The following is a 141,635-nucleotide window of genomic DNA, read 5'->3' as shown; positions in this document are numbered from 1 at the left end:
TTTTGGGATTACCTTGCAATCCTACGTTTCAAGACTTGAACTTGCACGAATATTGGACATGATCTGTAGCAAGAAGCTGTTTCATGGGAGTCAATCAGGTCATGAGGGCACTTGTTTGCACTTATGAACAACAAATCCAGACTGAACGATGGAATAATTAAGCCTGAAAAGTGCACAAATTATATAGCTGGTTATTGATGAAATAATTAATTAAAAAACATACAAACTTGAAGAAAAATTAAATAAATAAATAATGGATTTGGCATATATAGTTGCAACAGGAACTTACTGCGTTGGAGTTTTCAGATGATGATGAAGATGAAGGGACTTGTTTCCATAGATCATTAAAATCCACAGATCTGGACTGCTTTAGATCTCTTCAATTTGCTGCAATAATTAGGTGTTGAAAGACCATAACGAAGTCGTCTTCTTTGTGCCCAAAAGGAAAGTTAGATTCCTCTTTTTCCTCGCTTTATTTTTCGTGGGGTCATATTGTTTTATCATTTTGATTGCTTTCTTATCTCCTATGTCCTACATAGTTGTATTTTTCTTTTCAGTTTGAGAAAATCGTGGCAATTGTTTTTTAACTTTAACCTAATTAGAAAGAGGGAACAAAATAGAGAAGAAAAAAGGGGATCATTTTTGTTTTTTCTTAATACTTTTCAAAATTAAAAAAAATATATTTAATATAAAAATTAACTAAAATTAGATAAAAGATACATGACAAAATTTAAAATAGATGATAAACGTACACCATAATTTATATTGATGAGAAAAATGCACCTTTTGTCGTGAGCCACACAACTGGAAGGATAAGAAAGCAAAGTTGATAATTTGGCAGACCAGGAAAACGCATGGCAATTGGCAAACATACCAAGGGCTCTTTATCCTACCGACGCCAGATTTTACCAAAGTTGCCAACCATGCGTCCTACTTCAGCTTTTTCAGCATCCCCCAAACCCAAACCCAATCAACCAATCAACCATGCGGCCTCGATAATCCTCCCTTTGGAATGCATCCCCCAAACCCAATCAACCAAATTCACCGCCTTCTCACTTCCCGGCTCTTTTTCTATTGGCCTCCTTCCACACGCCACTTCAAGGATCACCACACCATAGCCAAAAGCATCAGTCTTTTCGGTTGCTTTTCCATATTGAAGATACTCAGGCGCAAGGTACCCCATTGTTCCCGCTGTTAGTGTGGAAACAGGGTTTTTATCGTGATCTATGAGCTTTGCCAGCCCGAAATCACTGAGCCTCGCGTTTAAATTCCCATCAAGCAACACATTTCCAGTCTTTATGTCTCTGTGGATGACCTGCTGCTCACATTCCTGATGCAGATATGCCAAAACAGACGCCAATCCGACTGCAATATTCAGTCTTCGAGACCAATCTAACAAGGTACATTGTACAGATTCTTGGTACAGCGCCTTTTTGAGGCTCCCATTAGGCATGAAATCGTAAACAAGAAGCAATTCACCCTTCTCAACGCACCAGCCTTCAAGGTGAACCAAATTCTTGTGACGCAAGCAAGCAATAGTCGACAACTCAGAGAGGAATTCGATTTTACCTTCATGGGAATGCATGGATCTTTTCACCGCAGAAATGGTGCCTGAAGACACAAAAAAAACGCCTTGTAAAAAGTCCCAAAAGCTCCATGCCCAAGAATCCTACTGGGATGAAACCCTCATGTGGCAGATTTCAGCTCATTGTAACTAAACTCTCTTGGCCCTGCCACCACCTTTGCTTTGAAGCTCTTCTGTTTTCTCACCTCCATCCATATCATCACGGAAACATAACCGAAAACCATCAGCGCCACGCAAAAGAACGCTGGCCCAGCAATCCCGAGTCCCAAACCGAGCCGTCGGTGATGCTTATCCCCTGAACCGGACACCGGAATCCTCGGACTCACCGCCACATAAGTATCAGACACATTGTGTGGCTGCAACCTCGGCATTTTCGCAACAACCCGAAGGTATGAAACTCCAATTCTCAACCAGATGAATCTCCGTGCTCCCCTCCGTCGAGGCTGAAAAACCCACGAACATAACCTCGTTCAGATGCTTGGAGAGATCGACGTCCAAGCTCAAAACCGGCTTTTCAGGCTTGAAATTCGAGTAGCTCAGATACACTTTAAGCTTTTCTTGGTCGTTATTGTAATCAATCCAAGCAGTAATCGAATTCCCGCCCTTGAAATCGATGCCCTGTGAAATCGGATCAGCGGTCTTGATCGAATTGAGGCTCTCAATGTCCAATCTGACGTGATTGTCGTTCGGATCGAGCTTTGTGTCAAATTCGACGACTAGGAACTTGTTCTTGGTCAATTGCGAGGAATTGACGAGACCCAGATATCCACCCGGGCTGCCCAGAGTCCAGTTGTGCGGCGAGAGGAAAAACGATATGCCGTTGCCGTATGACGTTGACGATGGAGAAAGCGAACTTTGCGGAGAACGAAGCAGTGATGTTGGACTCCGGGTCGAAGAACCGAATTGGGTTGTTGTAGATGACGGCACTGGCGCTGGAGGAGGGGACGGTGAGCTCGCGGGTGAGCCCCACGACACCGTTTCAGATGTGGGAGTCGGCGAGGAAGGTAAGGTTTCGGAAGTTCAAAGATGGGAAGTAGAAGTTGACGTTCTCGGCCGAGCCACGGCGGAGGAAGAGAGTTATGAGGAAGAAGACGTCGACCCAGAAAACAAGAAGCTTTCTTGGAGACATGAATATGGAGATTTCGAGTTCTGATGGATGGAAACAAATGGGTTTTCGATTTTCTTTGCCAAAGCATAGGACTTGGAGATTTTGACTGAGAACATGTAGAGAGAGAGAGAGAGAGAGAGAGAGAGAGAGAGGGAGTGGGGTTTAAACGGTTGGAGAATGGGCGCGTGGGTACTGAGAGAGGGTTTGCAATGGTTATGAGGGAACTTTCGGGGTGGGGGAATCTCAAAACGACAGCGTATTAGGGAGCTGGGGGCGTCATGTTTCAACGCTATGGAATTTCAAGGTGAATTTTGGTCAGGTTAGGGAACATATTGTCAATATAATAACATGGAGGAGTGGGTCTCACTCTCAATTATGCATTTTGTTAATTTCTTGCATCTGACTATTAATCTAACACGAAATGACACAAAAATAACAGGTTTTTTATCAACTCGTTAACGAATAAGGTTATCTATTAAGAGTTCGTTAACGAATCGGGTTGTTATGTGTCATCTATTAAGAGCCCTTTAACGAATCAGATCATCTATTAAGAGCCCGTTAACGAACCAGGTCGTAGGCTGTAGGCCATGTGATCATATGGGTCAAAGATCCAAATGTAGCCGTTACAATACTTTGGGAAGATACACAACACACGTTCTTGAATATATAGCTTTTGAAGATTGCTGAGGTGGCATAAAGTTAGGAGAAGGAGTAGCACACTTGTAATACAAATAAGTGAAAAGGGTGCAACCAGAGAAATTTTTCGGGGTTCCGGGAACTCCACGTCGGTTGGTGTTCCAGCCAATGGTTATTTGACATCTGGATTTTCTTTCAATCTTATTGAAACACACTTTTAAATGCTGAAACGTTAGTCCCAAGGCCGAAAAAGCTAAACAGAGTTAAAAGTTTTTCAAGATTTCGTCATCGTCTTCTTCCTCGTCAGATAGCCCTCGTATCCATAATTCAAGTGTTCTTGTTTGCCTGGGATTTGTGGATAAAATCGGCAAAACACCTCTTTATTTTTTTGTTTTGGTGTAAAACCCAAACAATAAAAGCCAACAAATCAAGCCACAAAGCCTTCCAACTCCAAAAGAAACCTACAATACAGACAAGATGGAGGAGGAGAAACAACCAGAGTTGGGCAGGAAGCCATCACCGGAAATAATCGTAAATTTCCTGCAGAGCTTTCCAGAAAAGAAGAGGGACTGAGATTTGAGTAGATCCGTACCACGAAGGAGAGACCATCGAATGTCCCAAGCAACATACATGATAGTAATATGAAACCTGAGCAAATCAGCTTTTCCCCTTCTCTTTTTTTCAGCGACAAGAAGATATTTCATCAAAAAATAAAGAAGATTACTGAGAACAGAACGGAACGCAAAGATTATTGACGGACGCGTAAACTCCGTTTATTTTTACTTTTTGGGAGTGAAGTTTCAGCATTTAAGAGAATGAATTAAATAAAAATAAATAAAGAAATCCAGTTGTCTAATAACCATTGGTTCTGAACAACAACTGGCAGAGGTGAGTTGGAGTTCCCGATATCTTGAAAAATTTCTCCTCCCAAAGCAGCCACTCCTTAACCCCCAAAACCTTGACCCAAACCAAATATCGTGGATTACTTTACTTTACAAGAATAAACATGATTAATAATAATATTAATATTAATATTAAAACATTCCCAGCAAGTAATTTTAGATTTATGTCCTGCCATGTGAATTTGCTTTTTACTAATAAGTTTCCGAGCAAATTGACTTTTTCACTATCCAAAAACTGAAAATGCACGAACCCGAAAATGCTAGAAAAGTACAAAAACTAAGTTAACACAATGTAAGTGGAGAGAAACTTAAACATAAATTGTATTGTTAACCCATGGTGTTATGATGACACCCCTATATGTGTCTAGTCATTCCCTAAATATGGTCATTGTTTGCTGAGAGCTCTTCCGGATGGTTTATAGAATATCCCATATTCGCCGTTGGTATATTTTAGGAGTTATACAATTTAGGATTTAGTAAAAGGGTGTGATATCCACACATCTCTTTTTACTTCTCACACACTTTTTTAATTTTCAACCGTCGGATCACATGAAATGAAGTAGATCAAATGACAGAAGTTAATAAGAGATGTGTGAGAAGTAAAAATAGATGTATGGATAGCACATCCCTTTAATAAAACAAGTAGTTTAAATGGAATTTGAGTTTTTGCAGACTACTTTACAGATCAATTTGCTATGATAATTAGGTGTTGACTTGAAAGACTATAACAAGTCTTCCTCTTTCAACGACAACTACTTCAGAACTCTTCAATTGCTATGACGATTACGTGTTGAATATAACAAGCCTTCATCTTTCTGCCCATAAAGAAAGTTAGAATCCTCTTTTTTTCTCTATGCTTAATTTTCGCGGGGTAATATTGTTCTCTTTTTTATCGTTTTCTTATCGCCAATGTCCTACACAGTTATACGAACGATTTTGGGGGAATCAAACATGAAACTTCGGGTGGAAAGGTGACTGCTGGTAAACAACTAAGCTACATTCCCTTTCAACACCAATGATATTATTTTGTGACGGTGTTTGGTTCAGTTTTTTGTAGGTCATTGTAGATAATATAGAGAATCAATTGAAAACAGTAAAAGACACTTAAACAACCTAAGCCACACAACACCAAGAAGAACATGATCCTGCTGACACCAGATTTACCAAAGTTATCATGTATTATGCTTTACCATTTTGGAGTTATACTACTTAATTAGTCACAGAGCTATATTAATTTATGATCCATTTGAAGATGAAGAGCAATTATTATTAGCATATAATTAACGAACATCTAGATGTTTAAGAAAGGAAACAAGTCAAACAACATTAAGCAAGATTTTCATGAAGTGAAATTACTAGCTTATTATGACAATTTGGTAGATTAAGAGAGACCAATTAAGCTCGGTAAACTGAATTAGTGACGAGGAATTTTAGACTTATGTCTTTGTCATGTGAATCTGCTACCAACTTGACATTTCCACTATCCAAAAACTGAAAATGCACCCAAACATGCTAAGAAAGTAAAAAAACAAAGTTAATGCGATGTACGTGGAGAGAAATTTAAACGCGAAAATTGTATTGTTCACCCATGATGTCATAATGGCGTCCCAACATGTGTCTAGTCATTCTCCAAATATGGTCACTGCATGCCAAGAACTCTAGCAGATGGTTTATAGAAGATAACAAAAAGGGAATTTGAGTTCTTGTAGTCTATAGGTCATATTGAACCATTCTCCCTTGGGAATGATTGGAAATTCTAGCCTACAGTACTCATCAAAATCATGGTTATTTATCATAATGCAAATAGTAACGCTCCTCCCCGGGCTCATGTATGCGAACACAAAGCAGTACAAGGAGGTTCGTCGAAACCTGGTTATTAAGATTGATTATAAGGGTGACGTGGTTGCTAATACAGTTGGGTGGTCGGAAAACGTGGCAATCATATAATTATTTTGAATTATAGTAGTATTTTAGTTGATTTTTTTATTGGTACTTAAACTAAAAGTTATGTTACTTAAATTAATAGTTGTATTGAAATTGGTATTCAAAGATCCCGAACACTTAAGTTTTTTTTTTCAACGTATTCTTTAATAAAAGGCGAAAAAATAATTTAATATAAATCCGATGAGCTAAAAAATTGAGATATGAAATTTTCTTCTCGTCCTATTTGGCACGAAAATATCACAAACAATTTCAAGGAAACTCATTGAAATAACTGTATATATCCATGAACATTGGCAACATGTTGTGATAAGCAACTTCTTCTTGGACTGTAAGTTAGCAGACAAACTGAAGGAAAAATGTTCATCTGTAGCTAGCATCCAGCAATGTTAGAATATCACAAGGCATCCCGGAGAAAATCCCGAGTACACGCGACGTTTTTTTCTAGTCGAGGCTCGAAGTACAAGTACTAGCATTTCACTGAGTTCAACATTGTAATGAAAAAGCACGAGAATATACAAACATAAAGCAACCAGCACACCATGTCACCATGGAGCTAACATCCTACGAAAAAGGATAGAAAATAGATACCAGACAGGAAGGAAGAAGCTCAGAAAAGGCAATTGAAACACAACTATTTAGACAACATAAATCCATTTTTCACAAAGCACTTGGCCGACCACATAAGAACTCTAACCTTCCCCGACCACATAATAACCCAGTTAAAAGAAATCTATTTAGCCCTCAATGAAATCCTTGTTTTGGGCAAGGCAATAACAACAAAACCTCTCCATCCAGCTAGTTTATGCATTCAAAGTCGGGATGAAGATCGTACACATACATACAGAACCATACAAACACATGACCATGAAATCTTAGGAAGTACACGATGCCATTAATATACTAAGCATTAAAAGTAAATACAGAAAGTCATAAACACCATCAGGAAGCAATTTGTATATTCGCCACTCAAACAACGAACGATAATAAAAAATAACAATACCTTTTATTCTATTACAATTCGAGCATCCAACCTGAAACCAATTGGCAACGGGTGGAGATGCCCGAGATCATTCAAACTATTTACGTAACACTTCAATTCTCGACATGAGATTCACACTCTCGAAACAATACCTGCTCCAAGAAGCAATATACTCTCAAAAATTTCAACTTGCTAATTTTGTAATAAACACAAAGAAAACTTGTCATTTTCTCACTAACCGTTTTCTGTTCATTTTCATTTTCACTATATTCCTAATTAAACAAAACTATAAATCAAACCGAAAAACTATAATCTGCTCCTCTGACGAATCCAAATTTTGCATCATGTATATGTATTTACTTTAAGAATGATAAAAACATAAAAATTAAAACTAAAAACATGAATTTTGCTAAGAAATTAATATAAAACCAATGCATCTGAGAGAATTACAATCAAGTCAATACAAATTAACGAATAAATCTAAATGAATTAGAGTTCAATCCAATCAGAAACACAGCAAATAAGCATCACAAAGATTAAATTTAAACAAAAACCAAATAAAGCCATACAAAAGATTAAGAATTTATATTCGGATTGAAGAAAGAGATTACGTACCGACATGAATTCGGTCAAAGAAGAAAGAACTTTTTAATTTTCCAGGAAAATGAAATGTCTCGGAAAGCAGAGAGAGAGACATTAGGCCAGAAATGGGCCTAAATTGTATTGTGAAATCTGGGAAAGAATATGAGGCTTTAACGGTTTTTGTTTCGGGATGAACGGCGTTATTTTGCTGACGGGAACGGAAAGATGATTCGTATCGCCGTTAAGTCGGCGTCAGCCCTGACGTGGTTTGTGTGCTTGGAATAAATTTGAGAGTCCAATAAAAAAATGGAAAATTGCATAGACACAATCCTACATTAAATCCATGAATAAAATCGAACCAGTTTTTTCACAGATTCACTTTTTAGTACTGATGTATTACTACCCTCCATTTTCCTTAGAACTCAATTAAAACGCATAATCGTCACCAATGAATAGTGCACTTTTTGAATAAGTGACGAAAGCTTGGTATAACGATTTGATTTACCAAAATTCATCTGCACATATTTTCTACTTTCAAGAAGACAAGGTGTAGTAAAGGAAGTCATTTAGCGGTCATCATTCCACATCGGGAGACTAATTCCCACATCAAAAAGTGGTTAAGTCAGTATACCGAAACTAATGCAATTTTTTGAGAATCCAATCATCATTTAGAAACTAGAGACAACACAACTTCAACAACGAGCCCCTTGCATTTCCATTTCTTTATTGATTGCTTATTCTCGATGCATTAAATAAAATGCAATACTAGCTCATAAGTCAAAATTTGCTTAAATAAAATAAAAGATTAGATTTAAGTGGCTTGGTTAAAATCTTGCTGGGAAAAAACTGAATGGGAAAAACTCCATACTTAGGAGAAAAGGTAGCACATTTATAAAGTTATAATACAAATCAGTGAAAAGGGACCAAGCAAACATAGCAATTGTTTACCCAAAAAAAGCAAATATAGGAATCCATGAGAATAAACGTCGGCCGAGAAATATCCAAGTTGTCGCCAATTGAAGGCCTCCCAAAGTAGCGACTCCTCAACCCCCAAAACCCTACCTAAACCAAATATTGTGGATTACTTTACTTTACAAGAATAAACATGATTAATAATAATAATAATAATATTAATATTAAAACATTCCTCGAGAAAATGATACCCGAACCATCAGCTTCATTTCTCCCTGCCATCTATCTCTATGGAAGCGATGTGGGATATTTTGTGCCAGTAGCGTCCTTTTCCTGGTTGGCATCTCTCTTTTAGCGCTGGACACCCAATGATGACAAGTCTCTCTAGTGAAGTAGGCAGACCCTCCTCTGGAATGGATGCTAGCTTTGGACATTTGGAGAGTTGCAGAGATTGAAGGGAGGTGAGGAATTGAAAGCCCTTGCTGCTCAGTTTCTTCAGATTCGGGAAGCCACTAATTAATAGATAAGTGAGAGATTTGGGGAGGAGCGTCTCCATCCGGACCATGTCGGGTGGAAACGACACCGTATCCGGGTCTTCACCATTGATTTCCAAGTATGTAAGGGAGGTGAGCCTGTGCAACCCCCACTCCAACTCCCACAATGACTTACAGCTCTTGACCTTATTAATTTCAAGAAACGTGAGGTTGGGAGGAAAAGTCAAACCTTCACGGTAGTCGATGCTCAATTCCTCAAGAGAGTTGACATTGTGCATGTCTTCGGGCAACGCCTCCAATTTCTCGCAATTTCTGATATTGATCTTTCTCAGGTTTGAGGGTAGTCTCGGGATGGAAACAAGACTTCCACATTGTTGAATATATAGCTTTTGAAGATTGCTGAGGTGGCATAAGCCATCCGGTAAGGATTTCAGATTTTGGCAATCCCAGATCTCAATATATTCAAGAGAGTTGAGATTGTGCATGTCTTCGGGCAACGCCTCCAATTTCTGGCAACTGGTGATCTGGAACGCTATCAGGTTGGAGGGTATTCTCCCTCCACTCAGTCTCGGGATGGAAACAAGACTTCCACATTTGTAAATACGTAGCTGTTGAAGATTGCTGAGGTGGCATAAGCCATCCGGTAAGGATTTCAGATTTTCACACATACAGATCTCAATATATTCAAGAGAGTTGAGATTGTGCATGTCTTCGGGCAACGCCTCCAATTTCTCGCAATTTCTGATATTGATCTTTCTCAGGTTGGAGGGTAGTCTCGGGATGGAAACAAGACTTCCACATTGTTGAATATATAGCTGTTGAAGATTGCTGAGGTGGCATAAGCCATCCGGTAAGGATTTCAGATTTTCATACATACAGATCTCAATATATTCAAGAGAGTTGAGATTGTGCATGTCTTCGGGCAACGCCTCCAATTTCTCGCAATTTCTGATATTGATCTTTCTCAGGTTGGAGGGTAGTCTCGGGATGGAAACAAGACTTCCACATTGTTGAATATATAGCTGTTGAAGATTGCTGAGGTGGCATAAGCCATCCGGTAAGGATTTCAGATTTTGGCAATCCCAGATCTCAATATATTCAAGAGAGTTGAGATTGTGCATGTCTTCGGGCAACGCCTCCAATTTCTCGCATTCTCTGATCCAGATACATCTCAGGTTGGACGGTCTTCTCCCTCCACTCAGTCTCGGGATGGAAACAAGACTTCCACAGTACCTAATAATTAGAGTTTGAAGATTGCTGAGGTGGCATAAGCCATCCGGTAAGGATTTCAGATTTTGGCAATTCCAGATCTCAATATATTCAAGGCAGTGATTGGTGTTGTCGTTGACGAACCCGTTCGGTGCTATTAAACCCAGTCGTTCACATTCCTCCTCATCTACTAGTGATTTCAAACTTTTGCAATCTTCAATCCTTATACTTCTGAGATTTTGGGGAATCTGGAATTTTGCAAAATATATCAACGAATGGCACTCTCTAATCTCGATGTTTTTAAGAGAAGGTGGCAGACCAACATCTGGAAAAGAAACTAGAGATGAACATTCGTATATGCGAAGCTCTTGAAGAGACGACAGCTGATTTAACCCTTTTGGTAGCTTCAAAAGATTTTCGCACTTTTTTATCTCCAGACATACAAGCTTGCACTCCAATATTTCCAATTGCAGCAACTTCTCTGCTTCTTCTCCCAATTCTTCAACTAGACGAGAGTTGTCTTCAATTTCCAAACGGCCAAGACTAGTCAACCGCTGCAATAATCTACCCTCATTCTTCCATGAAGACGTCAGCTTCTCACATCCATTAATCTTCAAATCTCTAACCTTGCTTAATCCCTTCCTCAACAATTCCCCTGTTTGCAGAGACATCACCTCCGAAATGTTTGAAAGCCGCAAGGACTCAAATAACTCAAACTCAACCTTAGCATCTGTATGCACCAATACTTTACAACCGTTAATATTTAATTGACGAAGTTGTTTGTAGTTGGCAATCGAAACCGCCAATTCCTCACATTCAACAATTTCAAGTTCGGCTAACAAATCGAGGTTCTCTGGCAGCTTGCCTTCCAACTTGGAACATTTTTCGATTGAAAGCCTTTTCAGGCAAGGGAAAACACCACTTCCGTGATCCAGTTGGAAAGGAAGCCACACCTTCCAATGTTGCATATCCACAAACTCGAGAATCTCTAACAGAGGAAAAGCCAAGACACACTCGCCATAAAACTCAGCACCAACACTTTCCACTGCATTCATTCCTCTAATATAAAGCTCTTTGAGTTGAGGCAATTGTCCGAGAGGTGGCAACGATAAACAATTGTTACATTCCTCTAAGCGCACAAGCACCATATTAGAGAAGAAGGAACCTCCAACCCATGATGAAAATTCCTTGTCGGCATAACTCTTGATGGTGAGCTCCTTGATCTTTATATGAGGCTGCAACATGTCAAGCACAGCGGATTCAGTTTCTCCTGTGTCGCTTGAATGAGACCATCCTAGGACCAACGAATCAAGCCCCTCCTTGCATTTCAAGTTGGCCCTCCTGGCATCCTCGACATCAGTCACATTCTCCAATCTTGAGAGGCGCAATGTCCCTCGGAGCTGTGATAGGGGCCTTATCTCTCTTATCCCAGATTGATCACTACCTTCGCTCGCCACAAAAAGAGGCAGTGATTGTAGATTCGTCAATCGACCTAGTTGCGAAGGCATTCCTTCCAACGAAGATGCACCTGAGTTGTTGAGATGGCGCAACTTAATTAGATTGCTCAAGTCCGCAGGCAATGACATCAATTTATAACAACCTTCCAATATCAACGTTTGCAAGTTGTAAAGAGTGCTTGTTGATTTAGGCATACAGGTTATAGCTGTGTAGGAAAGGTCGAGATATCGTAGATATCTCAAATCACCAATTGAGTTTGGCAGCTCAGTTATTCCATAGCCATTAAAAGAGAGCACCCGCAAGTACTGCAATTGTGGCAATAAATCAAAGGTAACCTGACGACTTAAATAATTGTAGGGATAACCCTTTCTTAGTGGCAAGAAGGTTCGCAAACATTTCACTTCAGAAAATACCTCAAATCTTTTAACCCCATCATAAGGACCCATAAGGTAAGACGAATGGCGTGCCTTCGGTTTCAGTTGTACACCATCATTATTTTGCTTATCCTCCAATCTAAAACAAATATCTCCAGCGGCCCATCTTGCTAAATCACCAATGAGGTCATGCATCACATATTTTGAAGTATCTTTGGTTGACTTTTGAAACAATGACCTAGATACGAGCTCCCGAAAATAATCAGCACCTAAATCTTCAATTTGCTTATTATCTTCTGGTCGATGATGAATCAAACCCTCGGCCATCCACAGAAGGATCATTTGCATCTCCCCGAATTCATAGTCATTTGGAAGTATTGAGCAATAGGCAAAGCATCTTTTCAAATGTGAAGGAAGATAAAAGTAACTTAGTCTCAACACGGGAAGTATGTCATGCTCATTTGAGAGACTCCACAACTTCTTGTTCAATATTTCTTCCCATTCGTCTATTTCTTTACGAAGTAGAAAACCACCGAGGGTACTCGCGGCCAAAGGCAATCCCCTACACTTTGCAACAATTTTCTCCTTAAGTAACTCGTAGTTTGGTGGTCTGTCGTCGTTAGCATTCAAGAACGCATGCTGCTCAAATACTTGCAAACAAACATCATTTTCCATAGGCACCAAATTGTGAACCAGCGTGGCAGCTCCCATCATTTTTGAAACATCTGTATCACGTGTTGTCACAACTATCTTGCTTCCTTGTGCTCCATCACGAAAAGGGGACTGCAGCTTCCTCCATTCACCGTAGCTACACGTTTTCCAAACATCGTCTAAAACAATTAAAAACTTCTTCCCCGCTAACTCCTTATGCAGATCATTTTGAACCTTCTCAAAATCTTCTGTGGTATATTGCCGAGACGTGATTGATTGAAGAATTTGCTTTGTCACTCTTTCAAGGTTGAAGTCGTCAGATACGCACACCCAAACGGCTGGTTGAAACATTTGGGTTGCATCCATATCTTTGAGTACTTGTCCGGCGAGTGTTGTCTTTCCGACTCCAGCCATACCAACAATTGCAACTACATCGAAATTGACAGCACGATGCTCTTGTTTTGACAGCAGCTCAACAATCTTCCTTTTGTCCTCCTCCCTTCCAATCACAGGTCCATCTGGTAGACTAGAACTAGGCGGTATGTGTTGGCGTGCCCTTGTAGTCAACATCACAGTATCGATTTTCAAACCGAGCTGGTCTTTTTGTACGGATATCTTTTGTAATCGCTCAGTAATCTTCTGTATGTCTGAGTTCATCTTCAAGTTGAAAACACCATTAGGAAATGGTTTCCATGCTTTGCTTGTTGCGCTGGAATGAGCATGCTGTATCCGACGTTTCAACATTTCAGTATGATATTTATCCAACACGTCTTCCGCATCAAAAGCCAAGTCCCTCAGATCATCGAGCCAGAGCTTCAGTATGTTGCTCTCATCCGCCAGTTGCCTTTTCTCCGCGTCAATCAGCACAGCTCCAATTGCAGACAAGGTGGCAATCCATTCCGTCAGTTTCTTATCGACGCTTTTTACGAGTCCATAGTACTTCAAGACGTCGCGACGCGCCAACTTGTCAACCAGCACTTGGAGGAATGACACAAGAAAAGCCATAGTTTCTTGAATTGGAAGTTTGATCCGTTGAGCAAGTACCAATCAAGACTCACAAGTAGTCACATCTGCGCAATTTAAACAGATTAAACTAATTATTTAGGTACACACACGGGCTCCATTGGGTATGTGAGTCGCGTTACGTTTTACTGTCAAATAGTTCAATTACATGATAAGTTCAATTACGTTATACTCAAAATTGCTTAATTTGAAAGACAAAGCACAAAAGATAAATTCGAGGTTACAAAATCTTATATTTGTTACATTTTAAAATAACATTATCAATTTATAACGTGACACGTTATACAACTTGAAACACGTTACACTAGTAATAGGACCAGATGCGTAGCAATAACTTACGTGAAAGTCGTCAGGTCGCAGATCAAGAGAACACTTGTTTCCAGGGATCAAGTTTCGGTTGAAGTTGAAAACTTTAGCGCAGTTAAGACTGAGTAGTTCCCTGGAAGCTTGAGCTCTCAAGCTTAAAACTGCACAAACTGTTAACCATTAAACCACATAAATATATATATATATATAGCTGCAATTAAGATGAAGAAAATGAAATAATTAAATAAAAATAATGGATTTCCCATATAAATATAATTGGAAGAAGAACTTACAGCATTAAATTAAAGTTTTCAGATGATCATGAAGACGAAGAGACTTGATTCCATCTGATCTGATCTGATCTCGTATTGGAGTCAAAGAATCCAGATTCCAAACGAAAATACTTCAGAACTTTCAATAGTTCAATTTGCTATGATAAATCCTCCCCTTTGTTTTCCCTATCTCTTCATTGTCGCGGGGCTAATTTTGTCTTCTACTTTTTCCTCTGTGTAATAAAAAACTCTTCGTCCTGAGAGCACAACACAAAGCACAAGAAACAGCACATGGTAGAATAGTTAAAAAGCTATACTGCTTTGTAACATAGATTACATTATTTTGCTTCTGTATGCTATTGTAGATAATGTTAAAATAGTCGCGATCTGGTTTCGATTGGGTTTTAGCTTTAATCATGGTCTGTTTTTTTAAGTCAATTGATTTGAAACCTCCTGAGTTTCAATTATATATTGTTTACATATTAAAATAACATTAATAATTTAGGACACGACAAGTTACGCAAATCGAAATTCGAATGAATATATGACCGGATGTGTAGCAAGAACTTACATGGAAGTCGTCGGATCACGAGGAAACTTGCTTCCGACGATCAGTTGAAGACTTAAAGTTGAAATCTTTTAGTGCAATTAAGATTCAAGTAGTTCCCTGGAAGCTTGAGCTCTCGAGCTTAAAACTGCAAAAAGTGTTGAACATCAAGCCATATATATATAGCTGCGATTAAGATGAAGAAAATGAAATAATTAATGAATAAATAATGGATTTCCCATACAGATATAGTTGGAAGAAGAACTTACTGCATTAATTGAAGTTTTCAGATGATCATGAAGATGAAGGGACGTCTTTCCATCAATATGATCGCTTATGAAAATCAACAATTCCAGATTCCAGATGACAAAGACTTTAGAGCTCTTTAATAATTCAATTTACCATTATAAGTCTTCTTGTGACCAGAAAGTAAGTGTGTTACTTTCCTCTTTATTATTATTCTCTCTTTACTGTCGTGGGGTAATAATGTTTATGTTAGTAAAACAAAAAAAAAAGTAATAGGCACTAAATTTGTAAACAAGATTTGCACGCTAAATGATGTATCACATATAAGAATAAACATTTTTATTAACGATTAATTAATAATCTAACTATTAATTCGGAGAAGGAAGAGAGGGGACATAATGGAGAAGAAAGAAGGGGATCATTTTTGTTTTTTTAAATACTTTTCAAAATTAAAAAAGAATATTTAATATAGAAGTTAACTAGTCACTTAGTACTGCGGTATATTAGTATTCATCTTCACTGGTAATGAAAGGTTTTAGGTTTAATTCTCGCCAAAGGCGAATTTGAACCATATTATTATAAGTACATTATGAGGCTATGTCCACCCCTCTCTTTAATGTAGATAATATCGATTGTTCAAAAAAAAAAAAAAATATATATATATATATATATATATTGCTTAAGGGGAGAGATTCCCATTTTTCTAAAAAAATGAGGACATGCTCCCCACCATTGAATTTAACTTTAATGAAATTGTGTGGTTGAGATTGTGTGACCTGTGTTTTAATCTCAACCACACAATTCCATTTAAATCAATCTAACGGTGGGGAGCGTGTCCCCATTTTTGCTATGATAAGTCCTCCTCTTTGCGACCAGAAAGAAAGCTGTACTTTTCACTTTTTTCTCTATCTTCATTGTCATGGGGTCATAATTTTTTAATTGGATCCCCTCCAGAGCAAATAGTTGGGGTCCTCATGACCAACTAATACGGACCGTTGAATTTCGATCCATCGGTTACAAATAAAGGATTCCTCTAAAAAATATAATAATTGTAGTTTTTTGATCGAAATCTAACGACCCCTGCTAGTGAGTCATGAGGATCCCCACCATTTGCTCAAGAGGGGATCCAATTCCCATAATTTTTTGCCTTTTGCTTTTATTTTTTCTCTATCTGGTTTGGATTGGTTTCTAGGAGTGCTTTTATTGTTTTAATTATAAGAAAACTTCTTACAAGTTATGAGCATTGGATAATTTGTATTAATTTGAATTATTATTATTATTTTAACAAAATAAAAAAGAATTATTGTTTTTATTGTGATTTTGTAAATTCAGGTTATTCAATAATCATAACATTTAATATTACATAACATTAAAGTGAAACTCTTGGGAGTGTGCAGCTTTCTACAAGTAAGAAATACTTGTAAATTTTTCAAAAGAAAAATTATAACAATGGTCCTTCAATTTTCATCCAATTAGAGTAATGGTCTTTCAACTAAAAATTCCTGACTATTGTTTCCTTAACTCCTTAAAATGTGCAGTTATGGTCATTTTCATCAACTTCGTTAGAACTTCTTTCAAAATGAGTCACATGTCACGAACATGAGGATGAACCAAGGGACAAATATGGAAAACCAAATGAGAAAAATTATAGCAATGGTCCCTCAACTGTAATTCAATTGGAGAAATGATCATTTAACTCTAATCAATTGGAGCAATGGTCCCTAAACTTCAACCCAACTATAGTGATAGTCTTTCCAACATATTTCATTTGACGAAATTCTGACAGAGTTAATGAAAATGATCATAGCTGCACGTTTTGATAAGTTAAGGAATCAATATTTGTAGCTTTTTAATTAATAAACTATTACTCAAATTAAGTTAAAATTAAAAGATCATTGATATAATTTTTTCTTTTCAAAATGTAATAAAAACGGCTTTTGTCCTGAGCCACACAATACAAAGCGCAAGAAAACAAAATTGATAATTTGGCAGACCAGGAAAACGCATGGCAATTGGCAAACCCCAGGGCTCTTTATCCTGCCGACACCAGATTTTACCAAAGTTACCCAACACGCGTCCTGCTTCAACTTTACCATCATTTAATTTGTGTAATAATTTATAAAACGGGAAATTGAGCAAGATTTTCATGGAGGAGTGAAAGTACTGTAAGCAAGTGGATTGTTTTGAGATAAAGTATTTCTCTTCAAATCACTATAAAATAGAATAGATTAGATATTTTTTGATATTTTTTTTTGTAGAACCTTGATAGTACATTGATATGAAAAAAGAAATTACATTTAGTCAAGAGATGATATAAACATTACTCTTTAAAAAACAAAAAAAACAAAAATAAAAGAATAGAAGACCAAATTCCTCTAAAATAAAATCTAAAAAGTAAAAAGTAAAAACGTTTTAAACGAAAAAAATTTTAAAGGAATTTTACCCAAAAAAAAAAAAAAAATCAAAAGAATTAGGCTCTTCTGTCAACATTCCACCAATAGCACACGTTAGAAAAGCTGCAATTCCATTAACCGAAAGCTGCAACTAGCACATGCTAGAAAAGTTAAAAAAGTTGTATTCTTTCTGTGAGAATCACTTATCTGATTCGTCATTGTCTCATTATTTCAAATAAGTAACACAATAACCTGTGAAAAGAAATTTAACATCAAATAAAAAAATTTAGTCCAACTGATATTATCTAGTCTAAAATGTAACGACCATTAAGATTTCTCAAAAATAGCAAACTAAATTTTAATCTTTAAATAAGATGAAATTTAGAAAAATATCTTATATAAGATTAAAAATTAATTTTAGTTCGTAGACTCTATTTAATGCCAGCATATGTATTCAATGTTTCTTTTTTTATTTCTAATTTTATGAATTTAAATTTTATGAAAATATTATAAATTTTAATTCTCATTATGGTAGGCATCTTATATAAGAAAATATTTTCGTAGAGATTTTTCAGTACACTTATGTTTTTGCATATTTTTTTATCTGCCACTAGTTCATAAAAATATATTTAGATACAAACATTTCGGTACAATGGGTTAGTATAATATGTTTAGGTACGAACATTTCGGTACACTAGTTTAGTATAATATTTTTAGGTACCAACATTTCGGTACACTAGTTTAGTATCATATAATTAGGTATAGAGTTTTGGTACACTTATGTTTTTACATATTTTCTTATCTGTCACTAATTCACTATAATATATTTAGGTACGGGCATTTTGGTACACTAATTTAGTAAAATATATTATGATATGGATGTTTAGGTACACTAATTGGAGAAAGTTAAATAAAATTGTATAATAATAAATTTAAAATTTAATGTAATAACATTAAATAAGTTATCTATTAAATATAAAAACTTTGACAAAAAAAAAATTCTATTAAATATAAAAACAAAAATATCATATGAATTTGAATTAAGTACACATTAAGGGTCTAAAATCAATAATCAATCTAACACCAGATTTTTTTTTTTTTTTTTAAATTTTAATCTTCTTTAAGGATTAAAATTCAAAAGCCCTTTTCAAAAATCAATGACACCAGGTATTATGAAATCGTATTGCTCGAATAATATTAGGGCAATTAGTCAAAAAGGGGCAAAAAGAGGGCAAAAATCTGTGAAAGTCATATTGCCCTTCGTTAGTCAAAAAGAGGGCAAAAATGCAGCAATTACGCAACACAACACAAAGGACAAGAAAGCAAAGTTGATGATTTGGCAGACCAGGAAAACGCATGGCAATTGGCAAACACCCCAGGCCTCTTTATTCTGCCGACACCAAAGTCACCATGCGTCTTTCTTCAGCTCTACCATCGTTCATTCACAACCATCTGGGTCAACCTTTTTTTGGCGGGTTCGAGAAGACTGGGACATAACACAATCACAGTTGCAGAGACTTCGGCTGCTAGAGAAGTTCTGTTGGTGGCTAGATCGCGTGATATCAAGAAGGGTTTGATTGAAGGAGACTCGAAGATTGTCATTGTGATCACGGAAAAGTGTTGCATTTCTTGGCGTATTAGTGCAATTGTTGAAGATATCAAATGACTAACCGTTTCATTTGATTTTATAAGCTGGAAGCATATTTTTAGGAAAGCAAGTTTTGTAGTGGATGTCATCACCTTATATGGGCATGTGTTAAATAACTTTCATGTTTGGATTTGTTGCGTTCCTTTTGCAGCTACTAGTGCCTTGTTGTTCTACTCAAATATATAAAAAAAAAATTAGAAAAATTTATATGATGGTTTGAATAACTCACTTATGTGTCTACCCTAAAGTGTAATGGTCATGAAAATTTTTCATATAACGAGTACACCGTTAATATGATATCACATTGCTTGAATAATATAAGGACAATTAGTCACAATAGACTATTGATTGAATAATACAATGACAATTATCACAGTAGATACCTTTTGACAAATTGTGACACTTTTCATTACACTTTTGAATATTGCTTTTGCAATGTGTGAGATTTCATAGGGCCCTTCCTTGATCAGAAAGAGGGCAGAAATGCAGCAATGACCTAACAACACCCAATGGGCAATTTTTTTGAACTTCGAGCTTACCAAATCGGAAATTTGTGAAATTTGAGCTTACCCAATTGACAATTTTTGAACTTGAACTTGCCCAATTGGAAATTTGTTAACTTTGAGCTTACCCAATTGAAAATTTTAAAACTATTCATCTTACCCAGTTGGTGATTTGTATCAGAAAGATTTCAGACTATGCATCATGTCTATGATGCTTCCGTCCTCTTGGACATGAGGTTTTTATAGGAGTTAGGCCGGCCACATCTAGAATTTGATCTAACATGTGTTGGTGTGTGATTAACCAAGATGAGTTATTCTTAAGATAAATGATGAAAAAATCATCTCAAAGATCACTTTTGAAAATCAACAAATCCAAATTCCAAACGACAAAGACTTTAGAGCTCTTCAATAATTCAATTTGCTATGGTGAGTCTTCCTCTTTGTGACCAGAAAGAAAGTTTTGCTTTTCTCCTCTCTCTCTCTCTCTCTCTCTCTCTCTCTCTCTCTCTCTCTCTTCATTGTCATGGGGTCATATAATGATTTCCCTTTTATTTTTGTTTTTATTTTATTTTTTGTTTTTATCTTTTATTTATCTTTTATTTTTTTAGCTTTAAGCGCAAGAGTGGAAGCTCTTTGAACAAATTGAGTTGTAGTCTTTTGCGGCATGGATTACATTGATCTGATTCGTCATTGTCTCATTATTTTTAATCGTGTATAAAATATTCTTTCTATGAGAATCACTTATCTGATTCGTCATTGTCTCATTATTTCAAATAAGTAATACAATAACGTGTGAAAAGAAATTTAACATCAAATAAAAAAAATTTAGTAAAACTGACATTATGCTTTGAATAATTCATGCGTCTAGTCTAAAATGTAACGACTATTAACATTTTTCAAAAATAGAAAATTAGATTTTAATTTCTAAATAAGATGAAATTTAGAAAAATATTTTATACACGATTAAAAATTAATTTTAATCTCTAAACTCTATTTAATGCCAGCATATGTATTCAATGTTTCTTTTTTTATTTATAATTTTATGAATTTAAATTTTATGAAAATATTATAAATCTTAATTCTCATTATGGCAGGCATCTTATATAAGAAAATATTTTTGTAGAGATTTTTCGGTACACTTATGTTTTTGCATATTTTCTTATCTGCCACTAATTCATAAAAATATATTTAGGTACGAACATTTAGGTACAATGGATTAGTATAATATGTTTAGATACGGACATTTCAGTACACTAGTTTAGTATAATATATTTAGTTACCGACATTTCAGTAGGAATCATATAACTAGTTTGTAAACTTTGTGCTTTACCCAGTTGGTGATTTGTATAGGTAAGTTTTCAGACCATCTAGATTCCAGACGACAAAGACTTCAGAGCTCTTCAATAATTCAATTTGCTATGATAAATCCTCCTCTTTGCGACCAGAAAGAAAGCTGTACTTTCCACTTTTTTCTCTATCTTCATTGTCATGGGGTCATACTTTTGGAATTGGATCAGCAAATAATGGGGATCCTCATGATCAACTAACACAGATATTTAGATTTCGATTCAACGGTTATAAACAGATGGTCATTTTAAAAATTATAATAATTATAATCGTTGGATCAAAATTCAACGATCCCTACTTGTGGGTCATGCGGATCCCCACCATTTGCTCAGGAGGGGATCCAATTCCCATAATTTTTTGCCTTTTGCTTTTATTTTTTTCTCTATCTGGTTTGGATTGGTTTCTAGGAGTGCTTTTATTGTTTTAATTATAAGAAAACTTCTTACAAGTTATGAGAATTGGATAATTTGTATTGATTTGAATTATTATTTTTATTTTGACAAAATAAAAAAGAATTATTGTTTTTATTGTGATTTTGTAAATTCAGGTTATTCAATAATCATAACATTTAATACTACATAACATTAAAGTGAAATTCTTGGGAGTGTGCAGCTTTCTACAAGCAAGAAATACTTGTAAATTTTTCAAAAGAGAAATTATAGCAATGGTCCCTCAATTTTCATCCAATTGGATTAATGGTATTTCAACTAAAAATCATGACTATTGTTTCCTTAACTCCTTAAAACGTGCAGTTATGATCATTTTCATCAACTTTGTTAGAACTTCCTTCAAAATGAGTCACATGTCGCACACATGAGGATGAATCGAGGGACAAAAATGGAAAACCAAATGAGAAAAATTATAGCAATGGTCCTTCAATTGTAATTCAATTGGAGAAATGATCCTTTAACTCTAATCAATTGGAGCAATGGTCCCTAAATTTCAACCCAACTATAGTGATAGTCTTTCCAACATAACTCATTTGACGAAATTCTAACAGAGTTAATGAAAATGATCATAACTGCACGTTTCGATGTGTTAAGAAATCAATATTTATAGCTTTTTAATTAATAAACTATTGCTCAAATTAAGTTAAAATTAAAAGATCATTGATATAATTTTTTCTTTTCAAAATGTAATAAAAACGGCTTTTGTCCTGAGCCACACAATACAAAGCGCAAGAAAACAAAATTGATAATTTGGCAGACCAGGAAAACGCATGGCAATTGACAAACCCCAGGGCTCTTTATCCTGCCGACACCAGATTTTACCAAAGTTACCCAACACGCGTCCTGCTTCAACTTTACCATCATTTAATTTGTGTAATAATTTATAAAACGGGAAATTGAGCAAGATTTTCATGGAGGAGTGAAAGTACTGTAAGCAGGTGGATTGTTTTGAGATAAAGTATTTCTCTTCAAATCACTATAAAATAGAATAGATTAGAAATTACTTGATTTTTTTTTTTTTTTGTAGAACCTCGATAGTACATTGATATGAAAAAAGAAGTTACATTTAGTCAAGAGATGATATAAACATTACTCTTTAAAAAAAAAACAAAAATAAAAGAATAGAAGACCAAATTCCTCTAAAATAAAATCTAAGTAAAAACGTTTTAAACCAAAAAAATTTAAAAGAATTTTACCCAAAAAAAAAAAATCAAAAGAATGAGGCTCTTCTGTCAACATTCCACCAACAGCACAGGTTAGAAAAGCTGCAATTCCATTAACCCAAAGCTGCAACTAGCACATGCACATGCTAGAAAAGTTAAAAAAGTTGTATTCTTTCTATGAGAATCACTTATATGATTCGTCATTGTCTCATTATTTCAAATAAGTAACACAATAACGTGTGAAAAGAAATTTAACATCAAATAAAAAAAATTTAGTCAAACTGATATTATCTAGTCTAAAATGTAACGACCATTAAGATTTTTCAAAAATAGCAAACTAGATTTTAATCTATGAATAAGATGAAAGTTAGAAAAATGTCTTATACAAGATTAAAAATTAATTTTAGTCCTTATACTCTATTTAATGCAAGCATATGTATTCAGTGTTTCTTTTTTTATTTCTAATTTTATGAATTTAAATTTTATGAAAATATTATAAATTTTAATTCTCATTATGGTAGGCATCTTATATAAGAAAATATTTTCGTAGAGATTTTTCAGTACACTTATGTTTTTGCATATTTTCTTATCTGCCACTAGTTCATAAAAATATATTTAGGTACGAACATTTCGGTACAATGAGTTAATATAATATGTTTAGGTACGAACATTTCGGTACACTAGTTTAGTATAATATATTTAGGTACCAACATTTCGGTACATTAGTTTAGTATCATATAATTAGGTACACTTATGTTTTTACATATTTTCTTATCTATCACTAATTCACTATAATATATTTAGGTACGGGCATTTTGGTACACTAATTTAGTAAAATATATTATGATATGAATATTTAGGTACACTAATTGGAGAAAGTTAAATAAAATTGTATAATAATAAATTTAAAATTTAATGTAATAACATTAAATAAGTTATCTATTAAATATAAAAACTTTGACAAAAAAAATTCTATTAAATATAAAAACAAAAATATAATATGAATTTGAATTAAGTACACATTAAGGGTCTAAAATCAATAATCAATTTAACACCAGATTTTTTTTTTTTTAATTTTAATCTTCTTAAAGGATTAAAATTCAAAAACCCTTTTCAAAAATCAATGACACCAGGTAATATGAAATCAGATTGCTCGAATAATATTAGGGCAATTAGTCAAAAAGGGGCAAAAAGAGGGTAATATGATATCACATTACATGAATAATATAAGGACAATTAGTCACAATAGACTATTGATCGAATAATACAATGACAATTATCACAGTAGATACCTTTTGACAAATTGGGGCACTTTTCATTACACTTTTGAATATTTGCTTTTGCAATCTGTGAGATTTCATAGGGCCCTTCCTTGATCAGAAAGAGGGCAGAAATGCAGCAATGACCTAACAACACCCAATGGGCAATTTTTTTGAACTTCGAGCTTACCAAATCGGAAATTTGTGAAATTTGAGCTTACCCAATTGACAATTTTTGAACTTGAACTTGCCCAATTGGAAATTTGTCAACTTTGAGCTTACCCAATTGAAAATTTCAAAACTTTTCATCTTACCCAGTTGGTGATTTGTATCAGAAAGATTTCAGACTATGCATCATGTCTATGATGCTTCCGTCCTCTTGGACAAGAGGTTTTTATAGGAGTTAGGCCGGCCACATGTAGAATTTGATCTAACATGTGTTGGCGCGTAATTAACCAAAATGAGTTATTCGTAAGATAAATGATGAAAAAATCATCTCAAAAATATTATTTACTATCTCAAAGATCAGTTTTGAAAATCAACAAATCCAATTCCAAACGACAAAGACTTTAGAGCTCTTCAATAATTCAATTTGCTATGATGAGTCTTCCTCCTTGTGACCAGAAAGAAAGTTTTGCTTTTCTCCTCTCTCTCTCTCTCTCTCTTCATTGTCATGGGGTCATATAATGATTTTCCCTTTTATTTTTGTTTTTATTTTATTTTTTGTTTTTATCTTTTATTTATCTTTTATTTTTTTAGCTTTAAGCGCAAGAGTGGAAGCTCTTTGAACAAATTGAGTTGTAGTCTTTTGCGGCATGGATTACATTGATTTTTTTTTTCGTGTGTAGAGATAGCCACTATCTGATTTGAATTGGCTTCCATGCTACTAGCATTACAAGTTATGAGCATTGGATGATTTGTATTTATTTGAATTATTATTTTTATTGTGATTTCGTAAATTCAAGTTATTCAATACTTGAAAATTGAAACTATGGCTGTCCGAGTTGGCAGCTAAAACGGGTTTCTAAAATTTTATTGTCGAGAGTGACTTACTTCAGATCATTTTCCCACTGAATAATCATGTTATGGATTTGTCCCTTGTTGGTCCAATCATAAAGGATGTCGAGTAGTTAATGCGGATGATCGCTGAAATATCTGCTTCCCATGCCTGCCGCCAAGCTAACTCAGTTTCTCGCAGATTTTCCTTCGTTCGAGAGATGCTTGTACTTGGTTTTACAATCCACCAGTGATCATCTGTGATCTATTGGAGGAGGACCTCTTCATTCCTTGTACTTCCTAGCTTTGCCTAGTTTTTTTAAATGAAATATATTGCTCTTTTATAAAAATAAAAATACTCGTAATATTTAATATCATGTAACACCAAGGTGAAACTTTTAGAATTCTCTTGCCTCTTATTTCTCTCTCCTTCCCTCCCCTCCTTTAATATTTTGTTTTTTTGTCTTCCTGTCTCTATAAAAAATCAATACAAGATATTATTGTGGCTTAATCGTAACCATTCAAATAATAAGAAAGCAAAAAGAAAAAAAAATTAAAGGGGAAGAGAATCCTCCTCCAATAAGAAAAAAAAAAACGCTTTTGTCCTGAGCCACACAACACAAAGCGCGAGAAACCAAAGTTGATAATTTGGCAGACCAGGAAAACGCATGGCAATAGCCAAAGTTACCACCAGCCCTGCTTCAGCTTTACCATTGTTTAGCCATAAGGGCTGTAACTAATCTCCACACTTTAGTTTGTGTAATAAGTCAAAACAGTTTTATTTTAGAGTAATCATTTGAAGTCTTGAAGATGAAGATAAAGGTTTTATTAGCAGATCTTGAATATATAGATGTTTAAAATGGAGTGATAGTATTACAAGCGGTGACTGGCCTTTCTTTTCAAACCACTGCAGCTTGTTAGAATATAGAGAGGTTTAACAAAACACTTCTGATACTATTTATTTTTAATGAAAAATCATATTTATACATTTCTCTGGTATTATTCACTATACTTTTAAAAAGAGTTTTTCATTAAAAGGGAAGTTTTTTTTGGATTTTTCTTTAATTTTCCTTAGAATATAAGGAATGTTTGTATTTTTGTCATTTTAGTTGGAATAGAATATTCTCCAGATTTTCTTTGTGGGGTTCCGGATAATCAATCAATCGTGTCTGATGATCAATTAATCGTGTCCGTTCATCGTACATCGTGCGGTTAGAAATCATTTAAAATTTTTAGTTTAAAATTGAATATAAATAGTACCTAACGAAAACAGGCTGCACGATATATGATGAATGAACACGATTGATTGATCTTCGAATTCCCACAAAGAGGATTCGGAGAGGATCCTTGTCTATTTGAGTTATCTAGAGAATGCCACATGTCTTGTTATTAGTGGCTGTTGAGATTTGTATAAGGTTGTTATGAGTTGTGCGAGTATAAATATTAAGAGCGCCTTATAATAATTAACTTAATATTAAGAGCGCCTTATAATAATTAACTTAACAAAAATCGAAAGATTCAGGTGCAAGATTCACTTTCGCTCTATATACCTTTCGATCTCTCTCTCTAGCTCCATAGCTTGGATTAATTACACAAAAATCCTCTGAAGTTTATCAAGTTTTTAATCTTGTCACGTTTGATACATTACACTAATACTCCCTCACATTTTAATTCACTTTCATATAACCTCTTAAGTCAAAATTCTGTTAATAAATTGACAACTTTATCCTTATAACTAATTAATTAAATAATAATAAAATTTATTAAAAAAGAAAATATTAAAAAAAAATAAATTAAAAACTTAAAAAATCGAAAGGGAAAAACCCTAAACCCTCCCAATTCCAAGCCGTGCCGTTCTTCCTCCCCACCGTATCACCATCGCCACGTTCATCCCCTTCCTGTCGCCCGCCCCACCCTCTCGAAAAAGGGCTATTCTTTGTTCTCTGTATAAATGCACCATACACATGGTCCAGAACATAATGTAGTATTTCCAGATTCATAGTCACCATTTTTTAGAGAAACCCAGAAATTCAAACACCAAAATTTTCACCGAAGTTGGGTTTTTTGATCAATTTGAACAAAACCCAGATGAGATTCTATGCAAATTTTGAGAAACAAAGAAGAACCCAAAATCCAGAATGTCGGGAAAAAAAAAAAAAGATTTGGGAATTTTATCATCTAAACTCATCTCTCAACACTTCCCATTCCCCAGCGCATTCCCACCCAACCATCCCAACCCAATCTAGATTAGTCCCACTCCCTCCTGACCATACCCAACTGAAACCTTACACACCCATCTCGGATTGTGGGTCCAGATCGTACAACCCATAGAATACATGGGTTGCTTTTCATGGCCATGGCAGCGCTGGAACTCTCCGGTGCCAACAGCAGTGCAGAGTTTTCCATAGTGGAATGATCAATCGTTGGCTTTTTCTTTCTTGATTAATACATGACTTGTGCTTGGTGTAGGAGTTGAAGGATTTGGGCAGCGGGCAGGCATGGCGAGAATGGTGGTGGTGTGAATTAGTCAGAGAAAGAAAGAGAGAAGGAGAAGTTTTTAATTTATTTTTTAATGTTTAATTATTTTTTTTTCCAATATATTTCTTTATTATTTAATTAGTTAGTTATAAGGGTAAATTTGTCAATTTAATAACAAAACTTTGACTGAAGGGGTTATATGAAAGTGAATTAAAACGTAAAGGAGTGTTAGTGTAATATTTCAAATGTGAGGGGAGTTTTGTGAAATCTCAATAAACTTCAAGGGGTGTTTGTGTAATTAACCCTCCATTGCTAAGTTTCTTCATTTCAGTTGCGTTCAAATTATTTTCGTTCCCATAATTAGTTTAGTCTAGATTAGCTATCGTTTATCATTTTTTTTTTGTGTTTTTGTAAACTTCACTAATATAAGAAAATTTTATGATATGAAAAAAAAAGGTTGCACCTAATTAGAGTGTAACATAAATCTTATTTCTCTAAAAAAAATTACACCAAAAAAAAAAAACATAAGACCAAAATCCTCTAAAACAAATCCTGAAAAGTAAAAACTTACAAAACAACTTTGGACAAAAAAAAAAACAAAAAAAAAAAAAATACTTACAAAACAAAAAAAGTTCATAAAAACTTAGGTTGGTCATTGTGTCAGCATTCCACCAACAGCATTTGCTAAAAAAGTTGCAATTCCACTATCCCAAAGTTGCAATGGCACTTTTTCCCATCACAATCCAAGGACGGCAATTCCACGAACAGCACATGGAAAAGTTAAAAAGTTGTATTTTTTTCCCAAGAAAATCACTTATCTAGTTAGTTACTGTTCTAAATAAACAACACAATAACGTCTAAAGAAAAATTTAACATCAAATAAAAAAATATTAGAAAACTTGATATTATGTTTTGAATGATTCATTCATGTGTTTAGTCTGAAGTGTAATAGCGATGAAGAATTTTCATAAAACGAGTACATCGTCATTATGATATCGCATTGCTCGAAATGAAATTACCACAATATACATGCTTTGACAAATTGTTGCACTTTTGATTGCACTTTTTAAAAATTTCTCTCTTGATTATCTGTAAAAAATTAATATTGTCTTTCATTAATCAGAAGGGGGGCAAAAAAAACAACTACGCTCTAACGACAAACAATGGGCAATTTTGAACATTGAGCTTACCCAATTGGCAATTTGTGAAACATGAGCTTACTCAATTGACAATTTTTGAACTTTGAGCTTACCCAATTGGCAATTTGTGAAATATGAGCTTCACCCAATTGAAAATTTTGAAACTTTGAGCTTACCCAGTAAATAATTTGTATCAGAAAGTTTTCAGACCATGCATCCGGCGTGAATATAGCTTAATTGTAGGATCCATACAATGAATCCAAAGTTTTTGTGTGCCTGTACAGTTCTTCTAGTAAAAGATAACGAAGACTTGCTCAAAACACTACTTTTCAAGTTGATATCAAAGCGGCTTCGGAAGAACACCATCTCTCCCCTAAAAAAAACCCTCGCTGCACTCCTGAATCAGTGCTACAAGGGCTTGAACGAAACTACTTATCTCACCCATCAAATCATATCTACACCACCACAAAACCTTCCATCACCGATGCACGTATTCTATCTCACAAAATCCCAATAGTTCTTAATGGGAGATGGTGACACTGAATCTTCGTACGCTAAGCCTGGAAATTCTGAAGCTTAAGCCATGGTGGCCCAAAATCGGTCTAATCAAAACCGATCCTCTAAAAAACAGCAGGACAGAGGAAGAAATACTAATGGTGCTGACAAGTCCATCTACAAATATGATCATTGCGGAGAAAATGGTCACACCAAAACCCAATGCTTTGAACTCATGAGGTTTCCATAATAGTTGGACCACTGTCGTGATCCGCAGAAGAAAAATTCCAAGATGACCTCCACTGTTACAGTTGTTGAAACAAAGGTTAAAGGATAATGATGATGTCACTAGGAATGCCTCTGCATTGGTAGCCGCTGCAAGTAATGGTGGTAAGATTTTAAATAAGTCTGCATCTGTTTCTAACAGTGCATGGATAATTGATTCCGGTGCTACGGATCATATGACTTTGACAGTGGATGGAGAAGAGAAAATCTAACATCTGAGAAGGAGAAGAGAAAATCTAACGTCTGGTTATGGCATTGATGTTTGGGGTAATGGATCCTCCGGGTTTATCAAGAAATTCAGGTTCTCCGCATTGATAACGGAGGAAAATATTTGAGTTCTGAATTTCAGCAGTATTTATGAACACATGCAATTGTTCACCAAACCACTAGTCTTATACACCCCAGCAGAATGGGGTAGCAGAGCGGAAGAACCGTTACTTACTGGAGGTTGTTTGGGCTTCACTGATCGAAGCTCATATGCCATTGTCCCATCGAAGCTCATATGCCAGTCCATTGACTAGACCGGTGTCCTATTAAGTGTTTATTTTTAATAAACGATGGGATACTCCACAATAAGTCATCTAAACTATGAAGATGAGAGAAGATTCGAACTTGGGTGCAAAAACGTGAGCACAATGCTCTAGTCAACTTAACTTGAACCAAGTCTGGCTTTTTAAGTGCAAATTTTGTAATCTAACCTAGTGTGGACTTCTCTAAACTAGTTGGTGTAATAAATTTATATATGTTTCAAGAAAAGCGAACTTTAATTTTTGGAAAAGAAGTATATGATTCGATGTCCAATCTTTTGGTGTATGATGGTGAATAAGCAAATTGACCAAAAGAGGAAGAATAAAGGCAATAAAGATTGCTGCATTATACATAATCTTACAACTCCACCATACCAAAATATATTCTAGCATTCACTTATCATCCTTGAGAAGAATGAGGTTAAAAGTAGAACTAAAACCAGTGCTGGCCAAAGAAACAAGAAAGCAGCAGGAGTGCTGAGGTGTCATAAGCCATCCGGTAAGGATTTCAGATTTTGGCAATTCCAGATCTTAATATATTCAAGACAATAATTAGTGTTGCCGCGGAAGAACCCGTCCTCTGCGATTAGCTCCAGTCGATCACAATGCACTATCTGAAGGTGTTTAAGTGTCCTGAGAAGCTGGCCACTCAATGATAACGACGTCAGAGATTCACATCCTTGGATTTCCAAGTACTCAAGACAACTATGAGAAGAAGACGACCAAGAAGAATCAACAGCCTCCTCATCTACTAGTGATTTCAAATTTTTGCACCCTCTTATCTCTATTCTTCTAAGATTTTGGGGAATCTGGAATTTTGCAAAATATATCAACAAATCGCGCTATGTAATCTCGATGTCTTTAAGAGAAGGTGGCAGACCAACATCTGGGAAAATCTTCAAATATATCCTTAATACACTTCACTATCGAACTTGAGAATTTATCCCGATGGCCAAAAGCTTCAAATCTGTGCGTATAAATGCGCTCAAATATGAAACAGAAGGATTGCAGTGTACTATTCTTGAATACTTCACTACCAAAACTTGAGAATTTCTCCTGATAGCGACGTGATCCATTAAATTGTAAAGTTCTGCAAAGCAGACAGTTCAATTTCTCTTCTGGCGTAGAGGGAGACTAAAAAAGTTCAGAATCTGCAAGTTTATGAATGTCATCACTATATCTACTTTCTGCATCTTCTTACTCTCACACCCAATAAACACACACGCGCACACGCACGAGCGCGCGCACACGCACGAGCGCGCGCACACGCACGCGCGCGCTCTCTCTCTCTCTCTCTCTCTCTCTCTCTCTCTCTCTCTCTCTCTCTCTCTCTCTCAAAAGCCTTCCTAGTTCTCCTCCCTTTGCCATGGCTACTTTAGCCTGAGAGAGGGAGAGGGTGTGCGTCGAACAGATTTACGGGTGCAAACAGAATTACTCTACAGATTACCCACTGCTCAGTATCGTACCATTAGGAAAGATCAAATCAAACTACCCAAGAAACAGAACGGTTTAAGAACTATAAGATCGAATAGTATAGAAATCATTCGTGTGTAACATTCAACTTGTAAACCAGTCAGAAATTAGTCTTCCATTACAGTTGAAATATTCAAGCAAGAAGCTTTTTTTTGTCCTGGACAAAGTAGAGACCACACAGGTCAACAGAAAGCTTTGAACTCGGGCCAGTGAACTATACAGTCTCTAATCTTCAAACTACAGGATAAAAAAAACAAAAAAAAAACACAAAAAAAAAAAAAGGCAGTGGTAAAGTTAAAAGAATCGAAGAATCCAACTAGCTATAAACTCTGCAAATCTGCATATATTTTTCAGTGAATGATGATCTCACACATCGAGCTTGTAGGGCTATTGGAATCCTCCTCACAATCCGAAACAATGTCATCAAGGGACAAAGGCAATCTGTTAGAGAAACTCAGACTCAGCTTCACCCTTGGGACGGCTTGAATTTCTGCCTCATTGCTCAGAATCTGCAGAACCCTCCTCATCGTAGGCCTCTCCGCGTTATCAGGGTTAGCACAACTTAATCCGACAAGCAACAGATTTCTCATTTCTTTCACATTAAACTCCCCATTCAGCCGCTTGTCAGCCGCCTCGATAATCCTCCCTTCGGAATGCATCCCAAACCTAATCAACCAAATTCACCGCCTTCTCACTTCCCGGCTCTTTTTCTATTGGCCTCCTTCCACACGCCACTTCAAGGATCACCACACCATAGCTAAAAGCATCAGTCTTTTTGGTTGCTTTTCCATATTGAAGATACTTAAGCGCACGCAAGGTACCCCATTGTTCCCGCTGTCAGTGTGGAAACAGGGCTTTTATCATGATCCATGAGCTTTGCCAGCCTGAAATCACTGAGCCTCGCGTTTAAATTCCCATCAAGCAACACATTTCCAGTCTTTATGTCTCTGTGGATGACCTGTGCTCACATTCCTGATGCAGATATGCCAAAACAGACACCAATCCAACTGCAATATTCAGTCTCCGAGACCAATCTAACAAGGTACATTGTACAGATTCTTGGTACTGCGCCTTTTCGAGGCTCCCATTAGGCATGAAATCGTAAACAAGAAGCAATTCACCCTTCTCAACGCACCAGCCCTAAAGGTGAACCAAATTCTTGTGACGCAAGCAAGCAATAATCGACAACTCAGAGAGGAATTCGGTTTTACCTTCATGGGAATGCATGGATCTTTTACCGCATAAATGGTGCCTAAAGACACAAAAAACGCCTTGTAAACAACCCAAAAGCTCCATGCCCAAGAATCCTACTGGCATGAAACCCTCCAGTGGCAGATTTCAGCTCCTTGTAACTAAACTCTCTTGGCCCTGCCACTACCTCTGCTTTGAAGCTCTTCTGTTTTCTCACCTCCATCCATTTCATCACGGAAACATAGCTGAAAACCACCAGCGCCACGCAAAAGAACGCTGGCCCAGCAATCTCGAGTCCTAAACTGAGCCGCCGGTGATGCTTATCCCCTGAACTGGACACGGGAATCCTCGGACTCATCGCCACATAAGTATCGGACACATTGTGTGGCTGCAACCTCGGCATTTTCACAACAACCCGAAGGTATGAAAGCTCCAATTCTCAACCAGATGAATCTCCGTGCTCCCCTCCGTCGAGGCTGAAAAACCCACGAATATAACCTCGTTCAGATGCTCGGAGAGATCGACGTCCACGCTCAAAACCGGCTTTTCAGGCTTGAAATTCGAGTAGCTTAGATACACTTTAAGCTTTTCTTGGTCGTTATTGTAATCAATCCAAGCAGTAATCGAATTCCCGCCCTTGAAATCGATACCCTGTGAAATCGGATCAGAGGTCTTGATCGAATTGAGGCTCTCAATGTCCAATCCGACGTGATTGTCGTTCGGATCGTCGAAGTGAAAATCGAGCTTCGCGTCAAATTCGACGACTACGAACTTGTTCTTGGTCAATTGCGAGGAATTGACAAGACCCAGACATCCACCAGGGCTGCCCAGAGTCCAGTTGTCCAGCGAGAGGAAAAACGATATGCCGTCGCCGTAGGAGCTCGGATTAACGTTGGCGATGGAGAAAGCGAACTTTGCGGAGAAAGAAGCAGTGATGTTGGACTCCGGGTCGAAGAACCGAATCGGGTTGTTGTAGATGACGGCACCGGCGCTGGAGAAGGGGACGGTGAGCTGGCGGGTGAGCCCCACGACACCATTTCGGATGTGGAAGTCGCCGAGGAAGGTAAGGTTTTGGAAGTTCAAAGATGGGAAGTAGAAGTTGACGTTCTCGGCAGAGCCACGGCGGAGGAAGAGAGTTATGAGGAAGAAGACGTCGACCCAGAAAACAAGAAGCTTTCTTGGAGACATGAATATGGAGATTTTGAGTTCTGATGGATGGAAACAAATGGGTTTTCGATTTTCTTTGCCAAAGCAGAGGACTTGGAGATTTTGACTGAGAACATGTAGAGAGAGAGAGAGAGAGAGAGAGAGAGAGAGAGAGGGAGGGAGGGAGGGAGTGGGGTTTAAACGGTTGGGTACTGAGAGAGGGTTTGCAACGGTTATGAGGGACTTTTCGGGGTGGGGGAATCTCAAAACGACAGCGTATTAGGGAGCTGGGGGCGTCATGTTTCAATGCTAAGGAATTTCATGGTGGATTTTGGTCAGGTTAGGGAACATATTGTCAATATAATAACATGGAGGAGTGGGTCTCACTCTCAATTATGCATTTTGTCAATTTCTTGCATCAACTATTAATCTAACACGAAATGACATAAAAATAACAGGTTTTTGATCAACTCGTTAACGAATTAGATCATCCATTAAGAGTCTGTTAACGAATCGGGTCGTTAGGTGTCACCTATTAAGAACTTGATAAGACATCTTTTGCTAGATCTTGATATTAGATATAACAATTTCTTGCATGACCCGTTAATCAGCAGGGAACGACATGATTCGTTAACGAATCATGTCGTTATAGGATTACCTGTTAAGAACACGTTAAGATAATGATCTGACACAACAAGACCCATTAAGATATAACAGGATGACACAAACAAGACCCGTATGCCAAGTTTATTCACGAATGCAAACTTTTTTTGATAGTGTGTGAGGTTTATTGCAAGTCATGACTCATTATTCATTGACGATTATCAATTCTTTAACACTAGTTTATCATTGAAGAAAGCTTTCTTTTATCATGAAGGATGAGAAATTTTTATTGTTACACTGTTAATCTCAATTAAGAGCGGTAAAGTATAATTCTGTATAATTATTTAGTATCAAATTCGATAATTTGATAATATAATGTAAGTAGAGTGTTTTCTTAATTAGTTTTGTACAAAAACACGTTAACCTTGACTCAAAATTGGCTAACCCAAGAAAATTAAAGAATTAAGTATACTTAAGGGCCATAGTTGGCACAGAAACTCAGAGTGAGATATTTTAGGCCCCCAAATCAAATCCTAAACAAATCCTAAACATGCATGGTCCCATGAATGATTAATATATAGGAAGCGTTGAAAAAAGTAAGAAACTTTTCAATTTTTATTCAATAGCAATAGCACGTAGGATTGAGTGTTACAGAAAACGAATGACCGAGACTTAAAATATAAGATGTACTAGTTGTGGAAATCAAACTAAAGACTAATATTCTTGTAACATTGAATGATACGTAGCATTAAAACGACACCATAAGCTTTCTTACTTTTGTTTTTTGGACATCTGGATTTTCTTTTAATCTTATTGAAACACATTTTTAAATGCTGAAACGTTAGTCCCAAGGCTGAAAAAAGCCAAACAGAGTTAAAAGTTTTTCAAGATTTCGTCATCGTCTTCTTCCTCGTCCGACAACCCTCATATCCAAAATTCAAGTGTTCTTGTTTGCCTGGGATTTGTGGTTAAAATCGGCAAAACACCTCTTTATTTTTTTGTTTTGGTGTAAAACCCAAAAAATAAAAGCCAACAAATCAGGCCACAAAGCCTTCCAACTCCAAAAGAAACCTACAATACAGACAAGATGGACGAGGAGAAACAACCAGAGTTAGGCAGGAAGCCATCACCGGAAATAATCGTAAATTTCCTGCAGATCTTTCCAGAGAAGAAGAGGGGTTGAGTAGATCCGTACCACAAAGGAGAGATCATCGAATGTCCCAAGCAACATACATGATAGTAATATGAAACCTGAGCAAATCAGCTTTTCCCCTTTTTTTTTTTTTTTTAAGTGACAAGAAGATATTTCATCAAAAAATAAAGAAGATTACCGAGAACAGAACGGAACGCAAAGGTTATTGACGGACGCGTAACCTTTATTTATTTTTACTTGTTGGTAGTGAAGTTTCAGCATTTAAGAGAATGAATTAAATAAAAAAAATTAAAGAAATCCAGTTGTCTAATAACCATTGGTTCGGAACACCAACTGGCAGAGGTGAGTTGGAGGTCCCGATATCGTGAAAAATTTCTCCTCCCAAAGCAGCCACTCCTCAACCCCCAAAACCTTGACCCAAACCAAATATTGTGGATTACTTTACTTTACAAGAATAAACATGATTAATAATAATATTAATATTAATATTAAAACATTCCTCGAGAAAATGATACCTGGACCATCAGCTTCATATACTTATGTAAGGGATGTGGGATATTTTGTGCCAGTAGCGTCCTTTTCCTAGTTGGCATCTCTCTTTTAGCACTGGACACCTATAGATGACAAGTTCCTCTAGTGAAGGAGGCAGACCCTCTTCTGGAATGGATACTAGCTTTGGACAATACCAGAGCCACAGAGATTGAAGGGAGGTGAGGAATTGAAAGCCCTTGCTGCTCAGTTTCTTCAGATTCGAGAAGCCACCTATTCTCAGATGAGTGAGAGATTTGGGGAGGAGTGTCTCCATGCGGACCATGTCGGGTGGAAATGACACCATATCCGGGTCTTCACCATGGATTGTAAGAGAGGTGAGTCTCTGCAACCCCCACTCCAACTCCCACAATGACTTACAGCTCTTGACCTTATTAATTGAAAGCAACGTGAGGTTGGGAGGAAAAGTCAAACCTTCACTGTAGTCGATGGTCAATTCCTCAAGAGAGTTGAGATTGTGCATGTCTTCGGGCAACGCCTCCAATTTCTCGCATTCTCTGATCCAGATACATCTCAGGTTGGAGGGTCTTCTCCCCCCACTCAGTCTCGGGATGGAAACAAGACTTCCACATTGTTGAATATGTAGCTTTTGAAGATTGCTGAGGTGGCATAAGCCATCCGGTAAGGATTTCAGATTTTCACATATCCATATCCTAAAATATTCAAGACAATAATTAGTGTTGTCGTACAAGAACCCGTCCTGTGCGATTAACTCCAGTTGTTCACAACCAGATATCCCAAGGTGTTTAAGTGTCTTGAGGAGCTGACCACTCAATGATAACGACGTCAGAGATTTACATCCTTGGATATCCAAGTACTCAAGACAACCATGAGAAGAACCAACACCCTCCTCATCTACTAGTGATTTCAAACTTTTGCAACCTCTTATCCCTATTCTTCTGAGATTTTGGGGAATCTGGAATTTTGCAAAATATATCAACGAATCGCACTCTATAATCTCGATGTTTTTAAGAGAAGGTGGCATACCAACATCTGGAAAAGAAACTAGAGATGAACATTCGTATATGCGAAGCTCTTGAAGAGACGACAGCTGATTTAACCCTTTTCTTCAAATCTCTAACCTTGCTTAATCCCTTCCTCAACAATTCCCCTGTTTGCAGAGACATCACCTCCGAAATGTTTGAAAGCCACAATGACTCTAATAACTCAAACTCAACCTTAGCATCTGTATGTACCAATACTTTACAACCGTCAATGTTTATTTGACGAAGTTGTTTGTAGTTGGCAATCGAAACCACCAATTCCTCACATTTAACAATTTCAAGTTTGGCTAACAAATCGAGCTTCTCTGGCAGCTTACCTTCCAACTTGGAACATTTTTTGATTGAAAGCCTTTCCAGGCAAGGGAAAACACCACTTCCGTGATCCAGTTGGAAGGGAAGCCACACCTTCCAATGCTGCATATCCACAAACTCGAGAATCTCTAACAGCGGAAAAGCCAAGACACACTCGCCATAAAACTCAGCACCAACACTTTCCACTGCATTCATTCCTCTAATATAAAGCTCTTTGAGTTGAGGCAATTGTCCGAGCGGTGGCAACGATAAACAATTGTTACATTCCTCTAAGCGCACAAGCACCATATTAGAGAAGAAAGAACCTCCAACCCATGATGAAAATTTCTTTTCGGCATAACTCTTGATGGTGAGCTCCTTGATCTTTCTATGAGGCTGTAACATGCCAAGCACAGTGGATTCCGTTTCTCTCGTATCCCTTGAACGAGACCATTCTAGGACCAACGAATCAAGCCTCTCCTTGCATTTCAAGTTGGCCCTCCTGGCATCCTCGACATCAGTCACATTCTCCAATCTTGAGAGGCACAATGTCCCTCGGAGCTGCGATAGGGGCCCTATCTCTCTTATCCCTGATTGATCACTTTCACCGCTCACCACAAAATTAGGCAATGATTGGAGATTCTCCAATCTACCTAGTTTTGGAGGCATTCCTTCCCACCGAGATACATCTGAGTTGTTGAGATGGCGCAAATTAATTAGATTACTCATGTCTGCAGGCAATGACTTCAATTTATAACAACCTTCCAATATCAACGTTTGCAAGTTGTAAAGAGTGCTTGTTGATTTAGGCAAACAGGTTATAGCTGTGTAGGAAAGGTCGAGATACCGTAGATATCTCAAATCACCAATTGAGTTTGGCAGCTCAGTTATTCCATAGCCATTAAAAGAGAGCACCCGCAAGTACTGCAATTGTGGCAATAAATCAAAGGTAACCTGACGACTTAAATAATTGTAGGGATAACCCTTTCTTAGTGGCAAGAAGGTTCGCAAACATTTCACTTCAGAAAATGCCTCAAATCTTTTAACCCCATCATAATGACCCATAAGGTAAGACGAATGGCGTGCCTTCGGAAAACATGTAAGTTGTACACCATCATTATTTTGCTTATCCTCCAATCTAAAACAAATATCTCCAGCGGCCCATCTTGCTAAATCACCAATGAGGTCATGCATCACATATTTTGAAGTATTTTTGGTTGACTTTTGAAACAATGACCTACATACGAGCTCCCGAAAATAATCAGCACCTAAATCTTCAATTTGCTTATTATCTTCTGGTCGAGGATGAATCAAACCCTCGGCCATCCACAGAAGGATTATTTGCATCTCCCCGAATTCATAGTCATTTGGAAGTATTGAGCAATAGGCAAAGCATCTTTTCAAATGTGAAGGAAGATAAAAGTAACTTAGTCTCAACACGGGAAGTATGTCATGCTCATTTGAGAGACTCCACAACTTATTGTTCAATATTTCTTCCCATTCGTCTATTTCTTTACGAAGTAGAAAGCCACCGAGGGTACTCGCGGCCAAAGGCAATCCCCTACACTTTGCAACAATTTTCTCCTTAAGTAACTCGTAATTTGGCGGTTTGTCGTTAGAATTTAAGAATGCATGCTGCTCAAATACTTGCAAACAAAATGATTTTCCATAGGCACCAAATTGTGAACCAGCGTGGCAGCTCCCATCATTTTTGAAACATCTGTATCACGTGTTGTCACAACTATCTTGCTTCCTTGTGCTCCATCACGAAAAGGGGACTGCAGCTTCAGCCATTCTCTGTAGCTACACGTTTTCCAAACATCATCTAAAACAATTAAAAACTTCTTCCCAGCTAACTCCTTATGCAGATCATCTTGAACCTTATTGTGATCTTCTGTGGTACATTGTCGAGATGTGATTGATTCAAGAATTTGCTTTGTCACTCTTTGAAGGTTGAAGTCGTCAGATACACACACCCAAACGGCTGGTTGAAACATTTGGGTTGCAACAATATCTTTGAGTACTTGCCCGGCAAGTGTTGTCTTTCCGACTCCAGCCATACCAACAATTGCAACTACATCGAAATTGACAGCACGATGCTCTTGCTTTGACAGCAGCTCAACAATCTTCCTTTTGTCCTCCGCCCTTCCAATCACAGGTCCATCTGGTAGACTAGAACTAGGCGATATGTGTTGATGTGCCCTTGTAGTCAACGTCCCAGTATCAATTTTCAAACTAAGCTGGTCTTTTCTTTCAGATATCTCTTGTAATCGCTCAGTAATCTTCTGTATTTCCAAGTTCATTTTGAAGTTGAAAACACGATTAGGAATTGATTTCCATGCTTTGCTTGTTGTGATAGAATGAGCATGTTGTATCTGACGTTTCAACATTTTAGTATGATATTTATCCAACACGTCTTCCGCATCAAAAGCCAAATCCCTGAGATCATCGAGCCAGAGCTTCAGTGCGTTGCTCTCAGCCGTCAGTTGCCTTTCCTCCGCGTCATTCAGCACCGCTCCAATTGCAGACAAGGTGGCACTCCACTTCTTCAGTTTCTGATCGATGCCCTTTACGAGTCCAGAGTACTTGAAGACCTCGCGTTGTGCCAACTTGTCAACCAGCACTTGGAGGAATGCCACAAGAAAAGTGTCTGCCGCCATAGTTTCTTGAATTGGAAGTTTGATCTGTTAAGCAAGACCAATCAAGACTCACAAGTAGTCATAGCTGCACAATTAAAACAGATGAAACTAATTATTGTATACAAATTTATGCAATTCCATAACCGTCCAACCGGCTACACGGGCTCAATCGGGTATGTTAAAAATCATATGCTTTTTACATGTTAAAATCTTAAAGTAGGACTCTACAAGTTACAGAACTCAGAAACTCGCATGGATATAGGAGCGGATGTGTAGCAAGAACTTACATGGAAGTCGTCAGATCACGAGGAGAGGATACTTGCGTCCGAGGATCAGATTTCAGTTGAAGTTGAAAACTTTAGTGCAATTAACAAAGTGTTGAACATGAAACCATGTATATATTCAGCTGCAATTAAGATGAAGGAAATGAAATAAATAACGAATAAATAATGGATTTCCCATATAGATATAGTTGGAAGAAGAACTTACTGCATCAATTGAAGTTTTCAGATGATCATGAAGATGAAGGGACTTGTCTGCTGCTTTATGAAGGGACTTGTCGCAAGGCTCGAGGTTCAAGCTTACTCCTCTGCTGCTTTATGAAGATGAACGAATGCCACACAATCGAACACGTGAGGTGGGAGATTGGGAACTGCAGGAGCATCGACATGGGAGGCAAGAACCTGAAACGGTGTCTGAAAATTAACCGGTCGAGAGGGAACACAATTAATGAGATATGCAGCTGAAGTGAGAGCTTCTCCCCAATAGGATAACGGAAAACGAGCCTCAAGCAAGGAAGCACGAACAACTTCCAGAAGCTGACGGTTCATACGTTCTGCAATCCCATTTTGTGGAGGAGTGTTTGGACATGTAGATTAATGAACCATGATGATCAAGAAATGCATGAAGCTCATTGTTCACATACTCGCCGCCATTATCACTCCTGAGAACCTGTATTTGTAACTTATATTGTACTCGCACCATTTTGTGAAATCATTGAAACAAAGAAGTAACTTCATTTTTGGACTTCATCAAACAAACCCAAGTCATACGTGTGCAATCATCAATAAAAGTAACGAACCAATGAGCCCCACCAAATGTGGTAGTTTTAGATGGTCCCCAAACATCATAATGAATTATCATAAAAGGAACATAACTTTTAGTCATACTGGGCGAAAACGAAGTACGATGACTTTTAGCCAGTTCACAAATACCACATTTAAAGTTAGAAACATCATGCTTAACAAACAAGCTAGGAAACAACCTCTGTAAATAACCGAAAGAAGCATGTCCAAGTCGACGATGCCATAACCAAACCTCTGAAGCTTTATTCTTCTCCCCCTAAGATCCTTCCACTACAAGAGCTTGAGTCAACATTCCGGTACTGTTTGATGACAGCTCCTCCAAGTAATAGAGTTTGCCCTTCCTAATACCATAACTAATCGTTTTGCGAGTCCGAATATCCTTGAAAACACAAAAAGAAGGCCAAAAAATCACAAAGCAATGTAGGGCGACAGTGAGTTGAGCAACTGATAATAAATTATAGTCAAGAGAAGGAACAACAAGTACGGAATCAAGATTAAGGGTATCAGAAAGGGAGATAGTGCCTTCCCTAATAATGGGGACAACATTACCATTGACAACACTCACGACAATTTTGGTGGATGGTTTTAGGGTTTATACCTATCTAGAATCACAAATCATATGTTCAATAGTACCAGAATCAATTATTCATATATTATTCGTAACGAAACCTTTAAAGCATTACCATCGTTATATGTAAACTCAGAAGCTACCTTGTTTTTTGCAATCAGTGCACGAGTGGACTACCATTGCTCTGGATGAATTTGGTGCAACGTGTATGTGTAATGATAAGGTCGAAACTTCCAAACAAAGGTCATATAAGACAAACAGAGACAAAGTCAACAAATTTCATTTTTTTTTCTTTTTTTCCTGTTTTCTTGCTTCCTCCCCTTTTTCTATTATTTTTTTTTCTTTTTTTCTTCTTTCTTTACTTCTTCACCCGTCCATCCTCATTTTCTTTTCTTCAAACAGCAAGTTTTTTCCCTTTTTTTTCGCAACAGCACAGCTTTCCTTTTTTCCTATTTCGCAACAGTAAGCTTTTTCCTGCTGTTCTTCAATCAGCAACAAGTGGGTCAGAGTCTGGGTTCAATCGAATCTGGGCACGCAAAACAGATTCGCAGGTCGAAATCTAGGACAAATTTCAGGCAGCGGGTTGAATCTCAGTTCGTGGTGGTGGATGCAGGGAGCGGCTCGGTGAACTCGGATCAGCAACGACGGCGCACTGCACAACTGGGTGCGTGGCTGGTAGTTCGGGTTCTCAGGTCAGCAACGATGGCGTCGTTCGCTGGTCGGACGGTGCTGCACAAGTTTTCTGCGCGGCTGGTAGTTATGGTTTTTCCGTACAGAGCACGGTCTCGTCTCCCTTTTTTTTTTTTTTTTTTTAGTGTGTTTTTTCTCAAAACCTAGGCTCTGCTGCCAAGAAGAGAATGCTTGAATGGAATAGTTGTGTATTTCATTGATACGTGAAGGAGAAATATATACAGTTGATATGCACAATCGACTCCATAGAAATTGGAGTTGACTTCCCAACTAGGCAAATACATAAAAAAGCTAAGTAAACAAATAATTAGGGATTTGTTCTGATTGAGATCTCATTGATTTGTCAACAATATATACATACTCTTACAAAACCCCAATACCAAAATACATATATTTCTAGCATTCACTTATCATCCTTGAGGACAATGAGGTTAAAACTAAAACCAGTGGCAGGCGAAGTGGCGGTGCCAAAGAAACAAGAAAGCAGCAGGAGATGCTGACCAAATTACTCAATAGCTAAGGCAATTGGCCTTCTGCCAATGGAACTTGTTACTCTTCTCAACTGCAATCAGTCGGGAAATTATCTGAGATAAGAATTACATTTCGGCTTGAAAGGGTGTCGCCTGCTCAAGAAACTGTTCACAAATAGACATTGAAAATCTGCAACGAGAAACAAAAACCAATTATTACTAGTATTTTGGTTTTGATAGGCAGTAACTAAAGGCATTTTACATTTTGCGGAAGGAAAATAGCTCCTTTAACAACCAAACTGCCAGCACAAATGTAGTTTAGAGCACGGAAAGGAAAATGGAGAATAAAGGTAGTCATTACCTCTTCTTGACCAGAAGCACTTGTTACTGAAGAATATACTGAATAGAGTTTATCGCATTCTGCTGTTGTTTAATTGATGGTTTTGGGGAAAGCGGACTGCAAATGAGCATATTGGAACTTAGTCCAGCAGTATCTTAAAATTGACTAGCCGAAAATGCCAAAGCAATAGCTACTAAGACCATGGCTTTAAACCATAAAAGTACCTTCAGAGATGCAGCAAAAGCTTTCTGGGGGGAAGATCGTCGCTGGGTCTGTTCTATTCTGGCAAGAAACGGCAAAAGCCAGGCAGTTTTTACTGTACAAAACAAGAACCAAACAACAGATTATTTTAGAGCCCAGCCGAGTTGACAGTTTCAAAGGGTACACCTATGGCTTTTGCTAAATACATATCACCGAGATGACTGTGATGCTCCATAAATTTGAAGATCTAAACCATATTTCATATATAACAATTGAAAAACATACCTTGACCATGAAGGAATAAATTTACCATTTGGTATGACATTGTCATCATCGTCATTTTCATCGTCTGAAACTTTATATGGAGAGATGTCATAAGACTGCTCTTGACTTGTAATGCCAATTGAATTATCCATTTCTCCATTTCTCTGTCTGAATTCTGTTTTCATGTTCTCTCTGCTGTCTACGTGCTTAAACACATTCTTTTTCTTTCCTTCACCTTCCTTTCTTTGTCTTCCCTTTGTCTCTTCTTTGATGCCATATCAGCCTCTTTTTTCTTCCTCTCTTCTTCTTTCTTTTTTTTCCTGCAGCTCCAACTGCTTCATATTCTCCTGCTCCACTCTCTACCGCTCAAGTTTCAAGGCTTCCTTCTTCATCTTGCGTTCATTCTCTTTCTATTCTGCAAGACGCTTTGCAGCTTCAGCTGCCTCTAGGGCCTTCACTTTGATGTCCCTCTTCCCTGCAAGAAAGCACAAATAGGTCAAAATACTGAATCAAGTCATTTGAGAAAAAGAAGAAACAAAGAAAAGAAAAATATCCCAGAATGCTCACAACACATTCACAATGATACAATTAAAAAGCAAATGAATCACTATCAAACTCCTTATGACAAGTTGAAGCCACCTATTAAATATTTATGGAGGATAAAAAGGCAACTCAATTTTCATGGGACTTTCAAATATGCACTTTAATTTTTTCTCGATGATCCCAGACATGCATTACTAATCAAATCCAAGGATTGGCCATGTGGAGATCCAAATGGTCCCCTCAAGATCAAATCATTTCCTGCATTTCTTTTCCTCCCCACCAGATTCCCAGTTTTCCAAGTCCCCTGCCTCCAAGGCCAGGAAATCATATTCAAATTCAACAAAACTATCCTGCTCACTCAACTCGATCTGAGATCCCACGGGCTCCAAATACACTGGTGTTGCAAGGAACGCGAGAGAATAAACACACGAAAATATTGGAAAAATATTAAGATTCTGATAAATATTAAAAAAATTATTAAATGAACACTATGAAACTTGTGAGACACTATGAAAGAATATGAAACACATGAAATAATTTTTCTAATTATTTTAGCCGTCGGATTTAAATTTGATCAGTTAAATCTTTTAATTTTCTCCTTTTGTACATGTAATATTTTTATCTATAGAATTTAGCAAAATAAAGTGAAACTAACCAATAGATATAGTAGAAGAAATGCGAAAAAGGAGAAAACAAAAAGGAAGAGAATGTTTTCATTCTTTACTATTAGATTTAATCATATTTGATCTTAGCCGTTGGATTCAATGGATTTATAAATATAAAATTAAAAGAAAAACACATATTTGGTGGGACAACCCACTAACCTAAAGGGAATTATGGATTAAATTTGCCCTAAAACTCATATTGGACTCAAGAGTTGAAGCCACTTGGAATGGATTTGAGAACTATAATTTGAGTTTTACTTTAAGAGTTAGAGTAGGTTTTTCATGAATAAAGATGATAATAATAATAATAATAATAAAACATTCCTTGAGAAGATGATACCTGACCTAGAGAATGGGATCGAATCGACCATCAGCTTCAAATCATCTCAAAATCTATATTTGTATGGAAGGGATGTGGAATATTTTGTGCCAGTAGCGTCCTTTTCCTGGTTGGCATCTCTCTTTTAGCACTGGACACCCATTGATGACAAGTCCCCCTAGTGAAGGAGGCAGACCCTCCTCTGGAATGGATGCTAGCTTTGGACAATTCCAAAGATGCAGAGATTGAAGGGAGGTGAGGAATTGAAAGCCCTTGCTGCTCAGTTTCTTTAGATTCGGGAAGAATTCTATATAGAGGTGAGTGAGAGATTTGGGGAGGAGCGTCTCCATGCGGACCATGTCGGGTGGAAACGACACCGTATCCGGGTTTTCACCACTTATCCACAAATTTCTAAGAGAGGTGAGTCTGTGCAACCCCCACTCCAACTCCCACAATGACTTACAGCTCTTGACCTTCCAAATTATAAGTGATGTGAGGTTGGGAGGAAAAGTCAAACCTTCACGGTAGTCGATGCTCAATTCCTCAAGAGAGTTGATATTGTGCATGTCTTCGGGCAACGCCTCCAATTTCTGGCAATTGATAATCTGGATCTCTCTCAGGTTGGAGGGTCTTCTCCCTCCACTCAGTATCGGGATGGAAACAAGACTTCCACATTCTTGAATGTATAGCTTTTGAAGATTGCTGAGGTGGCATAAACCATCTGGTAAGGATTTCAGATTTTCACACTTCCATATCCTAAAAGATACAAGACAGTAATTAGTGTTGTCGCAGAAGAACCCATCCTGTGCGATTAACTCCAGTTGTTCACATCTGTATGTCTGAAGGTGTTTTAAGTGTCCTGAGATGCTGGCCACTCAATGATAACGACGTCAGAGATTCACATCCATCGATAAACAAGTACTCAAGACAACTATGAGAAGAAGACGACCAAGAAGAACTAAAAGCCTCCTCAGCTACTAGTGATTTCAAACTTTTGCACCCTCTTATCTCTATTCTTCTGAGATTTTGGGGAATCTGGAATTTTGCAAAATATATCAACGAATCGCACGATGTAATCTCGATTCTTTAAGAGAAGGTGGCAGACCAACATCTGGGAAAGAAACTAGACGTGAACATTCGTGTATGCAAAGCTTTTGAAGAGACGACAACTGATTTAACCCTTTTGGTAGCTTCAAATGATTTTCGCACTTGTTTAACTCCAGACTTTCAATCCTGTACTCCAATGTTTGCAACTCCTCTGCTTCTTTTCCCAATTCTTCAACTAGAGGAGAGTTGTCTTCAATTTCCAAACGGCCAAGAGAAATCAACTGCTGCAATAATCTACCCTCATTCCTGAATGAAGACGTCACCTCCTCACATCCATTAATCTTCAAATCTTTAACCTTGCTTAATCCCTTGTTGAACAATTCCCCTGTTTGCAGAGACATCACCTCTGAAATGCTTGAAAGCCACAAGGACTCTAATAACTCAAACTCAACCTTAGCAGCTGTATGCACCAACACTTCACAACCGTCAATGTTTAATTGACGAAGTTGTTTGTAGTTGGCAGTCGAAACCACTAATTCTTCACATTCAACAATTTCAAGCTTAGCTAAAGAATTGAGGTTCTCTGGCAGCTTACCCTCCAGTTTAGAACATTTTTTTTACTAAGAGCGTTTTCAGGTAAGGGAAAACACCATTCATTCCTCTAATATAAAGTTCTTTGAGTTGAGTCAATTGTCCGAGAGGTGGCAACGACAAACAATTGTTACATTCCTCTAAGCGCACAGGCACCATATTAGAGAACAAATGACCTCCAACCCATGATGAAAATTCCTTTCCGGCATAACTCTGGATGGTGAGCTCCTTGATCTTTCTATGAGGCTCTAACATGTCAAGCACATCAGATTCCATTTCTCTTGTGTCCCTTGGATGAGACCATTTTAGGACCAACGAATCAAGCTTCACCTTGTATTTTAAGTTGGCCCTCTGAGCATCCTCGACATCAGTCACATTCTCCAATCTTGAGATGCACAATGCCCCTCGGAGATGCGATAGAGGCCCTATCTCTCTTATTCCTGATTGATCAGTTCTACCACTGACCACAAAATTAGGCAAAGATTGGAGATTCACCAATCTACCTAGTTTTGGAGGCATTCCTTCCAACCAAGATACATCTGAGTTGTTGAGATGGCGCAAACTAATTAGATTACTTATGCCTACAGGCAATGACTTCAAATAGGAACAGCGTTCCAATATCAATGTCTGCAAGTTGTAAAGAGTACTTATCGATTTAGGCAAACTAGTTATAGCTGTGTAGGAAAGGTCAAGATACCGTAGATATCTCAAATCACCAATTGAGTTTGGCAGCTCAGTTATTCTATAGCCATTAAAAGAAAGCACCCGAAAGTACTGCAATTTTGCCAATAAATCAGAAGTAACCTGATGGCTTAAATAATTGTAGCCAGAACCCTTTCTTAGTGGCAAGAAGGTTCGCAGACATTTCACTTCAAAAAATGCCTCAAATCTTTTAACCCCGTCATAATGACCGAAAATGTAAGACGAATGGCGTGCCTTCGGAAAACATCGAAGTTGTACACCATCATCATTTTGCTTATCCTCCAATCTAAAACAAATATCTCCAGCGGCCCATCTTGCTAAATCACCAATGAGGTCATGCATTACATATTTTGAAGTATTTTTGGTTGACTTTTGAAACAATGACCTACATACGAGCTCCCGAAAATAATCAGCACCTAAATCTTCAATTTGCTTATTATCTTCTGGTTGAGGATGAATCAAACCCTCGGCCATCCACAGAAGGATCATTTGCATCTCCCCGAATTCATAGTCATTTGGAAGTATTGAGCAATAGGCAAAGCATCTTTTCAAATATGAAGGAAGATAAAAGTAACTTAGTCTCAACACGGGAAGTATGTCATGCTCATTTGAGAGACTCCACAACTTGTTGTTCAATATTTCTTCCCATTCGTCTATTTCCTTACGAAGTAGAAAACCACCGAGGGTACTCGCGGCCAAAGGCAATCCCCTACACTTTGCAACAATTTTCTCCTTAAGTAACTCGTAATTTGGCGGTTTGTCGTTAGAATTTAAGAATGCATGCTGCTCAAATACTTGTGTAAACACGAAAAATTCCTGAAACAAGAGACAAGAATACGTGCACAAAATATATTTTGTGTTAATGATTTTGGGGTTACAATCTCTTTGTAATTTGATCCTCTGATTCTATCTTCGTAGAGTGTAGGTTTGTTGATGAGCTGTTGATCCAAAGGGCCGTCGGGGCTTGATCTAGGGATGAACAGTTGATGAACGGATCTTCGAGAGCTTTTGGGCTTGATCTTGAAGACTGGGTGTATGGATTTCTTCAAGGGCTTTTGGGCTTGATCTTGAAGGTTGATGGATGAGCGGATCTTCAAGGGCTTTTGGGCTTAATCTTGAAGAACGGGTGTATGGATTTCTTCAAGGGCTTTTGGGCTTGATCTTGAAGGTTGATGGATGAGCGGATCTTCAAGGGCTTTTGGGCTTAATCTTGAAGAACGATTGTATGTGTGGATTTGTTGAGGTTGTTGATCCAAAGGGCCGTTGAGGCTTGATCTTTAGGATGAACGGATGATGAACACTTTCTTCAAGGGGCCGTCGGGGCTTGATCTTGAGTCGGTGGAAGTTCTTCAAGGGCCGTTGGGGCTTGACCTTTGAAGGAGGATTTGACGAAGAACGAAGAGTGTTTTCTTGATCCTTCAGGATTTGCTTGAGAGCTTTTAGAGTTTCAAAGCTTCAAGGTTTTGGTGTGATGTGGATTCCCTTCTTTCTTTCTCTTCCTTTCCTTCTTTCTTCCCCCCTTCTTCCCTCTTCCTCCTTCTTCCTCCTTCTTCCTCAAAATGAATGTCTTGGCTTCCTATTTATAGAATTCCAAAACTTGATTTTTGGATTTAAATAATCAGATGAAATAAATCATTTCTGCCAGGTATTGACACGTGTCCTATTTGATGACTTTTCCAATTTATTTCGATTTTTCGTTGAGTCACACGCTACATGTAAAATTTATGTGACACGTGAGCGTTGAAATTTTAATTATTGGTCATCATTCATTTCACCGAAATTTCGATGTCTATAAATGCCCCCACTTCAAGGCGCGTCGTTGACATGTGCTTGTCACGTGTAGAAGATGCGTTTTGAAGTCCCTTAATGTAGATGTCAACCCAAGGGCCGTCGGGGCTTGATCTTGAATTGAGCTGGAAATTTCTTCAAGGGCCATCGAGGCTTGATCTTGAGTTCGACTGGAAGATTTTCTGGTTTCCTCCAATCGTTGATTTTCCTTTGTGCTACTCTTGAACTGGGCTGGAGGATTCTTTTGGTCTCCTCCGAAGGTCTGAACTTGCTCCTTTTATATGGAGTTGAATTTGATTCAAGGGTGGTGAACACTTGATTTTGAATCGGACTTGTGATTTCTTCAAGGGCCATTGAGGCTTGATCTTGAACTGGGCTGGAGGATTCTTCTGGTCTCCTCCGCTCGTTGATTTTCCTTTGTGCTACTCTTGAACTGGGCAGCAGGATTCTTTTGGTCTCCCCCTGAAGGTCTACGAGCGGTTTCAGGATATGGCAGGCAAGTACAAGGTGGAGGTGCTGACCTGTTTCTTTGTTCAATCTTTCCAATTCGTATTGAAGAGGGTTGGAAAGATTGAAATTTCCTTGTCCCTTCTCTGACAGTGTATCAACCGTTGAAGATGACTACTCGAGAGCAATACTAGGTAAGCAATCAGGAATAGATTCCAGGTAGTCGGTTCCAGATCGGAAGACTGACTCCAAGTGCCGCTGACTGCTCTCTTTCACTTTGCCATGCGAGTAATAACAGGGACTAAGGAAAAGACAGGGAAAAAGCATGATATGAGATACCTTTGCTTTCGAAGAAGCAGCGAATAAATCAGCACATATATTTGTTGTGCTTGTCTCCACATGCTTCGATGTATCATTTTCGCTTGCCTTACTTGCTCCCCTTTGCAGAAGTGGTATTTCCTTATGCAGGTTTAGCATCTTCTCTTGTAGTATTTGTCCTCCGATGCAGGAGTTGAATGCAACCTTTGCATTTAAATGGTGCTTCACTCCTTGGTGGCAACTGGTTTGAGTGGAGGTTCCGACATATTGCTTCCTCTGTCCTTGTCTTGGCAGGTGAGAACAAGGGCAAAGGAAAAGATAGGGAAAAAGCATGATATGAGATACCTATGCTTTCGCCCTTGATGATATGAGATACCTTTGCTTTTGAAGAAGCGGTGAATGAATCAACACATGCTTCAATCTATTGTTTCCTCCTGGGTCATCTGTACTCCAGGCATCTGGTATCTTCAAAGGTTGAATAGGTTTTCTCAAGGGAAGAAGAAGAATTGAGTATTTCGAGAGGCTTTGCTGGGAGTACGCCTTCAGAGGTGAGGAAGAGTTGGGCATTTTCTTCAGGTCTGCCTTGCCATAAGAGACGAAGGTCGACACATATAGGGATTTCTTAATAGCAAGTGGTGGTACCGTTCTTTTACCCTTGTCGACAAACGTCTCTTCGATATCTGAACGACGCCTCTTCGATTTCTGAACGAGCGCCACTTTTGACAAAGTTGCACGCGTTTTCTGAAAAGCAGAGAAAGCGTCGCCGAACTTTGCGCTTGTCGGCTAAAGACGTGTAGTCGCGATGATGGCCTCCACGTGTTTTCGACTTTGTCAGATATCTTTTGACAAAGTTGAACGCGTTTTCTGAAAAGCTGCGAACGCGTCGCCGAACTTCACGCAGGAAAATCCGGATTTTTGAATCGGTGGTCGTGTCGCCTTGGCTTTTTATAGCGGTATTGATCACCCCAACATTCACACTCTGAAGATTGCCCATTCTTGAAAAATTGTCTCCGACCCTTTGAAATTTTTTTTTTATATCCCTTCTCTTTGAACACCTTTGAAAAAATGACTAACTCATCGAACCTTTGCTTAGATTTGAGTCTCAGCAGCGATCCGGTTGTGCCCCGTCAAGGTAATGTATGGCGCCCTTCTTTTTTATCTTCTAACGGTCCTCTTACAGGTGAAGACTCTGTGATGAAGGACGCAACAACAGCTACGATAGTAGCTAGGAACCTCCTCACTCCTGAAGATAGTCGGCTGCTTTCAGGACGGTCCGATGAGTTGGCCGTTCAAGAGTCCCTCGCTCTCAGTGTTCAGTGTGCAGGCTCTGTGTCCAACATGGGCCAACGCCTACTTGCTCGCTCCCGCCAAGTTGAATCTTTGATGGCGGAGGTGGAAAGTCTTAAGCAAGAGATCAAACTGCTTAAGTACGAGAATAGAAGTTTGCATGTGCTTGCAAATAACTATTCGTCGGGCATGAAGAGGAAGCTTGATGAGCTGCAAGAATCCAATGGTCGAATGCAAAGTAACCGTCAAAGTGAACGTCAAAGGCTTGCGGCTTTCTTCCAGAGGCATATTTTTCCTGGCTCATCTAGTGTTCCACCAAGTATTGAGGCCTCTTCTTTGATGCCTCCCACTTCTGTAGTTTTTCCCAAGTAATGGGGCTTCACGTGAACAACCTTTGTGAAAGCTCCATCTTTTTTTTTTTTTTTTTTTTTTTTTTTTGTACACACTTGTAATTTCTCGGAGATCAATGGACATGCTTTATTTTATTCAGTGTATTGTGCTAAATACAAATAAAACATATACATCACCAAGATTTTTTTTTTTTTTTTTTTTTTTTTTTTCTCTCGATGGTGCTGATCCACCAAAGATTTTTTTTTTTTTTTTTTTTTTTTTTTTCTCGGTGGTGCTGATCCACCAAAGATTTTTTTTTTTTTTTTTTTTTTTTTCGGTGGCTGATCCACCAAATTTTTTATTATTATTTATTTTATTTTATTTTATTTTATTTTTTACTACTTTCATCATTACTTCCCAACATAATCATTTCCTTTTACTTTATTTTATTATTTTTATTATTTTATTTATTTATTTTTTTTTTTTGCTTTCGGTGGCTGATCCACGAAAGATTTTTTTTTTTTTTTTTTTTTTTATTTTTTTTTTATTTTATTTTATTCTTTACTTTCATCATTACTTCCCAACATCATCATTTCATTTTACTTTATTTTATTATTTTTTTATTCTACATCATCATTTTTTTTTTTCTATATATAGTGATCTGAGGCTGTGGGTGAAAACCCAGGCTGAGTCCGAGAGAGAGAAGGCGGAGGATCTTTGGGTGTGAGTTGACAAACTTTGATTTTGTTGATCACATTCAAAGGCAGCAGTGTGAGTTGACAAACTTTGATTTTGTTGATCACATTCAAAGGCAGCAGCAGAGGCAAGCAGACGGATGAGATCTTTGGGTGTGAGTTGACAAACTTTGATTTTGTTGATCACATTCAAAGGCAGCAGCCATGGCGGAGGTGCAGAAGCAGCCAGATCTTGAGGCAGAGTGTAAGGCGTCGAGTTTGAAGACCGGCTAGTCGTTTGACAGCGGTCAATGAAGCTCTTCGTTGATTTTGATCATGGTGGCCAGAATGACGAGCTCGAGGTAGTGCAAGGTGTCAAGCCTGAAGTGGAGGAATTGTTGCATTGTCCCTGGGGAGGTTAACACTGGCGGTAGTGATTGCTGCAGTAGCCGTGTCTTCTGGTGGCTGCGATGGTGGAACTTTCACCTTTTTCTTTGCTTTTGTGAAAATAAGAAGAGTTAAGTCTTCTTTCTCTTCCTCTGCAAAAAGTACATTCATAGATTTCCTTGCTGTCTTTTGACAGATTACCCATGTTCACAATTGGTGGCAGCTTCTTGTGAATTTGGAATTGGTGACGGAGTGAGCAGGATGTGGGTGCAACTGTACTCTTTGCCTGGTGCTTGTTGCAGTGCGTCGCTTTTACCATGTGGGGTTATGCAAAAGACTACAGCGAGTTTATGCTGTGTAGTGCCTTTTGGTGGTGACGTTGCCGTGCACATTGACCTTGCTGCTTGCCTGGAGCTTGTTCCAGTGCGTCACTTTTACCGTGTGGGGTTGTGCAAAAGACTGCAGCGAGTTTATGCTGTGTAGTGCCTTTTGATCATAATTTTCCTCGGTGGTGACGTTGTTGTGCCTCTTGCTGCTGCTTGGAGCTTGTTGCAGTGTGTCACTTTTACCGTGTGGGGTTATGCAAAAGACTGCAGCGAGTTTATGCTGTGTAATGCCTTTTGATCATAATTTTCCTCGGTGGTGACGTTGTTGTGCCTCTTGCTGCTGCTTGGAGCTTGTTGCACCGTCATCGCTGCACTGTTCGCTGCACACCATTGCACTGTCTGTTGTCCTGTTGTTCAAGTTTTGTGGCTGTTTTTTTTTTTTATTTTTTTATTTTTTTATTTATTATTTTTTTTTTGTAATAAAATTGACTTTCTTCTAATGAAACATTTATTTATTTATTTTGATGTGACTGTACTTGAAGTTTTGAAGTTTCAAGTTGCCTACGTACTCTTCCAAAGAAGAGATCAAGTCATAACGTAGTTCAAATGAGTGATGGTTTTGATGCTGGTTTTGCCGTACACAGTTTATGCTCTTGCGGGCCAGGAGCGTGGTGCGTTTGCTTTAGGGGTAGTAGCGCTTCAAAAATCTGCCGTTGATGGGGCCGATCTCCAACCCGTCTTCTGCCATGATTAAGTAGGCGCCATTGGTGTAGATCTCTTGTATTACGTAGAGTCCATCCCATTTTGATGTGAACTTGCTTTTTGTCTTATGAGTTGTAATGATAGGCCTACGCAATGCCAGCACGAGATCTCCGGCTTGGAAAGACCTTGGGCGGACTTTCTTGTTGAATGCCTTGGATAACCGTGCTTGGTAGCATTCCAAGTGTTGTTGAGCTTCGAGCCTCCTCTCATCCAGTGCTTCCAACTCCTGAAGGCGCAACTTTGCATTTTCTTCATCAGTCAAGCCTTCTTGTATAGCCATCCTTAGTGAGGGAATTTGACTTTCGAGCGGTAGAACAGCTTCTACGCCATATACGGGAGAATAAGGTGTAGCTTGGGTAGGAGTCCTATGTGTAGTCCTATATGCCCAAAGTGCTTCACTTATTCTTTCATGCCAGTCTCTCTTTGTTCGGCCGATTACCTTTTTCAGGAGGTTGCACAGCGTCTTGTTGAATGCTTCCGCGAGGCCGTTGGCTGGCGCATGATACATGGAAGACTTGTGCTGCTTGAACTTGTATTTGTCACAAAGCTCGTCCACGAGTCGGTTGGAGAACTGCTTTCCGTTGTCAGTGATAATGTAGCGAGGCACCCCATATCGGTGGATGATATGCTCCTTGATGAAACGAACAACAGTTTCCTTTTTTACTTCCCTTAAAGGTATGGCTTCAGCCCACTTGGAGAAGTAATCTGTTGCAGCTAGGATGTAAGCTTCCCCTGCAGATGACTTTGGCGTAATTGGTCCTACAACGTCCAATCCCCATGCGTCGAACGGCCATGAAGCAACTGTAGGGTGTAATGGTTCAGGCGGTTGATGTATGAAGTTGGCGTGGAATTGGCAGGCTTGGCACCTTTTGGCGTGTTCCAGGCAGTCCTTCACCATGCTCGGCCAGTAGTAACCCATTCTTTTAAGCTGGAAATGTAGCTTTGGTCCAGATTGATGTGCCCCACACACACCTGAATGTGCTTCTTCCATGGCTTGATTAACTTCTTCCTCACCTAGGCATCTCAGGAGCAGTCCTTCAAAAGAGCGTCGGTAGAGTGTTCCTTTGTAGTAAAGGAAGCGAGGTGCTCGTCGACGTACTTCGGAACGGTGTCTAAGATCATCTGGAAGCTTTCCGTGCTCTAAGTAGTCGATCAGCGGCTGTCTCCACTCTTCAGCATCGACTGGAAGTACTGAGATGACATTTGTATCATCTAGTGACATTTCATTAACGAGCGGAATCACCCATCTTTGGCAAACTGGCACGTCTGCAACTTCATCTTTTCCTAGTGTCATACTCGAGGCTAGATTGGCGAGAGCGTCTGCCATTTGATTTTCCTTTCTTGGCACATGTTCTAGTGTCACAGCTTCGAACTTTTGTAGCAGTTGGGTCGCTAGCCGGAAGTATGGGACGAGATCATCTTTCCTCACCTCATATTCAGTTAAGAGTTGGTTGATTATGAGCTTGGAATCGCCATATACCTCAAGAGCTGTGATTTCCATGTTGATCGCCATTTGGAGCCTGATGATCAATGCTTGGTACTCAGCAACATTGTTGGAGCATAGCTCATTCAGTTGGAAGGAGTAAGGTAGTATGTGCCTTTGTGGTGACATGAATACTACTCCTGCCCCCGCTCCATCTGCTCGTGCGGATCCGTCGAAGAACATCGTCCATGTCGGGAAGATGTCGATGTAGAACACCTCCTCGTCAGGCAAGTCGTCTGAGATTTTCCAATCAGCCGGGATTGGATGATCGGCCAGGAAGTCTGCTAGCGCTTGTCCCTTGATGGCTTTAGCTGGGACGTAGATGATCTCGTATTGATTAAGAAGCAAAGCCCATTTAGCGAGTCGCCCTGTCAAGACTGGCTTAGTCATAACGTATTTGACAGGGTCGGCTTTAGCAACCAAGTGGATGGTGTAAGCATGCATGTAATGTCTGAGTTTCTGGATGGCAAACACCAAAGCGAGGCACATCTTTTCTATTGGGGAATAGTTCAACTCAGCGCCGGTGAGAGTTCGACTAAGGTAGTAAAGTGCTCCTTCCTTTTGGGATTCATTCTCTTGCGCCAAGAGTGCTCCGATTGAACTTTCCTGAGCAGCAATATACAATATGAGTGGTTTCCCGGGCATAGGTGCCCCCAGGACAGGTGGACTTGACAAATATTTCTTTATGCTTTCAAAAGCATTATGGCATGCTTTGTCCCATACGAATGGAACATCTTTCTTCATAAGGCGACTAAACGGTTGACAACGCCCTGCGAGGTTGGAGATGAAGCGTCTGATGAAGGCTAGCCGTCCTTGTAGACTTTTCAGCTCGTGCAGGTTTCTTAGCTCGGGCATGCTTTGAATGGCCTTGATCTTTGATTGGTCTACTTCAATGCCACGGTGCTTGACGATGAAGCCGAGGAATTTTCCAGAGGTGACGCCAAACGCACACTTTAACGGGTTCATCTTGAGGTTGTATTTTCGCAGCCTTTCGAACACTATTCGCAGATCCTTCAAGTGGTCTGATCTTTTCTTCGTCTTAACCACCACATCATCAACGTAACATTCTACGTTTTTGTGTAGCATGTCATTGAAGATTTTCTGCATTGCGCGTTGATACGTAGCTCCAGCGTTCTTTAGACCAAAGGGCATTACCTTGTAGCAGTAGATACCTTTTGGAGTACGAAAGGCTGTTAGTTCCTCGTCTTCGAGGGCCATGCGAATTTGATTGTACCCAGAAGAGCCATCCATGAATGATAATGCCTCATGGCCAGTGGTTGCATCCACCATGATTTCAATGATTGGCAAGGGGAAGTCATCCTTTGGGCAAGCATCGTTGAGGTCCCGGAAGTCTACGCAAACACGTATTTGTCCTGATTTCTTAAGGACAATGACGATGTTGGAGATCCACTTGGGGTATTGCACTTCTTGAATAAAGCCTGCTTCGATTAGCTTGTCAATCTCGACCTCGATTTGTGGGATAAGCTCAGATCGATAGCGTCTTTGAGTTTGCTTTATCGGTCGTGTTCCAAGCCTGACCGCAAGATGATGAACAGCGATGATAGGGTCTAGGCCGGGCATTTCTTTGTAGGTCCAGGCAAAGACGTCTTTGTACTCTAACAACAGCTGATAATACTCCTTTATCTCATCTGTACTTAATAATGCACTTACAAAGATAGGCTTTGGTTCCTTGCTTGTACCTAAGTTGAGTTCCTTGAGATCATCGACCGTGGCTTGCTCCCCATCTTTGAGCTGTGGTGGCGCAGCAGTGACATCTTCCTCGGGGATTTCGTCTTCTTCACCTTCTTGAACCGTGATGTGGAAAACATCTTGGATCTCCTCTTCAGTGCTGTCTTCTCGAGCTTGTTGGCATAAGGATTGTCTGGTGTTCTGGGAGAGGCGTTCCTCGCAATCTTCATAGGAAGGAGCCTTGACCGAGTAATTGAAGAAGTCTTCTGGGAAGAGGTCACACATTGTGATGGGGATGGACGATCTTTGTGTCGAAATTTCATTATCTCCAACACTTTCACATTGTTCTGGAGGTTGGCGAAAGCTGCTTTCCCTCCTTTCTGATTGATAAACTTGTGGACAAGATGGTTGCTGCTTGTCCAATTTCTTCGAAGCGATCTTCGAAATGCATTCCTCACAATCTTCATAGCAAGGAGCCTTGATTGAGTAATTGAAGACGTCTTCGAGGAAGAAAAGATCCCGCATGAACGATCTTTGTGTTGTAATTTCATCATCCTCAACATTTTCATGTAGCTTTGAAGGTTGACGGTAACTGCTTTGCCCCCTTTCCGATTGGTGAACTTGTGGACAAGATATATGTTTCTCGTGCAGTTTCTTCGGAGTGACATGAATCCATCCTTCATCTTCACTTGACTTTACTGACATGGTTTTGGAGCATGCCCCCAGCGGTTGAGGTGAAGACTTTGAGTCGAAAGAGCCAGAAGTGACATCTTTCTTAGGGATTTCATCTTCAGTGCCGTTCTCTTGGGTTTGTTGGCATGAAGATTTGCCAGTGTGGATGATGATGCGCCTCCTTACCTTCAGTGGTCCTTTTGTGTCAACCTCTAGGATTGCTTGGCGCTTCATCCTTGAAGGAATCAGGCTTCGAAGGTCGTCATTTTCTCCTAACCCATCGAGCTTTTCTGCCTTTGGGGTTGTCTTCCTCTTTCCAAAAGGTTTCTCATTATCTTCAAATCTTTCTGAAGCTGATCGTCGCAGAGGAAAGATAACTGTGTTGCTTTGTTTCTTAAGCTTTAACAACCTTTCAAAAACAGAGCTTTGGGATGTCGGCGCGTTAAGTCTCTTGAAGACAGAGGTTCGATCTTGACCACCAATGCGATTAAACACTGAAGTTCTGAAGCTTGAATGGCTCATCCTATCGAAGACCGACGTCCGAGGGGAGGGTTTAGGCTCTTCTTGATCTTGTTCAATGCTCATGCTGACATATTGAGTGCTAGTGTTTTTCACTTGGCTTGAAATCATCACAGGTGCATTTGGTGTGAAACCAAGTCCGGCTTTGTTATTGTCAACTCCGTAACCATGCTCCTTCAACTTCTTTTGAGTTTTGGTGAGGTTACGTTCTTCGTCATTGACAGTGTTTGAAACCTTCTTTCCAGCCACTGCAGAAGAAGTGAAGTCGTACCCGGCCTTTGACATGAGTTTGTAGGCGTTAGGGTCGAAACCTTCCTCGGTCCTCTTGGTTGGAAGAAAGCTTGATTCCACCTTCTTTGGTAGAGCTTTTATGAAGCCTTGTGGTAGTCTTGCGACCTTAGCACCCCCGAGCTGTGTCAAAGGCAAAACTGCATTTGTCTTGAGCAAGTTCACATTATCCGTGTGCCACTGTGTATCGGCTTTTCTAGTTTCGAATGGAGATTGACCATTCTTTCTTCTTGACATTGGGATATACCGGAATATGGGTGCGTTCGGTCCTTCTGACGGCATCCTACTCCCTTTGGTTGTTGCAGGTTTAGCAAGCTCGTCATCGTCTTTGCTTGAAGATGGCACGGCCTGCTCTTTTTGCTTTTTAGGCATGGCTTGCCACTCCTGCTTTTTAGGTGCTGCTCTGCCCGTGGATTTGATCTCTTCCGGAAGGGCTTCGGGTACCGTCTCTTCATCCATGTAGAACTTGGCATCTGCAAAGTGTGATTCAGCTTCGGTGAACGGTTTGGTATCACCTTGGATCACCTTCACTCCTTCTCGGTAAAATTTTAGGCATTGATGAAGGGTGGACGGCACTACCCCATTTGCGTGGATCCAAGGTCTTCCTAAGAGCAAGCTATAGGAAGTTCTTGCATCAATCACGTGGAATATCGTGCTTGATTTGAGCTCACCCATGGTCATCTCTACTCGGATCATGCTTATCGCCCTTTGTCCTCCTTGGTTAAAACCCTGGATCAACAGACGGCTCAGGGATAGTTCATTCACCTTGATGCCGATTATGGTCATTGTTGATTTTGGCATGATGTTTATGGCCGACCCACCATCCACAAGCATGCGGTTGACTTTGTATTCCTTTATGTACCCGGAGACGAAGAGATGACGGTTGTGAGGCTTTGATCCCAACAGTAGGTCTTCGTCAGTGAAGTTAATTACGTCATGGGTGGCACAACATGTGGCACATTCATGTGGCTGAAGCTTCGAGCCTTCGTCGTTACTTTCTTGCACTTCGTGGTCGTCGGGACCTGCCAAGACTGCTGCTAGTGCTCTTCGCATCTTTTTTGGCAATGGTAGCGCTTCCTCGATGCTAAAGTGTGTTGGCAGACCTTCTCCAGGTGTAAGGGTCTTTTCTACCTCAGTGGCGATAGCTTTGCCTTTTGAGGGCTCTTCTATTTCTACTTCAACCATGTGACAGGCCACGGTAGTGCACTGTTGGAAAAAGTCATTCGGGAAGTACTCACGTAAAGAAACGGGAATGCGTGGCTCCTGCTCCATAGGTTCCCTAGCATATGTTGTTTTATTATGCTTTATGTTTCTTCTAGGCTTCGCATTGTTACGGCCGTGGTGATTTCTTCTTTGTTCCACCTTTGGCTGTATGACTTGTGGTCTTGGTTTCCTTGTCTTTTTGTAGGTTACCAATATCCATCCTTCTTCATCATCAGCATGTGTATCTTGGTCGCTTCTCTCCAGTGATGGTTGTGTAGGAGGTGCCGTGCAACTTAAGCATTCACGGGAACGGTCAGGTGTCATTTGGAGAGGCACAGGATTAAACGATCCAAACGCAATTGTAGTGGTATGCGTTGCGGCCGTGTCCTCAAGGTCGAGCTCAATTTGCCCTTGTTGTGCTAGCTTCATGATGAGTTCTTTGAGAACGAAGCACTTGCCAACAGGATGGCTCACAATACGATGGTACTTGCAGTACCTAGGATCGTTTGTGCGATTCATTTCTTCAGGACGCTTGCATTCGGGTAGCTCAATCACCTTTTTTTCCAGCAAGTCATCTAACATGGCAGCCATGTCAGAGTCAGGAAAAGGGTACGTTTTCTGTTCCAACTCTCTCAAGGTGCTCTTGTATCTGTCTTGGGTGCGAGAAGGCTCACTTGTCTTTATCTCCTTCGCTTTCTTCTTGGAGGAGATCTTGATGGGCGTTGAGGAGGTCTTGATGGGCGCTGAGGAGGTCTTGATGGGCGCTGAAGAGGTCTTGATGGGGGTAGTGTTGACGGTGAAAGCTTCCTTAGCGGGCTTCTTCCCGGTCTTGTCTACATTTGGGGCGAATACTTTCTCCTTATTGAAGTTAGTAATTGGCTCATTTTTCCCATGATTAGCGATACTCAGCTCCATGTCGTGGGAACGAGTTGCTAGCTCTTCGAATGTTCTTGGTTTTATGCCTTGGAGGATGTAATGTAACCCCCAGTGCATGCCTTGAACGCACATCTCAATGGCAGAGGTTTCAGAAAGCCGATCTTTGCAATCCAGACTTAAGGAGCGCCATCTATTTATGTAGTCGACGACATGTTCATCTCTCCACTGTTTCGTACTGGTCAACTCTAGCATGCTTACAGTACGACGAGTGCTGTAGAAACGGTTGAGGAATTCCCTTTCTAGCTGGTCCCAACTGTTGATAGACTCAGGTTCGAGGTCAGTGTACCAGTCAAAAGCGTTACTTTTCAGCGAACGCACGAACTGTTTGACGAGGTAGTCTCCCTCTGTCCCAGCATTGTTGCAAGTTTCAATGAAATGGGCGACATGTTGCTTCGGGTTGCCTTTTCCATCGAACTGCATGAATTTTGGGGGCTGATAACCCCTTGGCATCTTCAAAGCATCAATCTTCTTGGAGTAAGGCTTTGAGTACAGTACGGAGTCATGCGAGCTTCCTTCGTACTGTGTCTTGACAGTGCTTGCGATCATCTCCTGTAGCTGCTGGATAGAGAGAGATCCCATGAATGCCGTTGATTGGTCTAGCTTCAACTTCTCTTCAACTTTCTCCACTGGTGGCTCCTCTTCTTCGTCGTCTTCTTTCTTTAATAGGCCAATATTTGGGTCGACTTTCACGTCGGGCAGCGCATCTAGTTGGTTGACAAGTGCGGCAATCTGCAAGTCCTTCTCTTCCACAGTCCGTGTGAGCCTTGCGATTGCTTCATTCATCTGAGCTAGCTGCTCCTCGATTGAAGTTGCTCCAGTGGTCATGACTTGCATGGTTGTACTGCTGCTCGAATCAGCGTCGGAGAGTAGGGACTCTGAGTATTTCTTCGAGCTTTCCCCCCTTGATACCCTTAGTGAGGCTAGGGTGATCACATGCTCGTAGCTCAGGTGCTCTTGTTCCTTTGACAGAGTCAATGCAGGGGCGGAAGCCGCAGCAAAAAGAGCTATTGCCTTACTTCGGGTCATGATGCCTGAAATATCACCACTTGCGGTGAGGATGTTCTTGTTCTTTGCTTTGATTGCAGGAACAGCTTGATCATTTCTTGATGCCATTTGCGTTTTTCGATGATTGGAGGATAGAGATGAGAGGTAGAGAGGTCCCACTGGGCGTGCCAAGTTTGTAAACACGAAAAATTCCTGAAACAAGAGACAAGAATAAGTGCACAAAATATATTTTGTGTTAATGATTTTGGGGTTACAATCTCTTTGTAATTTGATCCTCTGATTCTATCTTCATAGAGTGTAGGTTTGTTGATGAGCTGTTGATCCAAAGGGCCGTCGGGGCTTGATCTAGGGATGAACAGTTGATGAACGGATCTTCGAGAGCTTTTGGGCTTGATCTTGAAGACTGGGTGTATGGATTTCTTCAAGGGCTTTTGGGCTTGATCTTGAAGGTTGATGGATGAGCGGATCTTCAAGGGCTTTTGGGCTTAATCTTGAAGAACGGGTGTATGGATTTCTTCAAGGGCTTTTGGGCTTGATCTTGAAGGTTGATGGATGAGCGGATCTTCAAGGGCTTTTGGGCTTAATCTTGAAGAACGATTGTATGTGTGGATTTGTTGAGGTTGTTGATCCAAAGGGCCGTTGAGGCTTGATCTTTAGGATGAACGGATGATGAACACTTTCTTCAAGGGGCCGTCGGGGCTTGATCTTGAGTCGGTGGAAGTTCTTCAAGGGCCGTTGGGGCTTGACCTTTGAAGGAGGATTTGACGAAGAACGAAGAGTGTTTTCTTGATCCTTCAGGATTTGCTTGAGAGCTTTTAGAGTTTCAAAGCTTCAAGGTTTTGGTGTGATGTGGATTCCCTTCTTTCTTTCTCTTCCTTTCCTTCTTTCTTCCCCCCTTCTTCCCTCTTCCTCCTTCTTCCTCCTTCTTCCTCAAAATGAATGCCTTGGCTTCCTATTTATAGAATTCCAAAACTTGATTTTTGGATTTAAATAATCAGATGAAATAAATCATTTCTGCCAGGTATTGACACGTGTCCTATTTGATGACTTTTCCAATTTATTTCGATTTTTCGTTGAGTCACACGCTACATGTAAAATTTATGTGACACGTGAGCGTTGAAATTTTAATTATTGGTCATCATTCATTTCACCGAAATTTCGATGTCTACAACTTGCAAACAAAAATAATTTTCCATAGGCACCAAATTGTGAACCAGCGTGGCAGCTCCCATCATTTTTGAAACATCTGTATCACGTGTTGTCACAACTATCTTGCTTCCTTGTGCTCCATCACGAAAAGGGGACTGCAGCTTCATCCATTCTCTGTAGCTACACGTTTTCCAAACATCATCTAAAACAATTAAAAACTTCTTCCCAGCTAACTCCTTATGCAGATCATCTTGAACCTTATTGTGATCTTCTGTGGTACATTGTCGAGATGTGATTGATTCAAGAATTTGCTTTGTCACTCTTTGAAGGTTGAAGTCGTCAGATACACACACCCAAACGGCTGGTTGAAACATTTGGGTTGCAACAATATCTTTGAGTACTTGTCCGGCAAGTGTTGTCTTTCCGACTCCAGCCATACCAACAATTGCAACTACATCGAAATTGACAGCACGATGCTCTTGCTTTGACAGCAGCTCAACAATCTTCCTTTTGTCCTCCGCCCTTCCAATCACAGGTCCATCTGGTAGACTAGAACTAGGCGATATGTGTTGATGTGCCCTTGTAGTCAACGTCCCAGTATCAATTTTCAAACTAAGCTGGTCTTTTCTTTCAGATATCTCTTGTAATCGCTCAGTAATCTTCTGTATTTCCAAGTTCATTTTGAAGTTGAAAACACGATTAGGAATCGATTTCCATGCTTTGCTTGTTGTGATGGAATGAGCATGTTGTAGCTGACGTTTCAACATTTTAGTATGATATTTATCCAACACGTCTTCCGCATCAAAAGCCAAATCCCTGAGATCATCGAGCCAGAGCTTCAGTGCGTTGCTCTCAGCCGTCAGTTGCCTTTCCTCCGCGTCATTCAGCACCGCTCCAATTGCAGACAAGGTGGCACTCCACTTCTTCAGTTTCTGATCGATGCCCTTTACGAGTCCAAAGTACTTGAAGACCTCGCGTTGTGCCAACTTGTCAACCAGCACTTGGAGGAATGCCACAAGAAAAGTGTCTGCCGCCATAGTTTCTTGAATTGGAAGTTTGATCTGTTAAGCAATACCAATCAAGACTCACAAGTAGTCATAGCTGCACAATTAAAACAGATGAAACTAATTATTGTATACAAATCATATGCTTTTTACATGTTAAAATCTTAAAGTAGGACTCTACAAGTTACAGAACTCAGAAACTCGCATGGATATAGGAGCGGATGTGTAGCAAGAACTTACATGGAAGTCGTCAGATCACGAGGAGAGGATACTTGCGTCCGAGGATCAGATTTCAGTTGAAGTTGAAAACTTTAGTGCAATTAACAAAGTGTTGAACATGAAACCATATATATATTCAGCTGCAATTAAGATGAAGGAAATGAAATAAATAACGAATAAATAATGGATTTCCCATATAGATATAGTTGGAAGAAGAACTTACTGCATCAATTGAAGTTTTCAGATGATCATGAAGATGAAGGGACTTTTTTCCATCGAACTCATCTGATCGCTTATGAAAGTCAACGAATCCAGATTCCAGACCACAAAAGACTTAGAGCTCTGCAATAATTCAATTTGCTATGCTAATTCCTTTTACCATCGTTTAGTCACAAGGGGCTGTAACTAATCTCCACGCTTTACTTACCATATCCTGAATAGATGTTTAAGGAATGAAAACTGAGCAGGATTTTCATGATGGAGTGAAATATCACAAATTGTGGGTTATCTTGGGATAAGGTTTTTCTCTTCAAACTATCGTGTTTTGGGTCTAAATTCTTCTCCGTTTTCATAATTTAGATGAATTTTGGGTAGATTATTTTTCATTTGTCATTTTGTTCTGGTAGAACCTTGGTGGGACAAGGAAATTTTATTAAAATGAAAAAAAAAAGTTACACCAAATGAAAGAATGACATAAAATTTACTTATCTTGATAACGAAAATACACAAAAAAAAAATGACATATGACCAAACGCCTCTAAAACAAAACTTAGAAGATAAGAAGCTACAAAACAAACAATTTTTTTAAAAGAATTAGGTTTGCAATTGTATCAGTATTCCACCAACAGCACACGCTAGAAAGGTTGCAATTCCAGAATCCCCACGACAATCCACAAACAAGAAAAGTTAGAAACTTGTATTAGACATGGGCACGGGCCGGGCTGGGCCCAAATTTGAAGGGACTGGACTAGACCTGCTTAAAAAAAAAACATGACGGGCCGGTTAAGGTCGGGTACACGGGTCCTCTGTCCCTTTTTTTTTTTGGGAAATTACCGTAACGAAGTAAATCACATCGGTTCATATGAAGGCTGCAATTAGTTCATGAGCTGCAATGCTCTACAAAATCTTGTACGTTAACAAGCACTAAACTTTTCGATGACAACCAACTTCCCCAATAAATTAAATCCAGGGTTGCAAACTTTTATTTTTAGAAAACAAGTATATGATTCGATGTTCAATCTTTTGGTGTATGATCGTGAATAAGTAAATTGACCAAAAGAGGAAGAATAAAGGCAATAAAGATTGCTCTATATATACATAATCCTACAACACCCCATACCAAAATACATACATTTCTAGCATTCACTTATCATCCTTGACGAGAATGAGGTTAAAAGTTAAACTAAAATACATACATTTCGACCAAAGTGGCTGCGCCTAAGAAACGAGAAAGCAGGAGGTGATGACCAAATTACTCAATAGCTAAGGCAAATGGCCTTCTGCAAATGGAACTTGTTACTCTTCTCAACTACAATCAGTCGGGAAATTATCTGAGATAAGAATTACAATTCGGCTTGAAAGGGTGTCGCCTGCTCAAGAAACTGTTCACAAACAGACTTTGAAAATCTGCAACGAGAAACGAAAACCAATTATTACAAGTATTTTGGTTTTGATAGGCAGTAACTAAAGGCATTTTACATTTTGCAGAAGGAAAAATTGCTCCTTTAACAGCCAAACTGCCAGCACAAATGTAATTTAGAGCACGGAAAGGAAAATGGAGAATAAAGGTAAGCATTACCTTGACCAGAAGCACTTATTACTGAAGAATATACTGAACAGAGTTTATCGCATTCTGCTGTTGTTTAATTGATGGTTTCGGGGCAAGAGGACTGCAAATGAGCATATTGGAACTTAGTCCAGCAGTATCTTAAAATTGACTAGCCGAAAATGACCATGGCTTTAAACCATAAAAGTACCTTCAGAGATGCAGCAAAAGCTTTCTGGGGGGAAGATCGTCGCTGGGTCTGCTCTATTCTGGCAAGAAACGGCAAAAGCCAGGCAGTTTTTACTGTACAAAACAAGAACCAAACAATAGATTATTTTAGAGCCCGGCCGAGTTGACAGTTTCAAAGGGTACACAATCTAAGCCTTCTAAAATACATATCACCGAGATGACTGTGATGCTCTATAATTTAAAGATCTAAACCATATTTCATACATAACAATTGAAAAACATACCTTGACCATGAAGGAATAAATTTACTATTCGGTATGACATTGTCATCCTCGTCATTTTCATCATCTGATTCTTTGTATGGAGAGATGTCATAAGACTGCTCTTGACTTGTAATGCCAATTGAATTCTCCATTTCTTTGTCTAAATCGCTCGGTACCTTAAATATCACAGGAAGTATCAGCACAAGGCTTTACAGAGAAGGTAAAAGTGCACAAAAGTATTCAGCTATTCATGCATAAGAAAGCTTTCTACCAGTGGTTCAGATTTGAGTTTACATTAAGCTATTAGGAGTTTTAACATAGCAAAAGGGAAGGCCTCAAAAGAGTTAAAACCCAACAAGTTTAAAGGTCCCATGCAAACTACAACAACAGAGGATTATAATTCATGCTACGCTCATGGTTTATCACTCTGCTCCAGACTATGCAAGTAAAAGCACTCAACATGCAAGTAGATCCTAACATATGGTGGGTATCGATTGTTAAAAAGTCACCAGCATTTACCTCTGCTTTATACCCATAATTACTCGAGGCCTCATGGAACTCTTCATGGACAATACTTTCTCTTCCGGTGTTGCTTATTGAAATCCTGGAAGTACTAGGCTGAGTCTCCGAAATATTTCTGGAATTGTCAAATCCCCTTTCTGCCTCCATCTTCTTATTTGCCGTTTCATCCTTAGATTTCTTACCGCCATGGCCTCTTCCATCCTGCACAAGGAAGCACAATGTAGAATGTGATACCTAACATTGCAAAAGGAAAATGATATAACGAAATGAGGCAGAGCATAAAGAATCATACAATGGCCTGGCTTTTCATTTCATTCTCTACTTTTTCAGCAGGTAACTTGTATTCATGTTCTCTCTGCTGTCTACGGGCTTCAACACGCATTCTTTTTCTTTCCTTCTCCTTCCTTTCTTCCTCTTCCCTTTGTCTCTTCTTTGATGCCATATCAGCTTCTTTTTTCTTCCTCTCTTCTTCTTTCTTTTTTTTCTGCACCTCCAATTGCTTCATATTCTCCTGCTCCATTCTTGACCGCTCAAGTTTCAAGGCTTCCTTCTTCATCTTGCGTTCATTCTCTTTCTTTTCTGCAAGACGCTTTGCAGCTTCAGCTGCCTCCAGGGCCTTCACTTTGATGTCCCTCTTTCCTGCAAGAGAGCACAAATAGGTCAAAATACTGAATCAATTCATTGTGACCAAAACACAAGTGGTACATCACATGTTTTTATATAAGTGGTGGGAAATTTTATTTTTTAAGTTATTAACTTTTTAACACATATGTAACATCTCCCAGAATGCTCACAAGACATTCACAATGATACAATTAAAAAACAAATGAATCACTATCAAGATCCTTACAACAAGTTGAAGTCACCTATAAATTTTTTTTGAAGGATAATAAGGCAACTCAATTTTCATGGGACTTTCAAATATGCACTTTAATTTTTACCAGATGATCCCAAACATGCATTACCAATTTACAACTCCAAACAAAACATTCCCTAATTCAGTAAAAAACAAAACCATTATCCATACTGTAACCCAGTTTAGACATACGATTATTATCCACACTCGAAAAACAATCATATGGAATATGTACAAGTAAGCAACATCCAAAGTTCAAGATTAAGATTACTAGTAAGAAATTACCTGTTACAACTGCAGCTGCTTGTTTCTGTTGAACAAGTGGAATGAAAGAAGTCATGCTGGACACGATATTGTTACGTTTTGGCTCCTGCTCTGACAAACTTGGACCACCTTTTCTCAAACTGGTTTTTCCAGATAATTTTGGTTTACTGAACCTGTTATGAAGTGATCCAGTAGTCCTCTTAATATCGTTTGTTGCTTGTGACATGCTCAGGTTCTCCTTATTGTTATATCTTCTCTTGCTGCTGTTTTGGATTCCAAGCCTCTGTTTGAAGCTCTTATGAGTGCCTGTAAAGCTGATTTCAGTGTTCACGGAATCTAGGCTAAGTCTATCTGCATATGGTTCAGCTTTAGAAACTGATGCAGGAGGGTTTGGAATCTCAGTAATGTCAGCAAGGGGTACTCTTTGTATTGAGCTATTTAATGCACCTGAAACAATGCCACCTTGGAAAGTATCAGCTACCTCATCTGCATTCTCATTTTCTTCACTGATGCAGGGAAGCTCCAGATTTAAGCTTCCTCGCTTCCTTGAACTACTTGTCCTTGAACCAGTTATATCCCAAAGTTTCCCAACTGGAGACAGATAAGGTTTCTTAGTATCCCAACTAGATTGACCACTATGATTTAATAGGCAATCAGAATAGGACCTTGCATAAAACGCCTGGCCAACTTCCTCACTCGAGCAACTATGACCATCCCTTAATTGCTTGACAGCATCATTCATGGTCCTCATATCCACACCCTCTAGAAGCCCAGTTGGAACAGACTGGTAGAGATTTGGAATATTATGCAACTTATATGAAGCAGAAGAGCATGCAACTGGAGTTTGCATGCAAGCAGATTGGCACAGCTGCTCCAGAATGCTGGCATGTTCAATTGTAGTGCTTGGAAGGTTCCACTCGTCAAAGCCAACTCCCTTTCCAGCAATGCTTGTTGGTTCATCATCTGTTTGCATAACGAACCCCTCAAGCTCAGGCTTTGTATCATCGACACCAATCAAATCCAAGGATTGGCTACGTGGAGATCCAAAATTACTGGTCCCTTCAAGATCAAATCTCATTTCCTGCATTTCTCTTCGAGCACAAGTCAAATGTTCAGCATGTCCTATTGTAAGATGATTCTCAAGAGTTAATGAAACAGTGTTCTCTTCTATGCATTGACTTCCTGAATCAACGATAATGCTTGGCGGATGTGCTGCTCCTGTTTCCTCCATCAAAGAATTTTGAGACCGGCCACCAGTCTGCTTCATCAAACTTAAGATTGATTCTTCAAATTCTTTATCCATGAAAGTGAAACGTGCATTCCCACTTGTATTCCCGCATCCCAAGCTGATTCTACCCTGTCAGACACAACCTTATGCATTAGAAAAGATAAAATAAAAGTAGAAGAACAACCTGTCTGATATAAGAGAACAAGTATACAGACCTCAAATAAAACAAAACTACTAAATAGAGTAACATAGATGTAAGTGCCACAGCTTAGCCAAGAGAAAGACAGAGAGAGAGAGAGAGAGAGAGAGAGAGATCACTGCACAATTGAAAAGTACCTCTGTCATCTGTGCCTTAGGTGAAGATTCAGACCAATCTATCATGTGGGGATCCTCATTTTGATGTGTTTCTCCGACTGAGATTCTGCTGACATTTGATTTCACCACATCCTCCTGGGAAACTGGAAGTCCTTGAGATTCTAGCATGGCCTTTGGACTATGTTCTACACTTCCCAAGTTCCCACACGCAGAATCACTACTGACAGTGTAAAAGCCATGTTCTCTCAAGTCCAAGGAAGCAGGCAGGTAATCAGCTGTTTTATGCCCAGTCTTTCTTCGTTTATGCTGAGGGCATGAACCCTCCAAAAGAAAGTGATCTCTTGCCTTTGCTTCCTTCTTTTGGCAACTTTCATTAGTGATATGAGAATAATTAACCGATTCCAAGGGTTGATTTGCATGGTTAGACAGCCGAGGTGATATGCCAATAGAACCTGCAAGTGTACCGCCAGTTTTTCTGGCATTACTGGCTGAACCACTGACATTCAAAGAGCTCTCCTGTTGGCCAGAGCTTCTAGATCTTGCAGTTCTACTAGAGTTGATAGCAGTGCCTCTTTCCTTGCTTTGAAAATCACCTATTTTTGCCTCTTCCACTTCACAAGCACTTGTATCAGGAGGTTTGACCACATTCAGTTCATCACTAGTTTCACCCTGTCAAACACAACCTCATGCATTATAAACGATCAAATAAAAGTAGACAAGAAAATTACGAGCACAATTAAACAGAAAGTCTCAAATAGAAGAAGACTACTAAACAGAATATGGGCCACCACTTAGCCGAGAGAGAGCAAGAGAGATCACTGCATAACAGAAAAGTAAGTACCTCTTTAATCTGTGCCTTAGGTGAAGATTCAGAGCTCTCTATCATGTCGTGGTCCTCATGTCGAGGCGTTTCTTCAACTGGACTTCTACTAAGAATTGATTTTGCAACATCCTCCCGAGAAAGTGGGCCTTGAGATTCTAGTAAGGCCTTTGGACTATGCTCTACACTTCCTGTGATTCCACACAGAGACTCTCTATTGCCACTTTCTAGCAAAGTACTAGTACCTCCATCATTATGATCATAGGATGCCTCTTTAACTGATAGGACAGCATTTCCATTAGAGACACTTTTAGAATCCTCTGCAGGGGATTCAGATAAAGCACTCTGGAGGTCCTTTCCTTTGACTGAAACTTCCGGATCCCCCAGAAAATTCATCGGCAGGGATGAGTTACAGTTTTCTTGGTAATCGACAGTCATTCCTTCATCCCGTATATCTTCAGTGTGCATCAAGGAAAGAGAACTTTTCTCTGATGACCTTCCCTGCATTCCCTCTTTAAGAGGAGTATAGCATCCATTCCTACAGGACTCTTCCACATCATCAAAATTAAGTTGCTTGGGATTCACAAACACATTACAATCAGCTGGTTGCCTTGAGGCTAAAACTTCCACTCCAACTTTAAGCCCAGTACCATCCAATTTTGATCCAGAACCTTCAACCGATACATCAGGATCAATTTCAGTTTCTACACCAGTTGCAGCTTTAACAAATTCACTGGTTTGAGTACAAGGTACCTCTTTTACCATAGCACTTGATACATCCTGGTGCCTGATTCCTGCAGACCCACGAGTCAGTTTCTCTAACAAATGCTTGCTGTTGTTGTTGTTACTTGTCTTTCTACCAGCATAGTGATCTACATCATTTTCCTTGTCTGAAGAATCTGTTGAATTCTCCACAAACAGATCCTGATCACATTGAATTGGAACAGACCTTCCAGAAGACATTCGAGTTCTCTGTGAATCATGAGACTTTTTAGATGCAGCATATGTTGACTGATTAATTCTTTGACCAGATATATTGGCGATGGTGCCTTTCACTATTTTTTCAGTCCTACACACAGCTTGTGACCCAGTACTTCTGAAGACATACTCCCCAGAAGAATCCTCCTTACTTGAATGCTTTTCCCCATTTACTGCACAAAACTCAAGATTACTTTGAGCAGGTAGAGACCCTAAAATGGACACTTGAGACCCATGTGCATCATGGAAATCAGGATCTCCTGTAGTCCAACTTAAACGCTGAGGTGGCTGTGTTGACGTACCGGTGGAATGATGGATTGTACCGCCATCACCCTTCACAGACACACAGGAAGTATCTACCTTCGGAGAATTGTTAACATCGTTTGGGTTTCGGGAAGAACTTCTGGATCTTGTTATTCTGCCACTGTAATCACTGATTCCCTTGCCCCAGCACTCCCCCACTTTTGTTTTCGCTTCACAACTTCCATCAATAACATCACAAGATTTCACCACTTCCACCATTTCGTCAACATGTTTCGGATGTTGCAATGAATTTCTGACACCATCTTCACTTGTGCTGTTAGATAAATGCTCCAACTTGGACATTTCATCAAGACAACTAGGTTCTTGCCTAGCACTTCTAGATCTTGTTGTTCTCCCAGAGTACATGCTGCTTCCCTTTTCCTTGGTAAAATAATCACCTACTTTTGCTTCATTCTCTTGGCGACAATCATTAGTGATATGAAAGCAATTAACCAATTCCAACGGTTTGTTTACATGGTTAGACTGCTGACCAGAGCTTCTAGATCTTGTAATTCTACCAGAGGAGATGCTAGTACCTCTTTCCTTGCTTCGAAACTCGCCTATTTTTGCTTCTTCCACTTCACATGCATAATCACTTGTCTCAGGAGGTTTGAATAAGTTCAGTTCATCAACATGGTCAGACTGTAGGGAAGATATCACACACCCAGTTGTTCCACTAGCATACCCAATACCATTGTTCTTATCCAGTGAAAAGCTTTTTTTGGCACTGTTGCGAATTTCCAACGCTTTTTGTCTGGATTTGGATCTCTGAACTCTAGCCAGTGATAGAGCTGGGTCATGGTAAATGTCAGAGGTTCTTGCATCCCTCTGATCTTCAGGAGATGTATTACTCAGATCCTCTTTTCTCGGATCTTGAGGAACACTGTTGGAGGAACTTGCGGCATTACTAACAGGGCATTGTGGCAAAGTTGATACCACATCTCCTGCACCTCTAGCTGGTGATAGAGCTGGATCATGGTAAATGTCTGAGATTCTTGCATCCCTCACATCTTCTGGAGATGTAACACTAGGATCCTTTTCCCTCACATCTTGAGGAACGCTTTTGGATACACGCCCAGCATTACCTACGGAGCAATGTGGCAAAACTGACACCTCATCTCCAGCACCAAAACCTTTGTCCAAACCATGAAATTCAGTGCACAAACCATTTGGTAGCTCCCCACTGACAGTTGTGGGAGCTGGCTTGTCAAACACAGAACAGTGACTACTAAAAGGGATCATAGGCAGCGCGCCATGGAGTGGAACTCCGGAATTCAGCTCTTGTTTGTTCAACACTGTGATGAACAAATCAAAAGATACTTAATTAAGCCATGCAGACATTGTACATGCATACTTACATTACACATACAGCATACAAATGTGTGTGTGCGCGCAGTATTCCTCGCCATATTCCATTAATGAATCGTTTGAATTGAAAATATATCCCAAATATAAAAATTACAAGCAGGCAAACAGAGGATTAAGAAAGCCAAAACGGTCCGAATTACACCAATAAAAAATGCAATGCAGACAACCAAAGTTTCATTTCTTCGTCATCTAAAAACGTAATTCCCACTAAAACCGAAGCAAAAAAGTTAACAATATTATTCAAACCATGCCCTCAAAAAGTACACAAATACACAATGCAATGTGCAAAGCCTAGGTTTCATTTCTTCATCATCCAATCACGCAATCCCCCCCAAAACCTAAACAAAATAGCAAATTTGAAATCGAAAGCAGCAAAGTTCAATATTTTTATCCAAACAATGTGGAAAACCTAGGTTTCGTTTCTTCATCATCTAAGAACGCAATTCCCCCTAAAACCAAAACAAAACAGCAAACTTCGCAGTCGAAAGCAGCAACATTCAACATTTTTATCCAAACAATGTGGAAAACCTAGGGCTTTACAGAAATGATAAAAAGGGAAAATACACTCTCGGGGACAGTTTGGTTGAAATTAATACGAAAAAAACGCATGACGGATTTAAACTGACGGAGATTAAGGTCGGAAAGTAGTACCATTGTTGGGGTCGGTGGAGGAGCAAAGCCAGGGAGGAGGGGCGATTCCGTCTATTAGGCATTTGGAGGCGAGGTGTTGCTCGAAGAGTAAAGTCTGCTGCTTTGCTTGGTTAACAATCCATTTCTTCCGCTCGAAGATCTGCACCAACAGCTTCTCCATCGTCGCCGATTTCAAACTTCGACCATGGATTCAGATTCACCGAGTTGCAGAAAGAGCTAGAGAGAGAGAGGAGAGAGAGGGAGATGGGTGTTTTTAGCGCGGCTTGGTTTTCAAATTTTCTATAACAAGTGGTCCACCAAGCCCAATAAAAAGTACCCAAAACCCAAGCCCAAGACCCGCCTCCGAACCCGCTCCCGGGTGCTCCGTCTTCTTCCCCAAACCCCAACTCTCTCTCTGTTCGACTGTCAACCAAAACCCTAAAGCCCTCCTATTCCCGGACAAGGCTTCTCTATCTCTGCAACCAAACACCACTCTCCGGTCTCATTTATCTGTCCACGTCCAATGCCGCCGAACGACGGCGTTCGGTTCACTTCGTCTCCCTCCGCCAAAGTCCCACGCCCTCCCAAACATCGACACGTGGACCTTCCATTTCTGTTCGCCAAAACCAGAAACTCGTTTGCCCAACTCATCAACTCGCTCAGGACTCGTTCGCCTTTCCCAAAGTTCCCACCTTTGCCTATTCTCTGCTCGGCGTCGCTGTCACGGAGTCGGGGGTCTCCCGAATCAGCGGAGTCCGAGTCGCGGAATCGGAATGCGGACCGGAGCCAGTTCGTCGGGAAGTCGCCGCTTTTATGCTCGGCGTCGCTGTCTCTGGCTCGGCCGGACGAGACGACTCAGTCGCAGCAGAAGGGACACTCGTCGAGTCGGCACGATGAGGAGAGGGTTCTGATAAGCGAGGTGCTGGTGAGGAACAAGGACGGGGAGGAGCTGGAGAGGAAGGACCTCGAAATGGAGGCTTTGGCGGCTCTCAAGGCGTGCCGAGCGAACTCGGCGCTTACTGTGCGGGAGGTCCAGGAGGACGTGCATAGGATCATCGATAGCGGCTATTTCTGCTCTTGCATGCCCGTTGCTGTCGATACAAGGGACGGCATCAGATTGATCTTTCAGGTATCCACATTGTATCTGCATTGTTATGGAATTGAATTTAGTTATCTGTTTTTCGTTTTCGATTCTAGTGAAGAACTTTGACAAGCATTAGTCTTTATTAATCGCATTGGTTTTGCATTCACTTTTTTCGTCAAATTTATGTTCTTTTAGTTGTGTTTATGATATTATGCTAATTATCAAGCTGCGCGTGCATTGTTGTATTATGGTTTAGGGTTGAATCTGTATGTCCCATGATCATTTCAATTTTTTCTTAGAATCCGCGTCTTTAAACTAAACGAGCGATTTGGCTGCTCCAAGAAAGAAAATTGAAAATAGAGAGTTAGCAGTCATCGATTTGTGTAATTGTTTCGTAGGTGATAAAAACTCGGGTCATAATAATGTATCGAAACATCTTTCCTATTGGACGTAAGTATGACTGATAGTATATATTCTTTGACTGGAGCTAGGTAAAACCAAACCAGGAATTCCAAGGGCTAGTATGTGAAGGAGCGAATGTTCTTCCAGCAAAGTTTCTGAAGGATGCATTCTGTGATGGATATGGTTGGTTTTTCTTCATTGCTCTTACATGGTTACGGGTGTGTGTGTGTGCGCATGCATATGTTATTGAAAGATCATTTGCACCTCTCTGGTGGTGCCACTTTCATGACGTGGGAGGCCTATATTGATTTTCGGTTTTGGTGTCAAGTTGTGCAGGAAAAGTTATTAATCTTAAGCATTTGAATGAAGTAATATCTTCCATCAATGATTGGTACATGGATCAGGGACTTTTTGCCATGGTTGGTTACGCTCTTATGAATTTTCCAATTTTTTTCTTTATAATTTCAAAATGTATAAAGTTGTAATTAATTTTTCTAGTGCTATAGAGTGTAGAATTGGTTCAGTGTAGGATTCTACTGCCCCTTGTTTGCGATCAAGTTTTTTTCTTAATAGTAGATAATTGTTCTCTCAATTACATTTTAGGTTTCAGCTGTTGAGATTCTCTCAGGTGGTATTCTTAAGTTACAAGTATCAGAAACTGAGGTCAATAATATCTCCATACGATTCCTCGACAGGAAGACGTAAGCTCCTGCTTTAATTGAGTTTTCATTTACAGATAAACTTGAAATTAGAAGTTTCGTGGAAAGGTGGCAACTACAGCATTTCTTCTCTAATTTTTCTTCTCTCTTTTTAGGGGTGAACCAACCATAGGGAAGACAAAGCCTGAAACGATACTTCGCCAACTTACTACCAAGAAGGGCCAGGTACTGTTGCATACACACAGCGATAAATTTTAGTTGATATTCGGGAACACTGTGTTTACATTCGGGATTTCCTATGTAGGTCTACAGTATGCTACAGGGAAAAAGAGATGTGGAGACTGTATTGACTATGGGACTCATGGAAGATGTTAGCATCATACCCCAACCAGCAGGTGGAAAAGGAAATTTCAGTTTTATTATTTTTAGGCAAATAATTTTGTTTGAAATTATATTTCAGAATGTTAGGTTATTTTCAATTTTCATAATAGTCAGCACCTAAGAATGTTGCTTATGCGGAAACTTATGAAATCAAATATTTACAAATAGAAACATTATCTGGTGCATAATATTATAATAATTTTCTGGTGTTGCGAATTCTGTGATGTAGACTTGTATACACTGATGGAGTACTCTGTAGTCTTAGATAGGGGTTAATGTTCAACAAACCCATTAGTTTTCTCTCGGCAAGTGGAACTTTTCTGTTAGAGAGGGATAACAGTCTACTGTGATTGTCCTCATTTTGGTAGGATTCTGGTAGCCTTGAATCCTAATAGTCACATCAATATGGTCATCCATGGTAGACTGCTCTCTTAGCTTTCAACCCTTTATAGGACTAATGATGTCCGATATTGGCATTTATGCTTATGGCCCCATCGGTATCTGTAGAAATGATGCTAATTATTTATACATGTTTGTGTGATGATATTGATCGTAATTGAATGCTTTAAATAATGAAAAATTGTAGATGCTGGTAAGGTTGATATCACAATGAATGTTGTTGAGCGGCCAAGTGGAGGGTTTTCTGCTGGTGGTGGTATATCAAGTGGGTAAGTCAAATTAGTGGAAAATGCAAATTGTAATCTTTGAGTTTATGTTTCAGATATTGTGGTACAAAATTTTTAACTTCTATTCTTTAATTTCAGAATTACAAGCGGCCCTCTATCAGGACTCATTGGAAGGTAATCTTACTGTTCCAGTTTTAGATGCTTCGCTCTATTCCTTTCTCCAGTTTACATGCTTCATTCTTTTTCTGTTCCCCAGTTTGCATGCTTTCTTCTTTTTCAGTTCCCCAGTTTCCATGCTTAATATTGACGACATAGTCGGATGAGTTATTCATGATGTTATGTGTGTGCATTAAGTATATTCATTTTTGGGTTGATTATGTGTTTGGCAAATTAAATGTGGGCTGATTAGATTCTGATTTGACTTTAATCAGAAATTGATAATTATCTAGTTTTGTGCCTTTATGGATTGGAACAAAGCATGTCAAGCTTCTGGACCATTTGCATCAGTCTGAAATCCTTTTGTTGACAGACTTTGACATAGGGAAGAGCCTGGCTTTCTGAAACTTAAAATGGTAAATATGTAGGTGAACAAAAATTTTAGACTGATACTCGAAGGGAGTACCTGTACGAGATTATGTAGCATCAGAGCTTACTAAAACTGGTTACGATAATTAACCCTTGCGAGTTGATAGTAATACAGCTGTGTGAGTATTTAACAATTTGCATTGTAACATTTAAATACTTAGATTGTCAGGGTACTAACAATCCTAACTGTTTAACAGTGGTGGTGTTACATTTTTAACGTATAGATCTCCTCATATGCATTTATATTATTTGCTTTCGCAAAAATATTTATTCAATTATCTGATATCTAATTTTTCAAAAGAACAAGGAAATGCTAATCTATTACTATCAATGTTGTGAGTGTCATATATTTCTGCATATACCTAAAGACATACATGTGTCCCTGCACAAGTAGTGTTTGCTTTGCCCAAGTTAGCTAGTGTTCCACTCGATTTTTGAAATTTTAAGACTAAATCATTACAGTTTCCCATAAGTTTTTTGTTTTTCTTGCAGCTTTGCATATTCTCATAGGAATCTCTTTGGAAGAAACCAAAAGCTACATGTTTCTTTAGAGAGGGGCCAGATAGACTCAATTTTTCGCATAAACTACTCAGATCCATGGATTGCGGGAGATGATAAGCGGACATCCAGGACCATAATGGTTCAGGTAGTTTAATGTTATTTTGTATCAACTATTATCATATGTTCCTTCTAACTACTTCAAAATTCTCGATGCTTAGACCCTTGACTGATTCTTCTTCTGCTAGAATTCCAGAACCCCTGGAACACTCATCCATAACCAACTAGATGGTAGTAAGTTGACCATTGCTAGCATCACAGCAGGTATCGAGTACAGCCGACCAATAAGACCAAAGTTGAGTGGAACAGCTGGGCTTATCTTTCAGGTACTTGTGGTTTTATCATCGCCCCTGTGGTTAGGTTTTCTGGGTTTGCTTGGATACCTTTTAATACTGGGTGGTTGTCACTTGTAGGGTTCCTTATAAGATTATGTTGACATGATTGTGTTTTATTTATACTTACAACTGCCATATTCTGGACTATTGTTCCAGCATGCTGGTGCTCATGATGAGAAAGGAAATCCTATTATCAAGGATTTCTACGGCAGTCCTCTAACTGCAAGGTACGTGAGTCTCAAATCAGATAATACCAAACTAATTCAGTTCGGTTTCTTTTCTCGGTACAAATTTAGTTTGGTTGCCATATCTTAGTATAGATTTTTCTGTGATCCATACTTCTAATCTTCTAGCTCTTTGTTTACCATTTCTCTGTTGTAGTGGCAATACCCATGATGATGTGCTACTTGCTAAACTTGAGAGTGTCTACACGGGTTCTGGTGACCGTGGGTCGTCAATGGTTAGTTAACCTGAGTGTGTTCACAATTGTAACCCCCACAACTCCTTTTTCTGATCGTCCACTGTATTTTGATACTCATTTTTGGGTCCTTTTGCAGTGTGTATTCAACATGGAACAAGGACTTCCTGTTTTGCCTGAATGGTTGTATTTCAACAGAATAAATGCTCGTGCGAGGAAAGACGTTGAACTTGGCCCTACCCGTGTTCTTGCAAGGTATGACCAATCTGTATTTGTAGACAGTTGGAGCAATCTAATCACAAAACATATCTTTCCCCCAATCCTCCCCCACCTCACTTTTGTAATTGTAGCTTTGAATTCAAGCTAATGATACTCTCATTTGGTTTTTGACTTTGATATGCTTTGCCCTGCTAGTTTGTCTGGTGGCCATGTGGTTGGTAACTTCCCACCGCATGAAGCATTTGCGATCGGTGGAACAAATAGTGTAAGAGGTTACGAAGAAGGTGCTGTGGGCTCTGGTAGATCTTATGCAGTTGGCTCTGGAGAAATTTCTTTTCCAATGGTATGTAGTGCAAACAGCCTTAGTGCACTCACAACATCTGATACTGTATGCAACTGCCACAACACCACCACCCCCCCCCCCTTAATTATTCATGTAAATTTGTACACTTGAAGAGAGAATTGATTCCTTGATCCGTCATCATGTCCCGGCCTGTTTTCACAGATAGGGCCGGTTGGAGGAGTCATTTTTGCTGACTATGGCACCGATCTTGGGTCAGGCCCCACCGTGCCTGGTATGTTGCTCTTTAGTTTAAATTACTGTTCACAATTGGATCCTTGGAACGATCACTTATGCATACATGTTCAGACTGTTGTCCGCATTTGAATGCACATTCACCTTTGATTATCAGCTTTGCCATCTGCTCCTCACAGGCAATGTTCTTAGAGGTTGTTATATTCTGTTTTCATCAGGTGATCCCGCGGGGGCTCGGCTTAAGCCTGGAAGTGGGTACGGATATGGATTTGGCATCAGACTGGACTCACCGTTGGGGCCTCTTCGCCTTGAATACGCATTCAACGATAAGCATAGAAAGAGATTTCACTTTGGCATCGGACATCGGAACTAGGGCATCCTGTTATCTTTTAGGTTCCATGTCTTCTAATTCTTTTATTGTATTTGTTTCTGGGGTTGTACTTGTACATGCTGCTTTTCTTCCCCTGGTGTTTCAGTTTTCATCTTACAATTTTCGTGTTTGCCTAACACTTTACCTCACCAAACAACTAAGCCAGGCCACCAAACAGGCCTTTTGGGCTTTAGATACTTGGGTTGACCCGAGCCCAATTCGAAATAAGAAAGTTCAAAACTAGGTTTACCCATCTCAGTTCGCATTTTTCATGGTGTGCTTACTTTTGATTACGAAGTGTCTATATTTTCATAGGAAATAAGGAATTCGACACCTATTATGGAGGAATTACTATTTGGGAGATGATATCTTGATTAACAACAACAAAGTCTTATCCTACTAAGTAGGGTGGGCTATATGAACTCTAGAATGTAGTTGTGCTCAGTTTCGTGCGAACTCCTCCGTTAGCTCTAGTACTCTATGTTTTTTCTTAAGAGTTTCTTTCCAAGTCTTCCTAGGTCATCTTTTCTACCTCTTTTGTCTCGAGTCTTTATCTCATGATCGCGTTTTATAACTAGATCATTTGTAGGTCTTCGGTTCACTTATCATAACTATCTTAATTGATTTTTCCTCATCTTATCTTCAATTGTGGCTACACCCTTTACCTCTGATAACCTCATTCTTAATTATGTCATTTCTTGTGTGCCCACACATCCAACGAAGCATTCTTAGGGAGATGATATCCTGATTCTCATAAATACAGAATAAACGAAGTGATAAGGAAAAACGAATTACTGAGATTCAAAATAAAAGATTTAATAACTGTGAAAATTGAACTTAATGCTAAAACACACATATCACTTAGTGTTACTTAATATTGAAGCCACACCCACAATTTGGAAAGAAAGGAATAGGACTTTGGAGCTAGAAAATAAGATATAATGGCATGAAAACTATTAGTACTATTGCACTTCTAGCTTCAATTGCTTGAAGAATAACAATCATCCATTTGTCCCCTCCTAACCCTTGTTATTGCTCGCAGATGACAGATATCAATCAATATGCTCAACCCACGTTGTAAGTAGTGATGCTAATGATAGTCACTTTCATGCATGTGGGTGCACGAGAGTAACTATTGGTTACTAACACAAGTAAATTTGACAATGAACCAATGACTGACAATCACATATGCGCATGTTCTTATTGGTAGCCCGCCTTATACATGGCCTTCCTTCCAAATTATTGAAGGTCCCACTATCGAAATGCGACTTTGAATGCCATTCATTCATCCACCCTCTCTACTTGTACTCGAAATGCATATGGGAACTAGTAAGTATCTAGATACCAAATTGGAGTGTGATGTGGGTAGCCATACTGCTCTGAAATTGCAGCAAATTTGTTTCCATCCATTTATGTTCCTTTGTACTTTTTCCCAATGACATTTCACAAGTTTCTTCTTCTAACAGTTGCCATACAAAACGTGATATAGAGATCATCTATAAGCATAAGAAAAACATTGAACACCTCAATGAACTACTAAGAAAAACATTGAACACCTTAATGAACATCTACATGTAACTCATGAAATGTGGGTCGAGGGAATCACCTCGCCTAATAGGTTCAATGGAACAAAATCTTACAATCGGGTCACATGATAAGTGGTATAAATACAAGAAGATATATTATTGGTGACACAACAATTCTTTCTAGATGAATTGAAGCTAATTATTAAATCATTCCATTTCATGTTTTCTACATCGATAAAATGTAAATAAAGGTAACACTTGCATAATCTATTATATATCTGTGATGAAATCCAAAATTTATGCAAATTAACAAGTTTGCTTTAATCTAATATCGATCATAAGCCATCTCCACCTTTAATTGGATGGCCACAAGTCTTGTTCTTCTGTTTTTGCAATCAATTAGGTTGTCACAATCACTACTATTTATGATATATATTTTTTGGTAAAAAAGAAAAGGACTAGCTATTCTTAAAGTTGATACGGGATTTTAGTATGCTTAGATGTATTATATACTGATATCTTAGTGATTAAATTATTGGTTAAGAATTCAATCACTAAAATATAATGACCAGAGTTTGCGTCAATCTAATATCTATCATAAGCCATCTCCATGTTTAATTGGATGGCCACAAGTGCATGCTAGAATTTTTGCTTTCTTGTTATAGTAATTAATTAATCAATTGACTCACGACAAGAAATTTTGACAAATGCCAATACCAGTGTCGGCTCAATACGTAGACAATGTTTAATTTACCCATACTATTTATAAATGAATGAGAGAGAGAGAGAGAGATAGAGGAACAGTAACGTTGTTGTAGTGTTGTTGTGCATGTAAAAGCATGAAACAGGGAAACAGAGATGAGCTGAGGACAATCTCTCTTATCTCTCTCTCTCCTCGTTGGGAGTCAAGTTAGCCGACCATGGCCCGCCCATCAAAGCAAATGCTGGGTTTGGATCCAAACCATTTGTTTCCCAAAACCACAGAAAATTATAACCAAAATAATATCATTGTATATATTCTTATAAATTATTAAAAATGATATAGTAGCTTCTGTGCATGCAAATTGCAATGGATGGTTGTACAATGTACAATCTCTCTCTCTCTCTCTCTCTCTTTCTCTCTCTCACATGAATGAGGAGCAGGAGGAATGCGATTATGGGGGACAACCTCCACAACCCTAATTACCAACTTTGTCTTTTGCCTTATTTTTCCTTTCTTTTCTTATCCTTCATCACAGTTGAGTATCTTGGGTTGTTGAGAGGTAATTTTCTTCTTTTTTCACATAGCTGGTAGTATTTACACATAATTGTATGAAAAATGCTAAAGAAATCAACTTCTTAGATTATATTTTGTAAACTACATAATATTTGATGATTAGACTCAACACAAAAATCCCTTAACAGACTTTTTTTTTAATAATTTAAAGAAGAAATAAAATCATCAACGATCACATCATATGATTTAAAAATATTATCTAAATAGATAATTTCTTTAGCATTACCCCGTTTGTACACTGTTCAACAAATGACTTGTCCTTTCAAGTCCCAAGATTATCTCTCTCTCTTCTTTAGCATATTTTGTCACTGTTTAGTCACACCTCACAAGTGATTTCTTGTCTCCCCTTTTTACTCAGTTGGGTTGCTTTATCAACCTTGATTTTTGACATTTCTTTTAACCCTACATACTCGAGAGCAACTTAGCACTTAAATTTTCCGGTCAATTATAAAAGTTTGATTCGTTTCCTATTGGTTTCATATTCAATTTTTAGCCTCATTAACATTGCGGTTTTCTGTGTTAATAATACTAATCCATATAGTAATAATTTGCATATATTTACACAAAATACTACAATATCAATAAACCCGTAATATAAAGGTTTTTCTCCTCCACCCTCACACTGCACTTCTCCTTTTTGAGTTGGTGATTTTGTTCAATAGGTCTCCACTCTCCACCTTATCATTACCTTTTGGTCCTCTCTCTCTCTCTCTCTCTCTCTCTCTTCTGTGCGTATACTGTATACTATATTAGCCCAATTCCAGCAAAACCAATCCATTCTCTCTAAAGCTAGCTTCCCCCAAACCTCTCACCATATCATGACAGATCCCTACCCTAATTACTTCAATAATGGTTGGTTTAGTATCAACCCTCACCACCACTTCTCTTCCACCTCCACACCTTCCTCTATTAATCCATATAATTATCACCCTCCTAATTATGGAGATTACTACAATTTCTGCTCATCAAACAACTTGATCAACAATATTAACAATACCCTTTTCACTAATCACCACCACCAATGTTCATCACCTCCCTCTCCTCCTCTACGAGAAGCCCTTCCCCTCCTCAGCCAAAGCCCTTCAAGAAGTCACCACCATGAAGACATGCAAGAATCAGCTGCTGATGATGATCATCAGAACTTCTTGATCTCTTCTAGGTCTGATGATATTGTTCATGAAGAAGAAGATGATGAAAATGTTACTGTGGCTTTACATTTAGGGCTTCCAAGCAGAACCCTATCTTCAGCTGATTTAATCTCCAGGCTTCCATCCCCAGAAATCTCATCAGATAAAGAAGCAGATGTTACAGTTGCTTCAGCTGGTTATGCATCAAACAGGCTCAACAAAGGACAGTACTGGATCCCTACTCCTGCTCAAATTTTAATTGGTCCAACCCAGTTCTCATGCCCTCTTTGCTTCAAGACCTTCAACAGATACAATAACATGCAGGTACAACAATCTCTCTCTCTCTCTCTCTCTCTCTCTCTCTCTCTCTCTATATATATATATATATATATATATATATGTATAATTAGCCTTCATATATAGCTGAATTGTATTTGGTTTGTTCTATGATTTCTCAAGCTAGAGGGAAAGACAAAAGTAGTTTGAAAATTTAAATAAAATAAAATAAATAAGAAAGTGTTTACTTTTTGTTTTCCTTCCTCCTCTATCTCTCCCATCACTTTCTGCATCTGATCATTTTTCTTTTGATTTTTTCTGAGAAAGAAAAAACCCATTCCTATCTATCTTTGATTTTTGTACACTTCTTTTTTAGATTGATTTTAGTCTTTAACTTTTATTATATGGGTCCTAGGGTTTTCCTTTTTTTCTCTTCTTGCAACTTTAAATCATTTTACTTTGTTTTGTTTTATATGTCCAGTTTTGCACTTTGTATAAACCGCAATCTTTTTACATGGTTTGTGGGTTTCCGGGATTTAAAAGAAATAAGAATAAATTAATCTACCTGGTCCAAAAACTGAGTCTGAGAATATTATTATGATCAGCTATCTGCATCTGCAACCCCTTTATGTGATTGAACTACACAGCAGCAATTGTGCTTTTTGCACCTTGAGGTTTGTGTCTCACACATTGGCAGGTGTGTCAAACCGAAGATATCCCTAGTTCTTCCTGCTTTTAGACGATCTTCCTCAATGCCCGAGGAATAAACAACTTCTTAACATCAGAAAACGAAATCACCATATATATGTGAAAATCCAGTTCTCATACTACTAATAATTCTCTGTATTTTTTTGTTCAATTACTATTAAATTCTTTGTTTATGAATACACAAAGATTTGTGCTTTTTGAGTCTTTGACCTACCTATTTGAATCTCCATATGGCCTGTTGTTTTCTTCTGTCTTAGATCATATATATATATATATATATATATGCAATTATACATGCAAGCAAGCACATAACATAAGCTAGAATACTAGATCAATTTGGAAAAAAAATAAACCCAAAAATTAAAAATAAATTGAAACTCCAATTTCTATGACATTATATTTGCTTTATCTTTTCATTTTCAAACACCATGACCCATGTATGATGTATGTTTGTCTTATAAAAGCATAAATTATGATATTTAAAGAAGTCTTAAAAGAATCAACATTTTAAAGACACCCGAATCTTATGCAAAACAAATCCAACTTTTATGCAACCAAAGCTACTTCCTTCAAATTTTCTTCCTGGTCATGTGGAAGTGGCCTTTTTTAAGTTGTCCCTCAAGGCAAAAGTTGTATGATATGAATTAACTTTATACATAGATGTTAAAGTTCTCATCTAAGTGTGTGACAACCAATAATAATGAGAAATGCTCGATCTAATCTACCAGTATTATTTGTTCGAAGTGAATGAAATACCACGATTGCTTTGGAAAAAAATGGATTAGTTGGCTTGTTAAGTAATCTCTCAATCACTTTGAACCGTAATAGCAGTAGATTAGAAGTATTTTTCGACAGTACTATTGCTATAAAGCTGATTAAATTGTTTATGTAGATGCATATGTGGGGGCATGGATCTCAATACAGAAAAGGGCCAGAATCTCTAAGGGGAACACAACCAACAGCCATGCTTAGACTGCCTTGCTATTGCTGTGCCCCTGGCTGCAGAAACAACATTGAACATCCAAGGGCAAAGCCTCTCAAAGACTTCAGAACCCTACAAACCCACTACAAGAGAAAACATGGGATCAAACCCTTCATGTGTAGAAAATGTGGCAAGGCTTTTGCAGTGAGAGGTGATTGGAGAACTCATGAAAAAAATTGTGGGAAGCTTTGGTATTGCACTTGTGGGTCTGATTTCAAGCACAAGAGGTCCCTCAAAGATCATATCAAGGCATTTGGACAAGGCCATGCAGCTTATGGAATTGACTGTTTTGAAGAGGAAGATGATGCAGCTTCTGAAATTGAGGAAAATGACTCCTTCCATTAGTGAGTTTTTTTCTTTGGAAAACCTTGACAGTACAAGGGGGAGTTTGTGTGCTTGGTTCAAACGTTTTTTTTTTTTTTTTTTTTTTTTTTTTGATGAATTACAAGTCGTGAAACTCTAAAAATTGCATCTGGAAGCTAAGCTATGTATTTTTTTCCTTTTCTTAGTACTATTTCTTTGAGTTTCTTCTTCCTTTTTTTAAGACTCCCTTAATTAGCAATGGTTCCTAAAACATCAATGATAAACCAAGTTCCTGTAATTTCACTCTCCCTTTTCATGCACAATTTCATTTTTATGTGCATATATATATATATGTATGTATGTATGTATGTATGTATGTATGTATGTACGTATGTATGAATATCCCACCTTTATTTTATCTGAGAAAATGTATTTATAACTCTTTAGTGGATAGGACTAGCTAGGAGTTGGTAAAACCATTTGAGAAAAGAAAGTGCATAAAAGGTTTAGCAGGCTGAAGTCATAGATATGCAACTCAGAAGATTCCATATGTATTCCTCAAAGTTTCTCATGGTTGTACATTAGTCAATACACTGCATCGGTAGACAGTGAAACAACTATATGCTCTATTTATTGATTACCAAAAAAAAAAAAAAAATCTGTGAAATTTATTATTAACTGGGAAAAGTAATTAAAATGAGGATGAGAGAAAAAATTGCTCATTTGTGACCAAAGAATCATGGGTTTGAGTAATGGAAACAACTCCCTTGCAAAGCAAGGATAATGCTGTGTACGATAGACATTTCTCTTCCGACTCCTGCAAAGCGGGGAGCCTTGTTGGCTTGGGGTTGATGTAAGATCGCACATCGACCAACGAAGATGGGATGATGTGCCTTATATGTACATGCTTCCCTCCCTATAGCATGACGCTTTTTGGGAGCTCACTGGCTTCGGAGTTCATCGGAACTCCGAAGTTAAGCGAGTTCGCGCGAGAGCAATCCCAAGATGGGTGACCCATTGGGAAGTCCTCGTGTGAGTTCCCAGAAACAAAACCGTGAGGGCGTGGTCGGGACCCAAAGCGGATAATATCGTGCTATGACGGAGTCGAGCCTATGATGTGATGGAGCCCGGGTTGGGATGTGATAGTTGACCTAATTAAAAAGTAATCAAAATAAGCTAATAGATATGAATTAAAAAGTTAATCATACATAAGAAATTTTTGTGGGTGTAATACAAAATAGATTTAAACATTCTTTAGCTCACTAAACCATTAATACATGATGTAACCCTAAAAAACTATGGATACCTTAATACTAACCCTAAAATGATGAATTCCTAAAGTTCCAGCAATTGAAAGGAGGAGGGATTTGTTATATTTGTTTCTTATCTTACATTCAGATTCTTCTTATTAAAAAATATGTATGTGCAAAAAGTTGGAGAGACGTTACAAATATTAGTAACATTCAGAAGATCGAAAAGAAGTAAGTTTCTATGTATTCATAGGACGATAGATTATTCATGCATCGCGATCATAGTGTGTGCTTAACTCTATGTCCTCTAACTCCTCAATTGCTCCTTCTGTAAAAGTCTTAATTATTTCTTCCAAACTTAATAATTTGAACAGATATTTCTAACATAAAATGCAACCGTGGAGAGGAGCTGTATTAACTATTGACCTGCAAAGACATCACAGTGTAGACTGGAACTAAATTCAGATCAAATTATTAGGCTCATACGGGAGGGAAAGAGAGGAGCAAGAGAGACAGAGAAAGGTGGATGTGCTATTAATTACAAACAGTGCAGAACTAGCTAGCTTCTTATTTTTTGTAGCATTTTTTTATCATAATTATATATACCACAGACTACAGAGGTTGGAAGGGATATAATGGATCTTGTTGGCAGCTTTATGAATTGAGAGAGAGAGAGAGAGAGAGATGTCTGCAGTCAAAGAGCTTGTAGAAAGAGGCCCCTGAAATGTCATTTCACGCTGCAAATATAATCAGAGCATGTACTGTTTGGTGGGTTCAGACTTCAGAGTGTGCCCCAATTTGGTGAGAAGAAATTTCTTGACACGTCCGTACAAATGAAAACACGATACAATATTATTTTAATATTTTCTGCGTTGTAACCAAATACGAATAACTTTTTTCACCTAATAATATATCATTCACACGCTAGATCACAAAATAACAAAACAATATATTCGGATCACAAAAATTGTTCTCTCAACTCAACTTCACATTTTTATTTTAGGATGTGATATTCACACATTTTATTTAACTTTTCACATATTTTTTTTATTTTTAATTTTCAAATTGAATGAATTAAAAAAAATTAACGAATAAAAATTATCAAAAGATGTATAAGAAATAAAATGATCTTTTATTTTTTCCCATCCTCCACCTTCCAGCTGACCTATCTAGCCACCTCTACACCTGTCTTTCACTTTATGATGATGAGGTAAGGTTGCCAGTCTTTGACAGTTACTATGATTTCGTTGTACCTCTGCAGTGGATTTAACAGAACGTAAATACGGACACTAATTAATAGTAATTAGTTGTTTAATTGTCGATCTGTCTGTGTGATTCTTTTCTTGTTCTTTTTGTTATAAATCCAGTGTTCCGTCACGGCGTCACCCACTGACTCACAACACAAATCACCATTTTGCATGCATAAGTAAAACCCTGAGACATCATGTTCTTCTTTCCATACTCCTATGTCTTGTTTTATACAACTACTTCTTTTCATATTTACTATTGTTTTTCGTTTTCTTCGAAAAAACAATCCAACTCCTCAAAAGAAACAGAAACTTGCATACACTGTGTACTGCATGTTTTCTCTATCTCTCTTCTCACGTTGTTTAGAGAATTTAATAAGTATGATTTTGATCATTTTATATATATATATATCAAACTATAATTTGTATAAAGTTATTGTAAAACATCAAATTATGCTTATTTGTTTTTTCAATATTTGGTGTTAAAAATAAACTTAGTCCCCACCAAACTTTCATTAAAATACGTACAAAAAAGAATATAACTGTATATAAGGTAGATGCTAATCCCACAATGCACCTAACGTATGATTATGTTAGTTCTCTTTATACATTCATATAGTAACATATCCATAAACTTATTTTCTTGATTCTTTTTTCCCTTCTCCTTTTTCGATTAGAATTCACTCCATTCCAAATCTCCTCTCCTCCTCTGCCCTCCTCTCCCACTTTTCTCTTTTTCTTTCTCTCTTTATAAAAAAAGTCAATACAAAATATTAACATAGCTTGATCGTGACCATTCAAATAAAAGAGGACTGAAGGGGAGGAAAATTTAGAAGAGAGAATCCTACTCTCTCATTTTTTGGCTCTAAAGCCCCACTATTTGGACTCAACTGCAGTTAAATCGCATGGTTGCTTAGAGCTTCTATAGTCAAATTCCAAAAAGGCCATTGTATAACCAATAGCTGCAACGAATAAAATATTCACAATTTGTAAAACGATGTTCCAGTCTCTTAAGAGTACACGGATAGAACTTGTCTCTAAAAATCAGTTTATAAGAAATACAGTGTTCAAAAACTCTTAAACCATCTAAGATATGCTATTTTTTCGACGGGAGACAATTAGGTTAAGATATTCGAGTTTCACTAAAAAAATGAGAGAGAAAAAATAGCAGCTCAAGTCAAAAGAATCAATTCCATTAGCATGCATGGCCAGCACAAAGGGGACAACTTTGTCTCCCTAATTAGCTCTGCTGTGGTTTTAGGTCTCAAAATACAAGCAACCAAAATTCTTGTCTCGGAAACAAGATAGGTTGATTGGCTAGGATTCAAGCTAATGAATTTAATTAGTAATTTACTTTACAAGATGCGAGGTTTATTTTGGGGATGGATAAACTACTAGATACAACTTCGTCTTGGACCCTTGGTATATGTATGTAGTTGATTGTGATTAGTGAATCGTGTAAGCAGGATTGAACTCAGTTTATGTGGTCAAGGATCCCCATGCATGAGGAAGATAAAGATGGGGGCGAAAACTAATCGTCTTTTTACATGTTTATCAGCCAAGTCTTTAAGGAAGAAAAAGGGTGATTGCTATCCACACACTTCTTTTTACCTTTCGCATACCCGTCTCAATCTTCGGAAGTTAGATTGAATGAATTGAAAAATATCATGGACATAAATTATAAGAGGTGTGTAACAAATGTGTAAAAATAGGTGTGTGGATAATATCACCCAAGAAAAATGGAAGAATCAACCTAGTTAAAGTAAAGAAATAGAAGTACTTTCACATACAAAGATTCTTCATAGATATTGCAAACTTAGGTTTTATTTGTTGCCAATATTATATAAGATCATTCTTACAAAAATAATAAAACATGGGTCCATCTTTGAGTTTTTTTATTTTTTTAATATTTAGTAAATGAATAGTTCCTCTCTAAATTTAAAGTTTTGCTATAATATAGACTCTTTCACAGCATTTTTTGGAGATCAATTTTTTAGTTTGACTCTTTGAAATAGAGTTTTATTGGTTGTTGTACAGCATTTTGGAAATGCTCTTAAACCGTTAATCCTTTTTTTTTGTTTTCATTCATATTGATCATCCTTACAAAACTTCGGTCAAATTGGCTAACCAAATTCATGTTTCACGATTGTTAATTTAGCCTATAGAAGCCAAAATTAGAAGAAAATATGACAAACTGCTACTAGATTAAAAGAAACTTTGTTGGTACAGACAGAACATATATGCATGGAAAGCACAAAAAAAGAGTCGAAGTAATTAAAAAAAGCAGTGGCAGCAGCAGCAAAGTTGCTGCACCTGCACACTTGTTCACTAGAATGTTTTTAACTTTTAATGCTTTTTTTGCTACCCACAAAACAGATGCATTGTGTAGGATTTGGTTTTAGCACCAGAACTTAGCAGGTGAATATTGGCTATAGCTATGGCAGCAGCACTATTTCTAGGGTAACTGAACAGAAACCTTACCATTCATGATTCATCAAGAATATCCAAAGGATTCACAAGCATTACTATTGCTTCTTTGTCATGATCATAAACATTAGATTCCCACAGAAAGGGATCCTCCTAATTCATCAAGTCTGGAGATCCGGGCTATTGAAATTTAATTCAACGGTTACAAACAGGAGCCTACTTTAAAAGTTATAATAACTTTAGCCATTGGATCAAATTTCAATGGTCCGGATCCTCGAACTGAGTGGATTAGAAGGAAGGGATCCAAAGAGGGTCCCTTTCCATATTCCCACATGTTTTAGCCCAAAGTTTCTATGTAGACTATAGTCCATGTACATCAATCAACACATATGTTAAGAAAAGTAACACCATAAATACAATGTTTAAAGTTTAAAATGATATCATTAGTCATTCATGTGCAATTAAGTAACCGTAAATTATTGATGTTTAAATGAGAGAGATGTCATCCAAATTGTGTGCATAAGAAATTCTCTCTTCTAACAAACGACAAATATGTTCATTTGTCTTTGAGACATTTTTAAGCAATGAGCTTTGGTTAGGTCTAAGATGTTCATTACCAATAAAGCTTTTTGTCAAAAACTTGATTTTGGTTCCTTCCCCACTCTCTCCTTTTACCCAAATAAAACACCTTTTAGTATTTTCTACTCTTTTGCTTTGAGTGGAGTTTCTCACTAATTTCCCCCCATTTTCTCTTCAACTTCAAAAATCAAATAAAAAAAGCTTACTTTTTGCAATAGATCAGTTACAGATAGGACTAGACAGCTTTTAATCCCATGTTGTGCAGACGAACTGTGTATATATATATTTTTTTGGTTCCAAAAATTGCATTTCCAGGAAGATGCAATGATTTCCTCGATGGTAAGTGATGATGAGATTGAAGTCTCTTCATTTCAATTGAGTATTCAACAAAATCCAAAACTATAATGGGTTTATGGAATCTCCTAAAAGTCCTTAGGTTGGTTACGATTTTTTATTTTTCTTGTACGAATTTGAAATTATTTGGTATTAGAAAAAGGGTTTTTATATTAATACCTCATATTCTTATGAATATACCCTATGTTTTTGAATTCTTATTGAACAACCTCTTTTACCCCTATTTAAATTTGAAAAATAAAAAAAACAAACCCAGCACCCACAAATGCACCATGTATTCTCTTCGCGATAGCCAAACAACATGCACCATCATTAACAAATTTCATTGATCTCAATAATTCAATTGTTACAAGAAGATGATATCAATAATGCAGCACGTTCCATATGTTTTCATGCCCATAGCCATCAAGTAGACATCCTTGAGTATGACATTTGAAATTGCAGTTTCTACAAACTGCTAAAGGCCTCGCATAACGACAGGGAGGGAAGGGGGAGGGGAAGATGAGGGAATGGAGTGCTTAGAATAGAAGTGGCGGAGGGTGTATTTATAAGATTGTGGGATGTCAATAAAACAACCCTTAGAAAAATTCAAAAATATATATTTTTGAATTTGAGGTTATTTTCGAATCTTTATGTTTGGAGTTCAAAGATTAGGTCGGATTGTTGAAGGGAAAGATATCTCGACCCTTAGTTAACGTGAGGTAAACCTATATAATAGGCTAATGAAGACTATAAAATTTAAAATGAGTAATCCGGATTACTTAATCCATCAGCTTCAAATACAACAAATACAAAAATCTGAAGAGAATCTAGACTCCACTTAATTTATGTTATTGGCCAGTCTATTCTAGAATTTTCGTAAAACTTGGAAGTGTTGTGCTTTGCAGTTTGCATGTCACAGCATGTTGCATACAAAAGCTATCAATTATGCTAACTTTCATTTGTTGTTTTTCTCTCTCCTTTCCTTTTTTCATGCCTTTTTTTAATTACATGTCTTTTCCTTTGTTTGCAACATGTTATGATTGATGCCAAGCCTAAAGCATCAAAATAATAAGGAGTAGAATTATCTTCCCTTCTAATCTCTCTCATCTTTCATCATTTCTTATTTAAACGGTTGCGATTACACCACGTTTACATCTTATTTTGAATTTTTTATATAGAGAGTAAGACAAAAAGAATAGTGAGAGGAGATGATGAAAAGGGATGGTAATAGGAGGGGAGAGATAATGCCTGATCAAATCCATGGCACAGGTCATGGAATCTGTTGTTGGAGTAAATGTATGTATCCCATCTTTAAGGGTCGGGATTATCTCCGGATCCTCAATTCTCTGCATTCTTCGATGGGTGTTGGCACGATTGCCGACAAACCATGCCCACACCGTCGTCTTCCAACCTCTGGTTGTCTACAACTAGAACCAAGTTCTCCGAGAGAGAGAGAGAGAGAGAGAGAGAGAGAGAGAGAGAGAGAGATGAATAGGAAAAAGCAAAAAAGAAAGTTAATTAATTCCTAGTCGTTCGATTTTCGGTTGAACAAACAGATTTGGATCGGATTCAGAGAGGATCTTATTCCCATCCTTAAGGCATGCTTGGATGAGAATTTGATCCATAATCTCTTTTAGGATTTTAGAAGAAAAACTTGTGTATAGACGGCCGCATGTGGCATTCATCTAACAAGGTGGGACAAAGAGATAGGTCACACAGACTTTTTCATGCCTTTTTCAGTAAAAATCACGTGATGTGTGCTATACACACAATGTTGTATACAACAGGTGTCACGGCAATCTCTCCTATTAAAGGCCATGAGTATCATTATATTACCTTCCAAAGCACACCCAACCAATGCAACCTGTTAGACACTTGAAATTCTCGTGTAAATGAAAGAGTAGACTTTATTGAAGAAATCAAGTTCCATACACTATTTTACATCCTTTTAATGGACAAGTACATTTCTCTTATACCGAGTATGAACTCCTATCTTCGGGGACGGTCACAGTAAAACCTTCTTTGTGCCGAAACCATATGAGATATCAACGCGCGGGTCTAAAAACAGTACAGGTATTCAGTGCCAGTTGCCCATCATGGGAGTACAGAGTTGAACAACGACAATACTATCGGGCAGGACCTGTAGAATGCAGCTACAAGCTCATCTCCTGAGGCAGGCTGATCTCAAGAAAATATAGGCTGCAAAACAGGCAAGGAGAAAGTTATCTGATATAAGCAAAACTTATAATATCACATCCTCAGGCTCTAAACTTCTTGTTCTAGATATTGAATCTGACTGAAATTAAACAGCGATGTACTTTGAAAAAAATCCTTCTTGAAGAGCTCCTCTTTCGATGAGGCCCAACACTATATATGCACTTGTAACAGCGACAGACTCAGATATTTTTCATTATATATTTATAACGCCAGTATTACCTTGCAGACATGAAGGCCATTCCCAAAAACACGGCCTTGACTGCTTGCTTCTGCCCCGCATAATCAAACGCCAAGGGCAGCATCTCATGCAGAGTTAGAAAAGCCATCACTCCACCAACTGTGTCACAACAAAAGTAAATGGTGACCAAATTTTCATACAAAGTAATCTGCTTTCGATGAGAACCATTGATTTGCAAACCTGATCCCAGCAGGCCTTCAAGAATTTCAGGACTCAAGCTGCTCGGAAATAGATAGGCTGTAGCAAAAGTGACACCCATTAACAAGTTGCCTTCAAGAATTTCAGGACTCAAGCACCTATTTTACATCCACCCTACCCTTTAAGACTGGTAAAAGAAAGATATCTAAAGGTTGTTTTGAAAGTTCGCATACCTACAATTACGACACCCAAAGGCTCAGCGAAACCAGAAAGCGTTGCTAATTTGAATGCCTGCCATTTGCTGGGACATGCAGAAAACCCACCATTCAATAATTTTATCACTACTTTGCACAAGAAAATGAACAAAGCGTAGAAGTCATGTCTAGAAATGGGCACCAAAAGAAGTTTTTTTATTATTCATAGAAATTGAGTAAAAACTTAATTTCGAACTTATTAAAGATAATAGTTATTTTTAAATGAGTGAAAATTTTCATTGTTTCCAAACATCACAAGTACTTCAAGTGCTGAACTAGACGATGGCTTCATAAATTCTCACCTCTGAGTTGCAAAGTACACAGGAAGTGCCACAGCAACGCCCTAGAATAGAAAAAGTTGTCACCATATAATACACAATGAAATAATAGTTCTACAGTCCAAACCCAAACTTTAAATCAATCCATGGCAGAGTGCAAGCAGTTAGGGTAACACAAAACGGTACAAGATATAGAGAATATACCTCTGGGATGTTGTGTAAGGCAATGGCCAAGGCCAAGTTGACACCAACACGAAGGCCCTACAATGAATTATGGAATAAGCAGGAATTGTATGCAACAATTAGCATCAGCTGTAATTATAGTCCGCAAACAGATATCTAAAGTATTCTTGCTGCATCCATAATCACCAATCCCATAGATGAAAAGACTATGCAATCAAAAGTAATACGCACTATGAAAAAAGATACGTAGAAAGCAGGATCAGTAAGCATCTAATCAAGTTCAACTTGTCTTAGATCACAAACAAGAGTAGATTTAGAAAAGAGTTCCAAACTAGACACCGCAACTTCAGAAGTTGTGCTTCAAGAAGAAAGCAACATATTTCCAAGACAACATGAATTTTTTTAGCAGCAGCTGAGTGTCCAGGAACATATTCACTTGTTGGTAATAACGCTAAAAATGCATCACAAGGAAGAAAAGAAGAAAGTTTAACCAACTGGAAAACAATAGATCTGATTTAGCCATTTAGGTCACGAAGAATACCAAATGGTTGGTAATAAAAAAATAATTTAAAGGTCATAGACACCTCGCATTCTGTTTTCAACAACATTTTTTTAAATAACTAAAATGAAAATAGCATTAATATTACACATCATGAATTAAAGAAACTCTGATCATTGATGAAGACACTTTTTTTCAGACATAATTATTAAGTTTATGTTAAATCAAACACAGAACATAAAACTCGAAATAAAATAACCATGACTTCATCTATCTAATTCAAACTAGAATTAACTAAATACTCCAAGTCCAAGTACTATGAAAACTTAAGTTTTGAGTTACCTTCATTGATCCAAGAAACACAGCCATTCCTTCCGGAAAATTGTGTAAACTTATGCCTGCAATTCAATTGACCGGATGTTCCATTTCATAAGGGATAAAGTATACAAATTAAGCATATTACTGAAGTATTTGCACAGACTTTATTACTCCGAAGGAAAAAAAATCTCTAGAAACTAGAAACTAAAAAGCATTGCTACAAGCCATGACAGACTTTCAAAATATGCAAATGATGTAGAGTAGAACACCCTTAGGCCTTGGGTAGGGTGGCATGTGGGTGGAATGGCAGAGGGGTGGGTTTTATTCTTCTTGTATGCACGCAAAGACATGAAATAGGCTTTGCTAATCACAGAATTGAGTACTACAAATTTAATATATCATGCACACTTAGACTACAAACATTTGAAAATTAACTAATATTTCCAATTCCACAAATAAGTAAAGATTAATTTCATTTTCTAATTCAAATAACTGTCTGGATGTGGAAGGTGATTTAAACATCTCAATAACGTAGTAATACCTATTGCTGTTACTATCCCACTGAATAAAACTTGACGTCGATGCTTTTTCAAAGTGTCCTTGCCTCCTTCATCTCCACTTTTCTGTTGTTAAGCATATTGTCTTACGGTCAAACACACCTTCAATATTCTGGGTGGATGTGTAATTCCCAGTCATATGTAAAAGTATCCACAACATGCTAAATTAGGAGAAGAGATAATCAATACCTTTGAAATAGGAGCAAGAGTTGGTTCTGGGATAAAATTGGCAATGATAGCAAAGAATATGACACCTCCAAAAAACTGCACCGCCAATAAATTTTAATCCAATTCTTAAGAGGAAACAGGGACAACACATGTCATAAAACTGATGTATTCAAACCCAAGTGAATCAGAATTTGAGGGCGGAGCCAGGGGGTGGCTACCATGAGGTATAGCTAGCTGTTGTAGAAAATATACCTACATTTTACCTATATTTACTGGCTCCAGCCAAATAAATAAATAGTTGCCTACCCATTAGGAACTTCCCGGCTCCACTATTAAATCAGATGAACATTGAAGTACATAACTTACCCATAGGTTGGCTTTTAAAAAGCCAATTGAGTTTATAGCGTTGTGAGCCAAATCTAGGAATGATATGCTTAGCATCAGACCTGCGGCAAAACCCTGTAGACAGAACATCAGAGGTTTAGATGGATCTTGGTTCCCTAAGCACATCCTGACTATATCACATCAATTCAATAGGATCACAAAATGTCATCAATGTCAGATGCATATTTGCTAAGTTAAACGTAAAGAGTAAAATTTATCGTAGAGTAAAATACATTGGCGACACATACATATCGGCTGGAAGGGAGGAGAAGATGTAAGCAATTAAGTCAACACAATGATTCAATCTTCCGAAGGGAAGAAAATGACATTAGCAGACAGAAAAAACAAGTCGGCATTTGAGGAAATGAAATCGGAGCACCTGTAAAAGCCCGAGCTTCTTCAAATTAGGAGTTTCATTGACAATTACAAAAAGCGCACCTGTTCCACATTCCAATGTTCAGAATTAGGCTCCAGATCATAAACTGATCAACTAAGCATTGAGGTGAACATGATAAATTAAGGAATTCCATAAGAAACATGAGCGAAAATCCTTTTTTTGGCACCAGGATCAATACCAAAAACTTGCACACAGAACAATTGGAACAAATCCTCGCAATTCCATCATCATCAATTACAAGTTAACAGCCTTAGAACTCAATTTCACAATAACTTGATAGAGTCAATTTGCTCTAAAAACGTCAAATTGAACCTTTTTCGAAAACAAAGTCAATTGAGCTGCATTTCGATATCTTTGTCTATCCGATCAATTCTAGTATCATAAGTTAATACCATTAAACCTCAATTCCACGGCAACTTGATGGAGTCAATTCAACCGTAATCGAAATTATAAGAAGCTAATTTAACCAGCCCCAGCTCCAGCAAAGTAATCAATATTAATCATACTTCCATCAAAAGATTCTATTTAAAAAAAAAGTCAAACAAAGGAAACAAATTTGAATCCAAAACCCAAAAATAAGAAAAACCCAGAAGCAAATTTAGGAAACCATTCTAGATAAAATAAACAAGAACAACAAAATTCAATAAATGGGGTAATTCAAATGTGAAATTGCTGAAATGGGCAGCTGAAATTTCAGCAGAGCATGAACAACCACGGGTCTTTATGTACTGACCGAGTGAAGTACTGAGTCCACCCACGAGTGAGAGCGCGAGAGCCACCAACACCTGAGAATCCATGGAGAAACTTTTGACCCACCAGTCCAAAAAGCTCCAAGATTTTTGGGTTCAAAAGAGTTTGACGGAACTACGACTGAATTGAGAGTAAACGATGGAGCTGATATGGTTTATATAGAGAGAGGAGTGAGAGAGAGAGAGAAGGGAAGAGAAGAGAGGGAATTGAGTTTCTTTATCTACTTTTTTTAGTTTAATGAGATTATATTCATACATCTCAAATTCCTACGTATTTTAATTTTTTTAATATTTTTTACATACCATGATAGAAAAATATTAAAAAATTAAAAGAATGTGAAAGAAATAATTTGAGGTGTGTAAATATAGGGTGTGCTATCCATACACCCCAAATTATTTCTCACACCCCTTGTTAATTTCTGTTCGTTGATCTTCTTCAATTTATCCAATTCGACGGCCAAAAATTAAAAAAATGTGTGAGAAGTAAAATTGGGTATGTAGATATCACATCCCTAAATATAATCTCCCTTAGTCACCTAACCTTGGCTTGTACATATCATCGTCCAATCCGTACTTCAATAGAAGGGCTAATTCCTATATTTTAGGGGCTAGTGGCTTGGCTAGTATTGCAAAGGGCTTTACGCGAAGAATCAATACCCTACATTAGAGAAGAAATTTTCATAACGATTGTAGCGAGTTTGAATTTTTTTTTTTTTTTAATACAGATGTGTGCAGTTAAATTAATTAAAATTGATGTGTTTTTTTATACAAGAATTCATAACTACAATCATCATTTCTCCCTCCTCATTCAATATTACCATCACTTATAATCCGCCACAACCATCGTCATCCAACAATTTATATTATAAAAATATTACTAACAACATAGATTTATTTTTCTACATTTTATATATTAATACTATACACATTTCAATGTGTTTTTTTTAATGTATATAAAAAGCTAAAAACTAAGTGTAAAAATCACCTCCTAAAATCAAAACGTTTGTAATACATTATCAAATATGCCCTAAATTTTTGAGAAAAAAAAAACCACAAAAAAAATTTCCAAATTCCCTTCCTATCCTTCCGAAGTCCCTTTGACCAAAAACAGAGAGCTTCTGTAGAGAGGCTGCTTCTTGTACCTCTCCAAACCCCTAGACGTTCCCCTTTCACTTTTCCACCCCATTTTTCCATCACTTTCACGAGAAAATTCCCCCACAAATCCAAATGGCCACTCGCATCGCCCTCCGCCTCAAATCCCACCTCCTCCGCACCACAACCCCGATCCACCACCACCCCGTATTCAAATCTCCACCTTCCATCTTCTCCCTCCTCTCCACCCCCCATCTCCACCCTCCATCAAATCCCCACCTCCCCTTCACTCTCCGCTTCCTCTCCACCGCCCGCCGCGGCCCGACCCGCCCCAAACCCGTCGACATCGGCGCCCGGGCTCGCCAGCTCCAAACCCGCCGCCTCTGGACCTACGCCCTGACCTTCAGCTGCATCGCCGGATTCATTGTCATCGTCCTCAACAGCTTCCAAGACCAGCTCGTCTTCTACGTCACTCCAACCGACGCTATCGAGAAATACTCCGCAAACCCTAGCAAGAGCAAGTTCCGGGTCGGCGGCCTCGTCCTTGAAGGTAGCGTCGTCCAGCCGTCTTCCTCGCCGGAGATGGAGTTCGTCGTCACCGATTTGATGACCGATATCTTGGTCCGGTACAAGGGATCATTGCCCGATTTGTTCCGGGAGGGCCACTCGGTGGTGGTGGAGGGATTTGTGAAGCCTTTCACGGAGGAGATTCGGAGGGAAATTTCGACGAAAAGCATATCGGAAAAGGCGAGGAGCGGCGAGTGCTACTTTGCCGCCACGGAGGTTTTGGCCAAGCATGACGAGAAGTACATGCCGGGTGAAGTTGCTGCGGCCATAGAGAAGAATAAGAAGAAGCTGGAGGAGGCAGGTGCCGGTGCCGGTGAAGGTGAAGCTGCTAAAGATGGTAAAGATGCTAAGAGCGAGTAGATTGATGGGTATGAGTTAAATTTTGTATCTTTTTCGATTATATTTCGATTTTGTTAGTATATATTAGGTGATTGGAGAAATGGGTTACACTTGGATAGTTGGATAATTGGATGATTGATCCAAAAGGATTAATCTTTAGGTGAGGGAATGGGCATTGGTGCTGAGGAAAAGAGATGAATTTTTGGAAATTTGAGGCGTTAGAGTTTCGAATTTTGTTGTTGTAGTGATATAATCTCTCTGTTGAATTCTATAATTCTTCATTTTGAATTAGTAAATCAATAATGCCATTAATTGGGAATGGCATAGCGAAATTGTAATTCTTGGCATAAGTTGTATGAATCTGATAACTTTGAGAATTTACATTCGAGATGTTTCATATTGTCGAGAACATAGAGATGGATCTGCTTTTATCTCCTTTATGTTCAGTGTGAATTGTGTGTTGTAATCTTTAGAGGCCACATGATAACCATTTCATTTTCAATTTTCAGTTTTTGTTTCACTTTTTTGAAAATTGAAATCTTGTTTGGTAACTGAAAGCTGAAAGTGAAATGGTTATTAAACGGCCCCTCACCAACATGGATCACTTTCGTTATGAATTATCTGAACAGTTTGGTTTTTTTTTTAAGCATTTGTTGTGTTCAATCAGTTGAATTGTTTGAGTATCATCTGGATTACAGTTGAGCTACTTCTCAGAAATTGTGAGTGTGCATCTTTATAGAACCCGCATCTTTATAGAACCCAACTTCCTACCCTCTATAATGTCTAAGGTTTAGCTTCCAGCACTCTGTACTATGGACGCACTGTGCACCTCCCGCCAGTAACAAGTCGAACTTAAGCCCAACGTGAACTTCAAACTCTAGAAATACTGAGCCAAGTTATCGGTTAGTTAGAAATCATTCGTCAAGATATGGCTGTTGGTTGTTGTTTTTCGACAACCAACCTCGAGGATTAGTTATATATTGCTGGATGACGAGTTAAGAGGATCAGCAAATTCCGAAATATTTGTACTGATTCTTGGTTGAGGTCAAACAACAAAGTAAAGGTTGTGCCGGAGATTCCAGTATACAGTATCTAAAAAATCCGAAATATTTGAGACCAACAAGAAGTTAGAATTGCTATTGGTGTAGACACTATGGGAAATTCAAGAAAGAATCCCCTACACAACACCATTGCCATTGTTAGATATATGAATACTATAGGATGGTTGATTTTAACATTCTCAAGTGGACGCTGGCTGCAAGTTTGGTTCTTATTTGCCCGGAGGTATTGAACTCATGTGAGTAGGAATGTTAAATGTAATTCTTCTGAACAGTTCTCGTCCCGGTTAGCTTCTAAAGTAGGCATTGCGTCTAAGTTAGCTTCTAAACTTCAAATACTTGATAGAATGTTGCCAGATCGGGGCCAAGAGATGGCCATGGTCGCTAGACTGCGGCCGCTGGCGCTAGAAATGCAGTATTGAAGGCCAAAAATAGCAGATTCAGACCACTACTGTATATATATTATGATGAAGCAATATAACATCCACAACAAATGGTGAAATCCATCTCCAAAAGAACACAAAAAAATACCACAATGTTTAAATAGCGGTCTCGGTCTTGAATCTCCCTAATGCCTCAACAGCGCAAAGAGAGAGAGGAGCACCGAAGAGTAAACAAAAGCGCCGGAAATTGTCACTGGAACTCCGGCTCCAGCGTCCAATGCCGGTGATGGTGCCGGTGCGCCATCCTGAGCCCTAACTGAGACAAGCACAATGGCGATTACCATCAAGAACACAGCTTTGCAGATGCTAACTTGCGCCATTTCTAGAGAGGAACAACAGATAATGGATTGAGTTAGCTGTGAGAGAGAGAGAGAGAGAGAGAGAGGGAGGGAGAGATTGTGTTTCTGTTGAGTTGAAAACCTGGATAGACATGTATTTATAGACCCTTTTAATTTTAATTTTTGTAAATAAACTTAAAAATCTTCAATTTTTGTTTAATGAGGTGACATGTCAGCCTTTTGCTTCTTTTCTATGGTCCCCATAACGGCTCTATTGGTTGGTGGTTGTCCTTGTTGAATAGGGTGGCGATATCTAGACCGTTGAGTAAAGAAAGTTTAAAAATGATGCTTTACCAAAGAAAAGAAAAGAAAGAAGGAAATATGTCGACTTGCTTTCACTTCAAAGATTTCTTGATGGGAAATTTTATTTAAATCCTATATTATTTTACTCTACAGTCAACTTTGTATTTACATTCAACCACCATGGGGTGGCAGGTTGAGGATGAATTTTAAGTTCGTATTTCAGACGTATGTTTTGAGTTTGATTTTTGACGTTGGTGAATTTCATAATAGGTGCTCAGGGGAAGGATAAAGTACCTCAATGAGTCTTCCTGGCCCCCGAAATGATGAACTGCTACAACGAATCCACCAAGTGGTCCCCTTAAAAAAAAAAAAAAAAAAAAAAAAAAACTTAGTATTTGCATTCATATTTTGTTGGGAGTAAATTGTCACCACCTTTTTCACACAATTTTTTACACACGCTAGTCTTGCAAAAGAGTCTTAACGTTTTTTATAAAAATGTTCTACGGCTAGCGTGGTTGAATACTCTTATCCAAGTTTTTCTTCAAAAATTACTTATAGTTATATAAGACTATACAAACATTTCAAGAAAATTAAGCACGTACTATTAAGGAATTTAATTTGTTTAGGTGTTAAGATAATCCAACATTAACTTATACGGATTTGATGCTTATTAGGTGTAAATTTGATCAAATAAGGTTGATGATCTAAAAATGCCATGAGTTCGATAATTTGATGATAAATGATTTACATTAGGCCGATCCAATTTGAATGTGATCCTTTTATAGGTTTATTGGTGACGGAATTAAGTTTTTACACTTGCCACATCGGATAGCTACCTAATTTTAGCACAAGAATGTGATCTCTTTAGCATTTTCAACATGTAATTATGCATGCTATTACCCTCACATCCAGCAACACAACACTAAGTGAGGTCGGCTCTATGAATCCTAGGACACCACTGGATCAATTTTGCACCATGTTTTCTGTTAGCTCCAAGTATTTCATATCTTTTCTTAAGGTTAATTTCCAAGTCTTTTTAGGTCTTCATCTACCCATTTTGCGTTGACCCTCCATCTTATAGTTGCATCTTCTAACCAGAGCATCTGTGAATCTTTAATTCATGTGTTCAAACCACCTTACCTGATTTTCTCTCGTACTACCATCACATACAATGATACAAAAATGGGTATGAATATTGTTAGTAAATCCTCCTCTAATCTTGACACTTATTACTTAATTTGTTAGTTTGTTATACCCATGCATATAGGCGTTGTTCATGCAAAAACCATACACGTACGTACTAACCCTTCCAAACCTCACACAAAATCCAACAGATTTCATCCCAAAAATAACAAAACCCTCCTCCGTAGAAAGCTATATATATCTCCGTCTGCCCTCCTATCTTCCTCAGGACAGCTACCGACTTCTACAAGCCTCCTAACATTCCAATTGCAAGGCTTGTTTTCGATCCATCGACCGACCACACGCCACCCGCAAAATGACCATGAAGAACATTGCCTTGGTTGTCCTCGTGGTTGCTGTCTGCATGTCCGCAGCTATGGCTGCTGCACCTCTAAAGGCTGCAGCCGCCACCCCAGCTGCCACCCCCTCCGCAGCTCCCATCTCCGATGCTTCTGTTCCAGCACCTAATGGAAGCAACATGAACGCCGTTGGATCTCTGGTCGGAGCTTCAGTCTTGTCCTTCTTGGCCCTTTACTTGCACTAAATTATTGATGATAGTGAAAAAAAAAAAATTGAGAGAAATGCTTCATCTTTGAATTAGGGTGTGCACGTGTAATATATTCCCCAGTAAATGAAACTACAGTATTATTCAAATTTATTCTTCATGATTTACCAATTAATTTGTTTCGTCATCTATTTCTTTTTCTCTATACTTTATTTCCAACGTACAAGAAATATGAAGTGTTTTTTTTTTTTTTTTCACGGGAGAGACCCTCTTTTTTCCTTCAAGCTTCATAGCCCTAGGTCGATCGGCAACTTATTGTCCCTCAAGTTTGTCCATTTGAACAGCCTTCCTTCCTCGACTGCTCCAATTTTGTAGTGTGATGTTCGACAATCAACTCTTCTTGGAATACTCATGCCTTTTCGGGGTTTATTGGCTTTATTTCTTGCCTAGCTATTTGAGTTTCCCTTATGCTGATCTCCAAATATCTTTAGAAGAATCATAGACTTTTTCCTTCCGTGGACCGTAGACCATTATTTCCTCGAATTGGATATCATTTTTTCTCATCACGTCTGAATCTTGATCCTTATCATTTTAGTTTTTTCCACGCGTGAGATTTCTCCGGACCACCAAAACGGAACAGGATACTATCCGGTGAGGATTTGGTCAACTAGTTGCGTTTATCGTATCCATTTATCAGTCATTCTGCAGCTAAAAATCATTTAAATTTTTTTATTTAAAATTAAACATAAATAGTTCCTAACAAAAGGTTGACCGCACAATGTACGACAAATAGTTAAGATTAATTGATACCTAAGATCTTCACAAAGAGGATCCTCATCCCACCAAAACATTTCTATTTTGTGGACCACAAACCTTGATTTCTTTGAATGGGATTTGGACCATGGATCAAATCTCGTAGTCTTGGGCTTGGATTGGTTTATTGGACCAATCGCGTGGTTCAACTATTTTCTCAAAAAAATGTTGGACCACGTTATAAAATATTATAGGCTGCTTGGTCCTGCTGTTTTGGAAGTTAAAAATACATATATAATCACGCACACCGATGAACAAGTAAACAACGTCATACTATTGGTGAAACCCTAAATTAACCACGGGACATGGCTTCATAATGAACAAGTAAACCTACTCTTTGTATGGAGAAATTTTTTATTATGATCAGAATACGGATGATACATCACATGTTTTTATATAAGTGGTGGGAAGTTTTAATTTTTAAGTTATTAACTTTTTAACACGCATATTCCACTATTTGTATAATGACACGTGATGTACTATTTCGTATTCAAGTCACATCGAAAAATCTCTCTTCCATTTGAGGCATGACTAGAAGAATCACGAGCCAGTTTTCGGTAGGCAAACAATGAAGAGAAACGTGAAGATATTTCGGTAGAGATGTAACATAATATGTCTATTGTTTCAACCATAACGCAACCAAATATTCGGACTTCTTTACGTCCCTTATTGAAAGTACAAAGTAAAGTCACGTGAAAATTTTGGCAGAGCTTTATATCTATAGTTTCTTCACAAGCAACGGAATAGTTGAACTTATTTCAGTAGTTCCTAATTGAAAATACAAGGTATATGTAGTCATTGATTGTTGAAATATTGCAATATTTTTCTTAAATAAGGATTAGTTGGTGGTTTTGGCACGGCAATATATCCATCTGCAGACTGTGAAGACTCGCAGAGACATTTAACCTCTTTCTAACTATGATTGTGTGATTCATAAGTACTCAAAATCAAACCCCAACGTGCCACGTAGACTACGGACCTATAATTCATTCCCAAACACTGGGTTACCCCGTAATGGTTGAAATATTTCAATGTTGAAGTGAAGTATTGTTGCTGGCAATTCAAAATTTCAGTTGTCTCCTACTAGAAAACGGTGTTACGTAGAGAGGGTGCGGGTGAGAGTAGTGGGTATGTCTATTGAGTGTCCTAATACAATTCCTAAACAAAAAAGTAAATGTGCATTTGTTTTCAATATGTAGGTTGTGTTTAACAAATTATGAGAAATCAATAAGGGTGTTATTATTGGAACTTTAAAAAAATTATTATGCATTTTTTTAAACTTTTTATATTTAGAAAGAAAAAATTTACTCATGAGAAGTGCAAAATCATCTTTTTGAGTGTCAATGGCTTGTTTGGAAGTGCTTTTAAAATAGCTGAAAACGTTTTTTGTGAAAATATTTTTTAAATCAATCTTTAGTAAAATGGAAGGGAAGCACATAAATGGTGCATCTGGCAGGAAACACATTAAATGTTTTTTGGAACTCAAGAACATTTTTCTGAAAACGTTTTCAGTCATTTCAAAAATACTTCTAAACGAGCTCAATAGCATTCCTATCAATAAAACCAGCCTTAGTTTAATTTGTTAGCTTTTATTAGATACAAACCATATTGGGATAGCAGGGTGAACGCTCTATATGCCATCTATACAAGTCGCTTGCTTATGTTAGTTTGTTATACCATTCTAGACGCCGTAGTTCATGCAAACCATACACGTACATAAGAACCCATCCCCACCTCAAACAAAAACCCAACAGATTTATCCCAAAAATAACCAAATGCTCCTCCATAGTTAGAACTCCAAAGCTATATATAACCCCAAGTCCCTCCCTAATTTCCTCAGTACAGCTACAAACTACTACGAGGTCGATCAATACATACCTCTCTAAATTCTTAACATTCCGATTACAAGGCGTGTTTTCGATCCCTCGACCGACTGCACGCCACCCACAAAATGGCCATGAAGAACATTGCCTTGGTTGTCCTCGTAGTTGCTGTCTGCATCAGCGCAGCAATGGCCGCTGCACCTGTAAAGGGCGCCGCAGCCACCACCGCTGCAGCCACCCCTGCCGCAGCCACCACCGCTGCCACCCCCACCGCTGCAGCTGGCCCTGAAGCTTCTACCCCAGCACCTAACGGAAGCAACATGAACGCGGTTGGATCTCTAGTTGGAGCTACACTCTTGTCCTTCTTGGCCATTTACTTGCACTAAATTATTAATCAAGTGATAAAAAAATGAGAGAAGTACTTGATCATCTTTAATTAGGGCGTGTGCGTGTACTATATTCCCCAATAAATGAAGCTATAACGCTACTTACGCATATTATTCTTGGCCGATTATTTATATCTTTCTTTTTAGTGTCTGTTTGCTTCATTTTGCTATACCACCATTTTAATTAGTGCCATATATAAACGAGCAATATTACTTTACTATAAACTTTATGCAGCACGAATTGTATATATAGTCGTTAATGTGGATACATATATCAATAACACAACGATAAATTTTGCGAGAAACATGTGTCGTGTGCAAGAAAAAAAAGTAATTGTTCTTTTTTTTATAGACAATTCAAAATATGATAAAGAAATAACGAGGGAAGAAGTGTAGGTGGCGATCGAATGATGATGTGAAGTTTTACAAAATAGAAAACTAATTTCCTGAGGTTCGGATCATGAAGATCTCGTTTTTCTTTTTTGCCTTGGAGATTGAAGATGATCTTCTTATTCTGCAACAAAGCTGTTACAAAACCAGATTTTCATTCGTAGGAAGGTCGATTAGAGCGAAGGTTTACGATATCTGAGACATATGTAGTCAGGAAATGTAAATAGATTTCGACGAGATATAACTAGCGAATTCGATCAGATTTTTTTCACAGTTCATCAGGTTCTTACAGTTTAATCTTGGGCAAGTCCACTTATTTGCCTAATAAAACAAGTTGGACTTTGCGTAAAGAGGATTAAGATGGAAGGTTGGCCATGCTTGACTTAGCATGTGTCCTAATAATGTTTTGTCCTAAGACCTACTCCAATGCTTGGAGTAAAACTCAAATTTTAGGTTCTAAACTTATCTCAAATTGCTCCAATCCTTGGGGCAAATATAAGTTAAAACTCAAAACTTATTTTTGGGCCAAATTTATTTTTGGTTTCTTCAATAAGGCATGTGTTTCGATTGCTTCAACAAACGATCTTGTCAGATGAATTCTTCTCTGTTCTGTTCCTTAAATTCAAAAGAAGGATGACATTTTTCTAATTAAAAGATTGCAGCTAAGTTAATGACATGATCCAAATGATTTTAACCAAGGAATGCAATGTGCAAGCATAAAGGAGCAAGGGCCTTGATGTTGAGCAGTGTTGCTAGTAAAAATTAAAAAAATTAAAAAAAAAAATTAAAAAAAAAAAAAAAAAAACCTTTTTATAGTATTGTGTCAGATAAGAGCTATTAGAAGGAAAGGTAATACAACAATAACAAAACCAACCCTTATCCTACTAAGTGGTGTCAGCTGTCCTAAATCTTAGACCGTCATTGCTCTCAGTTTTGCGCCATGTTTTTCATTAGCTCCGAATTCCTTTGAGACGTCGTTCGGATGGAGATATTTGACAGCTAGCAATAGCTGGACCTGAAAAAAAATGTTTCTCTAAATCTTATTTTTAGGTCTATCTAAACTGGAAGAAGACACATATTTCCTGGATTCAATGCAGGGTGCAGAAATTTTCTAAAAGACGAACATATGCATGGCAAATTGTTACCTTTTCCACCCATGAACCTTTCGTGTAATATTATTTTTATTTGCTAACAAAGTCATCTGCAAGAAGGAACATAGTAAGGAAGAAACGAAAATAACTTCTGTAGAATTTTCTGACCATCTTTTTCTCAAATTTGTGAAGAACAAGAAACCAGCTCCAAATCTCCTCCCCGATTTTGCTCTATCGCCGATGATCTTCCATTTTTGAGACCACAGCGCATCGTTCTTAGTTCCATGTCCGCCTTCGAAGAATCGGAGCGCAAGAGAGTAGCATAAAAGTCCAGTGAAAAGGATTCATGCTGAAACCAGGTGTACTACTCTTAAAGATTAGCTAGACAAGACCTGAAAAAAGGAAGAAAAGAAAAGGTAATGGCTGAAAATACTCAAAGACATGCTTTAAATCAAACATAAATGAGGGATCAAAGTATAAAAAGGAGAGAAGATATGAGGCAAAAGCAAAGGGGGGAAATTAGAACTAATTTGTGACTGTTTAGCAAACCTTTTATATTCAAAATTTGTAAAGGCAATGTTTGCTTGCATTTTGAGGTTCCATCGATATATTTCATCATCATATGGTTGAGGTGTCACCAATCATATGCCATTCATAGTTTGATTGAGATTAAAAGATAAGTAATCAAATGGAAGTTAAACTATAAAAGCTCAGATAATGTTAGGAAGACTAATTACTTATACTAACTTTTGTAAATCATATGACGTGTTGTTGATAATTTAATTATTACTTAAGTGTTGATTACATGTTTATTTTCTATTGGTGACACATTATATAATTTAAAATTTTGGTTTACTTAACGCTACTCCTGAAAGCTATGTACAATTATTCAACTATGTTTTGTTTAATTTTTAATCTATCATCAAAATTACTTAAGAGTTGTTAAGTTTTCTCATAGAAATAATAAATGTGTAAATTATAACAATGGTCCCTTAAGTTTAATTCAATTGGAGCAATGATTCCTCAACTAAAAATCAATTACCATTGATCCATTAACTCATTAAAACGTGTAGCTATGGCCCCTCAACTAAAAATCTGTTATCATTGGTCCCTCAACTTTAACTCAATTGGAGCAATGATACTTCAACTTTAACCCAACTGTAGCAATGGTCATTCCAACATAACTTATTTTGACAAAATTCTGATGAAGTTAACGAAAATGACCATAGTTACGCGTTTTGATGAGTTGAGGGACCTCAATTGTAGCAATGATCATTCCAACATAACTTATTTTGACAAAATTTTGACGAAGTTGACGAAAATAAACATAGCTACACATTTTGATGAGTTGAGGGATCCATGATAATTGATTTTTAATTGATGGATCATTGCTCCAATTTAATAAAAATTGAAAACCCATTCCTACAACTTACTCATAATAAATCTATTAAAACTAAATTGGTCATTACAACAACAGATCGATGTGAGTGTAACCACATTGCCTCTAGCACATTTACTTCCCGTTATTATGCATCCAAGCTCGAATGTTTGTTTCACAATGTAGGTCAGTTTAAAATATAATACTAGTATAAAAAATTCATCAAAACAATATTATTACCTAAAAGTCTCTAATATATATTTTTTCATAGTTTTTATTAAACTCGTGATTATGTTCATGAATTTGTGATTTATAATTGATAAGATGACAAATACACACTCTTCGATGATCAAAAAGACGTGCTTACATTCTAATAATAAAGTATAAATTTGTAAATTACCAGTATATTTATTCGTTGTAATTCTTACTCTAGACAAACTCATGTTATCAAATCCAAAACGGGTTTGGTATTCAATCAAATTTTTTTTTCAATGTGCCAGAAACGATCTGGTACAATGAGTGTTATAATATAATCAGTTAAGTTTTTTTAATTATCTAACAAATTATTTAATTATATTTATGTACTGAATCGTATTTCTGTCACACTAAACAATGGTTTTTACTTGGAAAAGAAAAAGATCTCAACATTACGAATGTGGTTAACCGGCCACTACACCTAACCTCACCAGCATATTTCCCAACCTTTTCGAAAACCCTTATTACTACACCTGAGAAAAGGGACAAAAAGGGAAATTCACAAGAGCCAATAGGATCCCGCCACGTCGGACTCATGGTAGACATAGTCGTTATTAAATTGCGCTAGAGGGTCGAGCAGGAAAACGAAAAACAGAGAAACACGACTCTCTCTCTCTCTCCTCTCTCTCTCTCTCTCTGGCTGGCTCTCGCTTTCTCTGTCCTCGGGCGATCCAAAATCTGCTGGGTTAGGGTTTTGAATATCCCCTAATTTCAATCACTGTTGATTTCTTTGAATTCGGTTTCAAGTTTTCTGCTTTTGATCGAGGGCTTTCTTTGATCTTTGTATTCGATTGCTGGCTCTGATTTTAATTCTTGGTTTTTTGGATGAACAGGGGCTTCGTGTTCGATGCGATTCTGAGCTCGGGAAATCGGTTTCAGAGGTTCAATTTCAAGAGTTTTTCTTTTAACAGGGTAGGATTTCTGTGTATGTGTATGTATATTTATACATGTGCTTGTTTAGCTGACCAAGTTCGGGTTTTTTGTTGATTTTAGGTGTTTTTGAGGGGTTCTCTGCAAATTTGGGATTTGGGATTTTTGTGTTGATTACCCAGTTTTGTTGATTCCAGATGTTTTTAGGGGTTATCTGCAAATTTGCAATTTTGGGTTTTTATGTGCCTTATTATTTGAATGATTATTTAGTTCAAATTTGAGAGTCAGGTCAGGTATTGGATAGTTTGTGAAGTTATTGTAATTGCTAGTTGGGGTTGAATTTGAACTTTGGCACAAATGAAGAGGTCTATCATAATTAGATTTCATTTTTATTTTGTATTTGAATTTATTCTTTTGTATATATTTGCTCTCAGTTCGTTGATAGGTGTTTGTGTGGCTTGACTACTAATACTTGTTGTCACGACGAATGTGCATTAGGGTATTTTAATAAAGATTTTACTTCTGACTTTTAGCAGGTTTTCTGTTTTCTTTTATCTTATTGAATTTGCAAACATATGTCCTTGTGATACAAATTCAAAAAGAATTTTTACTGGTTTAACATCTTTGGATGTTGTTAATGATGTTCTATGGGTTTTCCGGATTGAAATCTAAAAGGTTTCTGCTCAAAGATTAGTTGTGTGGAAATTATAAAGATAATGCAATACCCTGACTTCACATTCCTTGATATTATGTAACATGGAATCGTATACAGTCTTAACAAGTTGTGCCCTTCCAACAAGAATTTAGTATTTACATTGCTTATAGACAACCAGCATTAAATTATACTGCGAGCATTATTTTAATTATAAATGGTGTTTGGTAAGTTGTTGCATTTGTTTGTTCTTTTGTTGCATGTATAGGGGGCTTGTGAATTTCCGCTTTTACTGAGCTGTCCCCCATTAAATTGTTGGTTTTCAGGTGTTCTCTTTGCAGCTAAACTGAGTAGATGGAGCACGAGGAGACTGGATGTCAAGCTGCCCCTGAAGGTCCTATATTGTGCGTAAACAATTGTGGGTTTTTTGGAAGTGCGGCTACTATGAATATGTGTTCCAAGTGCCACAAGGATATGATGTTGAAACAGGAGCAGGCAAAGCTTGCTGCATCATCCTTTGGAAGCATTGTCAACGGAACATCAAGCATCAATGCAAATGAGCTCGTTGTTGCTGCTCCTCCTGTGGATATTCAATCTCAGACAGTGGCGCCAAAAACTATCAGTTCACAACCATCATTTTCCTTTGGTTCAGGGTCATCTGGTGAGCCAAAGCCAGAGGGCCCGAAACGATGCAGCAGTTGCAACAAGCGGGTTGGATTAACAGGGTTTAATTGTCGGTGTGGTCACCTCTTTTGTGCAGTACATCGTTATTCAGACAAACATGACTGTGCGTACGATTATCGCACTGCTGGACGGGATGCTATTGCGAAAGCCAACCCTGTCGTAAAAGCTGAGAAACTTGATAAAATCTAAGCCTGGTGCATTGAAGTTTCATTTTCAAAATTGATGCTTGTTTTCATCCACGGGATGGCTTCAGAGTCTGCAGCGGTATCTTGGCGCTTGCCCCGTTATAATGTTACATCTATTGAGGCAAGGCGGTTTAGGCATCTCTGCACTCTGAGGAACTCTCTATTTGTTGTGATTGGAAGAACTTTATGTGTTGCTCCAGTGTCTTTAAGTTGTAGTCTATGCTGGTTTGGTGGACATGGTTCGGGTTGATCTTCGTAATGTGTCTCGGCGCTGTTTATATCGCATTTGTTTCTTCTAGTACATTGTCAGTGGATCTTGTATTGTAAAGTATCGATGTGGTTTCCATGCATAATTCTATTTACTCTTCCTCTTTGGTCGATCGGGTTTTCATGCGTGTTCTTAAAGATTTAGTTCTCTATACTGTTATGATCAATTTTTGAACTCAGACTGTAACTGTTGTCAAGGGAAATAACACTTGGCCGGTAAAAGACGCGGAAAATTTCAGTTTTACTGGCAGTTAACGCGGGAAAAGGACTTGTAGCTTGGTCCTTGTATCCGAGGTTTTGTGTTCAACTCTCTCCTCGTATATCATTGTTGTATGTGATAGTGTGTGTTCGTTTTAGTATTAGTAAATTTTTTACCCGATGTGGAAGTCACTCCCTCCACGGAGAAATTTTGGGGTTAAGCAACCGGTTCACCTGTTTGTGTGGAACAAGTCCGAATGCGGACCATCTTGCACCCATGGGTGTTGTATACCTTCAAGTGATGGTAATGTTCATTATCCTATCTATCACCGTTTGATGAGTTTAAAATTTGAAATTTAGGTTGTTCACTCCACAAATCTTAAAATTTAAACTCATGTGATAGTAATAAATAAGATGGTGAGTAAAAATATTCCCTTGTACGTGGTATTGTGTTTATGCCTTCAGCATCGATTTGTTTGTCACTGGGTGTGCTGATAAAGGAGGGAATTGGATTCCATCCGGACCCACTTTGTAGGGATCCTAGGAATTCGGATATCTTAATCATTCATCGTGTATCGTACGATCAAAAATTATTTAATTTAAAATTAAACACAAATACTATTTGACGAAAACTAACCATATTATATACGGTGAACGATTAGAATGTGAGAATTTCTAGGATGCCCACAAAATATATCCGCAGAGAATCCCCTTCCATAAAGGAGAATATATTAGTTCCCTGACAAAAAGGGACAAAAGAGGAAATTAGTGCCGATTGAGGTAAGACCTCCCGCCAATAGAAAACCGCCACGTTGACATCATAATAGAAATGGTCGTTATTAAAATGCACGAGAGCGTCGCACAGGAAAATAGTGAAACGCGACTCTCTCTTTCTTGCTGGCCCTCGATTTCTCTCCCCTCGGGCGATCCAAAATCTGCTAGGGTTAGGGTTTTGAAAATCCCCTAATTTCAATTACTGCTTGATTTGTGTATTTGGTTTCAGTTTTTTCGACCCTTCGTATTCGATTGCCGACTCTGATGTTTAATTCTTGGTTTTTTTAGGTGAACAGGGGCTCCGTGTTCGATGCGATTCTGAGCTCGGGAATCGGTTTCAGACGTGCAATTTCAAGAGATTTTCTTTTAACAGGGTAGGGTTTCTGTGTATGTATATGGATTTGTATATTGTGCTTGTATAGCTGACCAAAGTTAGGTTTTTTTTATTGATTTTAAGTGTTTTCAGGGGTTCTCTGCAAATTTGCAATTTGGGATGTATGTATATGTATATGTATATGATACGACAATAAAAATATATATTTAAATCATATTTTAACTCTAAATATCCAAATTCAAGTTCATTTGATTTGTTAGAGAAAAAAAGTTGGAAATTTAATCTCTTTATCTGCAAAAGAAGAAGTGTGATAGTTAATTCACTATTCCAATTAGAGGCAAGCACGTCGTATTCATCAACTTTCAACTAAAGCTCTGTTTCGTATTAATTTCTCATCTTAATTTTTCATTTCAAAGTGTAAAGGTATCTAAAAGCTGGATACTTGTTTCCCAAATGTGGGATACGTGTATCCATAAAGTTAAATCCGTATCCTTTTACCATGATATATATTGTATGCGATGAAGTATCGGATACAGGATACGCGCAACTGAAGTATCCGTGCTTCATAGGTGCTTGTATAGCTGACCAAGTTTGGGTTTTTGTTGATTTAGGTTTCTAAGGGGTTCTTTGCAAATTTGCATTTTGGGATTTTATGTTGATTACCCAGTTTTTGTTGATTCGGTGTTTTTAGGGGAAATCTGCAAATTATTAATTTGGGGTTTTTGTGTGGATTATTTATTTGGATGATTAGTCAAAATTTGAGAGTCAAAGGTCAGGTTTTGGGTAGTTTGTGAAGTTATTGTAATTGCTAGTGGTGAGAAATCTGAGGTTGAATTTGAACTTTGGGTTTCAGGTGTTCTCTTTGCAGGTAAGTTGAAAAGATGGAGCACGAGGAGACTGGATGTCAATCTGCCCCTGAAGGTCCTATTTTGTGCGTAAACAATTGTGGGTTTTTTGGAAGTGCGGCTACTATGAATATGTGCTCCAAGTGTCACAAGGATGTGGTCTTGAAACAGGAGCAGGCAAAGCTTGCTGCATCATCCTTTGGAAGCATTGTCAACAGAACATCAAGCATCAACGCAAATGAGCATGTTGCTTCTGTGGATGTTCAACCCCATCCAATGGAGCCAAAAACTCTCTCTTCGCAACCATCCTTTTCCTTTGGTTCAGGGTCATCTGGTGAGCCAAAGCCAGAGGACCCGAAACGTTGCAACACTTGCAACAAGCGGGTTGGATTAACAGGGTTCAATTGTCGGTGTGGCCACCTCTTTTGTGCAGTACATCGTTATTCAGACAAACATGACTGCTCGTACGATTATCTCACTGCTGGACAGGATGCTATTGCGAAAGCCAACCCTGTCGTAAAAGCTGAGAAGCTTGGTAAAATCTAAGTGTGATGCAGTGAAGTTTGATTTTCGAAATTGATGCTTGTTTTCATCCATGAGACGGCTTCAGAGTCTGCAGCGGTATCTTAGCACTTGCCCTTTTGTAATATTAGATCTACTGGGGAAGGTAAGGCCAGTTAGGCATCTCTGCACTCTGTAGAACTCAGTATTTGTTGCGATTGGGAGAAGCTTATGTGTTGCTCCAGTGTCTTTAAGTTGTATCTATGCCGGTTTGGTGGACATGGTTCGGGTTAATCTTCGTAATGTGTCTATGCGCTGTTCATATCGCACTTGTTTCTTCTAGTACATTGTCAGTGGATCTTGTATTGTAAAGTATTGATGTGGCTTCCATGCATGTATCTATTTACGATCGATTTTTGATCATTTTTGGCCGATTGGGTTTTCGTGCATGTTCTTAAAGATCTAGTTTTCTATATGATTATGATCAATTTTTGAACTCAAAATGTAACTGTTGTCAAAGGAAGGAAGAACATTAAGACGGTAGAAGACGTGGAAAATAGCAGTTTTATTGGCGGAAAATGGCAGTTAACGCGTGAAAGAGACTCGTAGCTCTGTCCTTGCACCCGAGGTTTTGTGTTCAACCATCCCCTCTTTTCATATAACTGTGAGCTAATTCAAAAACGATAAGATTTTTTCACCTCAACAGGGTAAAACTAGATAACTTTTGAATGTTAAATAATGAACAAGAGAGATTGGGTAAATCATCAAACACAAGAACAAAACTACAAAAACTGCATGTAAAGTGATGCAGAACTGAAGATCACAACAAATACTTTACGGTATCAAAATTTCGACCGACAGAGATTCGAGGTTAAATTGTCCGCGGCTCCACTTTCCGTCTTCAATTATTTTCTACTATGAAAGGGTTCACAAGCCCATGATCTAGCACTACAAAATCCGATTCAAGTTAGAAAGAAATCCCTTTAGATTCAGCTTCGAGATACTTGCATATCTTCTCCATAACCTCTCTACCCTTGGCACTGTTCTGCACAAACTTCTCCGCGCAGCGTTGTTCAACCTTTTCTGCCATTGATGCCAATGCTGATAAAGGCTTGATTCGAATGCTAGTCTCCTGTCGGCATAATGTCCAACCATTTGGGTTTTCTGGGTGGGGATCGTACCTGATCTTCTCCTCCACCTCTATTAACTTTTCGAGGCTAATATTATTGGTGGTGAGTTGCATTGATCGTGCTTGCGCATCCACAACTGTTGACTCAACGCAGTGGCAGACATCCTGGCGAACAATTTTGCGAAGAAACCATGGTCCTGGCGCATGGACAGTGATAGCACGTGTGGTGTAAAGCTTTCCTGTGCTGGGATCAAGCTTGTGGTTCAGAGTGTCAACTTCAAGGATATGTGATAGTGTGCGTTTGTTTTCAGCATCTGCAAATTTTTTCCATGATGCGGAAGTCACCCGCTCCCATGGGTGCTTGTATGAGTACTCTTGTGCGTATGCCTTCACCATTGCCTTTGTTTGTCACTTCGTGTGCTGATAAAAGATCATCATAGTAGTTCAGAAGAAAGAGTAAGATCATACAATGTGTTAAACTTCTCAAACATCATGATACATACTAGAAAATTTCAGTTGACAGCAATCAATTTGACTATTGACAATTTCTAATCAATGACAATTCGGGAGGGTAAATGAAACCTGTAGATACGACGAGTATTCAGACCACAATCGAATATGATCATTCCACACGGGAACCTAAATAACATATCAATCATGCAGTTGGGAAACACCAATCAAAAGCAGGCAGAGACTACAATACGGCAGTGCTCTTAATTTGGCAAGGTTCGAATTACTTTGCACCATGTGGTCTGCCTACCCAATACAAAAGTAGGTACCATATAACTACAATGACCTATTTATGCTTGATGTTCAATTTTACAGTGACAGAGAACAATACTACATAGATATGCATCAAGGAGGAATGCCAAATACGGATGCAAAATTTGATGCTGCATTTCTTCTAGAAAACTATAAGAATCGAAGGATTTGAAGGAAGTAAAACAGACTTATGATCCTGTGAAGAACACAAGACACACCAAAACTGACGGTTGTAACAGAATTTTGAATATCGGCATCATATGCAATATACTAGCAAGCTGAAAAACTAAACGAATCAGGTACTATTCTTGCACCGTCGTCCTACTTTTAACATAACACCACGCTGGCTATATTCGTTGTGTAAGCAAGGTGAACATCCCATAAAACCCAATACTATCTCACCCACAAATCAAGTTTCTCCATAGCCAAAAAAGTGATCCTAATCTTAAACTCCTACAAACAAACAGAGAAACGGGCAGAATTTAGAAAACCCAAAACCAGGTCTTAGAAAGGCTTATTAATTCTCAAGCAACAACATTTAGCTCCTAAGGAATTCAGTAACACTAACCCTAATTTCAAAATTCCTCCACCCTTTGAGATATTGAAACACAAAATTGAATCTCACAACAAATAAACACATCCAATTCTTTTCACCACATGTACAACAAATCACATTTGCCAAAATAAAAAATAAAAAATACAACAAATCCCAGATGTAACTGCAAACCCAGATTTTTTTTTTATCAAAATTCAGAAGCAATTCACAAATGGGTCCTCCAAAATCAGAAATCTATGAACTTTATCCACTGCAGTATCAGCTAAAAACACAAAACCTCCAATCCCTAGCAAATCAAGAACAGGGCCAATACAAACTAGTAAATAAAAAAATTCATCAACTTTTATCATCTAAATCCTTAATCCCGATTTGGGTTCGAATTCACGGGGAAAAAATACATAAATCCAGCAAAAAAAAAGTACCCAGATGAAAAAACAAGAAATAAAAGGATGAATTACATACAAAGCTTAGCAGAGACCTTACCTTAACAGAGAAATCAATGAAAGCCTAATGACAATATTAAAAAATATATTTATAAAACTTGGAAGAAGCGATTGATGGAGCGCTTTTCTTGTGCTTGTGCAAATTGCCCTCCTTAGGTTGATGGCTCTTCTATTTCTTGGGCAAGTGGTTAATGGAGGCACTGGTATTTCGCAATCCCGCTTTAAAATTGTCTTTTCTCTATTTATTTAATTTATTTTATTATGTTGGGACCTTGATGCTTGCTTGAGGCTCAATTCATTGTAAGAGAAGGACCCGAAGACCCTTTGGAAATGGGATACCCACTTATGCTCATAAGTGTTTCTATTAGGAGCAAATCGTACCTTCTAATATAAAAAAAAAGCGTCTATAAACATTTTAAATTTTGTTTGTCAAACATTACCTCAAAAGTGTTATGGGTGATCTATTATTTTAAAATCACTTTTAAAAATTTCAATAATCTGCTGTGATATAGATGTTTGTTTTTTATAACGGAATATCAATATATAATAGATAATATGTCTATAGTATAACAGCAACCAAAATCAACATGTTATTGATACATTTTGACAATTTTAATGTGTGTGTAGAAATATGAATGTGTGTACGTTTGTGCACGGAGAATTTATGCTTTTATGTGTATTGATATTCTACTCCACAACAACAATCCTTTCCAAAAATAGTTTAAAATTTATCTACGTTTATGACGTAGATTAAATCAAACCAAGAAGAAAACCCCGTTATTCCTTAATTAGTAACCTAATAAAGCACACCTTTGCAAATAAATCAAAAGATCGAAAAATTCTTCCATGTTACGTAACAATAAGTGCTACGAGGATTGAATGATTTGAATTAATTAGGGTTATTGCTTTTATTGTGGTTCTAAGTCATCCAATACTCGTAGTATTTAATACTACGTAGCATGGAAGCGGAACCCCAAAAGATTGCTTAACACAAAAGATTGGAATGTTAGCAACACAGTCAGTCTTTTGTTATACCACTGGGTGGTGCCAACGACAAACCACCAAACTACAAACTGTACGACCTAACACTTACATATCGAGAAAACACGATCTGAATGTTAATGTTTCCGAGACTTCGATCTGAATGATCCGCCAAAATAGCAGGATCTATAACACGAAGTTGTCCTTTGCAAATACAAAGGTGGTGTGGTACTCCAACGGAAGAATTCAAGTCCAACCTCCAGACAACGTTTCTGCATCTCGACAAAACTATTCATATTATCTGATGCAGATTTAATATTTCCGTCGACTGCTACGTGAAGGAATCTAAATCGGGCACACAGATAGTCTCTGGGAGATGGAAGTGGTTGATGGCAAAACTAGCATTAACAAGTGTCTTGCATTTGAAAAGAGCTACAAAGAATCGAATGGCTGGTTCCAGGTTGTCTTTGGTGGATTCGTTTGTGCAACGGAGAAGTTGGACACATTTTTGTGATCAATGAAATTGTAAAGGCACAACTCTCTCTCTCTCTGCTTTTTGTGCTCTTGAAGAGGTGCCTTTAGTGCATTTTAGATAGTGGTTTCAGAGATGGAAGTGGATGGCTGTAATGCGAGCAAAAGTAGGATCTATCTCTAAAATACACGGTTTGAATAATATAATATGGAGTGAGATTTACATGGTAATTTTAGATCTCATGTTAAGACGAAGAGAAATGTTGAAGTACTCTCTCAAAAGCGAACTCTCAATGAACACTCCCTCATATTTTTGGCACAATGTTTTATAATGTTGGTAAGGGAATTGATGTTAAGATGTCAGGTAACAGAAAATCCATGGAGAATCCCACTTTAGAAGTAGCATTTCCATAATATGGATAATAAGTGATAATGGTGTGGCTTATATATACGGTTTAGCAAAATTCACTTTACATAGTCAACGTTCTTGTAAATCTTACTTTCGTATATACCACACTTTCATGCTCTATGTCCCTGGCCCCATGATCAAGCATTTGCTTTCTGGCTTCCTAAGCAGCCCCATAGGCTACACAATTCTGCATCCTTTCATTTGGCTCTGTGTCATCAAACCAATCCTTCAACATATTTTTGACCGTTGGGATTTGACTGCCACATATGGTTTATCCGTCTTCTAAGATTTTCAGAATGAGGTTGTGTATGAACTCTAGAGATTCAAGTTTACATCGAAAGAAATTTCCGCCATTGTTTGGTATAATAGGCTCCACTCATGTAAAACTTTGTAAGAAAAACCCAAAAAACTATTGGTAAAGATATGATAGATCGGCAAACATAAACAACAGCCCACTGGCAAAAACGTAGAAGATATGATAATGATGTGGTTGATATATACGGTTTAGTGAAATTCACCTTACATATTCAACATTCCTTTAAATCTCACTTTCTTATATATCACACTCATGCTCCTGTATCCCTCTCCATGATCTCTGGCTTCTAAGCAGCCCCATAGGCCCATAGGCTACACAATTTTACATCCTTTCATTTGGCTCTGTCTCAGCAAACCCATCCTTCAACATCTTTTGATCGTCGGGATTCGACTGCCACCACCTAGCATGATAACCTCATCGACCGCTTTACTTTCCAGCTTTTCATCATTGACAACTCACAGTTTGATGCTCTAAGCCCCTTGTTCACCTCTTTAGAATTGAATCCTTTTTATTCCTCTTTTTAATCTCTAGCATAAAGCGGTTCACGATTTTCTAATAAAATTACAATCCTTTGAAACAAGAATCTTTGAAACAAGAATATAGCACTGAAAAATCCTGCATATGCAAGTTACAAAAAATGAGGCCGAAACAAAATGTCCTTACTTTCTACCTCTCATCTACACAGTGTAGACTACACTAGCAGCAAGTACTTTTCATTTGTACTTTTCAATGTCCAATGCACTCACCTTCAAACTATCTCCTCCAAGATCGAAAAGTAGAGTTTTATTCGGCTCACTATCTTGCCCTCTTTGCAAATTGCTTTAGCGGTTGCAAATTCTTCCATTTAGGTTGTGCTACATCAACGAATGGATCCATTCTAATTAGCTTCCTCCTCCATGTCCAGAGTTGTCGTCTTCTTTAATAGGCGTTTGAACGTGCCAGGGATGGTTTTCCGTCGTCCAAGATTTTTAGAATGAGTTTGTGTAAGGACTCTAGAGTATTTGAGTTTACATCACATGAAATTTAGGTCACTATTTGGTATAATGGGCTCCGCTCATGTAAAACCTGCTAAGAAAAACCCACAAACTTCTGGTAAAGTTATGATATATCGGCCAACAGAAACAACAACCCACTGGCAAAAACATGGAAGAAAAAAAAATATTCATTCTCAACTTAGTTTCCTCCAATATCTCAAATTCTTCAAACAAATCAAACCAAGAATTTCTCCCTTAACCTTATCAAATTCTTACATTTTCTCTCATAGAAAAAAAAAAAAAAAAAAATCTGTCTTGATTTTCAGCAACTGTAAAATTTAGACTAGCTTTTTACGTAGCATTTCATGCCAATTATCATACTCATAATTGAAGAATGATAAATAAGTTCACTCATTTTACATGGTCACAGGTCACTTGTAATTCAGTTTATAACCAATTTAATGTGCATGCCTTGCTGTTGAAGAATAAGTTTAATTTTCCTTTCCCAATAGATTTAGATACGAAAAAAAAAAATGTTCAAGAAATTAAATTTACCTATTACCATACGCCTTGTTATTGTTATTGAAGCATATAATGTAGCTAATAATGTATTAGCAGAAAACTCTATAAAATCTAATTTTGATTTCAGGATTGGAAAGGGATGTATATATTGAGCTAAAAGTAGTCGATTTGAAAAAACTCCCATGATCTGAAAGAGTCTCTCTCTAGGCTCTAGCCACAAGTAATTTTATTGATTATTTATTTTTATATCATCAATAGGGGAGAAATTTTGGAGTCCAGCAAGCCGTCCGTGTGGAGAAATTTTGGAGTCCGGCAAGCGGTCCGTGTTCAATGATTTGTCATGTTAATTCCTGCTTGTTGTTTGATTAGCGTCTTTTAGAATCATGATGATTATACAAGTGGTAGAGCTCAACATCTTCACAACCTCCCGTAGTTTCTGATCTGAAATTGAAACGATAGCTTGAAGGCTTTTTTTTTTTTCTAATGAAAATAATAAAGACCTTTTCTTTTTAGCTGAACCAAGAACAATAAACACCTTAAAAACTTACCATTATTTTTTTCTCTTAAATGATGAAATTAATAAAATCACCTCAGAAATAAAATTAATCGCACATTCAACATTATATTAATTTTGGTTATTGTACACAATCACAATACTTGTACATAAAAGTTCACCAAACACTACAGCACTACTCATTCTTCTAAAAGCATTTTAATTAATATAGTTTAGCAAACACTTGACTATTTTATTTCACAATTGTTTATAATCACAACAGGGCATAGGGCATAAGTTGTTTTAAAGCAAAACAATATCAAACTAGCCTTAATATTATTGAGGTTCTAATATAAAACCAATCACAATATAAGCATACCAACTGCATGCTTATAAGTCCCGTACAATATCTCAGTTTATCTCCCACATGATGTAGGACTTTTACATCACATCCTCACATCCATAGCCCTGACAAATTTTTTAGCCCCATATACGTGGATACATGTGGCCCGTTTGGCTTCACATGTAAGAAAATCCACTTTAATATGATTAAAAGAGTTAATAGACCACCTGAAACCAAAAGTCACTAGACAAAGTAGCCGAACTTCTTATAATACTTGCATTTGAAACGTTATCATATACGTGTATTACAATACTTGCATTTGAAACAAGTAGGAAACTCAATTGGAAATAATGTCCATACGGTAACACAAGTAGAATTACATCAGCAGCTGTGCTAAAGATCTTATGCACACAAAATTTAGGGTTTCAACTTTCACCCATATTCTACTGATCCTACCATGTTTTACCACAACGGGATTAATTTATGGTCAGAGTTCAATGTAAAGATCGAATAAAAAACAGCAGCAAAATACTAGAACAAAATAAAAGGTCCTCCAGGTCCTTAGTGTAGGCATTGAAAATCAGCTCCTGTTACTTCAGAATCACCCAAAATAAAAAGGGGTAGTAAACTGTTCCAATCCATCCTCAAGTCCCCCCGATCACAAATTACTAATCTCCCCCGCGGCAAGATTACTAATCTCCCCATACAGTATCTCAGCATCCGAGCCTCAGTCATTCCACATTGTAAAAATACCCATACCCTCCTCCATTAGGCATATCATAATCAACCTTCACAAGTGCAAGCTCTTCTGCTGAACCCACTCCATTGTTTGCTGTTGAATTTGAAGCCAACCCAATTCCAATATTCCCTAAATACCCTCCAGCACTATAGCTCCCACTAGAGCTCCCATTGTTGTGATCCATCACGCCAGAAGAAGAACCCATGTCCATAAGACCTTGAAGCAAAGCTGGGTGTGTACTCTGAAGTCCATAACTGTTATAGAATTGCTGGGTAGGATGGTATTGCTGCTGGGTCTGGTGCAACTGAAGCTGGGTTTGAATGTAATTTTGGTATGAAGAGGGGTCATGATGGTGGGTGTACTGAGAAATGTCATGGTTTTGGAGAGTTAGTAGAGGCTGGGATTGTACATTTTGATCAAAGGTTGACTGAGGCTGCAACAAAGAGTACGCTTGAAAATTACGACTGGCTGAGGTTGATGAACTGGCGGCTCCTGCAGCCGCATACTGAAAGGTGGAGCCGAGAGCTATCATTTCTTCACGTTTTCTGGAAGATTCCAGTGCTTGAGCCTCTTTGAGACGCTTTGCTGCCCCTCCTCCTATGGGGAGAGTATTGCTCTCCAAAATGCTCTTCACGTCGTATCGACTCATGTCGAAGTTGGTTACGGCGTTTAGGCCTCGGAATTTTATTGCTGCTATGTCGTAAGCTTCGGCTGCCTCCTCCTCAGTACCTATGTAGAGTTCAATCAATCAAAGTCACATAAATGTGACGAAGAATGATGTTACATGCACCACATTTACTTCAACTAAGTGTCATACACCAAAGAAGCATTACTAATTTATACAAGTAAAAGAAAAATTACCTATAAAAAATGAGGTTACTAATTTATCTAAGTGGTTTTGCATGAATCCCACATAATTTTATTTATTTTTAATGGGAATATTTATGTGTGTATATAGTGAGTTGTATATTTGTGATATATACAATGCAATAATTGCATTGTATGCATGGGGTAAGAAACATACTGAAAGTTCCCAAGTACAGATCTTTGTTTCCGGCAACTCTGCCAATCCTTGCTTGCCATCGTCCGTGTTGGTGATGCCTGAACAAAGATTTTGTTTTGTACAATGAGAAATAGAGAAAGAGAGACATGGAGACAAAGCGTGCCTAGCTAGCTAGCTAGTTTAGTACCTTGTAACTCCACGATACATGGACGCTCCCCTAGAAAAGCCACTGCTTTTCCTGAAAGTTTAATTAAATGGAAAGAAAAGTTAACACCTTTTAGTGCAAGAAACAAATTCTTGAAACAGAAAAAGGTATGAATTACGAGATGGGAAATATATCTGTTCTATTTCGTTTACCTTCTAATGGCTGCCACAAATTCTTGTCTTGTCATGTTCTTCATCTCCTCCACCTCCTTCTCATAGTTACTGATCTGCAGCAATAGTACAACACTACTTAAAAAGCCATATAGAATATAAACACAACTCTCGTTATCTTTCCCTTATTTTATTTTGGACACATTGTCAAGCCTTTAATTCGTTTTTTCGCATAAATTAACTTACTGGAAAATTTGTAGTAGTAGATGTTCCCCAATACTTTAGTGCAGCTAAGTCATAAGCCCTAGCTGCTTTCTCTTCTTTGTCATACCCACCTGTTTAAAATAATTGAAAAGAACAAGAAGAAAAGAAAGAACATTGCTTTCACATCAAAAACGTTCAAAACCATCAGCTTCTAGAATTCAGCATGGTAAATAACAAATTGTAGCTAGTTAGAATTGGTACTTACCCAAGTAGACTGGAAAAACCATGCCCGAAACAACAATGACCGTGATGAAGATCAAGAAATTGATGATCAGTGAGACATTTGAGGTAAAAAGATAAAACCCTAGCTGTAGGAGAATAAGGCATAAATACCTTGACGGCCCTTCCTGGATTGTCCTTCCCTTCTGCAACTATTATCCCAAAGATGAGCTTCATACCTTCCTGTCCACCTATGCCTGTTTTATATATATATATATATATATATATATATATATATATTTACATATGCAAAATAATTTATGTTAATGTATCAAGAAAAGAAATGTTATCTTGGTCACCTGGTAACAAGGAATGCATGGTCACTTATTTTCAGATTTGATATCAAGAGTTGAAGATAAAATAGATAAATTTGATATCAAGGGTTGAAGATGTATATATGTATTTTGATGTTGTAATCTGAGCTCTTGATATAAAGTTCAAGAGTGAGTGATCACGAATCCTCGATCACCTGTGACCATGAAAGCAAGACTACAAGATCTGAGTGTGTCCAAATTGGATGTAAAAATTGACCTTGTTACACCACGATAAATAGATGTTCTTTGTCCGAATGTGTCCAAAGTCCTCCTTGGGGGAGCTTCCACAGTGGTAATGCTGGTATTGTGGGTGCTGGTTTCACAGGCTGAAGAACCCTTGCCACTTCCCATTGAGAGAGTCAACGATTGGAGGCTGTTGGATTTTTCTTGGAAATCAAAGTTGCTAGAATTGTCTACAACGGTGTTTTGTACAGAGACTATGTTGTTGCTCGGGAATAAGTAGTCGGAGACAGAATCATTGGCCTGAATATCGTTGAAGGCTACAAGATCTGAGTGGTTCTCGGATTTGCTCACGCCAAGAAAATCAGCCACCTTTGGAACTTCGTCGCTTCCTTGAGTATTAATCAAATTCCACTCTACAAAATCACAAAGTGTATTAAAGAGAGAAGAGAGATAGAGAGAAGGAAAAGGAAAAAAAACCTACAAAAAAAAATATGCATGGAAAGAAAGAAGAATTACCTTGGTTTTGGAAAGGGTTGTCCATGGTATCACTTCCTAACCCTAGAGAGAACTGATGAGAATGAGAAGGGTGGAGTTGTGATGGCAAGGAAGAATTAGGAGGAGAAAGAGGAAAGGAAAGCCAGTTGTTTGAATTCATTGACCCCATTTTTCTTTGATTGAACTCTTCCCCAAGAACTCAAAAACCTCTCCTGCACAAGGAAATAAAAATGTTAAGACATTATTCAAAGAAACCCAAAAAAAGAACTAGCGGTGTCCGCAAGCTAGAGAGGAGAAGAAGTGATGATATATTAGATGTTTACCCAGGTGACTATATAGCTAGGGTTTGGAAGAGTGGTGAAGCAGCAAATCTCTCTCTCTCTCTCTCTCTCTCCCTCTCTAGATTTTATGTATAGAGAAGAAGGTAGTTTTGAGAACATGAGAGAAGAGGGGAGGAGACTGAAAAGAAAAAATCTACGAATTAGCATAAACTAGGTAGCTAGGGTTGCTATAGTCTTACTCTATGTGTCAAACAATGACAAAAAATTAAATAATACTATATAAAAATGTGTTTGTCACCCCTTTGACAGTGGTCCTTTTAGGCTGCTGTAACACTGACTGATCTGACTCTTAACACCATATTCCAACATTTCAGAATCAAGTATTACCACAATAATTATATAAAAAAAATATGTTTCTAATTATATAAAATTAGTGTTTGCTATCTCAATCACCATAAACTAAATTAAAGAGACACGAGTGTCACACTAAACTACAAGCCGAGCTCCAAATCAGTCTTTGTACTGATACAAACCCTAAATTCCAATTTGGAAAAGTCCAACCAACCCTCTCTCTCTCTCTCTCTCTCTCTCTCTCTCTCTCTCTCTCTCTCTCTACCCACTAGGGTTTATTGGAACTCTCGACCTCGTTAAGTGCAACAAATGACTCCCGAAAGCCCAGCATTCCCACACTCTGCAAATCACCTCCCACTCTCAAACTCTACGTAAAGTTAAACTAAGTAGATTATAGATATATCAATACAACCCCAACCGACCTCTCACTCTCTCTCTCTCTCTCTCTCTTCTTTCACATTTATCTGCAAAGAGATAAACATACTGAGAATTTTTATCAGGTGATCGAAACCATTTTAAATCAGAAGAGAAGATCTGCAGAATTGGGGTGCTCTCACCACCAAAGAAACAGTTTGTGGATCCCCGAGTCCTGTGTTAATTAAAGATGTGAGTGTACGGACATGCAATTTATAAACCTAAAATATCCGACATATATATTATTAAAAAGGACTTGGCTAAGGAGTAAGGATTACTCGACTGTTCAAAAATCACGCCAAACTCTCTGCTACTCCCATTAAAAAATTTGGATTGATTCTGAAAAGAAACTTAAGAAAAGATTGAAGGATTTAGCTAGCTAGTTTTGGTTTCCCCAAAGAATTCTGTTGACCACCAAATTGGTTTGCGTACCCGTCAAAAAATGGGAGCAGATATTTGTTAATTAAGTATCTTCTGCTAATGTCCTGTCCACAGTTAGAAGCTTGTATTGTGTTGTGAGGAACTGGATACCCTCTGGAATCAAGGAAATTGAGCCCACTTATCAAATGATCCAAGCCATTGAAATTTGATTCAATGACTACAAATATGAGAGCCTTCTAAAAATTATAATAATTGTAGCCGTTTGATCAAATTTTAATAATCCGGATCATTTGATCCTTGGACTCAATTTCTTTGGATCCGAAAGAGATCCAGTTTCGTGTTGTGCCATCCAGTTAAGCGCCAAGGTTAAAAAAAAATGTTAAAGGTCTCTTTAAACTAATTGAAAAATTATACCACAAGTTAATTAGCCTCCGCTAGTATTATGTAGAGTTACACTGCACACCCTTACTGACCAAAACGTATCTTCTAAATTTATAATAGATAAACAAGAGCTAACATATCTTTTCTTCTTCTAATTGAATTGATATTCCTACTAATTAAAATAAAGATACTACTGAGCTAGGGTTGTGTGACGGCTATTCTACAAGGCAAGGGTACTTGTTCACAAACTTTTGTTTGTACCTGAACACTGGTTTGTGTTACAATATTATAGCAAATTATAATTTGAATAGAACAATAATATTATGTGTCGATATTTCAAATTTGTGTGTGCGTATTTTCAGCCTTCTGAGAAGCCATTGAAGAATTAATCTTTCTCTGTTCTTTGGCAACTTTGAAAGCCTAAAGGAAGCACCAGTACATTGCATATGCACAGATACGTGTTTAGAAATTTAACACCCGCATCCTGATGCATTCATTACAGAGAGATGTATATAGTTAACAACAAGTACTATTATAGGATACAAAATAAATCCCATATTACGAGAAAAGGGAGGAGGAGGAGCAAATCTGCTGCGAAGAATTTATACCTTTTCTAAACTTTTGGATTTATTTAAATTTTATATGACTTTTGGTGAATAGACAGTCTGCTTTCAAAACTGCTGGAATCAATGGTGGTCTTTTTCCAGCTGATCAGCTGCATATTCAGAGAGTTTTCAGAATTCAGATTATACAAGTTCACTAGTACTCATTCACTAGTTCCAAAAGTGAGAATCTTTTAGCCCCAGAAATATGCTACTGAAAAATCAAAATGAACTACAAAAAAAAAAAAAAAAAAATTAAAGAAAATCACCTGCCATTGTTGATGATGACACAGTTCCCGCCATATTCTCGTACATAAATATAATCTTATTTGACTGAAGTGCACCACAATAAGGGGGCAAAAACCCACGTCTATCGCTTTCAACTGATTAAAAAAAGATCAAAACCCTTCAACCGAAAACTGCAGAAGAAGAAAAAAAATCAAATTAATAAAAACCAAACTAAACCAAATTCATAGCTTCGTTTTCACATTTTAATTTGTACAAGCTAAAGAACTAGGCTGAAAAAAATGCAAAGACGATCTAAACTTAAAGTAATTTTCAAGAAATTAACCGACCACCTCTCTCTCTCTCTCTCTGTTTTCTTCTTGAAAAATGTGGACTGAAAGGATTAATATTAGAGAGAGAGAGAGAGAGAGAGAGAGAGAGAGAGAGAGAGAGAGAGGGTGATGCATAACTTAGCATCAAGGCGTTTCAAGTTCTGTGTGCCACGTATCTGCTATATTTATGCGATTGAGAGCCGTTGGTTTGAATTTAGTTGCAGCCAGGCGAGCCAATTATCCCATTTGCATGCTTGCACAAAGATACACAAAACCAGAAGGAACTTTGACCATAGTATGACCACGATTCCTATCTAATCTTTTGATTTTACTATACTGCCCTCCAGTGCTTAATTTGCATTTAGTGCTACATTATTTTTAGCTAATTTTTAATGCTCCATTTATTTCTCTGAGAAAACAAAGTTGAAACAATGATCAACAAGAAAAAACAAAGTCGAAACTTTACTTTTTCTTTTGCTTTCATTTTTTTATTCCTCTTAAATTGTGTTTCTGTGTGGATACTAGTTGAATGGATAAGATATATGTTGGAACCCACTTAACTTGGAGTTGTATTGTAGTAGTTTTATGAAAATAGCCTGCAAGATCAGAGGACTTTGACATTGGAAAGGTACCAGTTGGGGTGGTTCTCAAGGACTTTCCAACAACTTAATCGATAAGTTTGCATTAATGGTATAATTACCTATTAATAGAGAAGCCAGTATTATTGTTTACTAAATCTAATGAATCAAAGTTGAATTATTTAGAAAAAGAAGGAAGGTTACACGGTGGCCGGAGCCAGGATTTCGGTTCACCACAATGCCCCTGCTGCCTTCCAAGTTCCAAGCCCTCAGTCTTCTATTTCTGCACACCAAGGCCAGCATATATGCATGAATTTCATCATCACTGCCATCCAAACGATCCAAAGATATTTTGTAAAATTGACAGATCCCACAATATTTATCCATCTCTCCTATTTATAAATCCTTATGAATCTAGATGCAAATTGTAATGCATGCACCTGGTTAAATAAAGTTATCTTAAAATTTGTTAAAACATGCACACGCGCAGAACCCATACAAATTGGATTGATCATCCACTGTTTTGGGCTTGGAATTTGGACTTGGAAGGCTGCAGGGGCATTGTGGTGAACATGAACAAGTAAATAAGGTCATTTTAGGGGAAAGACGGTAACGAGGATCCATATAAAATATTGAGAGTTTCCAGGTGTTGGGAGGAAACGCCGGGAAAGTGCTCGTGTTGCCTCGAAAATGAAGCACTTGATGAAAATGCGAAGTATATTATTTTGGGAAGCCCTTTGTTTTCTCGCATAAACCGGTTAGGGATAGCATGGAGTCTTGTGTGCTTGCAATTGATGAATTAATACACTAATAAGAATTTTAAATTAAGGTTTTAGGAGATTTGATTTAAGTTAATAATAATTTAAGGAATTGTTATTGGCATTTAAAATTCTCATTTTGCACTTCAAACTTTTTATATATATTTAAAAAGAAAAAAATGCACTTATAAGAAGTGTAAAATGAGATTTTTAAAGTCTCAATAACAACTTATATTTCAGTTAATGATCATTTCAATTTTTTACACAAGTCAATAAACAATTCTCCTCTTCAATTCATCAACAAAGGCAATTTTCCTCTTGCACTAAGATCAATCTACTTGCTAAACATTTCCTTCATTGACCTTTATTTTTTCTTCATTGGTCTCTCTTTAAAAGCATAAAGTGTTGATGGACTCAAACATAATGTAAAAATATTTTAAAGGTGGTGGGTTTGAGTATTTTGATTTTCTCCTCCAATGCGGAAACTTTAGACCAATATTCTTATATTTTGAGTCTTAAAGTTTGAGTTTTACATTTTGGGTATGTGAATTAATTGGAGGTGGTTGGACTCAAACTCAAATCTTATTTTTTCATTGAATAATATTTTTTTCCTTAAGGTGATCATATGTCCTTCAATATCAACAAAAAAATTGATGTAGTGTTATTTGGTTCACTTGGTTGGACTCCTTAGATTCAACTCTCAAGAATGGTGAGGGTAATATCATATTTTTGGTATTTGTCTTCACATGCTGGGTAGTTAATAGAGAAAATAAGGCGTTGAGATCTCAACACACTCCTTCATGTGTGATATCATTTAAGCCTAGCATGTAGACATTTTGAGTACGTGATGTAGGAGCATGTGGGTTGCTGGGCTCAACATGTAGGGTAACTTGCTCTGATACCATTAATGAAAAAGTTTCATAATAAAATTAATTTGCAGTATAAAGAATAATTCAACTCGTTATAAGCACATATAAAGTTCATTAATTCACAAATTTATTAAATTTACATGCTGGAATGTGCATTCCATATTGGCTCAACACGTTGTGTAACTGCTCTGATACTATAAATGAAGTTAGGGAACTTTAACAAAAAGCTCCCGGTATTGTTCACTTTAACGAAAAACCACATTTTTACACTAAAAAGTCAATCTTGGTACTATTCACTTTACCCTTTATTTTGTCCTTATCGTTAAAACTCAAATTTTAAAGTCATTTTCATTAATTTTCCTATGAAGTTATGTTACCACAATAAAATTAATTGACAATATAAAAAATAATTAACTCGTTGTAATCGCATATAAAGTTCATTAATTCCAAATATGGAATGCACATTCCCAGCATGTGGATTTAATAAACTTGTGAATTAATCCTTAACATAAGTAATGTATTCAAGTTAAGTAAAAATGTCTTCTGAGTAATGATATAGTTAGGGTTCTGGGCCATTACTATTTGAATTGTACTTTTGAGTGAGATCACCCCCGGAACATATTGTAACCAACTCGCGTATGTGTATATAATTATTATACTACGTACCTCAATATGAATAAGTAGTTTTTCAATATTTTAATACATGAATTAATAATAACATGTGACGTTATATATCATATAATAATTTCTTTTATATAAAAATGTTGATGCACAAAATCGAGTGGACCGGTACTATAAGTTAATGCACAAAATCAGATTGACTAGAGGAACATTTCTCTTATATTGAAAGAGAACTGACAAAGTGCTCTTTGTATCGCTTCCCACTAATGGAGCCAAATGTTGATGCACAAAATTGGGTGGAAGTAGTCAACATAAAGTGTGATGTAAGGACCTTCACAAGGGCACTTCGATCAAAGGTTGGCTAAGCATCGAAGGGCACCGGTGTGGTATCGTCCGGCCTAAGAGACTTTCCGATGCTTAAGTTAGCAAAGTATGTTTATGGCATCATGTGGGCGAGTTTAGTGATAATCTAGTATGTGAATAGTAAATGCGATTAAGCTTTTGGAAGGAGTAGAAGTTAGCCTTTTATAGAGGCAAAGTTGGAGGAGATTTTTTAACTGGCAATGTGAGATTGAATGCACTTAATGTAGTGTTGTCACTTATCGCATTGTGATTAGCCTCTAAGTTGGAGGAAAATCTCCCATTAGTTATGGGAGTAGCCACGTGTCTTGGTTATCACTTGTTGTGAGGTTATTTTATGTACCTTAGTAGGGACCCTTCGACAGGCTCAAGATGAGAAAATTTTCATTGTGACAGGAACACAGATGGTACGTACCACTTGTTTTTATAGAAGTGGTGAGAAATTTTATTTTTTAAGTTATTAACTTTTTAACACACATATCCAACCATTTGTATAGTGACACGTGGTGTACCATTTCATATACCTGTCACACTGAAAAATCTCTCATCCAAAAGGCTTCCTAGTTGGCCGATACTCAATTGTTTCGGGGTCCATATATACAATATTGTACAAATAAGAAAGAGGAAAACTTATGTGACAAAAGTACTTATAACGGATGAATTTCTTGAAATCACCATGCATGTCAGTTAATTGTCAAAGAAAAACTATATACGAAGAAATGTTATTAGATCTTTAAAAAATTTGTTTTGCACTCTTTGTGAGTATATTTTTGTGTTTAAATATATAAAGTTTGAAATGTAAAATAATTATTTTAGCTTGTTAACAACATCTATCTGAATAGCTAACTATCATATCAAATCAAAACAAAATTATTATTACGTATGAGTTGTTTTACTCCATTTTGAAAGTAAATATTGTTTCGACGAAACTAAAAATAAAAGAGAAAGTAACTATCACTAATTGTGCTTCTAGGGATCCACATGCAGATTTAAAAAAGCCATATATAAATGTTCATACATGCATGCCAATACATGAAGCTAGGAGTACTCTCTAAACGTTCATGGTAAAAGTGGCATTATACACGCACTCTATATTGGATAAGAAGGGTTGCAGAGCCGCAAAAGTGGGGAAAACATAAGTAGTAGACATATATTTCTAGATTGGTGACAGATGATTTAGATATTATATGTTTTTTATTGTTTCCAACTGTATACATCGATTATATGCATAAAATTCTTGAAATTCCATTAACCACCTCAAGTTGGTAATGCCAGCACCTTTTGTGCTTTCAAAACTAAAATATTGACATTCTTTTTCTGAGAAAATCAGTGAAAACTCAATAAACTAAGCTATGAAGTGGGCGGGCTTTGGGCTGCTCCTTTGTTGTATGTGTATTATTTTCTAAGTTCTAAAAGAAGTAGAGGTTCGAAATTAGCACGTATCTAGTTTCTGTTTCGATAGTATATTAAGTATATCTGATGCATGCATATTATAGCTATATATTCATCCATTTGTATAAGTAGGCCTAGTCATTGTGAGAGGAAAAAAGTTTGAATTTGCACTTAATATTTGAAAGTATTTAACTATGATTGAAAGCGCTTTTGATAAAGTGTTTTTGGATTAACCAATCTGACACACCCCGACCGAAGTCAAGGCATGCTGGCCGTCACGTGAGCGTGACGTAGCCATGTGCGCTGTGCGGAAGCGATATTTTATAAGAAAAGTACGACTAATTAAAACCAAATACGATAGGTTCTAAAGAAAGTTTAAGTGTGATTACACAACCAGAGCACAAAGTCTAAGTGCAGTCAAACATAAGATGTACATATTTAAGAACACTCGACGATGATCCTACATGAGTGGTGGTTTGTCAGAACTTTCAGCTGGACACCTCGAGACTCACCGATATACGCTACCTAGAACCTGGAGGGGCGCAAAACAGAGTTGAGTGGGTCAGCAAAACGAACGTATTCAAAACCTTCTTTTCTCTTTTGAATATACTAACCCCTCGCCGTAAAACAAGTATAGTTTTCCAGAAGTAAAGTATATAATCATATACGTAATATATATCAAATCATGCTGAACAATATGAATGTATGTCATGCCAAATATCATAACTGAATGCTCAACATTCCTATGTGAATCTGAGGGAATAACATATAATCAATTCAACGCTCGGCTATAAACATAATTCATACTCTATCATCATAATCAACTCAGCCCTTGGCTGCATATATAGCTCATAATCATCTCATCTCATCATGTATATATATGTATAACCTGCACACAATCAATACCACCTCACGTGGTCTGCAATTCATCATCGTATATATCATAGTATGCTCTAGTGCTACAATCACGTGAAGCTGTGCGATAAATCGCGGGTCACCTACAAGTCGAACCCACATAAGTGGTCTATACGACAGGCTGTGCACCTAACTTGGATCCAAGGCGAGCATGCGGTGCGGGAGGTGAACATACACATGAAGGCTGTGCCTCTATCTCTAGGCGGGAGCACTAATATACGTGTGCAAGTAAATGAGCTTTCAATCACATCTCTATCATATCATTCTTTATATCTCAATCATATCTCATGATCGTTATCAGCATAATATCTCAATCGTATCTCAATTATATCTCAATCATATCACAAACATATCTCGATCATGTCACAATCGCATCTCAATTATATCTCAATCATATTTCAATCATATCACAATCGTATAATTCATCATATTTCAATCATAACTCAATCATATTCCAATCATATCTCAATCATATTTCATTTTTATTTCCATAGTATTTCAATCGTATTCCAAACGTATTCCATACGTATATTAAATGTATTTCAAAGGTATTTCATACGTATATCAAATGTATTTCGTACGTATATCAAATGTATTTCAAAGGTATTTCATACGTATATCAAATGTATTTCGTACGTATATCAAATGTATATACTCACGTATTTCAAATGTATATTATACGTATTTTATAGGTATATCAATCATATGTACTCACATGTAACTTACCTGGGCCTTCTCAGCACCATGCAACAATATACACAATTATAGTAATGCACATTCTAAAATATGATGCATACATGATAAGTTACTTAAATCGTATTTCTTTTAAAATACGTTTTCTGGGAAATATGTTAAGTATACGTATATATATACTGAAAAATAACTGCCCACTCACTGATAAGTAGCCGGTTCGTAACCTCCTCGCCTAGATTGGTTACGTTCTTCGTCTGTATAATTTTCACCTATAAAAGAATAATTATAAAATCATCATTTAAACGCACATACATTAAACATTCGTCCATAACTTTCTCATACATTGCTCAATTTGGGTGTATGAATATACCACGGTGATCTACACGACGTCACGAACGCGTGACAATTTTCAGAACTCAATTTGGAGCTCTCACGCGCCCCGTTCACGCGCTGCCCACGCGCGCGTCTTCTTCCTCGCGTCGCCGGACTGGTTTCGCCGGAGGTGGGTGTTTTGCCGGAATTTCTGGGTAAACTTCAAAGTGTCATAACTTCTTCATTTCTTAACCATTTTCGACGTACTATATATCAAAATGAAGGTATTGATGAGAGGAACACATCCATACCTTCCTCGACCCCTAACTCGAAGTGGATTCGCCGGAAAAGCCTCGAAAGCTCCGGCCAACTTTGACCCCGGTGATCCCGACGTCCAATTCCTTCAAACGAAGCAGTCCGAGCTTCCTTAGGACCTCACCAAGCTTCCTACAAGCTTCAAAATCCCAAAAACATCAAGTTTTACGTGTGCATGAACAGTGCACACACACGGTGAAATTGAAATCCATGTTTTCCGAAATGAAACTCACCTAAAATTGGTACCATCGTGTTCCTGTGGTCTTCAGGAGTACGATGGTGGTCTTAGATCCTTCGTTGGTATAGTTTTAGGGTGGTTTTGTGGGTGGTCCGTGTGAGTTCGAAGGAGAGAGATAGAACTGAGAGAGAATGAGAGATTTGTGAGGGAGGAGAGAGAGAGGGACAAGGTACGGGAATAGGGGAGAGATTTGAGGGATGTGGGGTCCTACCCAATCCCCAAATCATCAAGTTATAACATATAAACCTAGTTCTAAGTCTTAAATTTAAGTCCCTAAAACTAATGAATATTCCAATTAACATTAGTTTAGGAACTTCAGGTAAAAACCAATGCCAACTTTACGCCCCTTAGTCCCGTTTAAGGGCATCTTCGTGACTTCACGTCCTCGGAATTAAAAATTCCGGGACGGGTTGTGACACAATCCTTAATAGAAATGCAAGGGAATTTCGTTAAAGTGCTTGAAATGTTTCATAATAGAAGTATACTTAATTTGTACTTCTTTTAAAATGAACTTCAAGTACTTCTGAAATTCAAAAATATTTTCACAAAAAACGCTTTCAATTAGTTTAAAAACACTTCCAAACAAGTTTTACTAATGACTTATCCGTATAGTGCTTTTAAAGGGACTAGGTATAGTCATTGTGAAACACTTCTTAGTGGTATCTTCTAAAAAGTACTTATAAAGAAAGGTGATTTCATAAAGTACTTTTTAAACTAGAAGTAATATAAATAAATCAAAATCAAAATTAATGTACTAGTACATGAGCTTCTCAATGATTCAAACAACAATTTGATGCAGATATGAACTATTGTGTCTACTAATATGGACAGGAAAGGAAAGTGCTATAGGCCATAGAGTATGAACCACATGACAAAACAAGCACCCAGTTGATCAAATTGTGTTTCAAAAAGAAAAGGTACCCAATAGCAAATATTGGTGCATTTCAATAGATTAATTTTATGTTTTCACTATTATATGAAAAAGAACAGCTCATTAATGAGAGCCAGTTGCATGCCCTCGACAAGCCCTCGTAAGTTATGGGAACTTCACAATATCGATAACAAGTAAAAGATTAAAAATTAAAAATATCATCTAATTGAACTAATGGGATATCAATATATATAGCATGTGCATGACACTGTCTTGCTTTCTGCAACCTAATTAGGAGCTTATTATAATCATATGTTTTAAAATAAGGGAATTGTTATTGACACTTCAAAAATCTCATTTTACATTCCAAACTTTCTATATTTGGAAAGAAAAATACACGGAGTGTAGAATGAAATTTTTTGAGTGCCAATAACACTTCCCTAAAATAAAAGGAATATGTAATATTAGTAGAGAAATGCTAAGAGAACTCTCCATGAACTTTCTGTTACCTTACAGTTTAACATCGATTCTTGTGCCAACACTATAATATATTGTGCTAAAAACATTTATAAGGGGACAATCTATAGCGAGTCTCACTTTTGAGAGAGTTCTACTTTTAAAATAGTCTCATTAGCACATCTCATACTAGTATGATAGTTAATAAAGGATCCTAGATGGGAGGGAGTAAGAAATCTTCTCAAATTTGACTTTCTCATCGATTGATTCAACTTGAGCATATGAAATTTGTTTTATTTTATGGAGTGACCATAATCATTTCAACTCAACTGGGAGTGTAGGAGCATGCATAAATAAAACTTACGTTTCCAATTTAAATGTTCTAGAAACTGTATATGAACCAGGAATAATGTACAAATTAACCCTTGATAATATGTTTTATAGGACTTGTTTAGAAGTGTTTTTAAAATGATTGAAAACGTTTTTAGTGAAATTGATTTTGAGTTCCAAAAGTACTTTAAATGTTATTGGAACAAACATCAGATATGTGCTTTACATAAGAAAAACAGAAAATTTCAATGAGATTCACAGAGAACAAGAGAACAAAACGGAGCAGCTCTTCTATATTTCATATATCTGAAGTTTGACCCATTACAGACACCTTTCATATACTTGCAATCTCAGGTACATTGCCTATGAGATCACAGCCGTGCTTGTTCATCCAGACCTTAACCTCACCCCTAATTTAAGACATACAAGTGTCCTGACTTGGTCTTACACAACAGACAAAGCACAATTTGAAAAACTAGTCGTTGCTAGTCAACTTGACACCTAAACAATCTAAAATTAAAACATGAAAGAAGCTTTTTTTTTGGTCAATAACAAGAAAGAAGCTTGAATCAAACTAACCTTCAACAATTATATATACTTCCCAATATCCCATTTCGAATACCAAACTCCCCAGAGCAATCATTTTCATAGACTAAAAAGCCAAAACCCTAGTGTATTTCTCTCTGTCTAAACCAAAAACTAAATTCCACCAATATGCCAGGGAAACGCTTGCGATTGGTTCGTTCCTCTACTAGCTTTGACGACATGAATGTGCTCAATGAGCCGTTGCCGCCACCGGAGCTGCGGATGAAGATGAAGCCACCACGCTATCCAGCTAAGATTCTCATCGAAGACGATGATGTGCCTCAGTTGGCAATTTTGACATTGCCGTCACCCTATATGAAGAAGGAGAACGATCGAGGACATATTGGAAACTTCCTGGATAGATGTAACTACTGTAAGAAGATCCTTGGTGAGAAAGACAACATTTATATGTATAGGTACGTAAGTGCAATTGTAATTGCGTCTTTCAGAGTTACTGATGCTTTTATTATTTATTTAGTTCTTTAGCTAAATGAAAATTAATGGGTAAATACACAAATATGTTTTAGATATTTTTTTTCTTTGAACTCTCACATAAATTCAAACCTATGTATGTGGAGGAGTTAAGGTTTTAATTGGAGGATGTTGAAACGATAATTGCTTAACCATGAGGTAATATTCCATGCCGGCGCCATTGACCATATAGCTATGGCTCCGCCCCTTTATATATTATCCCTCATATTAGATTCTGAGAAATGTTGAGGGAAGATTGTGTTGTTTGAAAGTAATGTAAAGTGATGATTGAATGATTGTTGTGTTTGGTTGCTGAGAAAATATGGGGAAATTGATGCAACAAATGTTTTCCTTGATATGCATAATTAATACATGGAAGTTAATAAAGTTTCTGCTTGAAAAAAAAAAAAAAGAAAAAAAAAGAGCTAAAGCGTGATGATAATACATAAATTGTCTACCTAAAATGTGCGTGATACTAACAATGATAATTATCAATGAATATTAACCTATTGCTGATGCGATATTGCAGTTCGTTGCGTGCATTTTGTAGCTCTGGGTGCCGTGACAGACAAATTAATGTGGACAAATTGTTATGGACAAGGCCAGGAAGATGAATTGGAGACGGGGACTGAGTCTTCAACAAAAAAAGAAAAGCCATAGCTATAGCACACAAGCAAATTCATCATAGTTAGAAGCGTCAGCTCCGTATCAAAATCACGATCGTCCCTATCATCAAGCTACTCCACATTTGCATGCATGGCCATCCCCTTTTTTTGGGAGAACCGTGCATTTTTTTCATATACAATGGTTTTTTTGGGAGAAGAAGTCCATCATTAGTTAGTTCGATCTGTAATTTCCTATATATTAGTGTGATAGCACATAGATAATGGTTTAATTAGCTTACATGTATGAACATCGTAAGAAATCATTGTTCCCTTCCAAGCTTCATAAATAAAAGAGTAATGTTATTCATACCATATTTTTGTACCACATTTTCATACCACCTTAGGTGGCATTTTATGTGGACAGTCACATCATTTGAATTAATCAGATTTTTAAATTTAGTTCATTGTTTAGTAAACTAATAATTAAGAAAAAATAGTTAATTAAATGATGATTGTGGTATACGAGGAGTCTTTCTTATTCATTTCCTTGGGCTTTGTAAATTTTTCAAATGATGTGGCTGTCCACATCAGATGTCATCTAAGATGGTATAGAAATGTGGTATAAAAACATGATATGAATAGCATTACTCATATATATGTCCGCTTAACGTATCAACGAACTATGCAATTGATTTCTGTTCTTCTAACTATACATAATATATATATACCAATTAATTTTTAGTCTAATAATATTTTTCTTTCTAATATGTGTATTGAATGAGATTTTAAAATAGAAATTTTCTTATTTGTTTTTTTTTATTTTTTTATTTCAAATGATAGATTTTGTTAGAATAACTACCGACGGAGTTCAAATCCATATCGTCATACAAGAGTTCAACACCTTTCTACTATTATGGTAAAGAACCACTTGCGAATATATCGTCACTTGGAACAAATCAACCAGAGAAGTCCGTTTTGAACATGTCGTCTGTAGTTGGTTGGGCTTTCTTAAGTGGCTTATATTTTTGAGCCGAACCGAGCGAGATAGTGTGGCTCTTTTAGGGCTTTAAAGATTAGCCCATTGAAAAAAATGTTAATTAAACGTAATTTCATCACTTACAAAAGAAGAATGACTTGTATAGTATATGTATACCGTGACAATGAAACAAGTACTTTAGATAAATAATAAGCGTCAACATTACAGTTAGCTATGCTATGCAAGTTCTTCTCCTACAAAAGACAATGACAATGGTACTTTTGTATTAAAGTGAAAAACGAGGGGGATACTAGAACAAGCTGCACCACAGAACATGTAACTAAATTTTGGACAATGTCAACTTTTGTAGCATCAAAGAAAGTGTAAGCATGCATGTTCAAGGTTTCATGGACTTTAGACCCCCTTCTTGCGGATTGCACAACCAACTGACCAAGTACATGACTGAGTTGGACTAAGCAAGGGAATCAAACTGAATACATACTACTTTAGAACATGAGCTAATTAATTTGATGATTGTCCCTTGCTTTATCTCAGAAGTTGTACAAACTTGAGGGTTGAGAAGAGAAGAGAAAAGTGGTTTCAATGAGAATGCGGAAGCGCCGGATGGTTTCTTGGCAAGGATACCATGTGATAACTAAAGAAATGCAGCAGAAAATGCAAAAGAATTTAGAGAGAGCTTGAGAGTTTTGTGAATTGTACTTTCTTGATTATCAAGTAACTGTTTTTATAAAGGGTCTTATATACTATACCATTACGAAGCTTGCTAGTTAAGCTAACACAATGTGTAACCTCCTCATTTCGACAAATTACAATCCTAACGACCTTTATATAACAACCTTCCTTATCTATTGACATGTATCACAATCGTGACTATTGTTCACATGGATCACCACTTGGATCACTAGCTTTGATATTCTTATAATCCTCACAATCATAGCAGGATTTCTGCTTATATCTTGTGTGTTGAGTATAAGTATGTGTTGAGAATAAACTCACGTTGATGGGAGGAGGAACCTTGCATGGACTTATAAGTAAGTCGAGCTACTCCTCATATTGTTAATTGGTTTTATGGTGGAACCTCAACTTTCTTCTTAGTATCAGAGCAAGTTGTCCCATGTGTGCAGCCCAAGGTCACACT

At 37.8% G+C, this 141,635-nt stretch overlaps 12 protein-coding genes, 1 long non-coding RNA gene and 5 pseudogenes across 24 annotated transcripts in view; 6 read left to right on the top strand and 12 right to left on the bottom strand.

The window, feature by feature from the left end:
• LOC137742126 (putative disease resistance RPP13-like protein 1) overlaps window positions 1-531 on the bottom strand; it is a 5,641-nt pseudogene extending 5,110 nt beyond the window's left edge. The window contains exons 1-2 of the transcript XR_015953453.1: window positions 290-531; window positions 13-163 (exon numbers count right to left, since the gene is read on the bottom strand). The product of XR_015953453.1 is annotated as a putative disease resistance RPP13-like protein 1 (transcript). The remainder of the gene's footprint in view (window positions 1-12; window positions 164-289) is intronic.
• Window positions 1-40,343, bottom strand: part of LOC148692654 (putative disease resistance RPP13-like protein 1) — a 45,453-nt pseudogene extending 5,110 nt beyond the window's left edge. The window contains exons 1-2 of the transcript XR_015953454.1: window positions 40,247-40,343; window positions 35,992-40,044 (exon numbers count right to left, since the gene is read on the bottom strand). The product of XR_015953454.1 is annotated as a putative disease resistance RPP13-like protein 1 (transcript). The remainder of the gene's footprint in view (window positions 1-35,991; window positions 40,045-40,246) is intronic.
• On the bottom strand, window positions 845-2,847 carry LOC148692656 (putative L-type lectin-domain containing receptor kinase S.7 pseudogene; annotated as a pseudogene).
• LOC148692655 (putative disease resistance RPP13-like protein 1) lies at window positions 8,584-15,482 on the bottom strand. Of its 3 annotated transcripts, XM_088679991.1 has the most exons (6): window positions 15,252-15,476; window positions 15,007-15,130; window positions 14,457-14,692; window positions 14,197-14,324; window positions 8,900-13,904; window positions 8,584-8,798 (listed from the first exon to the last, which is right to left on the bottom strand). In XM_088679991.1, exon 5 carries the CDS (start codon window positions 13,837-13,839, stop codon window positions 8,914-8,916), a length of 4,926 nt encoding a protein of 1,641 aa, XP_088536117.1. In that variant the 5' UTR covers window positions 13,840-13,904; window positions 14,197-14,324; window positions 14,457-14,692; window positions 15,007-15,130; window positions 15,252-15,476; the 3' UTR covers window positions 8,584-8,798; window positions 8,900-8,913. The 3 variants fall into 3 exon arrangements, with proteins under 3 accessions (XP_088536117.1, XP_088536118.1, XP_088536116.1); XM_088679992.1 differs by having other exon boundaries at window positions 8,677-13,904; window positions 14,197-14,333; window positions 15,252-15,482; XM_088679990.1 differs by having other exon boundaries at window positions 8,677-13,904.
• Window positions 31,443-33,903, bottom strand: LOC137743226 (putative L-type lectin-domain containing receptor kinase S.7 pseudogene; annotated as a pseudogene).
• Window positions 40,344-42,473: 2,130 nt separating the features above from the next.
• Window positions 42,474-52,846, bottom strand: LOC137742124 (putative disease resistance protein At3g14460; annotated as a pseudogene). The gene is made up of 8 exons (XR_015953263.1): window positions 52,670-52,846; window positions 46,919-48,260; window positions 46,314-46,689; window positions 45,131-46,188; window positions 43,599-44,052; window positions 43,337-43,428; window positions 43,134-43,229; window positions 42,474-42,962 (listed from the first exon to the last, which is right to left on the bottom strand). The product of XR_015953263.1 is annotated as a putative disease resistance protein At3g14460 (transcript).
• Window positions 52,847-62,674: 9,828 nt separating this feature from the next.
• On the bottom strand, window positions 62,675-64,489 carry LOC148692653 (putative disease resistance RPP13-like protein 1). Of its 2 annotated transcripts, none has more exons than XM_088680563.1 (3): window positions 64,154-64,489; window positions 63,952-64,070; window positions 62,675-63,808 (listed from the first exon to the last, which is right to left on the bottom strand). In XM_088680563.1, the coding sequence occupies exon 3, from the start codon at window positions 63,742-63,744 to the stop codon at window positions 62,701-62,703; it is 1,044 nt and encodes a 347-aa protein (XP_088536689.1). In that variant the 5' UTR covers window positions 63,745-63,808; window positions 63,952-64,070; window positions 64,154-64,489; the 3' UTR covers window positions 62,675-62,700. The 2 variants fall into 2 exon arrangements, with proteins under 2 accessions (XP_088536689.1, XP_088536690.1); XM_088680564.1 differs by having other exon boundaries at window positions 63,952-64,020; window positions 64,154-64,469.
• Window positions 64,490-65,217: 728 nt separating this feature from the next.
• On the bottom strand, window positions 65,218-73,730 carry LOC137743227 (uncharacterized). The gene is made up of 10 exons (XM_088680562.1): window positions 73,453-73,730; window positions 70,174-72,728; window positions 69,354-70,001; window positions 67,811-69,146; window positions 66,962-67,308; window positions 66,667-66,870; window positions 66,169-66,323; window positions 65,907-65,998; window positions 65,729-65,819; window positions 65,218-65,556 (listed from the first exon to the last, which is right to left on the bottom strand). The coding sequence occupies exons 1-9, from the start codon at window positions 73,610-73,612 to the stop codon at window positions 65,773-65,775; spliced, it is 5,544 nt and encodes a 1,847-aa protein (XP_088536688.1). The 5' UTR covers window positions 73,613-73,730; the 3' UTR covers window positions 65,218-65,556; window positions 65,729-65,772.
• Window positions 73,731-73,766: 36 nt separating this feature from the next.
• LOC137743269 (outer envelope protein 80, chloroplastic) lies at window positions 73,767-79,856 on the top strand. The gene is made up of 16 exons (XM_068483137.2): window positions 73,767-74,560; window positions 75,007-75,100; window positions 75,254-75,336; window positions 75,521-75,618; window positions 75,732-75,801; window positions 75,881-75,971; window positions 76,544-76,625; window positions 76,722-76,757; window positions 77,661-77,814; window positions 77,915-78,052; window positions 78,218-78,288; window positions 78,443-78,521; window positions 78,619-78,734; window positions 78,894-79,041; window positions 79,204-79,273; window positions 79,452-79,856. Exons 1-16 carry the CDS (start codon window positions 73,955-73,957, stop codon window positions 79,604-79,606), a joined length of 2,091 nt encoding a protein of 696 aa, XP_068339238.2. The 5' UTR covers window positions 73,767-73,954; the 3' UTR covers window positions 79,607-79,856.
• A 3,123-nt stretch (window positions 79,857-82,979) lies between these two features.
• LOC137743850 (zinc finger protein WIP2-like) lies at window positions 82,980-86,006 on the top strand. The gene is made up of 2 exons (XM_068483783.2): window positions 82,980-83,856; window positions 85,409-86,006. The coding sequence occupies exons 1-2, from the start codon at window positions 83,224-83,226 to the stop codon at window positions 85,841-85,843; spliced, it is 1,068 nt and encodes a 355-aa protein (XP_068339884.1). The 5' UTR covers window positions 82,980-83,223; the 3' UTR covers window positions 85,844-86,006.
• Window positions 86,007-93,529: 7,523 nt separating this feature from the next.
• Window positions 93,530-98,243, bottom strand: LOC137742144 (zinc transporter ZTP29). Its single transcript, XM_068481910.2, has 12 exons — window positions 98,005-98,243; window positions 97,254-97,312; window positions 96,857-96,949; window positions 96,512-96,586; window positions 96,307-96,388; window positions 95,790-95,845; window positions 94,970-95,026; window positions 94,790-94,830; window positions 94,467-94,534; window positions 94,276-94,332; window positions 94,077-94,194; window positions 93,530-93,839 (listed from the first exon to the last, which is right to left on the bottom strand). The coding sequence occupies exons 1-12, from the start codon at window positions 98,066-98,068 to the stop codon at window positions 93,794-93,796; spliced, it is 816 nt and encodes a 271-aa protein (XP_068338011.1). The 5' UTR covers window positions 98,069-98,243; the 3' UTR covers window positions 93,530-93,793.
• An 885-nt stretch (window positions 98,244-99,128) lies between these two features.
• Window positions 99,129-100,415, top strand: LOC137743581 (cytochrome c-type biogenesis protein CcmE homolog, mitochondrial). The gene has a single exon (XM_068483503.2). It carries the CDS (start codon window positions 99,248-99,250, stop codon window positions 100,037-100,039), a length of 792 nt encoding a protein of 263 aa, XP_068339604.2. The 5' UTR covers window positions 99,129-99,247; the 3' UTR covers window positions 100,040-100,415.
• Window positions 100,416-107,983: 7,568 nt separating this feature from the next.
• Window positions 107,984-108,803, bottom strand: LOC148692652 (uncharacterized). The gene is made up of 2 exons (XR_015952886.1): window positions 108,345-108,803; window positions 107,984-108,214 (listed from the first exon to the last, which is right to left on the bottom strand). It is a non-coding gene; the product is annotated as an uncharacterized LOC148692652 (long non-coding RNA).
• Window positions 108,804-110,548: 1,745 nt separating this feature from the next.
• Window positions 110,549-112,692, top strand: LOC137741780 (zinc finger A20 and AN1 domain-containing stress-associated protein 8). Its single transcript, XM_068481498.2, has 3 exons — window positions 110,549-110,608; window positions 110,757-110,835; window positions 111,772-112,692. Exon 3 carries the CDS (start codon window positions 111,800-111,802, stop codon window positions 112,316-112,318), a length of 519 nt encoding a protein of 172 aa, XP_068337599.1. The 5' UTR covers window positions 110,549-110,608; window positions 110,757-110,835; window positions 111,772-111,799; the 3' UTR covers window positions 112,319-112,692.
• On the top strand, window positions 110,553-115,656 carry LOC137742184 (zinc finger A20 and AN1 domain-containing stress-associated protein 8). 2 transcript variants are annotated; one of them, XM_088679276.1, is made up of 3 exons: window positions 110,553-110,608; window positions 110,757-110,835; window positions 114,741-115,656. In XM_088679276.1, exon 3 carries the CDS (start codon window positions 114,769-114,771, stop codon window positions 115,276-115,278), a length of 510 nt encoding a protein of 169 aa, XP_088535402.1. In that variant the 5' UTR covers window positions 110,553-110,608; window positions 110,757-110,835; window positions 114,741-114,768; the 3' UTR covers window positions 115,279-115,656. The 2 variants fall into 2 exon arrangements, with proteins under 2 accessions (XP_088535402.1, XP_068338073.2); XM_068481972.2 differs by lacking the exons at window positions 110,553-110,608; window positions 110,757-110,835 and adding exons at window positions 113,576-113,722; window positions 113,842-113,927.
• A 391-nt stretch (window positions 115,657-116,047) lies between these two features.
• On the bottom strand, window positions 116,048-118,448 carry LOC148692651 (uncharacterized). Of its 4 annotated transcripts, XM_088679275.1 has the most exons (3): window positions 118,164-118,448; window positions 116,866-116,944; window positions 116,048-116,782 (listed from the first exon to the last, which is right to left on the bottom strand). In XM_088679275.1, exon 3 carries the CDS (start codon window positions 116,756-116,758, stop codon window positions 116,201-116,203), a length of 558 nt encoding a protein of 185 aa, XP_088535401.1. In that variant the 5' UTR covers window positions 116,759-116,782; window positions 116,866-116,944; window positions 118,164-118,448; the 3' UTR covers window positions 116,048-116,200. The 4 variants fall into 4 exon arrangements, with proteins under 4 accessions (XP_088535401.1, XP_088535400.1, XP_088535399.1 ...); XM_088679274.1 differs by having other exon boundaries at window positions 116,866-118,448; XM_088679273.1 differs by having other exon boundaries at window positions 116,048-116,944; window positions 118,164-118,447.
• A 4,439-nt stretch (window positions 118,449-122,887) lies between these two features.
• LOC137742183 (AP2-like ethylene-responsive transcription factor PLT2) lies at window positions 122,888-126,369 on the bottom strand. Of its 2 annotated transcripts, XM_068481970.2 has the most exons (9): window positions 126,186-126,369; window positions 125,704-126,082; window positions 125,287-125,369; window positions 125,159-125,167; window positions 124,936-125,024; window positions 124,732-124,805; window positions 124,562-124,612; window positions 124,396-124,472; window positions 122,888-124,100 (listed from the first exon to the last, which is right to left on the bottom strand). In XM_068481970.2, exons 1-9 carry the CDS (start codon window positions 126,331-126,333, stop codon window positions 123,364-123,366), a joined length of 1,647 nt encoding a protein of 548 aa, XP_068338071.2. In that variant the 5' UTR covers window positions 126,334-126,369; the 3' UTR covers window positions 122,888-123,363. The 2 variants fall into 2 exon arrangements, with proteins under 2 accessions (XP_068338071.2, XP_088535398.1); XM_088679272.1 differs by lacking the exon at window positions 125,159-125,167 and having other exon boundaries at window positions 125,704-126,080; window positions 126,151-126,369.
• A 12,184-nt stretch (window positions 126,370-138,553) lies between these two features.
• LOC148692650 (FCS-Like Zinc finger 8-like) lies at window positions 138,554-139,509 on the top strand. Its single transcript, XM_088679525.1, has 2 exons — window positions 138,554-138,840; window positions 139,425-139,509. The coding sequence occupies exons 1-2, from the start codon at window positions 138,554-138,556 to the stop codon at window positions 139,507-139,509; spliced, it is 372 nt and encodes a 123-aa protein (XP_088535651.1).
• Window positions 139,510-141,635: the final 2,126 nt, after the last annotated feature.

This window comes from Pyrus communis, chromosome 11 (assembly GCF_041283825.1).
Source record: "Pyrus communis isolate YQ-2024b chromosome 11, ASM4128382v1, whole genome shotgun sequence".
In the NCBI taxonomy this organism is placed as follows: Eukaryota; Viridiplantae; Streptophyta; class Magnoliopsida; order Rosales; family Rosaceae; genus Pyrus; species Pyrus communis.
This window is presented reverse-complemented; position numbering and strand designations above follow the sequence as displayed.

Excerpts from the sequence above, each read along its gene's own strand:
- LOC137743581 (XM_068483503.2), top strand. The coding sequence starts at position 99,248 with ATGGCCACTCGCATCGCCCTCCGCCTCAAATCCCACCTCCTCCGCACC.
- LOC137743227 (XM_088680562.1), bottom strand. The coding sequence starts at position 73,612 with ATGGAGAAGCTGTTGGTGCAGATCTTCGAGCGGAAGAAATGGATTGTT. Across the intron at positions 65,999-66,168 it reads TTTATTCCTTCATGGTCAAG|TAAAAACTGCCTGGCTTTTG; the intron begins GTATGTTTTTCA and ends TGTTTTGTACAG. Across the intron at positions 65,820-65,906 it reads CTTTTGCTGCATCTCTGAAG|TCCTCTTGCCCCGAAACCAT; the intron begins GTACTTTTATGG and ends GCTCATTTGCAG.
- LOC137742183 (XM_088679272.1), bottom strand. The coding sequence starts at position 126,333 with ATGGGGTCAATGAATTCAAACAACTGGCTTTCCTTTCCTCTTTCTCCT. Across the intron at positions 124,473-124,561 it reads ATGTATCGTGGAGTTACAAG|GCATCACCAACACGGACGAT; the intron begins GTACTAAACTAG and ends ATCTTTGTTCAG. Across the intron at positions 124,101-124,395 it reads TCTGTACTTGGGAACTTTCA|GTACTGAGGAGGAGGCAGCC; the intron begins GTATGTTTCTTA and ends AACTCTACATAG.
- LOC137741780 (XM_068481498.2), top strand. The coding sequence starts at position 111,800 with ATGGAGCACGAGGAGACTGGATGTCAAGCTGCCCCTGAAGGTCCTATA.
- LOC148692653 (XM_088680563.1), bottom strand. The coding sequence starts at position 63,744 with ATGGCGGCAGACACTTTTCTTGTGGCATTCCTCCAAGTGCTGGTTGAC.
- LOC148692655 (XM_088679992.1), bottom strand. The coding sequence starts at position 13,839 with ATGGCTTTTCTTGTGTCATTCCTCCAAGTGCTGGTTGACAAGTTGGCG.
- LOC148692651 (XM_088679274.1), bottom strand. The coding sequence starts at position 116,758 with ATGGTGAAGGCATACGCACAAGAGTACTCATACAAGCACCCATGGGAG.
- LOC137742144 (XM_068481910.2), bottom strand. The coding sequence starts at position 98,068 with ATGGATTCTCAGGTGTTGGTGGCTCTCGCGCTCTCACTCGTGGGTGGA. Across the intron at positions 97,313-98,004 it reads TGGACTCAGTACTTCACTCG|GTGCGCTTTTTGTAATTGTC; the intron begins GTCAGTACATAA and ends AATGTGGAACAG. Across the intron at positions 96,389-96,511 it reads CTCTTGCTCCTATTTCAAAG|AAAAGTGGAGATGAAGGAGG; the intron begins GTATTGATTATC and ends GCTTAACAACAG.
- LOC137742184 (XM_088679276.1), top strand. The coding sequence starts at position 114,769 with ATGGAGCACGAGGAGACTGGATGTCAATCTGCCCCTGAAGGTCCTATT.
- LOC137743269 (XM_068483137.2), top strand. The coding sequence starts at position 73,955 with ATGCCGCCGAACGACGGCGTTCGGTTCACTTCGTCTCCCTCCGCCAAA. Across the intron at positions 75,101-75,253 it reads TGCATTCTGTGATGGATATG|GAAAAGTTATTAATCTTAAG; the intron begins GTTGGTTTTTCT and ends CAAGTTGTGCAG. Across the intron at positions 75,337-75,520 it reads ATCAGGGACTTTTTGCCATG|GTTTCAGCTGTTGAGATTCT; the intron begins GTTGGTTACGCT and ends ATTACATTTTAG.
- LOC137743850 (XM_068483783.2), top strand. The coding sequence starts at position 83,224 with ATGACAGATCCCTACCCTAATTACTTCAATAATGGTTGGTTTAGTATC. Across the intron at positions 83,857-85,408 it reads ACAGATACAATAACATGCAG|ATGCATATGTGGGGGCATGG; the intron begins GTACAACAATCT and ends TTGTTTATGTAG.
- LOC148692650 (XM_088679525.1), top strand. The coding sequence starts at position 138,554 with ATGCCAGGGAAACGCTTGCGATTGGTTCGTTCCTCTACTAGCTTTGAC. Across the intron at positions 138,841-139,424 it reads GACAACATTTATATGTATAG|TTCGTTGCGTGCATTTTGTA; the intron begins GTACGTAAGTGC and ends GCGATATTGCAG.